This window comes from Akebia trifoliata, chromosome 14 (assembly GCF_017979445.1).
Source record: "Akebia trifoliata isolate Shusen 1 chromosome 14, ASM1797944v1, whole genome shotgun sequence".
Classification (NCBI taxonomy): Eukaryota; Viridiplantae; Streptophyta; class Magnoliopsida; order Ranunculales; family Lardizabalaceae; genus Akebia; species Akebia trifoliata.
This window is the reverse complement of record NC_141388.1, coordinates 12,289,899-12,392,070: the sequence shown is the minus strand read 5'-3', so window position 1 is coordinate 12,392,070 and position 102,172 is coordinate 12,289,899. Positions and strand designations below refer to the sequence as shown.

The 102,172-nt window shown below is 34.0% G+C and overlaps 6 protein-coding genes, 1 non-coding gene and 1 pseudogene across 10 annotated transcripts; 2 read left to right on the top strand and 6 right to left on the bottom strand.

The window, feature by feature from the left end:
• Nucleotides 1–12,172: 12,172 nt before the first annotated feature.
• Nucleotides 12,173–13,804, bottom strand: LOC147386319 (mitogen-activated protein kinase kinase kinase 17-like). The gene has a single exon (XM_086424378.1). The coding sequence runs from the start codon at nucleotides 13,616–13,618 to the stop codon at nucleotides 12,188–12,190; it is 1,431 nt and encodes a 476-aa protein (XP_086280504.1). The 5' UTR covers nucleotides 13,619–13,804; the 3' UTR covers nucleotides 12,173–12,187.
• Nucleotides 13,805–22,433: 8,629 nt separating this feature from the next.
• Nucleotides 22,434–28,158, bottom strand: LOC147386317 (mitochondrial succinate-fumarate transporter 1-like; annotated as a pseudogene). Its single transcript, XR_015172199.1, has 3 exons — nucleotides 27,612–28,158; nucleotides 24,153–24,244; nucleotides 22,434–23,939 (listed from the first exon to the last, which is right to left on the bottom strand). The product of XR_015172199.1 is annotated as a mitochondrial succinate-fumarate transporter 1-like (transcript).
• LOC147386318 (U6 spliceosomal RNA) lies at nucleotides 23,160–23,262 on the bottom strand. Its single transcript, XR_015172370.1, has one exon. It is a non-coding gene; the product is annotated as a U6 spliceosomal RNA (small nuclear RNA).
• Nucleotides 28,159–32,769: 4,611 nt separating the features above from the next.
• Nucleotides 32,770–36,024, bottom strand: LOC147386316 (putative protein phosphatase 2C 25). Its single transcript, XM_086423567.1, has 4 exons — nucleotides 35,548–36,024; nucleotides 34,299–34,637; nucleotides 33,322–33,501; nucleotides 32,770–33,201 (listed from the first exon to the last, which is right to left on the bottom strand). The coding sequence occupies exons 1-4, from the start codon at nucleotides 35,989–35,991 to the stop codon at nucleotides 33,040–33,042; spliced, it is 1,125 nt and encodes a 374-aa protein (XP_086279693.1). The 5' UTR covers nucleotides 35,992–36,024; the 3' UTR covers nucleotides 32,770–33,039.
• An 11,692-nt stretch (nucleotides 36,025–47,716) lies between these two features.
• GEA6 (Stress induced protein) lies at nucleotides 47,717–48,203 on the top strand. Its single transcript, XM_086424532.1, is given in 3 exon segments — nucleotides 47,717–47,764; nucleotides 47,766–47,836; nucleotides 48,065–48,203. Coding segments are annotated over 3 exon segments (258 nt in total).
• Nucleotides 48,204–53,824: 5,621 nt separating this feature from the next.
• Nucleotides 53,825–79,917, top strand: FAC1 (AMP deaminase, putative / myoadenylate deaminase). Its single transcript, XM_086422131.1, has 20 exons — nucleotides 53,825–54,374; nucleotides 57,711–57,892; nucleotides 58,100–58,307; nucleotides 62,499–62,677; nucleotides 62,886–62,937; nucleotides 63,021–63,148; nucleotides 63,254–63,433; nucleotides 64,049–64,116; nucleotides 64,330–64,472; nucleotides 66,262–66,323; nucleotides 67,081–67,194; nucleotides 67,636–67,776; nucleotides 74,808–74,960; nucleotides 75,747–75,800; nucleotides 75,885–75,995; nucleotides 76,076–76,249; nucleotides 76,332–76,412; nucleotides 77,009–77,107; nucleotides 77,338–77,449; nucleotides 79,546–79,917. Exons 1-19 carry the CDS (start codon nucleotides 53,996–53,998, stop codon nucleotides 77,404–77,406), a joined length of 2,577 nt encoding a protein of 858 aa, XP_086278257.1. The 5' UTR covers nucleotides 53,825–53,995; the 3' UTR covers nucleotides 77,407–77,449; nucleotides 79,546–79,917.
• A 5,411-nt stretch (nucleotides 79,918–85,328) lies between these two features.
• Nucleotides 85,329–89,769, bottom strand: HCC1 (electron transport SCO1/SenC family protein). 3 transcript variants are annotated; one of them, XM_086423831.1, is made up of 7 exons: nucleotides 89,616–89,769; nucleotides 88,195–88,587; nucleotides 87,982–88,072; nucleotides 87,552–87,764; nucleotides 86,361–86,450; nucleotides 86,125–86,257; nucleotides 85,329–85,643 (listed from the first exon to the last, which is right to left on the bottom strand). In XM_086423831.1, exons 2-7 carry the CDS (start codon nucleotides 88,543–88,545, stop codon nucleotides 85,535–85,537), a joined length of 987 nt encoding a protein of 328 aa, XP_086279957.1. In that variant the 5' UTR covers nucleotides 88,546–88,587; nucleotides 89,616–89,769; the 3' UTR covers nucleotides 85,329–85,534. The 3 variants fall into 3 exon arrangements, with proteins under 3 accessions (XP_086279957.1, XP_086279958.1, XP_086279960.1); XM_086423832.1 differs by having other exon boundaries at nucleotides 88,195–88,699; nucleotides 89,616–89,759; XM_086423834.1 differs by having other exon boundaries at nucleotides 88,195–88,566; nucleotides 89,616–89,757.
• A 5,149-nt stretch (nucleotides 89,770–94,918) lies between these two features.
• On the bottom strand, nucleotides 94,919–99,301 carry LOC147386312 (endoglucanase 13-like). Its single transcript, XM_086423179.1, has 6 exons — nucleotides 99,050–99,301; nucleotides 96,940–97,353; nucleotides 96,765–96,851; nucleotides 96,368–96,520; nucleotides 95,516–95,803; nucleotides 94,919–95,363 (listed from the first exon to the last, which is right to left on the bottom strand). Exons 1-6 carry the CDS (start codon nucleotides 99,242–99,244, stop codon nucleotides 95,043–95,045), a joined length of 1,458 nt encoding a protein of 485 aa, XP_086279305.1. The 5' UTR covers nucleotides 99,245–99,301; the 3' UTR covers nucleotides 94,919–95,042.
• Nucleotides 99,302–102,172: the final 2,871 nt, after the last annotated feature.

Genomic DNA, 102,172 nt, shown 5'->3' with positions numbered 1-102,172 from the left:
ATGTTTCTCTGACGTTAGATGGGCTAAAATCAACGGCGCACATACGTCCGCACGTCAGTTCAGTTATTAAAAACGGAATTTTAAAAATTTGCAAACACATCCCTCCGTTTTTACAAATTTCGAACTAACTCTCCTTCTCTCTTTCTACTCGACAGAACGAGAGTTCAGTCGTTCTCTCTCTCTTCGTCTCTATCTAAATCCTGAGAGCCATCGACTCATCGAATCCCTAGAGCCGCGAATCGCTCACCTCCCTCGCTCCTCTCTCGCTCTCTCTCTCTCTCTCTCTCTCTTCTCTCTCTCTGTTTTCATCTTCATCTCCATTGAAAACGAAGTCGATGCGATGAAAGGGGGACTTTACACTCTCTTTTGTAATGTAACAAAAGAAGAATGATTTTGCATACTTGAGGATGTCATAGTCCCCATCATCCAGACTACTGTAAGCTCCTTAGGAGTCAAGTTGCCACCACTGCTGCAGCGAATATGACTAAGTTTAATTTGGGTTCTAGGGGAAGGGGCAGATTAAGATTGTCCTGTTTTATGAAAGAAATTAGAAAAGGAATCTTTTTCAAATCCTTAATTAAGGCATCCCTGCCCTTCTCCATTTCACAGCATGGATTTCCCAACTGCCCATTAGTGAAATATAAATTGAACAAAACAGTTATAAAAAAAAAATGGTCATCAGTAAATGGTTTATTCGCAGACAGCGGCCGCACAATTTACATGCGTGTTTGCTATGAATGCCAAGACAAAAAAGAAAAAGAAAGAGGAGCAATAAAGGTGAAAAGGAGAAGAATTTACATGAAACCAATGGACTAGAAGAGAACATCAATATCTGATTATTCCCATGTTTTTGTTATCTTCAAGTTCCTCCATTGCAATGATGGATAAAACCATTACTCTCAGCATCCTTACGCTTCGGTTTGACCTGATTTAAACCCCATATGCGAATTGTACGGTCATCACTGGCTGATGCCAACATATGGGGGTTAGCTGGATTCCAGTTCACAGAGTTAACAGCTCCAGAATGCCCAGACAATACCTCTAGGAGCTCTCCAGTACCTCGTTTCAATGGAGATGAAGATGAAAACAGAGAGAGAGAGAGAGAGAGAGCGAGTGAGCGAGCTCTCAATGACTCTCAGGATTTCGATGGAGACGAAGAGAGAGAGAACGACTGAACTCTCGTTCTGTCAAGTAGAAAGAGAGAAGGAGAGTTAGTTCGAAATTTGTAAAAACGGAGGGATGTGTTTGCAAATTTTGAAAATTCCGTTTTTAATAACTGAACTGACGTGCGGACGTGTGTGCGCCGTTGATTTCAGCCCATCTAACATCAGAGAAACATCAGTTTCTCATATGGTTATTGAGACGTCCGTCGAACCGCCCCCTTATATATATATATATATATATATATATATATATATATATATATATATGGGTCGGGTTCCTGCAACACACATTGCGACACACATATAGACAACGTGTTTGTCTTATATGGGCAAAAATGTTTGGAATGAGCTGATTTTTTGTGTGAGGATGATCTCTGTGATGAGGGGATCATCCTGGCAAAAAATCATCCCATTTCAAACTTGTAACCCTATCAAAATTGATTTACAAAAATTGGACGGTCTATAATTTTTCAATAAAAATTGGACGGTCTAGAAGTTTTGGAATGAGCTGATTTTTTGACAAGGATGATCTCCTCACCACAGAGATCCTCCTCACAAAAAATCAGCCCATTCTAAACATTTTTGCCCATATAAGACAAAACACGTTGTCTATATGTGTGTTGAAATGGTTGTCGTTTGAACCTGATCCAATATATATATATATATATATATATATTTTGAAGTTGATCCAAGATTTTAAAAATGGACGGTTAAGAACTTCCACATAATTCTAAAACTTAAAATTGAAATTCAACGGTGAAAAATATTTTTTATGAATGTTTTTAAAATACATATAATTTTGTCATTTACAACCCTTAATCATAGGATCATGTTTTTGGATGTCACAAGGTGAAACCAAAGACCCTTAGTAGGGTTGATATCCTTACTAACTTAGTAAGGTTAGTCGGATTCCATAAATAAACAGAAAATTAAGACCTGCTATAATGAGCCGCGCGTGTTTTGTACATATGCCGCTTTGGTCCAACTCTAGGTGAAGCCATGAAGGTGGCTAACGAGTCACGACACGACTGACCTCATTTTCGCGTCGCTTTTAAGCGAAGGGTATTATCGTGCGCTCCCAGCGTGCTTTAGCACAAAAAAGTTAAATTTTTTTTAAATAGACACTTAGTGGTGCGCAGTGCACTCACTGTGTATAAAGTACAAAGATAGAAGAGAGTTGCAAATTGGTGGGCCTCTCACACACGTAAATATCTCGTGTAAAGTTAAAGATGTAATTATAACTATAGTTTAGTGTTTTGTGTCGTTTTGAAATATTTCAACCAAACACTTCAATTTTGATCTTGATTGAAAATAATTATTGACCCTGAAAAATTTTAAAAATTGGATTGTACGAGAATGTTTCAATTAATATATTTTAATTTTTCTCGTGAATCAAAACCTTGTATTAAATCGCATTTAAAAACTTGTATCTGTCAACTTTTTTGACAATAAAAAAGAGAGGGTAGTAATGATTTTGGGAAAATAATCAATAGATTAAATGACCTTGATCATTAAACGGACGTAAACATGTTGGGATAGAGAGAAGTGGAGAGAAGAGAAATTCAATTTCTTTTCACCATGTTTGGATCGACAAGTGAGAATTTATGACAACTTTGAAATTTTAAAATACCTTAAAAAGATATCTAAGGGCAAAGTTGGAATTATAAAATATTTTAAAAGGATTTCTCTTCATTTCTTTTCTCTTTTCTTTCTACTTAACAATCCAAACAAGAGAAATGAAGAGAAACTTATTTATTTTCTCTTCCCTTATTTTCTCTTCTCTCTGTTTCTCTCAATCCAAACACAACCCTTAGGATGGTGCTCTTGTCATCCTTTCGAGGACATATATAGTCTCAACCCAATTGCATTGCCTCTCAATTTGGGGATTAGTAGGACTCTGGTACACAACATGTAATTTTCTATAAATCTATTATTCAAAATAGGGTTTTGTCACGGTAATAAGCATAACCTATGATCTAAGATAGAGTTGTGAAAATCCAACGGTGAAGAGCACTCCCACTGACAAAAAAAAAAATATTGCTTAGACCTAACGCCATAAACCAACTCACTCTTTTGAAAATTTAAACCACCTAACTTCTCATCTCTCTCTCTCTCTCTGAAAAAAAAATATGGAACAATAGAGAACCCACAAAGGAAAAAAAAAATACAATCTATTTAGACTCGCCACCTGATCTAATCATTCCTTCAAAGGAAAAAAATTCTTAATCATTCATAACAATTGGTTTTAAGGATTGAGTGTTGTGGATAAGACTCCAACCCAGGATTTGGGTACTCGGTTTGCTCTTAAAAAATATCTCTCTGTAAAGTTTCAAGCAAAGGCTTATAGTATTTTTATTTTATTTTATTATTTTTCTGCTCTCATATCATTATTTCATTTGATTTGTGCATATTTTATTTGTATTTTTCATTCTAGATTGGCTTCTTGAATCTTGAGGTAACATAGATCCAAACTCTTCATATATATATTTTTTCTTTTCTCTTCAATGACCTTGACATTTTCATTTTACTAATATTGATCACTTTAATCAAGTGTTGTGAGAAGTTTTTCGATGCACATTCAACAAAGCACAAATAGCTCTCCTTCAAAACATGGGGAATCAAATTAGTCTTCTAACGGTCATGTTGATAGAGGGTGTCAAACCCAATGGTGTGGCTGGCATTTTCCATGATTTAGATGCTCGATGACGTTATATATAGTATCTTTGATTTGAAATTGTATAAAAGAAATTATTGTAAAGGTCCCACTTTAAGGACTTATACATATTAAAATCTTGACCCAATCAAGTATATATATCTTTAGCATTAATTTTCTTTGAAAATAAAATAGAATTTTTAAAAAATTTAGAATATCTTTTAATATTTGTGTGAGTTGTTAACTTTGAAGTTTCTGGCTTTTTTTCGTTTTGGATCAATTAGTCAAGTTTGAAATATTGGTAATTTTAACTTTAATTTTTGGGTAACAGAATACACCAATTAAATTTTTAAACGGGTAACGATCACATGTACAAAAGTTGATGAACCCCGTAAACATATTTACTGAAACAAAACAAAACAGAAAAATAAATAAATAAATATCAAAAACTAATTCGTTTAAGCTTTTTCAAATTAAATTACCACTAAAAGAAAACCAATATCAAATCTTACTAAAGGGATGTTGGGCCAATGTGACTTAATGAAATTCAACACAAGGGCCTTCTAGAGTTCATAGAAAACTCAGATTATAAAAGATAAAAAATAAAACTAAAAATAAAAATAAAAGATCATATTTCTTGAGGAGTCGATCTAGGCAATTGGGTACTCTTGGTTTTGTTTTCTTTAAAGCCTTTTTAGTTAGACGATCTACCATTAAAGGACCTCTTTTGCCCAATTATTTGATGGGAGTTCCTCGTACTAAAACATTTATGCGAAACATGCCTAGATAGGTATGTCGTAGAACTACCAATTCGATGTTTCATCAATATAAAATTAAAATTTTGATGATCTCCTTAAAAGAAAAAAAAAAAAAAAAAATGCTAAGCAGCACATTATATTGGGTCTAGTAGGCAGTAGCCCATAATAATAATAGCAAGTCTTGTGACCTATCGTGAGAGTCTAGGCCCAAATTAGCTTTGAGAGTACTACTAACAAGGACTTTAGGGAGCATTGCACATTCAATGATTTATATAAGTTAGAACTTAATATTCTAAAATGGACAAATAAGGACTAGAAATCAACCATCAATTATCATCAAATCTAATAATCAAAAGTCATCAAATCAAAGTTCTCTTGTTTGTGTAATATAGACCCACCAAATGATCCAACCTAGAGAGGTATTGGGCCCAAAAGAGTACTTAAAAAGTTCTGTATCATTGGCCCACTTGATCCAATCATAAATTCCTCCTTCCCAGTTCAACCCGGACTTATTTTTCGGGTTTGATTGGTTGATTTCTAGTCATCTAAATTCAAATATTTTATCGTCGTGAACTTTACGAATAGAGTCATTCCTATCCCAAGTTTTGGTTATTAGAAACAGAAAATGGACCCAACATTCAATACTCTTTCAACAAATAGAGAACCACAAAAACCATTGAAAATTCAAAATCAGAATCTAATAGAGAGAACTTATTTGTTTAATTTACATTCTTGTACTTTTATTTTATACATTATTCATGTATTATATATAGTTAATATTATACTTAATATGATTATCTGGGCCAGCTCAGGCTGGGCTGAGTACTATTAAGTCATAACCCAACCCGACGTGGATTACGTGGGCTTGAAAATTATGAATATGACCGTACCTTATGGGCTCACGATCAAGACCCTACATGGTCATAAAACTTGGTATTTCGTCTCATCTCATCCCTCTCAAATATTGAGTTGACTTGTCCGATTCATCTTGTTTCGAATGAGTTAAACTAATTTAAAATTATTTACTAATATATGTTTATAGTTAAATAATTATTTATTTTTATTATTAGCACATGGATTTGTAGATGTTAGAAAATCTTATTTTTATATAAATAATAAATATTTAAATTATGAAAAAAAAAATCATTTTATTTTAAAAAATATTTAACCTAATTGACTTCATCAAGCTTTCATAAACTCGACAGAGACATTTTCAAAATATTAGATGAGTCATCTTGTATCTTGGACGTTTTTGTGGTAATTGATTCACATTGATTATCTAGACTTGAGTCATCTCCCCATCTCGGACAAGTTTTTAATCCATGAGGCCCAACCCTTGCTTTTGGTTTGGTCCAAGCTCGGTTAGTGGACCAAAGTCGACAACTCTACCAAAATGTTTAGTCATCCTACACTGTAGAAACGTGTTCTCGAATCTCGAATCTTATTCCAAATGTGTCATTGTCGAGTTCGCCAATTTATAACTTATATATTTTGATCCCTTCCAACCCCGAACTTTCTCTATTCACCTGTTTCATGCATTCTTTTAATTGCATTACTGGTCCAATGGTCCCAATTTGAATAAAGGAGGATCGTGTCAGGTTGAAAGTCAATATAAAAATCTGTCACCTCCTAACATGAAACCTAGGGATGGTAATGGGTAGAGTCGTATTGATATTTTAAAAAAAATTCCAATACAAACCCGACACATTTATTAAATAGGTAACTTGACCTGACCCATGTAGCCTGTTCAGTAAAATTTTAATTTTATGTGAAAAAAATAAATTCCATTTAAAAAAAAAAAAACCTCAAATGTTCTTAGAATTTTTTTTTGCTCTGCATCCATGTGGCATCAGATCATATTTTTGATACCACAAGATAATACAATTAGGAAATTTTCCTTACTTAGTAAGAAAAGTTTTTATCTTTCCCAAACTGAAAGCTTAACTCTTAAGTATTTAAAAAAAATGCTCTTATTTTATAAAATTTGTAAAAAAAAAAAAAAAAGTATTATTTTAAAGTTCTAGGAATTTCCAATGAAAAATTAATCCTTAAATAAGTATTAATATTTGAGATACCTCCTATGCTTTATGATTTAAAATGACATGTTAATAACACAATCATTAAACATGTCAAAACGGATTAATAATCGTGTTAGGTGGGTCGATACTATTCTAACCCAAACCTTTTAAATTTGTGTCATTTTTCGAGTTGTGTTAGTGGTTCATGTTAAGATTGCCACCCCTATTGAATCCTAATTAAACATTTCATTCATTAAATGGAGGAGAAATATATATTTTTAGCCGTTCTCAAATCTCTCGAATTAGCTAAAATGATGATGATAACAAGGGCTCGGGTGCAATGCAAACTCGGTCTATCATCCACACCTGAGCCCACATCTATCTGGTCCAAGAACTGGATTGAACCTTGATGGCTTTGAATGTGGTGGAAGAATTTTCTTTCACATTTGCTTATCAATCAAGTCCAAAATCCAGCTCCATAAATTTTAGGGTATTTTAGAAACACCCTCTTTAAAATTGGTGATATTAGGTTTACCCCCTTGTAAAATGCAAGATTGGGTTTAACTCTTTGACTGTAAGTCAAGGTAGTTTTTTTCTTGATGATTTAATAGTGAAATTTTGATTTAGTGATTTAAGAATTTAAAGAACATTTTACCGTTAAATCATCAAGATAACACAACCTTCACTTACAATCGAGGGGGGTAAGCCTAATCTTGCATTTTGTTAGGGTGTAAACCTAATATCACCAATTTTACAGGGGGGTGTTTCTAAAATACCTTAAATTTTATTTGGTAGGGTGTATGACATAACATGGGTTAATTTTAGTTTCTATAGGGATCCAAGGTAGTTGCTCTCAATAAAACTTGATGAGATCGGCTCCAATCTCGACCATTGAATAATTAATGATGGACTATTATGATTTCAAGAAAGTCTCCACGTTAAACCCAAGGAAAACACTAGCCTCAAACCAGGTTTGGAACTCTCATCAATTAAGATGAAATAAGAGAATACTTGAAAGGATTCTCAACAACATTGTTTCTCTTATATATATAATCCCTAAAAAACAAGAATTGATCTTAGGATAAGTCACTTAGAGTGTGTTTGGTAACACTTCTGAAGTCTGAATGAAGGTAGTTCACTTTTAAAATTCAGACTTTAGAAGTTTTATTTCTTTTTGTTTTTATTTAGATTTCAGATTTCATATTTTAGAATCAAAATTCAGAAGTTTTGAACCATTTATAGAGGGATGTTAAAAAAACACTTGTGAAGTTTGGTTTCTAGTTTCAGACTTCAGACATTTCCAGACTCCAGACTTGAGTCTTCAGAAGTGTTACCAAACATAGTCTTAATGTGCCCATGACCCTTAGTGAACCAATTGTTAGAATCAATTTCATGATTGATTTCTTACCAATTTCATGGATTCTGGGCTATCTTCAAACTTTTAAGGTGATGGTCAGCTTAAGTTAGTTGGAGTTGAAACTTCAGTGACACAATTCCACTTTTCTGGATGGTGTCCTCTCAAGGGTGTCCCAATTTACCACTCTTGACCCCCCTTGTCAAGTGGAATCAGACTTGGAGTAGCACCCTGACCTCACTCTTACCAATTTCATGGATTTAAGTGCATCTTCAACAGTTAATTTTGAGGGTCAACAAATTTAGGGAATCCTTGAAAATGGAGCCACAAATTAGTTGGAATTGCAACTCCCACGACTTAATTCCACTTTGCTCTTTGGATGGTGTCCTCTCTGGGGTTCTATTTCGCCACGTTGTCTCACACTTTTGGTGCCAAGACCACATGGTCGTGCATGGTGACCAATTCCAACATTTCATCGTGGATATCTGATAATGATTCCAACTCCAACTCTATTAAACAATAGCCAAACTGTAGTGTTTATTTTGGAATTGCTATCAACTCCCAATACTCTTAATTCTAACCCAACAATTCGCGTGCAATCGTGCGTTACAAACAGGTGATTCCTCTTTTAGGTGAAAACTCATTTCAAGAGAATAACCATAAGTTTTCTAACGATACCAAAATAATGAATGACATGCACACTGTTCCTGCTATGGATGTGAATATTGGCATGGTTCAATTATAGTTATAAACATGTTAAGTTTGGCACGTTGATGACGTTTGATGTTCCCTGCAAAACAACTCAATCTAGACCTACCAACCCGATACTAGATGGCATAGGTTCAGGCCGTTCGGCTTCAAACCTTTGGAACATTGGGCTTCCAATTATTCGCTTAATTAGATGGGATGGGTTTAAGTGCTTAAGATTAACTCCAACCCACACCTCTATTTTTTGGCTCTATATTGGCATCTTCAATGAGTTTAGAAAAATGCTCTCCTTAGAGCCAAGTTGAACTCCCCTCTAAATCAATATTCATTCCTTTAATTCACTGTTCACATAATTAAAAAATAAAATAAAAATTAATAGAGTTGACAACCTAATTTTACTTGTTACAGTTCAATTTAATATTAAAAAATAATAATAGAGTTGCTATTGGCCGCCCAACTTTACATGTTACACCCTAATTTAAATATAAAAAAAAAGTTATTTATGTAAAGAAATTAATGAAAAGAATTTAAAATATTGAATGAAAATAATTGAAAATAAATAGGAGGCAAAAATTATATTTAAAACATATTTTATTGAAAAAAGAAAGTCTAGAATGGTATTTATGTAAAAAAAATGAGGACAAAATAGATATTTACAAGTGATGATAGCAAAATAGAGATAGTTTTTAAAACTTTCTAGCACATCTAGATTTAGAAACATGAATAGGTGAAATAGAGGGACTATTTGAGATTTAGAGACTGGTTGGAGATAGGTTTGGACGTCTCTATCTCTAAATTTAGAAATATAAAGATCAGTTGGAGTGCTCTAATGCAAATGTCTACTTTTTGTCTCTATATTAGCATCTTCTCTGATTTTAGAGAAGATGCTGTCTTCCGAATTAAGTTGAACTCCAATGGGGTACCTCCCTCTAAATCACTATTCATGTATCCAATTCACTCTTCATATAATTAAAAATAATAATAAAATTACTATTGGCAATCCAACTTTACTTGTTACATCCCCATTTAAATATATAAAAAAAATAATCAACCATTTAAAATAATTTTAAAATAATTTTTTATTTGTTAAGATTTCTATTGATTGCATTTAGGATTTTATATGATTCTAATCACTAAGAAACAACTGTTGAAGTTGTTTGAATGGATTATAATGCTTTGTAATATTTAATGAAAAGAATTTACAATATTAAATAATAATAATTCAAAATAAGTAAGGGACAAAAATTATAATTAAAACATAATTTATTATAAAATGGAAGTCAAGAAGGACATTTATGTCAAAAAAAAAAAAAGTGGAGACACAATTGGTATCTAAATGTGACAAATAGTGAAATAGAAGCCATCCCCAAGCCCCAAAGTGCCAAGAATATTGTAGGTAGCTTTTGAGAATGCAATGGGAAAGTGCTTACGACGCTTAAAAGCATTTTTGGTGGTTCAAATTACTTTTATAACAAACTTTTTTTTTTGGTAGACCGGGGAGTATCCCCAACTTTTGGTGAGACTAATCTACACGGAGCCCCATGCACCATCCCACTTTGTCACGTGTTAAGATGCTTAAGTAGCCAATTTTACTTTTATAACAAGTTTGAGAAGTGCTTCCCATAAAATGCAGAAATTGAAAATGAGTACAAGTGAGAAGTTCCTTGAGCCAATTTCTCGCTTTTGGTATTAATTTTCATCTGATAAAGTCCTCTTCGTCTTCCTTTTTCTTGTTAATGACTAAAATAGTCTTCAAGATGTTTACACGTTATTAGTCCATAACTAATAAAATCAAAACTTTTAAGGTGATTTTTTTTTCTCATCGTGGGTATCCCCACTCTTCGGGTCAGATTAATCCCACGATCACACGCATAACTCACTCAAAATGTTGTCATCTGAACCCTGAAGGGTGGCCCCAAGGAATTCATTGCTTCATGGGATTTCGAACACTTGACCTACCCTACCTGAGGTGATTTAGACATATCCCTCTACATTTTGGTGAATGAGAAAACAAGGGATGTCGACAAGTAATCTCGGTCTCTGATTATTTTTGGAAGTTGAAACCATGGTGTACATGCATCTAATTCCGAAACGAAGATATCTCCCTAGCCGAAAATTATGATCCATGTCTTTTATCCATATAAAAGACACAACTTCCCTTGTAACCAAACGTTGGCCATAAGAGATTTTAATGCCACTTATTATACCTATCATCTATGTTTCTTTTATGTGAAGTATGAAACAATCATACATTTGCACCGACGGCATAGAGCGTATTTGTCCCTTGTAAGGATCCAAAGATTTGGCCAGCCAAACAATCATGGGGTGGGATCCACTAATAGAAATTATTTCAAGGCTTAGTTTAAATTTCGAATTAAAAAACGAAACAAAGAAAAATGGGAAATACAATCATCCGGGGCGGGCCAAGTTGACCTGTATCCGGCCTGATTGAATTTTTAATCTCATTCATCCCCTTAGGAAAACGATATTCCCAACTCCTAATGTTATTCTCTCACCATTATCCTCACCTTAAAACTAAAATCCCTAGTTTTAAAATTCTTAACTTAGATACCTATGAATCATGTCGACAACTAATGAGTTGACTCTTGATCTTCAAGTCAAAATAAAAACATATTATATTGAAAAAAATTCAAAAAATATAGTTTTTAATATATTTAAATTTTAAAATAAATACAATATTTATAGTCTTATAACTTGATTGAGTTTCTAACTTGAATTACCAGAGTTGGCTTGATGATTTATCAAGTTGACTAACAAATTGGTTCCATTGAATTTTGGGTCGAGTCATCTTGAAATCCAATTAAGTTGACTTGATAAGCAGTAAAACTAGAGTCGTGATAATTTAACTCTCCCAAATGGCATACTCAAAATACTCTCCTAACATGACATGTGCTAGAACCATAGATTTTTGTTTGTTTGGGGATACACATATACATATCCCTATAAATATGTGTAGTTGTGTATTCCGAAACAAAAAGATCTATGGTTCTAGCACATGCCACATCAAGAGAGTATACCACGTGGGAGAGTCGGAAAATCACTACTCTTAAAATTATGCTTAAACTCAAGGTTTCCCCATGATCTTAATGGATTTTGTAACATAATCAATTTTTGTAAGTATTATGCTTTTATGAATATGAATAAAAATATTTTAGGATAATATAATTTTGAGTTGTGATAATTTGACTTTTCTTTTTTTTTGTTCGTTTCCTCCGTAGAATCGTACAAAATCATAAAGGCCTGTCCTTGTGTGTATTGTTCTATGAAGGGAGCGTACATAAAATAATAATAAAAAATAAATACAAAAAGAGTCGGCTTATCACGACTCTTTAATTTTTTTTAATTTTTTTTAATTTTTAATTTTTAAAGTAGAGGGTCCAATCGAATTTTACATAGGTCCAACCAATTCAACAATTAGATTTTTTAAACCTAACTAAAAACCCAACTTTCTTTTTCGATTTGTCTCATGCAATGAAATCCATTTTACCAAAAAATTCATTTTTCCAAAAAATTCATCTTCCCTTGAACACCAATTCCATGTGATCAGACCCTAAAGACTTTAAAATAAAATAAAAAACACATAGGTGGGTCCCATCGTAAACAAAATTTGGGATTTTAGACTCCCATTGTTCAATTGAAGTCAAGTATAAAAATAATAATCGAAATCTGAATATAATAAATAATAAAAATAATTTACACCACCAACACACCACCACAAAATCCCTCTTTTCCAACCCGAGCCGCTGACAACCCAAACCAGCTTTGCAGCAACCACACGAACAACTGTCTAAGCTGACACAACTAATATTCTTCAAATATTCCCACTTTATTCCATCACTTCCCACTCTACCACTCAAACAATTCAAATATTCCGAATTCGTCCTTTCTCTTTCCTCTTCATCACTAACAGAACCACATCTCACCACCTCCCAACCTTCAGATTCCCAAACTACCCCTCTTTCTGAAGCTAATTCCCTAATCCTCTCCTTAGCTGAAATTGTAAAATTTACCAAATCGGAACCATTTTTAATTTCTTCATCATCGTCTTCGTCTTTGTTAAATTCTGAATTTGACCAATCAAGAACGCTACGAGGAGACGATTCGAAAACAATATCGGCCGATACGAACGGATGTTGTAACAGTTGCTCGCATGTCCATCGATCACTCGGATCTCTCCTTAAACACTTTTCTAGGAAATCTCGACCAGATTCCGATAACTGCGGTGGAAATTCCGGCAATTCGTCAGAGAATCCGATCTGACACAAAGTCGCAGTACCGAAATCTTTCCATGGCGGCCTTCCAGTGATCATCTCGATAACTGTGCAACCTAACGACCAAACGTCAGATTCCGGCCCTTGCCGTTCTTGTCGAATCACCTCCGGTGCCATCCACAACGGCGTTCCATGTGGCACTATCATCTTTCCTCCGTCATCTTCGCCGTTGATTCTCCTCGCCGATCCAAAATCGGCGAGTTTCGCTACTCCAGGAGTAGGACCCACCAACACATTACTGCCCTTTACGTCGCAATGGACAATTCCCCTCGAGTGTACATACTCCAACGCTGAGAGAATCCGCCACGTGTACGACCGCACAATTTGTTCGTCCACGTAAGCACCTTTACCGCACAATTGACTTGCCAAATCAGCAACTGTCCCACCAGACATGTACTCCACGTGTAAATTCCGGAACGTTTCCATTGCCGTATCCGACACGTGTGTTAGATCATTACCGAGGTAGTGAATCACGTGAGGTGAAGAAAGTGTTTGGAGAATCCGAATTTCGTTTTCTAGAGATTCAATGTGGGAAGGAAGAGCTGTCTTCAAATTAACGGACTTAACGGCGAAAATACATCCGTCTGATTTATTAACGGCGAGGTTAACGGTGCCAAACGAACCTTTTCCAATACAAACCCCTCTAACCCATTCTAGAGAAGATCTTTCCATTATCGAATTCTCACTCGAATGTTGAAGAAGGCGAGAAGGCGAGAAGTAGACGCTTTAAGTCTTTTAAGACTGAAAAATTAGGTTTTAGAGAATTTGTCACGAGAGGTCCCCAAACTTTGAAGTATTTATATGTGGTTGGAAGGTGGTGAGATTGATTTAATTGTAAAATAATCCAGAAAGTTAGATGACGTCAGCAAAAGTTAGGGACAGAGGTTGACGTATAAGGGGGGTTACTTGCTTTTATCCTTATCCGTGAAGATTAGTAGAACAATCCCACCGAAAAACATGAGATGAGAAAGTTTTCAAGTTTTGGTGGGTCAGGGGTTGGGCTTTAAATTTTTAAATATTGGATCCTGTACTATTTGTTGTTGGCTTGTAATCTAACTTCTTGGGACATTTTTTTGGGCACATTGACATGTGTCCATGAAAAAAGGTATTCTTCAATTTCTAGAAATTATGTATCAGTTGAGTTTTAGGATTTGTTTTGAACACCCAACTTTATATTCTTCATAAATCTCAAAAGCTTTTTATTAAATCTCATCTATAATGTTGTATAAAGTGTGATAGAAGAATATATATATTTAATCAAAAATCAAATTTTACTAAATATTTTTTAATTCTTCAAATAATAAATAGAGAAATCATACTAATAATCTATGGATTAACACCACTCTATCTTAGTTGGTCATCAAGCCTATTTAAAGATCTATATTATCCAATTCAAGTACAATCTAAATTGATTCTAAAATTATGGTCAGAAGCCTTAGTGCCTAGTGCGTGTGGGGGAGAGAGGACTACATGTGTCCCGAGAATTAGAGTAGAGAAACTCATAATTTTTCTATTCTTTTTGTTTTCCCAATCCAAACACAGAGTTAAAATCCAAACTCCTAATTTTTCGGAAATTTTCTCTCTACCAACAAATCACGCATGCCTTTTATAATGCACGTGACGTCATGCCATTGATTTATCAACTTAGCACAAAATTTTCGTTTGGATTGTCAAGCGAGGAGAGAAAAGTAATGGAGAGAAAAACGGCTCGATTTTTCCTCTTCAAATAGGAGAGAAATAGAGGAAAATAAAATGTTTATAACTAAAAAAATGTATTAAAAATTACAACTCTAACTTTTTTGTCTTTCCAAACTTAAATATTTTTTATTGTTAAATCAAATAAGATGGAGAGAAATAAGGTTTCTTTTCTTTCCATTTCCCTCAATTCAAACACAATGTAAGTGTTTTTTCAATACACATGGTGTCATGCCATTGATTCATCAGTTTAACACAAAAATTTCTTAACAACAAATTCTTAATTCGAGGATTATTTAGGTGCTCTAACTGGTTTGAATACCTTAATTAAAAAAAAATAAAAAAAAATTGAGTTTTTTACAAGAATTACTAATGTAATTTATTTATTTATCTACATCATCCAATTCAAGTATTATAGTTAAAGTTGAGATTTTTCAAAGACTCAAGGATACAATTTCCTCAATCAAACAAGCCCTTATTTGCTTGTTCATCAAATTAAAGTTCACCACTAAATTATTATTAGGGAGATAGAACAGTACAATACAGCACTCTGATGATGTCAAGTACAACACCGAATTACTACCGACGAAAAGCTAGGCAGTCCAATTAGATCGCGAAGAGGTGCGGCTCACGTGGGATGGCGGGAGACGTAAATCTGTTTGGTAACAGTTGTGGGACCCACCTATAAAGATGACGTGGCATAAATTTGTTGGACCACGTAGTCTTTAAAGCCAAGTAGTAGTTTTGTGGTGATTCTTCGACGTCGCTTACTGCACGATGCTTGTGTCTGGCCTTTGCGAGAGGGGTTGACGTGCACCAACAGACTCCACGTTAAATATTAAATTTACAGAGCAACCGAACTCTTGTTACTTAAATTACCAGAATACCCTTTAATTCATTAATATGGCAATAACGTGGTTGGCTTTTAGAATTAACTAATTCAACTGGGACCCACAATGGAATGACCTGTCCAAATCATTTTGATATTGGTTGGTCTTAAATAGTATATCTGGTTGATTTTAAATAAAAGGAGTGTATGCCACGTGTACATTTTATATACTTCTTGAAAAGTAAAGAGTCCCCTAGCCTTACAAAGGATTCTTGGGCTCACCATTTGGGATCCAAAAATATGATCTGATGTTTAGGTTTGTAAAAAATAAAATTTGAGGAAAAAAAATTATTTTTTATCATTGAATTTTATTTTTATGTTTGGGAGTTACGAGGAAGTTTGATAGTCATCCATTTTTAAAATCTTAGATATAATTCAATGGAAAATAAAAATTAATTTTTTTTATTTTAATTTTTTGATGAAACTTATAAAATTGTGATATTGGGTTTCTGATGTGATAATTCATTTGAGCAAATTGACCCTTAATAAGATTCAAAATCTTACTATGTTAGTAAGGAAAGAGCTTCACAAAAGTAAATTGTTATTCTCCTGAACACAAATAATTTAATGTAATCCTCTAAAAATGTATTTTGATATAAACAATTGGGCTCAACGATGTTATGAGATTCTAATTTTTTATTTTATTTTTATTATTCCGTTGAAATTATTAAAAAAAAAAAATTTGATAAACTGTTACAATTATTATAAACTTGATTAAAATTAATATTGAAAATTATCAAATCTAATAACTTTAAGCCAACTTTAAAATTGAATGTTTGTGCATTAATCCACCAAAGCCCCAACACACTTAGTGGTCCGATTATGTGTCCCATAAGGGCATTTTAGAAGTGAGAGACATTAAACTGTTTACTGAAAGAAAACATCTAACTCAAGCCTTCCATGATGTAATGGTCTCGATTATGTGTCCCATAAGGCATTTAGAAGTGAGAGACATTAAACTGTTTACTGAAAGAAAATATCCAAATCAAGCCTTCCATGATGTAATGGTCTCCATATATTGCACTTGAATGGTGGATGTAATTTTCTTTTTATTTTCCATGGAATCTTCTACCTTATGCACACATTCTAACAATAAAATCAGTTCGAAAGAATAACAAGGTCGAGCGTATTAAATTATGTACCTTTACCTATGAAATTGACTCATTCATCCTAAAAGGGTAAATTCTTGATAGTTTGGTATGTCACATTGCCATGTCAAAATCACCTTTTTTGATTGAAAAGCAATCATATGATATTTATCTGCAACGGTCTAGCGCATGCGAATGCTTAGATATATGTTAATACCTAACAATAACCCTTCGCCAAACATCACAAACATGCATCGCTGTCATACGTCACCAATTGTAAATTGTTTGAGATGTTTGTAACCGTCACTTTTTCATTTTCTTAAGAGTTGGAGACGGGAATCTCCTTCTTTCCTTTATTGGCTGAAAGAGCTTTGACTCTTGAGTTCAAGCCCACTCGTTAACCATCCACAAGAATTTATCTCTACTTACTTGGTATGTGGGAGTATTGCATGTACTCAGGGGATTTGGACGAGATATGATGTTTTAAGAAGCCAATTGTCTCAGTCCTGCTAATCGAGTTTACGGTCTGGAACCCATTATCACACAAAAAAAGACACACACTCAACAATGTTGTTCATAATCAATTGAGTCAACTCAGAAAATTGACTCCACTCATATATCTGTTATTGAGTCAACTCAAAGATACAATCTGAATAAATCAAATTGATACTCAAATCAGGTTGGATCTAGAATGAGATTTGGAATTTGACTTGGACTTGACCCGGTAATTTAGGAAGATCCAGTAAAAATTTGGGTGATTTTGATAGAAAAACAGAAAGAGTGGGGCTTGTCTGAGTGGGTCTGGACCCTTGTCAAGGTAGAGCAAGACAAAGCAGAGAAATCTCTCACGAGTCACGAGACACTACAACGTGAAAGCAGGGACTAACCCATCTTTCTCGCATGACATGCAAACCTCACCATCCGCATTTTTTTCACGTTATGTCCCCACACAAAACAAAAAACCTAAACAAGTTGATTTTTTTTAAGTGTCCCCTCCAAATATTTGAGACAACCCCCATGTTTTCAAACTGATGATATGCCCCTCTTGAACTTGGTCTTCTCTTATAGACTAACGAGTAATTACTTAAATGCTCTCATCTTAACCTCTAGCAAAAGACCTTTGATTTTTCTTTCAAATATCAATCATCTTCAATCTCTTTATTCTTTTCAACCTTTATAGTTAATTATTTTTCTTCTATTCAACCTCATCTTCAATCAATCATTTTCAACCTCACCTCAACTCTTTGTAAGAATCGTTCATTTTTTACCTCAAAAACTCCGAAGTCTTTTACTTCTCCAAAAATCTTATCTTGTATATGAGCCCTGAATATTGAAATAGATAAAATCTCGAAGTTGAAGGTGAAAAGTATGCAAAATATGCATAACTGATTATCAAAATAAAAAATCAAGGCATTTTGGATAAAGGTTGAAGATAATGGAATTTGAAACATTTTTCATTAATTGATTAGAAAAGACCGAGGTCCAAGGGGGTATGTCATCAGTTTGAAAATGAAGAGGTATCTCTAATTAATATATCTAATTCACCCTTTTTATAAAAGATGGATGGATGATAATGTGATGCTTAGGTCCGCAAAAGTTTGCACACATACATGATTCATCAATTTAGAAAATCGATTGATGGACGATCATATATATCATCGATTCGATAACATGATCGACAACTCTTAAAATGGTCACATTGTAGTTAATGGTTGTAACATTGACATGTGATAAGGTCATACTTGTCTTGTATTTATGTTGGCGGATTGGCTTTTCACACCCGACAAGAACAAACAAGTTGAAACAAGGTGTAATGTGGGTAGGCAGCACTTATGTCAACAACATGATCTTACTACTATGAATATGGGTCCTCTAAGATAGTCTAAGAATCCTTTAATTTTAGTACCTTTGGTCTAACAGATGTTAGATGATAACTTATATTCAAATGTTTATCTACGAAGATATTATTCCTCCTTGCCAACTATGCTATATAGCAAGCTCATCAGTAGTCTTCTTCACGTCATGTCTCTTTTTAATTAAAAAAAAAAAGGCTGATACGTACATCAGGTGCACTTCCAAGAAGGTCTCATTTAGTGTGTACTTATGTGAGTCCAAAAATTTTATTTATTTATTTATTTACATTGATTGTATTTCTTGTTTAAGATATAAATGTGTTTTGCTAATCAAAACAAAACTAGACTTGCTCATTGAGCACAAACCTGCCCAACCCATCTAAAACTACATAACTTGGGCTAACTCAAGTGTAGAAGCTCAAGCTCGAATTGAACTTGGGATAATGAGCTCAGGCTCAATGCCCAGGTTTAGTTTAGCTTGGGTTGAGGGCTCTAGCATTTGAGTTGAGCCTCGGTCTACCCTCCAATCCGCCCAAGTAGTAGTCCTGTATCTGCCAAGAAGTGGCATATTCTGTTATTCAGCACTATACATGATCCTGCTAATTTTCAACTGAATTAGTTGAATTATTACAATGTAATTTTTCCATCAATACAAATATCTTGAGATCATCAATATTCCATGTCCAAACTTCTTATTAATACTATCTTCGTCCTCACCATTGTTGTTCGACACCACTGTGCTACTCGTCAAAGAGTCTCCAACCCTTTATTTAGAATAAAGCAAGTTTAGAGAATGATAAAAAATCCTTAATACATGGCCTTGTCCCTATTGATAGGTTTACCTCACTTCAAACCCTAATTTAATAGTTTCCTTATATGTTACCAATCTACTACAATCTCTTCCATGATTTGTCAAAGTCGTGATTTTCTGACGCCCCTCTGACAACACGCCCTCGGATGTGGCATGGGCTAGAACCATAGATTTTTTTTCCCTCAGGATACATAACTGTACATCTTCATAAACATATGCAACCGTGTATCCTGAGGAAAATAATCTATGGTTCTAGTACATGCCATGTTAAGGGGCATGTGTTAGAGGGGGGGTGTCAGAAAATGACTATTCTTTGTCAAATCCATAATTATCTATTTCAAATCCATAATTTTTACGCACATGCCAAGCAGTTTGGTAAGCAACTGACATGGCAAGGGCACAAAACCGCACGTATTTTTCCTGTGTATCCCAATAAAAAAGATCTATGATTCTAAGCGCCCTTACAACGTCAATCACGTACCAAAATTGTGTGCATTCATCCCGACTCTTTGGACAATTATCCTACCCATGAGACAGTCATCCCAAAGGGTACTTCCCTTCTTGTTCACGTGGATGGACCATTTTTTATATAAATAGAATATTTTATTAAAAAAAGAGAGAAAATGGATGATGGAGGTCTCAAAAGTACAAGAAAACAACAATGAACCAACTAAAAGGCCCCCCCAACCAAAAGTACCCGTAAAACTCTTACTTGCCTATGGATTACACATCCTATCCCATCTTACAAGAAGTCTTCAAAAAAGTAAGGAAAAAAAAACCCTTCTTTACCAATAAAACCACCATGAATGGGACTTGAATATATCTTAAACAGGACTATATCTCATCCAGAGAGTACCACATTTTTCTTTCCCTTATCAGATTGTCGGGCATGGATCTATCTCTTGCCCTCTCTCAACATGAGTATTGAAGTGACACGTGTTTGATTGGATTAGTTGCATTGTTTTTTTTTTTAACCAATACAACCATCACTTTTACTACTACTACCACTACCACTACCACCACCATCACCATCACCATCACCATCACCATTGCCTTACACCATTTTTATTGCAACGCAACGTGGTAATGAATCATGATACCATATAGAGTCCCTCGGGTAAAATTTAGATCCAAACTAGAACAGAACAGAACAGATATGTCGAGCTAAAGAAAAATAATTTAATGGTCTGGAACACTTTTAAAATATAACATTAGCTCAATATATTAATTATACATATAATTTTCACAAGTCTTCTGACTCTAATCAAATATTACCTTGATTGTTTTTTCTCGTTCTACCTACTTTGTACCATTTGTTTTGTCATATTAAAACAACAATTTATATTTTTTATTTTTATGGATGGATGATAATGGTGCATAGTTCCACCAAAGTTAGCATACACACATGGCATCACCAATCAAGAAAATCCAATTGATAGATCATATAAAGAGTGATAATCATGAACTTGATAACATGATGGATGACTTATAATTTGTCACACTGTAGTTACAAGTTGTAACATTCAACATGTGATTAGGTCGTATTTATCTTGAAGAGAGATGTTGGGAGTTTTGGCTTTTCATACCCGACATGAACCACCAAGTTGGAACAAGGTGTAATTTGGGTAGGCCAGCACTCATGTCGACAATACTATGATATATATTATTGGTCCTCTCTAAAATAGACTAAGAGTTCCTTTTTGGTCTAAGAGATGTTACATAATAACTTATATTTGAAACATTATCTTTGAAGATATATTATTCCACCTTGGTCAACTAAGCTATATTGGGAGACCAAGTCCTTTCTAATTAAAAACAGTCTGATACTAGTTAGCATCCATCAAAGTATGTGAGCTAAAAAAACAATTCTCTCCCAACACTTGGCATACTCTCTTGTAGGACAAGTAGGCTCTGCTTAGTACACTACAAATCATTTGTATTTGCAAATATTTTACACTGAAAATTTTACTATTGGTTGGTAGCCGTTGGAAAATCTCTTGCAAAATTATTTTTTTCATTTTTTTAATTGATATTTGCAATGCAAAAATTTTTGCAATGATTTCTTGTTAAACTCAACCTCATTAAAGAATGAGTTGATGAATGCATGCGGTTTTGGTACATGGTTGGGAACGCTGCTGACGTGGCAAGGGCACCTATGTATCCTGATGAAAAAGATCTATGATTCTCTGCCCTTGCCACGTCATCCGCATACCCAACCCTGTACCATTATCAAAACCACGTGCATTCATCCGGACTCTTAATGAATTTATCAAAATTACCCTAATATCTTCAACACTTATTGTATTAACATACACATGAATTTATATATATATGGTCCCGTTCGGCACCCAATCATTTTTGTCTTACATGGGTTAAAAGTTTTGGAATGAGCTGATATGGGCTGATTTTTGGTGAGGATAGGCTCCTCACCATTGAGATCATCCTCACAAAAAATCAACCCATTCCAAAACTTCTAACCCATGTAAGACAAAAATGATTGGGCAAATGGTTGGGTGCTGAACATTTCCCATATATATATATAGGGACGGTTCATAGGACATATGTGATGATTTTTCAAAATAAGGGTTAAAAGTTTCGGATTGAGCTGATTTTTTGGGAGGATGATCTCTATGATGAGAAGATCATCCTCACAAAAAATCAGCCCAGTTTAAACCTTCTAATTCTATCAAAAGTGATTTAGAATGTCGACCATCGATTTTGTACCAATAATTAATAATCATTATTGATGGATTTCGAAGTTTCAAATTAGATTGATTTTTTGTGAGGATGATCTTCTCTTCATAGAGATCATTCTCACAAAAAATTAGCTCAATTCGAGACTTCTCATAGAGATCATTCTCACAAAAAATCAGTTCAATTAGAAACTTCTAACCCATATTTTGTCAAATGATTGTTGTTACATATGATTTTACTTATGTCCCATGAACCGCCTACCAAAGATCTAGTAACCTAGATATCAGAAATACAAACAACCAATAAATAAATTCCTAACAATTAATTGCATTTTTCACCTATGCAACTATCTTCATCATCATCAAAACATTACACCATTGGTATTTCAAGTTACATCAGTAATAAACCATGATACCACACAAAGCGCACCAAGGACAAAAATAGGCCCAAAACTGGATGGAAAACTTATGTAATATAACATGCATATTAGCTCAGTATATCAACTATAAATCCATAATTCACAAGTCTTTTGACCCTGATTAATTATCATATTGGTGCTCCTCTCTGTCTCTTTTTGCTCTAAACTTACTCTGTCAAAACACAACTAACCTCTCTCATGTTAAAACAACTAAACATTCTTGCTTTGAAAAATATTATCACTCCCCACTTGTTGTCTTGTCCGTAACTTGATTGTATCAATCATGACTCCACATCTATCATATATGGTAATGATCCAAAGAAATCCACCTTAGCTTCAAACTTCAAAGATGATTGGAAATCCTCTCCTTGCAACCATGCCTCAATAGATCGGATGCTCTCTTATCTATTTCAAAGTTAATTGAGACTCGAATCACCATTCTCTTGCTCCTCGGCACAAGTCTCTTATAAATAAAAAATCAAACTTCGTCCTGTGTGACCCAAAATCTGACTAACAAGATCTTAACAGTCTACACCAGGGACCTCACAACTGATGTACCACATTTGCTGCAATTGACCTATAAATGATCACAGAAAATAACCCAGACCTGTGACCGTGTATCCCTGTAAATAAATGGTTTCATCCGTTTTATCATTCTTGCCAAAGTACGAATGAATTCCATCACATGCCCACTTCATTCACTAAATAGTTTATGAGGTCAGTACCAAATCACATTTGATAGCTTTTCTTTCTTTTGAAGGGTAAATTTTGTTGGACCATCTCTCAATTTGAGTGTGTCATCCTTGCGCAAGGGCCATGCTAATCTTCTCTGTATCAGTCCAATTTTATCCGATATCTCCAAAAAGACCACCATGTATGAAAGCTTGCCTTGCTCTTCTTCCCTCGAATTTGATCACTCTCTCAATGCATCTATATGGACAGAAACAAAAAATGGTTACAGATGATGAAAGAGAAAGAATGGATGGCTACCCAAACAAAATCTTCAACTTACAAAGATGAATTGTGGAGATACTTTCTTTCATAAAAGCCAGTCACCTGGTCAGCAACAGTCCACATAATGGCCTGACCAGGTGGAATTCGCATGAGCCTAGGTAGTAACCCCTTCCACAGTGCAAGTAGTCCCTCCTCCACATATATGGTTCTGATGGCATGTACCATGCCCTTGTACTTCGCCCCACTTCCCAAATGGCTCTGAGCCATCAGTCTTGTTTTCACAACATCAAAGGGGCCCGTGCACACAGGACCCACAGTTCCTGCCAGAAACCCTGACACCATTGACTGCCATGGTTGGAGGACTTTCCTGTCTCCTTCGTGTTTCTTCCATAACATCTTGTCAAACGTGTTCTTGGCTGTGAACATGGCTGCCTGATTCGTCCCATTGCGCATAACAGTTGGAGCAGCACCTGCCCAGAGCCCAAGGAGACCTTCCTCACGGATGATCATTCTTGCACAGTGTATGGGACCCTTGTACTTTAGGAGCTCGAGACTCAATCCTCTCTGTTGTTGCAGTCTAATCTTGACCACCTGCAGCCAACAACCATGGATTCGATTTCTAAGCAAATCCATTAATTTTTAGAACCCATACTGGTTAAGCTATGATGCCAACTGACATGTAGTAAAACTATGAACCAGGAGCAATAAAAACAAGAAAAGATGAGAAACTTTCACAAAAATCCCTGAATATTGGTGCCTATATTATTTTGTGTCCATCCTGCACCGTACATAAGGCCCACTAACCAACTCATGAATCCAGATTATCCATTCCATGGGCCAATTCCTCAAAATCATATTGATTGCCTCTTTCCCTCCAAAGCAGCCCCAGATAAGTCCTGCCAAGAGAAGATCCTCCCCTTTTAGATAGAGAAGAAGAGGCAACATTCATATGACATTCATATTCAACATTACAAGTAGTGGCTATTTTCATCCTTGCCATAAAGCAAGGGCAACAGAAGATGACAAACTTGATGTGCTAGCTTGTATACAACATAAAAAACCTGAACATGTTACATAATATCTAACTACAATCATGATCAAGGCGTACTATCAAAATCCATTGGACCTCAAAACATAAGAATTACTGCAAAAGCCTGACAATGGTTTACTGCAGGTTGTAGAGACTTGATCAAGTTGTATCAACTCACCCAATCTTGGCAGTCACCAACAGGGCCATGTGACAGAAGACCTGCAGGGTGATGCTTTTGGCCATTTTATAGTACTGTCTAAAGAGTAGTGCAATCATGATTCTAGTAGTTTTGAGTATTCTGCTAATGAGTGATTGCATAGTCCGCCTTGTTATCAATCTCCCGTTTAATTCTTGAAAAATTCACAAATTTTCATTTTTTTTCAGTGAAAGTATTATTCTCCGGATTATTTAACTATTCTGAATAATTCACGTATTTTAAGTTAAAAAAGAATAAAACACAGTTTTTATGAATTTTTATAAAACTTGGTCGGAAAAAAAAATACTATTGTAATTTGTTGTATATTGCAAGTGTAAACTTGTATGTTGTGACATGTAACACAAGTTGACATTGATGCAGCCATGCTTCAAAATTTTGGAAGAATTCACCTTTTTAGGTGACAAATGTCCCTTTTATCTTTAAAAAATAATGACACAGCTCCACATTTATTTATGATTACACCTTAATTTTTCAAATTGATGAGTTGTCCCTTGACTTTGGTCTTCTTTTACAAACCAATGGAACAATAATGCTAACGGCCTCATTATCACCACCATCATTATTACCATCACCACCAGCATCACCAATTACTTCATCACTATCGTATTACCGAATTTTTTGTTTTCCAATTTTTGAAATGAGACGGATAATACACGTATGAAGCATATGCCGCGTATTTTCCATTTATCGAATTTTTTGCATCCAAAATCAAATAGAACCTGAATTTTTCACTTATCAAATTTTTGCTGTATTCTGAATTACTAACAAGGGTCCACACACATGCCATCCATCCTTTTAGTTAAAAATAAAATTAAAAATGTTGACTTGATCCTTGAACTCACAATTGAACAGATTTATATTTCAGAATCATGAATAGAGATCATACCACCTAAGTGACAGTTTGATTGGAATCCTATGAGTTGAAGATTTTTATGCCCAGGCAGCTCATTTTAAACAATGCTTCAGTTGCATCAGGAAGGTAGAAATATGTGCAATCAACAAAAAAGATACAGGTTGTGTGACCGAAATATGAATGGCTTCTCTCTGCTAGATTGTTCTGATTGCAAACACTAAAGACCTGGCAGTAAATGGTAATGGTCTAGTGAGGTTGCTCTCCTCCCAGCTCTACACCTAAGTGTGTCCGTTAGTGAAATGACTCCATGAGTCTATGATGCAGGACGATGAGGGGAGATAAAAAAAAATGGAATTTGGTTTAGGCTTTTGAGTAAGGATTAAGGATTTGAGATTGGGTTTACGATAGGACAGGTAAACCCAAAAGGTAAAAATGAATTTTTTATTTCAATTACTGTAGTATAGAGAAAATGGTTAAAGAAAATGGGGAATTGATTAAGAGTTGAGGTTTGTAGGTTTCAATAATCAAGAAAATCAAGAACAAAGAACTAAAAGTAAAACAAGAACAAAAAGAAAAGAAAAATGAAGTAAAGATTAGAATAAAAAAACGTTATACTGGACTCATTCCAAAATGGCCTCCACCACACCCATTGTTGGGAAGATCAAGCTCAAGCTTTCTTTTTATTCATCATATTCATTCATCATTGTTCATTACTAAAATAAAATCCTAATATAATCTATATAAATAAAATAAATCAAGAATCCTAGTCAAACTAAAATACCAAATAATTTAACCTTATTTTTGTAACTTTCTCTCTCCTAATTTCCAAATCCTAATAAACTTAAATATAAGACAAACTAAAGTTACTAAACTGCCCCTAAATATTATACTAAGACCATGGGCTAATAAAACATCAGAATAAACCCAAAAAACATAAAATTAAAATCTTAAAACAGTAATCTAAATAAATAACAAATCTAAAATAATCCCGGATGATAAACCGATAAATCTAGACCCAAATAAATGATAACCTATATAATTACAAATTTTCCATCAAAACCCTTGACCGTTAACTTGATTTCCATTCCTCATTAGTCTGGGGATGTACTTAACAATCTGTACGAACCTCGTCAACAAATCATTGTTTCTTGTTCTTCTGTCTTCTTTTTTCTATCTTGATTATTATATATCTAAATTTACTTTTTGTGATGCAAATTTCACGAGGCATCATACGGAAGCCTAGAAAATGCACTCATAGGAGGAATCATAACTCTGCCACTTTCACGCTCTTAGCATTACTTGCCTGCTCCAGCCCTGAAAGGAGTAGGATTACATTATATTGGCAGCTTGTGTAATATCCTTCCATCCTGATCCATTTGGTTAGTTATAGAATTGAATGGATGACTTGCTTCAACTTGTTAAACCATATTGAAAAGTTTTAAAAACCCAATACGTATTTCTTCAGACCGAGTTTTCCACATTTTTCTTCAATTCCTACCCATTGGGACCATTTTACCTCACATCATTTAGTAAAATCTAGTACTCTTACCACTTATGATTATATTCCAAGTAATGCTACTATCTGTATCTTTTGGTTACTTACTCTAGGAACATTATACATCTCAATGGACATTCTAGGAAATGAGAGATTTTGTCACAATAACCCAAAATTTTACAACACTGAGAATGCTGTCAAATGTGATGAGCTCCACATTGCTGTTCTTGAAATTCCATTGCTACAAGCCTAAAAGAATTGGTATCGGCACACCAAAAAATGCCACAGGAATTGACTAACTGGCTCACATCAATGCGTTCCATAAGGATTCTGAGCTCCATATTGGTTTCATTTAGCAGGAAGACATTGATTGTCCATGAAATCTAGCAGGCTATTGTGTTGGATTGCCCATGTGCTAATCCATGTGGGCCCAACGACCCTCAGTAAGATTTGAAATCTTACTAAGTTAGTAAGGAAAGTATTTTGTCATACCCTAAAACAAATGGTTACTCTTGAAACCAGACGAACCCACATAAACTACTATAAGAACGAACCAATAGAACATTCGAAACATCAACCAATAACAAAATTCGCAAGAAATTTTCTTTTTTTTAAGATAAAAAAAATCAAAATCAAAATTAAAATGGCATAATTCGATCTTATCATACTTGCCTCAAACGGTGTGACAATTACAAGCGGTTCAAGAACACCAGCCCCAAAACCCGAAATCAAGCTCCCTCGATTGCTTAGAACTCCTGTCTCGGAATCCTTGAAGATGGACTGAAACACTGCATTGGATCCCATTCTAAGTGCGTATTTTAGGGTTAGATGAGTAGCAAATGGGGTCAAACCCTTCCAGAGAGCCCGCACACCCTCTGTCCGTACAATTGTCGCCCCACAGTGGATAATCCCTCTTATAGGTTCCAGACCTGTCGAGCTGTAATCTCGTTTTTATAACATCGATCGGTTGCAGACAACAAGCTTCAACTACTCCACCGATCGAACCAGAGATTGCTTTCACGTAGGGTGGGATTGATTTCTTGATTTGCTGACGAGATTTCTGATCTTCATCTTCTCCCATTTTAAGGTTTTTTTTTCCGTAAAATACAACCTATTAGGGTTTTCCGAGAAGAAGAGATTAGGTTTTTTTTTTTTAAAATCTCATTTGCTTCTTCTTCTTCTGCTCATTTCCTCTTCTTTGTGTTTCCAGAAAATTTGGCGGATTCTTTATCTTATACGAAAGCACGCAGATGGGTACGCGGCTGACGTGGCAAAGGCACAGAATTGCAAATCTTTTTCCTGTGTACCCCGCTGAAAATTCTGTGCCTTTACCACATCAGCCCCATATCATCCACGTGTCCCTGTGTACCCCGCTGAAAATTCTGTGCCTTTACCACATCAGCCCCATATCATCCACGTGTCCCTTTCACAAATGAAAGCAATAGAGAGATTCTTTTGACACCCCAAATCTTATTTAGTGCACCTTAGATATAAAATTTATTTAACATTTATTTGATGCAATAAGTAAGGGATTCGTCCGAAGACCCTAAAAGAGTCAAACATTGTGCTAACCATTTTTGAAAATAAGGGTTAAACTTTTAGAGTGGGCTGATTTTTTGTGAGGATGATCTCTATGATGACCAAAAATCAAGTCATTCTAAAATTTCTAACCCTAGTTCACAAGTTGAAGAATTGTGAATCGTTCGATTTTTATAAATCACTTTTGACGAGATTAAAAGTTTTGAAATAGGTTCATTTTTTGTGAGGATGATCTCCTTATCATAGAGATCATCCTCACAAAAAATCAGCTCATTCTAAATTCTCCAACCCATACATTGAAAAAATTGTTAGGCACAATGTTTAGCTCTCTTTAGGACCTCTAAACGCCATCTATAAGTAAAAGTTGGGGAATTTTTTTGTTTGTGGGGGAGGGAGGGGGGGATGACATACGATCTCTATACTATTGATACACTTTCCATTTAATTTCCAATTTTCAAAACCATTCGGGATGTGCATAATTGCATGACAAACTCTAAGGAAAATAGTTTATAATGAAAATTTTAAATTTAATGGTGTTTGAGTGCAAAATAAATAAATAAATAAATATAATAAATAATTTTCTTCAAGCATGAGAAATCTTTTCCCCTAAAAAATGATTTGTCACACGACATCAAAATTTGGATCTCATAAATACCCTCACTTTTATGTTTAAAATTAAAGATTTTATTAACGTGTGCCCTAAGGACATAAGTTAGGGTGCATTAAATATTTTTTGTATAAAAAACAATTTTGAAGGAAGTTTTGGTATTAAAAAAAAAAAAAACAATTCCCAATGTGTATTTAATGCACTTTAACATGTGTCCTTAAGGCACATGTTAACAAAACCCTAAACTAAAAATAATGAAGGTCGTTTTAATAAAAAATTAATAAAATTGCAACCCACCGGTCCATGTCTCTATAATACAGTGATTGGTTTTCAAAACTACAAAAATATCACTTTTTCCTATACAATCTTCAAAATACCCTTTATTCAGTATTTCAAATCATACCAGGATAGTGGAGCTCAAATTGGCAATCCAACATCACAACTCTCTACATTTCATGGAACAACTCATATAAAAAAGAATAAGAAAATTTGACCTCCAAGGTTTTGAAAATGGACTGCTTCTGAACTCCTTAAAATTAAAATTTAATGGTGAAAATTAATTTTTACAAAAAATTCATAAAATTTTGTCCTATACATACATGTGGCATCGGATCATGTTTTTGAATGCCACACGGTGACCTCAATGATTCTTAGTAAGATTTCAAATCCTACTGAGTTAATAACGCTAACCTTACTCTTTAAATTACAAATAAACCCTTTTTATACATGTGTGTTTGCACATCAGCACATGCCACCTTCTAATTTAGTTATAAAAAATCATATATGATGAAAGTGTATTAAGAGAGGAGCATATGAATTCATCGGTTATTTTTAAATTTCTAACTGAATTTCTTTGTCTTCTGCATCAATGAGTCTGCATTTCCTTGAATTCAAATGTAATCATCATTGTTCCTGGGAGGTGGTGGTAGAGATGGCTTGTGGTGACATGTATATCTCATGGCTTTTTAATAGATTTTTTGTGTAATTTTTCATAATGTGCTTAAACAATAGAAAAGGATTTGTCTGACAAATCATTTTTCAGGGTAAATATTTTCCCTACAATCAAACACGTCCTTATTTCTTTCATCTTCATTTGCATGAATGGAGTAGAACCAATATTTTAAAAAGTGAACTTGTTTGGATTGATTTGCATAAAAAAGTTTTAGACATTTAATTTACACTAAAAATCATAAGAAAATACCGATTTTTGGATCGAATATTACTTGGATGATGATCCTCTTACCTTAGAATGAGGATAGGCGAGAAAAATTATGAATCAACCTTCTCAAACATACATATAACTTGCTTAGTTTATTAAAGTCCAGGTTGATACCACAACATAGGATCAAAGTCTGCATTTGACTACTAATTCCTAACCACAGACCAAAACTAGCTTATATCGTCTTAAGATAATTTTGAACTTGATGGTGACACTCTCACATTTATGCTCCCATTCTCATTCCAACATCATTCCATTCATTTTGGGGTAAGATTAATACAGTGTCCCGTTCATATAAAATAGGATAGGTGTCTATATGGTACATTTTAGTTGGTGTTTAAAACACATCAGACTCATAACCAAGCCGTTCACGTGGCCCAATGCATTTGTTTCCTAATCAAATTATGTTACATAGACAATGTTCCTATGTATATAAATCGAACACCTTAAGGGTTCTCGACTCAAAATAAAAATACAAAATTCCTTAAAACCTTAATTTCAGACTTCAATTCTCTAAAAATAAATGACTAAATCATTCCTACATATATAAATTAATAGCCATGTGTCCAATGAATATGTGACTTGAGATGTTGGAAAACTAAACAAGCCTTAGACTAATATTTATTGGGGAGTCATCCGAGAGTGACATTGACATCGTTTCACACATTTGTTCAGCCTAACGTTGTGTTTGGATTGAGAGAAATGGAGAGAAAAGAAGAGAAGAGAAAATAAATGAATTTCTCTTCATTTCTCTTGTTTGGATTGTTAAATGGGGTGAGAAAGAAAAAGAATTGAAGAGAAGATGAGAGAAATGGAGAGAAATCCATTTAAAATATTTTATAATTCTAACTCTGCCTCTAGATCTCTTTTAAGATATTTTAAAATTTCAAAGTTGTCTCAAGTTCTCTCTTATCAATCCAAACATGATGGAGAGAAATTAAGTTTTTCTTCTCTTCTCTCCACTTGTCTTTATCCAAACATAGCCTAAATCATCGTGAACAATTTTTCTTCATCCAATCTCATATTGGAATAGGTCAATCATATATTTCCGTTCAATATTGGTTATCTAATTTCCTTACAATATTGGTTGTCTAATTCCTAGTCTTCTTACACATCCATGTCACGTCTTTATCCAAATTTATGTATAGTGTTCGTATCCATTTTCACCATCTCAATCCATGTTCCCATGGGTCGTCTTATGCTTTTAACACTTTCACTTGCATATTTCTAATTATATTATCACTTAGTACCGGTTGCATTCCATCACTTCAAAAACGACAAAAAGCACTTGCACTCCATTATTATGATTACACTCCAAAATAAAAAGGGTTGCAATGCTCTTCTTCTTAAAAATCTAAGAGGAACCACGACACCAAAACTTCATAAACTCTAGATTCAATTTTCAAAGCTTCATCATGATCTACAAGTAGGCTAAAAATCTACAGGAGTTCCAATTAATGATTGGTTTTGTATAAAAATTGTAGGAACTCCTACTCAGGATGAATTCTTTATCTTCAGAATTGATGTAAAATTCTTCCTATAATAAGTAGGGATGTGACGAAAATTTTAAAAACAATCCATAATAAACAGTTTTCTACATTGGAGTGCAATCAGTACTAAGTGACGTGCAACTAGTTGGTCCCATACTTAATACATTGCGTTATATTCTAAATAAATTTACCGTGAACAATTTCTTTGAGCAACACTGCACACAATAATTCCTAAGATGTCAAAATGATTTTTGAATTCACATTTTTTGAGATTTTAACTCGAATAACAGAAAATGGAGCACCAAATTCCCAAGCAACCATTATTATTATTTAAAGAATAATGGTTTTTTTTATGTCCCCTCTAACATACGCCACTGACATGGCATGTGCTAGAATCATAGATTCTTTTTCTCGAGATACATAACTGTACATATTTATAGAGATGTACAGTTGTGTATCCCAAAGGAAAAAGCTATGATTCTAACCCATGTCATGTCAGGGCGTAAAAAAATCACTTTTAAATAATCTTATCACAGTTTAAAAAAAAAACTCAGATTTTGTGTTAATTTTTTATTTTGCAAGTACACTTTAATATAAAACTCAGGTTCGAAATATTTATCACATCGTAACATGTTATATCAAGATCAATGTCAGACAAACAACTTGAAAACTAATCTGGCTCAGGATTTACCATCAGAAGGTCAAGGAAAATTCCATTCAGGATATGTAAAACGATTTTTGTAACAGCTAAACAGGACTTCCATACTCCAAAATTTTATTTTAAATGTGTCTCTATAAGTACTCTTCTAGTCTCTCCCTCATTAATTTGTCTTCCGATAATAAAATTGATTATCATATATATGCTATAATCATGGAAGCAAACACCCAGTTCGCTACGAATGACAAGATAGTTTTAGGGCAGTTTGCTTGAAGAATTCACCTTCCAATGAAGTATCAGTTTAACAATAAGATACATAAGCCACTAATAATATGTGCCATTAATAGAAGATGTTAGATTTTCAGTTAGAAAAATAAATAAATACATGTATGCGAATTACAAAATTCTACTAGAGCCAACTTCATCACAACATACCATCACCAGTATCATCATTCATGATAAATTACGATGAAATGGAAAAAGAATGAACCCATTACACTAACTTATCCGCAAGGTTATCCAAGAAAAAAACAACACTTGCGAACAAAAAAATTATTCCCTAGGCCTAAATTCTAAGTATCCATTAAATAAAATTTCCCAATTGGATTACCATCACACTTATATCGTCAAGAGAACCTCGCGTTATAGCTAGGTCTGCAAGCTTTTTGCAGGCAAGCAACATTGCTGGTGTTGCCACGTCTACACAAGAAGGTCGAGCAATATCTACAGCTTCCTGATTAGTAACCTGGAAAAAGAACATAAATATAAAATTATAAGAAATAAAAAAAGAAGGAAGAAGAAATGTGATTGTTGATTAAATTATAATTGATAATCAGAAATAAGATTGGTTTATGGGGCAAATTACCTTATCCCATAGACCATCTGAAGCTAGGACTAAGAACTCGCAGTCTGGTTTAATCGTAAAAATTTCAGTTTCTGGCTCTGCTATCACCCATTGTTTAAGATGTCGATCTCCAATTCCCCTGGATACAGCTAGAGACCCTTGTAATCTCCATACACCATGGCAGCAATCCACATAGCCACCCTACAAAATGAAAATTTCACTAATACCCATCAGATCCAATTCAATTCAGTTTCCACCAAGAAATGATTAAAAAAAGAATAAGTGATTTAGATTCCTTCCCCACATTTTGAAAAATATTAGAGATAGCCCCCTATGTTTTGAAATTGATGACATGCCTCCTCCCTTGGCCCACAGTCTTCTTAAAAGACTAACGGAAAAAGACCCAAATGCACTCATCTTCAACCTCTTTGGTAAAAATTTATAATCCCCACCCTTCAACCTTAAGAATCTACCTACTTCAACCTTCAATGGGCAAGGTATACTTTTTTTTTTTGAAGTGAAAAACAAAGGAATTTGGGGTGGAAAAATCTAGGATTTTCTAACACGGGTTAATGGCTTAAGGCAAGGTAGAAAATGAAGGACAGGGTCGAATGGATTAAAGTTACTTTAACAGAAAGCTTGAAGAGGTTGAAGATTTCTAATTTCGAGAGCAAAAATAAAATACAGCTTTTGAGAAGAAGAAAATGATGAAATTTTTGCTAAAAAATCTAGGTTTTCTACCAGGAGTTAATCCTATGTTGAAAACGATGAATTGAAGGTAAGTTTGAGTAGATTACAAAATATTGCATAGAGATTGAATAGCTTGAAGATGACTAGTTTTAGGAAGAAAAATCAAGGCAAGATGTTCAAGACAAGGGACTATGTCATCGGTTTCAAAACATAGAGTCGTATCTCTAATATTCAGCCAAAAAACCAGTGTTTCAATCATTTTTTTTTTAGAAAGATGAAAGAGGAATAAATGAGAGTACTGCTTTTACCTGAGTCTCAATCCTCTCTTTTTCATCTTCCCTTGACGGTCGGTGATCAGATGTAAGGGCCTCTGCTATCCCTCCTCTGCTCAAAACAGCACGGCAGTCCCCAGCATTGGAGACCACAAGATTGCCTTTCCTGATCAATGCAGTGACACAACAAGTGCCGCCATGGACATCTTCCTTCAGAAACTCTGAGTCCGTGGTCAGATAACCATGTTTGACTGCCTCAACAATTCCCTCTCCTCCTCTCCTCGTTAATTCATTCATAATGTTCTTATCTATATTCTCTGCAGCAAATTCTGCTGCTTTTGCACCTCCATGTCCATCAAAAACACCAAAGAAGGCCTGCAATTATACCCAAAAATCCAAGGGAAGGCAATCAAAACCCAATCGTAACTTTGAACAAAAGGAATAAAAAATGTTGTGAAATAGACATTCTACAATAATTTCTCATTAGCCAAATCTGAAGTTTAAAGTAATTTCTCTAAATCTCAACTCTTCTACACAATCCCAACAATTCTCATTTCCATGTACACATCTGAGCTTCTAAAATGACAAAATTCTCCGTATATGATTTACTTAATGATGTCTCTCATATCTTTCTCCCTAAATTTTCCATATCTTTACGTTTCAATACAAATAATATGTTTTCAGACTATGCTAAAATTCCGATAATTTTCTTTATGTTTCCACAATTTCTCACCTCTATGCTAATTCTCCTAAAATGTTTTTTACTAACATTTTTCCAAAAATTTTAAAATATCCTTGTTCCCCCCATTTATTGGGGCTTCCAACCAAAAGTATTTTTTACTAAAGTCTGAAAATTTTATGCAATTTCTAACATATTTTGCCACATTTTCTTACTTCCCCATTTGATAGAGCCTTCCAACCAGAAGTATTTCAAATAAAGTTGATTGTTTTAATAATTTATGCAATTTCTCACCTCTTTTTCCACAATTTCTAACAATACTCCCAATTTTCACGCACCATGATCTCTCAACCATTCTAATTCTCCCCCCAAAAGTGGTCCTTTTGCATGATTTCTAAGATTTTTTCTTCTACTTTTCCAGGTCTCTTAAGAAGATATCATATTCCCTAATTTTCCTATAAATCAAAGAGATACAACCATACTAAATCCCCCTTAAACCATTGGGTTATCATAAATTAGTTTATATAATTTACGTAACTCAGATATAAATCAAGGAATTGAAACAAAAAGAAGAAAACCTAATTCAATTTTAAAATCTGGACAAACCTGTTTGTGATCCCCTTGAAGATCAACAACCGCTGAATACCTATCCTCCATAGCTTCCCTCCTCCCTCTCTTACAATAAACAGAAAACCCTTCCCTCTCCATCTCCAACTCCGAAACCACCGGATTATCCACCGTCGCCGATGCAAAACTCACCGGAGCAACCGGAATATCGATCCTTGCCGGTCTTTTCCTCTTCAAAATCATAGCCGAAGAAGAAGAAGAAGATCCAGAATCCACAACTGAAGAACTCCGTAGTCCACTCGGTGATGGTTGGTGCCGTAACCTGAAAGGCGAAGATGGTGTCGCAGCACCAGATGATGATGATCCATGGTGATTTAGGTTTAGGGTTTCAGGAGACGAAACCGTAGTTTTGCAGAAGATTGAAGAAGAAACCCTAGATGGAGAGAACACAGGAGAGCTCGCAACCGCAACGGCACAAGACATTTTTTTTTTTAAATATTTCGAAATTGACCGAAATACAGATTGAGGACGATGGGTTTATATAGGAGAGAAAGAAACGAGTCCAATTCAAAATGGGTCCCATCCGAGTTAAGGCGCGGCGATTTGCCTCGTTTTTGGCCCCCATTTTGTATTTAACGGTCTCTCTCTTAATGGGGGGAGTTTTAATCGTTCAAAGTTCAACATGTTGAACCTTAGCAACGAAGATTTCGTTGTTGCTACGTGGCGTGTTCTTATCGACTATGTGACAGATAAGAAGTTACCGTTGGAGGAGGGTGTTGCTTTTATATTAAACTTTACTTGGCGTTGATGACCGTTAACATCTCAGTGGCAGGCTTGACTTGGTCGGTTTTTGGCCATGTTCTAAAAACCGGATCAAAGTGGTGGTTTGAACAGGTTCGACCGAATTTTGTAATTACATTCATTAATTAAACAAAAAAAACCTTTTTGAGTAGGGGTGTCAATGGGTTGGCTCCGGTTCGGTTCTTAAGGATCTTGTATTTCAAATCATTATTAAAAAATTAACATATTATCAATAAAAATTATTAACTTAATTATAATTATTATAATAAAGATATTAAATAATGATTTAAAAAAAAATTTATCTTAATTAAAAGTAATAAATTTTTAGAAGAGTAACTCCTTTTAAGTTCCAAATGATAATTTATATGAAAAGTTAAAGAATTTTATATAACATGCAATTATTTTGAAATTAAAAAAATATCTTAAATCATCTATAATATAAAAAAAAATGACAAAATAAATCGGTTCCGGGTACCCATTAGATAGAACCTAACGATTCTAGTTTCTATCAGTTCAGTTCCATTTTAAACTCAATTCTAATTGATTCCAATAAAAAGGGAACCGAAACCGGAGTTTTCGATTTCGGTTAAATGGGTATCCATTGACATTCCTCTACCTTTAAGAATATATATAAAATTTTAATAATTTTACATTAGTCCAAATGAATTGAAACAAGGTCCAACCAAGGTTTGATCAACATGAAAAATATTCAATTCAAATTTTAAAACATTGATGTGTTGCTCCACAAATCAAGCATTCAATTTCATCTTTGATGGGATGATCACAACATCAAAGACCCGTGGTGGGATAAAATTCTCTCGTTTGGATTATTCATTTCACACCAATTAATGAGAATTTCAAGATGGATATGTGAAATTATTTAGATAAAGATGAGTTGGATAATTGTAATTTAATTAGAATTAAATTTTAGATTTAAGGTTTAAGAAGAAGAAAAGAGGGATATGGGAGAAGGCTGAATGCAATCACGTACTATTGGATTTGGAATATAATGGAATGGCTTCTCAAACTTGTGGATGTAACACTTTTTGTCGAATCACGTAAAAATTTATGTGTTTTGTATCTTTTTTATGTTTTTCTATCATTTTGTCAGTTTAATGGTATAATCTTGATCCAAAACATGATCTCGAGGTGGATGCAAAAATTGTATCTACAATACCTAAGAAGGAAACGTGATCAAAAGTTCTTTTAAGATTATCCCAATAATTTTTTATACAAAATTTAGATTGTAACTTGGTGGTAGTTAGGCACGATCTTCAATTAAACAAATGATATGGTGAATAGATATAACCCTAATGATTTTCTAACTCAAAAATTTTCACTCAGTCTATATTCGGCTAACGTGGCAAGGGCACAAAACCATTGATCTTTTTTCTTTAAGGATTCCGAAGAAAAAGATCTATGGTTATATGCCCTTGCCATGTTAGCCGTGTACAAAACGAGTGAACAAATTTCGAAATTCAAAAATCACGACTCTATATATAAACTATGACATTACATCGATAATGTGTCGTCATGTGGAATTGATTGTACGTGAAACTGTGGAACGGATATGTTGACGTTTTCAAACCTAACAATGCATGATGTCATACAATGCAATTAGGAAGGTAGAAAATCATAGAAAAGCAATAAATGAAGGCAAATTTTTCATTTGGAATTCAAAATTTATATTGGTCAAGTGCCTCCGAAGAAATTTCTTACATTCTACCAACACAAAAAAAAAAAAAAAATACGAACTTTGCTATCAACACTGAGATGAAAAATATAGAAGCTCGAAAGATTTAATGTAAACCTTATCGATGATTTTTAGCCATTGAAGTTTTATTTAAATTAAATTTTTTTTTATCATTAACTTCATGGATTACAAGCCCGTAATGCAAAATGTCGAATGCAATGATTAGAAATCACCAATCAGCTTACATGGGGTCAGTGGGCCCATCTACATAAACGAGTCATGGCAATTTCTTAGCATTACCCTTGTTTGCTTAGGAAAAAAGAAAAAAAAAAAAAAAAAAAAAAAAAAAGAAGAGCTGTCATTGGCACCCCAACTTTTTCTTATTACACCCCAATTAAAAAAAAAAGTTGAATGATTAAGTAAAAATTGGGGTGCCAATAACTAATCTCTTATTTTTGGTTAAATTTTTATTTTTTAGGCTATGGATTATTTATGAGTCTAATCTAATTGTAAACAACTATTGAATTATTTGAAAGTTGTGCTTTAATATTTTGTAATGTTGAGATTATAATTTGAAGCGGACATTTGTAATTTAAATAATTTAAAAAATTGAGGTGTAATAAGGAAATATTGGGGATGCCAATAGCAATTCTAAAAAAAAAAAAAAAAATCACACTAATTTCTTGTTTCGATAATTTATAACCCGTGTGGCACCTATCAACATAACAAGGAAGTTTCCTATCTGCTGTATGTGGGACCCATTAGTAAAAACGCGGGGATCTTGATCATCATGTCACATCATGCAGCCTATCATGAGTAAGATGTAAAGGGACCACACCTTGTTAATATTTTCAAAGAAGTTTTAATGCTGTTGGACTTCTTAGTCAAATGGTCAAACGTTTAAAACAGCTATAACGTGTTGGAGGGTAGTTGGGTTTTATGAATATTTTTTTCACCGCCCATGAATAACGTTCATATATGAACAAAAACTATATGCGGTTGAGTTAATCGGATCAGTTGTTGACCCATATATTATAACCCAATTATTTATCGGGTTGGCTTCTTTTTTTTAAGTCGTTTGACTTTTATTAGCTTAGCTAAAGTCCATCCAAGAAGCTGTCACCACATGTAGGAATGGATCCGGTCAATCAGGAGATCCGACTGGGCCGAATTCTAGTTAAGTGACCTAGTAAAGCCAACCTAATTATTATATTATTTTCGTTTGTTGTTATTATAAATACTCAGGGGGCAGCCAGGATTTTCTTGTAGTGGGGGCAATTGTCAAATATTAATCAAATAGAAGGATTAATCCAAAAGTTTTGAGTGGGGAGGGGACAATGGCTAATTTTATTATTTTATTTATTTATTTATTATTATTATTATTTTTTTTTTTTCAAAAATGTAATTTTTGGTGCGGAGAATGTAATTTTTCAAAAAACTAGTGGGACACTTGCCCTATTGTAAATCTGCCCCGACTAATACTAGAAGGTGGTATGTGCAAACACACATGTATTAAAAGGGTTTATCTGTATTTTCAAAATATTGATCTAAGAGTTTTTTAATATTATTATAGGGTCATACCCTATCAATTTCTTTTCTTTTCTTTTTTTATGCTAAAATAATCCTGATTATATTTAGTTTAAATGTAAAGATGAGGACATTTATGATATAAAAAATTTGGTGTCTAATCACTTTTACTACACTTTCTCTCGTTATAATAGTAAAGATAAGCTTCATCAGGAACATCCATGGTGGTAGGGCTGTCAATATGGATCGGATCCAATGCAAAAAAATATGGATTTGGATCAAGATCTGATCAATTTTAGATCAACCATGACTCGACCTATAGGGACCAGTCTAATAGATGTGAGAAAGTATGTAGATTACATTATACACCTTATTCAAATATATATATATGAAATTTATTTGACTTTTTTTTATTATATTAAATTAGATATGATATGATCCGACAATCCCAAATCGACCCAATACTTACTCCCTAAATAGTCCATAAAGGACAAGTGAATCACCCTCTCCAAATCATTGGAGTGTTTGATGGCCCCGAAAGTTTGACCAAGTTGGCATGATTGTCACTCGGTCGGATTAAGACCCAACATTTAGTATGTTATGATAAAAAAATTAGGGTTTAAATGAAGGATTCCAGCTACAAGATAGATTAAATCCAAAAAGGATTTGATTTGAAAATTTATATGAACACAAATTGGATAGAAACAGAGAGAATCCGTCTCCGAGGTATCCATTCTTTTCTTACTATATACCTTATACCTTGTTTTGACCATATCACACTATGTATCATATTTGATAACCCACAAAATTTCTTGTCTGTGATTCGAATCTAATTTCAAATAAAAGAATTACAAAGATGTTTAGACATTGATAGATCTCAACAACAACTCTTCTTATATCCACTTCTCTTTCAGGTGTATATTCACGATGGGAAAATAAGTAAATTATATATTAAAAAATTACAAAACTCAGTTGATTCAGCCAAGTTATCATAAGTTGGGTCGATAATTTCAAAACATCAAATGAGTCAATGTGAAGAACAAGTCAACGTAAGGGACGATTCACATTTTGCTCAGTTGTCTTCAAGATCGAGATGAGTTTTAAAATAATGTTTTACATGGCCTGCTAAACAATTATTTATCATTAAAAATATGTTTTTTTCTTTTCTCCAAAATAATTCTATTGTGTGAGCCATATGTTCCTATAAATTAATGTAACTGAGAGTCCCATTTTATGTAGAATGATATTTTAAATGGTTAATAGAACATGCAAGTAGACCTGCATGTGAGAGAAAACAAATTTAATTTTGCGAAAGTGAAAGATGTTTGCGTCTACTATCGATAATGTCGGCAAATCAAACCTCTAATTGGTTACTACGTACTTCCATTTATATATTCCTTTAGTTTGAAACATTCAATCCGAAACAAACATATATAGTTGTTTGAATTTCTAGATGGTCTTTGTATTAATTATTTCATTATCTTCAAAATACTCTTTCTTATAATCTAGTGTTTCTAATTGACATACGTCATTGGAAGAGGGGTGAATTTATTGCTTTAATAAACAATGCATTTTGTTGCATCTTAGGCTCATTAATCCCATTATGTCCAAACTAGAGTTTGATCTATGAAAAAAATAAAAAAGATTTATGTAAATGACATATTTGAGTAACAAATATGTTGGGATCTATGTTTAAGATAAAACAACTAACCAGAAGTTACCATTCAACTTGAATGTTTATGTAAATCCCAAGGGGTTGGCCTAGTGGCAATCTGAGCCTTGATAAGCTCCTTACGAAGGGTAGGTCGAATGTTTGAAACCCCACCAAACAATGAATTCCTTGGGGTCACTCTCCAGGGTTTGGTTGACTCTCGACTCAATTAGTTGCATGTAGGAATTTTTTAAAGGGCAGTGTGTGTGACTGTGGAATTAGTCTCACCTAACGGGTGAGGATACCCATGATAAGCAAAAATTAAATAAGTTGAATGTTAAGTATGAATTCACAAAGATTTGCTTTAGGTCCAAAATGTTGAATTTTTTTTTTTTTAATTCAAATGGTTGGAATCGATTTTGGTCCAACTGTTGTATCCATTTAGTTCTTTTTTCAAAACAGTTGCTTTTTTAAAAGAAAGTTTATTTTAGTAAAAGTTGCACCCTCTTGGTCTTTATCAAATTGATTTCAAACCCAATGATTGCTTTGGCACTCATTGATCTTTTGAATTTCTTTGAAGGGTGTCTAACACATCCCTTCATAATCTATTTAAAGATTGTTATTTTCATTCATTTCATAGAAAAAAAAAATTCAGCATACAAACTCTTTAATAATCTGTGTTTTTAAATTCTTTCCCACAAGTGCTCTCATTTGATCAAAGGATTCTTAAGATCTTGATGTTCAGAGGAATGTGATTAGATTCAACAAGCCAATCAAAAAAATTTAGATTTGATCTGTTGTATCCTGCAACCGACTTTGCTGGCAACATATTTTCGATTACGTTGCACGTGGTGGGGGTAAGTATTGGTTTAAAGACAATAATGTTTCTTGTGTCTCGGATCGATTTTCTGAAAATTTTATCTCTTTTTTATCTTTAATTTCCAAATTTCTCCAACACAAAAAGTATTCCGTGAGGTTGTAGATATCAAGTTTATTGTGTTCATATACAGAGAACAAATTGACGTAAAAGCAAGTAAAAAAGTAGGCACTCGATGAGTAATCCAAGGGTCAGTATCTAGGGATTTTGATCTCAATCTGGGACATGGTTGCTCTATCTGCTCATTCCACTTTTGGTTTGTTGTGCTACTGACATGGGTATTGGACCCGAAATACTGGACCAAGTTAGTTAATTGGATCTATTGCTACCCTTTGTTCTCCGGCTTTTGAATGGAGTATGATAAAGGATGGCAACCTGAAGTGCATAGGTCTTAAGGGCAACTCCAACACAAATCTCTATTTTTTGTCTCTATATTGGCATCTTCTCAAATTTTAGAGAAGATGCTCTCCTCCTAACGAAAATGAACTTCAATGGGTACCCCCCTCTATATTACTATTCATGTTTCTAATTCACTATTCCATAATTAAAAAATTATAAAGTTGTCATTGGCAACCCAACTTTACTTATTACACCCCAATTTAAATATATAAAAAATAATCAACCATTATTTTTATTTATTTCTATAAAAAAAAAAACTTAAAAAAATGAATATTCATGATCAAACTTATTTTATTACAAATTTCTGTCGAATTTGGTCAAACAATTGATTTGATTTGATTTTTAAAATTTTTATAAATATTTAATGAAAAAAAAATTAAAATATTGAATACTAATAATAGAAAATAAGTAGGGGACAAAAATTATATTTAAAACATATTTGATTAAAAAATGGAAGTCAAGAGTAACATGTAGACACCCCATTTACCTTGGCCAAGCCCAAAAGTACTAAAGCCTTCCGAGAAGGGATTTGATTCAAGTCAATTTTCAAGTGGTTGCAAAGATCCCATGTAGAGCCAACAGATAAAATTGAATTTATGATTTTAGCCTGGTATGGAAGTACTTAATGGTTAGATTTATTTTTTAGCTTCGCCATAGGTTACTAATAGCTAGAAGAAGAAATTGTGTTGTATGGAGGTAACCAGCGGTCAGACTTAAGTTTTAGTCTGGCCATAGGTTACTAATAGCTAGAAGAAATTTTTACATAGTATGAAGGTGACCAACGGCCAAAAGGAAATTTTGCAATGGCCATTGGTCACCTAAGGCCAGTTCTGTTGGATAGTTTTGAGTCTCATGTGCACTTGAATTTATTAAGGGTTAATTACCCTTTAACCCACTTATTAATCATTTTTTCCCTTAAGAAAATCTCCCTCATTTGACATTTTTACTCATACCTTAATTCTTTAATAAATTCATCACCAAGGTTCTTTTGTAAATTTTCATCTTTCTTCTAATAAAAACCCTTGGTCAATTTGGTTCCCACATGAGTGTAATTACTACATTAACCTTAAGTTGTTAGAGCCTAATCTAGGAAGTTTACATTTATGCCCTCTAAGTTCATCATCAATTCTAGAAGACTCAATGTAATTAGACCAAGTTTTAGAGGTGTTGACAATTTTGCCCAACTCATAGAATTTTGCTAGAACTTGTGAACAAAGACTAGACTAACCCAAGGTTGTTAGAGAGATAGTTTAGTTAATGACATTAATATCCAAAATTATTATTCTTATTTACATGCCATCTAGTTTAATTCTTTAGAATTTTACCCAAAATTAACTATCTAAGACTCTTCTATCATCTTCGAAGAATTCTATAGAAACTAGGATCTTTTACAATCCCACCCTATTGATCATCATGATTGGTGAGACCTTAGATAAGTGAAAGACCTTTAAGTCCAAAAAGAATAGAGGTCATTTGGGGTTTCTATAGAGGTTTTATTACAAATAATGAGAATCTTAGAGTTTATGACACATTTATTTATCTCCAAGGCTCTCCCAAACTGCTATAAATAGGACCTTATTTAAGACAAAAGGAAGGAGGAGCTCAAGAAGTTAAAATTATGTCCAAGTCTCTCCCTAAAGCTCTTTAGCCTACCAACATTTTGTTAAAATGCATTTCCAAACCTCCTAGAAGCTCAAATCAAGAAGAAGAAGAAGAAAACCATGGTGGGGGTTGAACCTTTCATTCTCTCATTCTAAACTCTCCCTTCTATCTAGCCCCTCTCTTTATATTCAAACAAGTTTATTTCATGTTTGCTTTAGTTATAATTATGTAGATATTTATTTGCTTTAGTAAGGTAAAGAGGTAGAGAGTAAAACCTTTTAGAGGTAATTTCTTCCTATAAACTTCTTAAGAGTATTAGAATAGATTTTACTTTCTTTCTATATTTCTATGCAATTTAAAATCATAGTGTAGATGTTCCAATTTCTTTATTTTATTTACACTTTAAGTTTCATAGAATAATAGTTTTTCTTATTTTACTTACTTTGATGGCAATAGAACTAGAGAATAAACCCTCATTAGAGGTAATCTTTTCTTGATAAGTTCATCGCATACAGACACTTTGCATACACTCACTTATAAAATGGCTACAAGCAAGAGTATAGGTCCATATGGATTTATATTCGACCTTTAGAACTAATAAAAATAGTCCAAAATGGACACATTGTATATATTAGATCCCTAATTTTTTCATGGTGGTGTCCAACTCATAGACACCTCCCAAAGGCTAAACCAACAAAAAGATGCTCCTAAGTAAGCATATACCTTTTAAAAAAGCTTTTAGATCTAAAAAAGGGAAATCATCATGGATTCTCACCAAAAACCATGGTTCATAAAAAATTTCAATGAGCCACATTTCTATTTTAGTTTGCTTGTTGTTTTATTTTTTCTTTTTCTAAAACTAGACTATAAACCTTTTAAAAAAGGCTTTTGGATCCAAAAATGGGAAATCCTCATGGAGTTTCATCAAAATTCATGGCTCACAAAAAATTCTAACAAGCACATTTTTATCTTGACTTGCTTATCAATCTAATTTTTTTTGATTTTTCTAAGCTAGACTATAGTGGATCGATTTCTTAACTTTCCTCATAATTTCCTTTGTTTTCAAAATCAAGTTAATATTTCAAAATCACCTATGGTCATATATTGGTAACCATCTTATGATGGGTGGGACAAGGTGCCTAACACCTTTCTTGTCCCTCAACCAATCCTCCTTTATTTAGAAATCTAGGTTGACCATTTTCCTTCATCTTCTGGATATGTGAGTCATTACATGCCAAAAAATAGAAGTTTAGAAAACATTTTTTTAAGGTCCATTCACACTTTAATTGAATAGTGTTAACTCATAAACTCGTATAGATGAGCTCAAAACCTCCTTAAAGGTTTTGAAGCCCATGTATCTACATAACATTTATGTAAAAAAGTGGGGATACAATTGGTATTTATGTGATGAATAGTGAAATAAAGACCATCTTTAAATTTCTACTTTTCTCCAAATCTAGAGATGTGAATAGTAAAATAGAGGGTTTGTCAAAAATATAAAGACTAGTTAGAATTAGATTCGGAGGTTTCTATTTCTATATTTAGAGATATAGAGATTGGTTGGAGTTGCTCTAAGTCCACTAAACAACCTATTTTTTCCGTTGTTTCAAGTCAACAAATTCGATTAAGTTGTGATTTATGCTAGTTATTCATATAGCTTTTTATGAGAGTATCTCGCATCACACTTGGACCATCCATACCATGTGAAAGAGACGTTTCTTTGGAATAAATATTGAACCCCTCTTGCAAGCTAGAAAATAAGTTATTAGTGGATTATTGCTAGTAGGAAGGTAGTTCTTACTTAGTCACATACCTCATTAAATTTTATTTTGTTCTTCCATTAAATGCAAATGGATTTAATTTATTTGCATCTCTCTATTTGAGCCATCACTCAATTGTAATAGCATGCTTAGCTAAGTAAAAGAATTAATTAATTTGTTTTAATAGTTAAATTAATTTTAATAGGTCATAGGCAATTTCTTTGATCCCAAGGGTGGATTTATAGTAGGGGCAATTGCCCCCACAAGAATTTTCAATGTCTTAAGGATTTAAGAGCTATTGTGACAAATAACAATTGTGGATAAAATGAAATCTACCGCCATTGCCTCCATGCAAAAAAAAAAAAAATAAAAAAACATTCACTCTTAGGTGCCCTCATAAATAAAAAATTCACTCCTAGTTACCCTCACGAGGGAATAATCCTAGCTCCACCCATGTTTGACCTGGTGTTAATATGATTAGTAACCTCTTTAATCCATGATAATCAAATCTACTATTTACGTTGTGTTAATGAAAAGAGTGCGATTGGTCGACATATTGAAGGCATCCAAATTACAAAAATAACCATGTTATACTCACGATTGGTTGCCTTCAATGCATGTGGACCAATACAAATGTGGAAAAAGTCTACAAAATCACACTCTAGCTATAATGGTTGTCCCAAGTCCATGTGGTATATATGGGTAGGCCCCTGTACGATTTTAATTGAATTATGCACATTCTACATTTTAGTGTGAATGTATGGATACTCATGTTTTTAAATTGATGACATATCCGACTATCGCTTTCTCACATAGACTAATGACCAAAGACCCTCATCTCATTTTCAGCCACACCTTAACTTCCTTGTAGAAACCCTCAAGGAAGGAGCCAGGCTTTTTCCCATGGGATGGGGTTAGGGGCAATTCAAGAGTAGAAAAAAAAAATTGTGGGGACAATTAAGGGTGAAAAACAATAGTTATGGGGGTAATTATTTAAAAGTGAAAAATAATTTATGAGGGCAATAGTGGCAGATTTTTTTTATATATCCACCACTAAAATCTGTCACAATAGAACGCTAAACCATAGACTATCTAAAATTCAATCATCTTTTACATTTCCAAAACTTCTATCTTGCATAAATGTTTGAAGGTTAGAAGTACTTAAAATTTTAAGGTTGAATATGAGGATGGAATATTTTTTTTCTTTGACAGCATTCGCCATTTTTCAAAATAGATAGATTAATTACAAAACATAAAATTTATAAATAAAATTATGGTTCTCATCACGTTAAAATTACACGTTTCCATTGAAATGATACATAAAAAAGACTTGTACAAAAGATCATAGTTATCAAAATAGTGATCATAATAGAAATAAATTATTTTTTCTTCTAATAAATAGTCATCAAAATCGTTGAAAATCAAGATCATTGAATTAATTTAAATTGATTTTTTTTTTCTTTTAGATCTGAGTTTTTCTATGAAATTTAGAGAGTTGTACTGTTGGATTTCCAATGTGATGATCCATTTGAGCTCAACAGCCATTAGTATGATTTCAAATCTTACTAATTTAGTGACGAGAGCGTTTCTCTTTTGTAACGATACTTCAATTGCTGGTTCGTAATTCGTAGGATAAAAGGAAGGAATGACAAACACTTACAATCCAATTTGATCTTTCACTCGTGTCATTCTTTTTGGCCCTCGAAAATCGTAAATATCTACATGTCATTCATCCCACCGTCCATTCTCCATCAATTGCTACGTCTTTTTGGCTTTAATTTATTGCATTTCACTCTCAATTAAACCTATAAAATCTCACCTCCGTGTTCTCACCACAACTATCACTTAATGTCTTCATGTTCAGTTTGAGAGAGAGAGAGAGAGAGAGAGAGAGAGAGATGGCTTCAGGGCAGAATAGAGCCGAACTTGATGCAAAGGCAAGACAAAGGAGAGACTGTTGTCCCTGGTGGGACAGGAGGAAAGAGCCTTGAAGCTCAACAACATCTTGCTGAGGGTTTGTCTTGTCTTTTTTTCCCATGTGGGATTTGTTTGTCATTTTGGAGATATTTTATTGCCACACCAACTTTTTACTAAGTGCACCCCCAACAAGTGTATGTGGTGAAAGTTCACTATTAAAATCATATAGATTGAGATTGGGGTGCTCTTGGTAAAAGTTGGTGTGAGTGTGACAATAGAATTATCTTGTTTCGTTTAGATGATGATGATGATGGTTGTGTGTCTGTGAGTGAAGGACAGACAAGGAAGGAACAACTGGGAAGTGAAGGGTACCAAGAGATGGGCCAAAAGGGTAGACTCAGCACGACGGAGAAGTCCCGAGGTGAGATCGAGATCAAGATCGATGAATTCAAATTCAGGAAGGGCTAGTTAAGTGTGTTTTTAAATGTTTTACTATTGACAACAAGCTAGCTGCTAATGATGTTCCTTGTATTGTTAGGCTTTTGATGAAGGTCTTTTTAAGATCAAACTGTTTAATCCAAATGAATTACCCATGTGGCATACTTAATCCACATCCCAGGTTGGGAATTGTAGATCTGCACTGCACTTCTTGAGATACAGAACTACACTTCCCCCATAAAAGGTGTAGTTCTGTATCGTGACGAGTGCATATTTATGATTCCCAAACATGTCACGTCAGGATGATTGATTATGTCACGTAACGGAGGGTGCACTCTCTCTGTAATTGAGGGTGCAGTGAAGAATTTCCAACACCATCCAAACCTTGAGGACTGGTCCTACATGTACATATGCGCCCTTGAGAAATAATTTTTCTCAACTAAAGCAAGAGCTGACTCAAATTAAAAAGAAGAGTCGTGATTTTCTGACTTCCCCCTCAATAAACTCCCTCACTCTCTCATGACATGGCATGGGTTAGAATCATAGATTTTTTTCAAGAGATACACAACTGCACATCTCATAAATATCTACAGTTGCATATCTCGTAGAAAAAATCTATATGATTCTAACACTTGCCACATCAGAAGAGTGGGGGAGTCTAAATATCTTTATCCACGCCCTCCTTACACACGCCTCTGTACACCCTCGACGTGACATGGGATAGAATTATAGACTTTTTCCATCGCCATACACAATTGTACATCCCATACATATAAATATGCGCAGTCCTCTACTCGAGGAAAAGATTGGTTTTAACAGATGCCACATTGGGGCATCACAATCATTATTCTCTCTCTCTCTCTCTTTGTAAAAAGAAATCAGTATAACAATGATGAATGCATTCGGTAAATCATGCAACTGATGCAGCAAGGACACAGAATCATAGATCTTTTTCCTAGGCAAAGAAAAAAATCTATGGTTCTGTGCCCTTATCACATCAACCGCGTATGATTTACCATGTGCATTCATCACAATTAAAACAAATAACACCTTTAAGATCAAATAACTAATTCCATCAAAATAAACTCTGAAAATATACTGCATTAGAAACAATGATATGTTAATCCAACATGTATTGCCCTACAAGTAAATTTTTGTTCACCAAAACAAAAAAACAAAAAAACACAAAAAATTTAAAAACATACAATTGTGTACACATAATCCATTGAAAGTCACTCCACATATAATGACAACCGTGACCATCAACAGGAAGAAATCCATGATTACAAGGGTCAGTTTGTATCAAAGAGTTGCACATTACAAGAAATCAGGGTTATTGGAAACAAAGATATGTTAATCCAATGGGGATCAATCCCTATAAGTTATTTTTTGTTCTACAAAAGATAACATTCTTTAAAAACAAGGTGTTCATACGTTAAGAATACAAGAAGGGAGCATGGGCCAGTAAGAGAGCATCACAAAACCCAATGGCCATGAAAAGCAATAAAATTCCTTGCAAATCATGCATTCTCACACCAATCCAATGCCAAAGGTCAATATAAACTTCATTCAGGTCTCCTTAATAACCACTCCATTGCACTATCACAAAATTTTGACAAATTCACCATACAAAGGACCAACCAAGCATATCATCGTCTACAATCTTCATTCTTCTTCTTCCAAAATCTTTATAAAAAAAAATCTTTTATTCTTCATTTCCAAAATAAGAATCTTGATTTTTCCACAAAATTCCATTGTCTTTGAACTCTTACTCTAGTGTAAAATTTTACCTTAAACCTCAATCTTTTATCTTCTTCGACCTTCATATTACAAGACAAGATGGGTTGTTAGGTAGGTTGAAGATGATGGATTTTTGGGAAGAAATCCAAAAACATCACTTGTATAATCCCCTAAATTTTTTCAATTTTTTTGCCGAAATGACCCCCATCGAGTAATTGCCTAATCCAAACTTGGTTACTATGATTCAGTTTTTTTCCATCCTCCATGTTTCCCAATCGGTAGCTGTTCCATTGCCAAATATTTATAATTCGAATTCAACTAATGTAACTAAATATTAGTAATTTATATATACGAATCAATCATGATTTTAATAGCAGTAAACCAACAAGGCTACCCGCAATAACAACCACAAAACCTAAGCCCTTATAAATCAAATTCAACCTAGAAATCCAAGCATACCTTCAGGAAGCTTTCGTAACTATAGCAATCCTGCGGATATCGACAAATTCGTGTCGAGAAGAAGAGAGAGTGAGCTGTGCAAGAGACAGAGCTGTTCGAGGTTCTGTCGACAACGAAGAGAAGAAGAGAGAGAGATCTGTGGGAGAGAAGAATAAATTTTCCTTAAATGACATAATGAAAAGGGTAAAAAGGATATTACATTATTTTAAAATGGACACAAAATATTAAACACCATTATTGGTACAAGTTTGTTTAGATAAGTTATGAAAAGGATTAAAGGATAATTATATTATTTTAAATTGGACACAAAATATCCCAACACCATTATTGATTTATTGGAACATTTTGTTTTGATAAGTTTTGTCATTAGTCTCCAATGAAACAAGAAGTTCTAGAGTACAGTTTTGTTTAGATAATATTTATGATCATTAGTCTCCCAACAAAACAAGAAGATTTTGCAAATTAAATTGTCTAGAATCATTATAATCTTTTTTTTCAATATACTTGAGATTTTAAAAACATCCAATTTATAGCAATATATTTTACAATATAAGTCGGGACATAATAATTATGTTGATCCCTTTTGTGCAGTTTTAGAGAGAGATGGAAGGAACATATTCGTGCGGGCGTTGTTTTGTTTCAGCTTTGGGGGACTATTTCTAAAGGATTGGTGATAATCTGACTTACCCACGTAGCATACTCAATTGACACCCTGACATGACAGGTTCAAGAACTGTAGATGTACTCTCCTCAAGATACAGAACTATACTTTCTGTTAAAAAGGTACAGTTTTGTATCCACAGGAGAGCAGATCTAGTCATGTCAAGTGTTGATTGAATATGCTTCGTGGGTAAGTCAGATTATCACGACTCTTTGTAAATAGTACTTACGTTTTCTTTTTGCCTTTTAAAAGATTTAAGTATCGCCTTTCTCTCAACCCCACCTTAAAAATGGAAAGTTTTACTCTATAATAATATGGGGCCTAGTTACATTATCCAAATACCATCCATAACTCAATGTGTTGAGTTGGGCCAAAGCCTAGCCCGTTGAAAGCCCTTTTAAGAGCAACCTTGGTCACCTATTGTGCACGAGTGAAATATGTGATTGATTCGAATAAATAATAAACATAAACAAGTCTCAAAAGAAAATAGTATGCTTCAAATAAGTTGTATGAAATATAGGACATGAAGTATACATCCCAAAATTTCCTTTGAGAACGCTGTAAATAGTTGATGTGGTCTCAAGATTGAGGACAGATAAGGGATGGACCACACATCCATATGGTTAGTGGGTCCCCAAAAATGCCATTGGCATAAAAAGGGGTGTCACCTGACATTGATTAGGAACGGAACATCTGATTGGATTCCTATCTTTGTTTTTCTATTTTTTTACACTTAAATGCCCTGTTCCTATAAAATAGGAACGATGTGTATGTGACACGCTTTAGCTGGAAAATTAGGGTTTAAAACTCCACCACTCCTACTCAAGCATGCACCGCAGTTTAATGCGTTCATTCTTCAATCAAAACGTGCCATGTAGACACCTTTCTTATGTATAGGAACCTATGTATAGAAACGAGACACTCTATTGGATGGAAACTCTTTGATTGGAGGATAATCACATTGGCTGAGTGCATGGCTTGATTAGGAACCCGAGGTGTTTTAAACTCCAACTAAAGCGTGCCATGTAGACACCATTCCTATGAAGTATTGGATCGTGAGTCTTGGTTGAACTAGTGTGTCTAAATTCTGATTGGTGGTATGCGTGTTAAATCTTGTCCAATTTTGATCCCTCTAATCTTTATAGTATCCTCACCAAAGCCGTCTAAGCTTTTTGATAACGCCTTCAAGATCAAACAATAATTCCATCAAAATAAACTCGGGAAATATTACTTAGTACACCTCTTTATAAGAAAGTGTCTAGTAAACCATCTTTTCCCATTTTTTTGAAGTATGGGCTTTCTCTCAAACCTGACCCTAAAAATGGAAAGCTTGGCCCGATATTTATATTGGACCTAGTTAACATTATCCAAATCTCATCTATGATGGGATGTGCTGAGTTATTGGACCTAGTTAACATTATCCAAATCTAATCTATGATGGGATGTGGTGAGTTGGGCCATAGCCCCCGTGAACTCATCTACTTACGTAAGGGATTTGAATTTCACTCGTGAATAAAATCTAATACCTTTAATCTCAACCACAAAAAGTAAAAAAAAAAATATATATAATTGATGTGAATAAGAGTCTCAAAAGAAGTTAATAATTTATATTAAATGAATGGCATGAAATAAAGGACACAAAGTATACATTTGGGAAGGATTAAGCAAAAAATTAAAAAAAAATTATAAGTTTTGGGATGTTAAGTATAGATAGTTATGAGTTTCGATTATAAGTGATTCTTAGTATTTTAATCTAGAACTTATTTCTATGCATCATTCTAAATTAATTATCATGAAATAGACTTGATCAAGGATTTTCAATGATAATTAGGCCAAGCTAAAACACAATTAAATCAATCAGGTTTTATCCACTAGAGCTATCCTTTGCCTTTATTATTTTCGATTGGTGTCTTACTTTACTAATCAATCAAGAATTCTAAAATTATGATCAACTTAAAAGGTGACAACTGAATGATGGGGAGATCGTATGTAATTCGTAAATATTTATGGTTTAGGTTATGAGACATTTTTTTGTAAGAAAATTTTACAAAACAATTTTATTGGGGTAACCCAAAGAAATATGATTTTTTATTTATTAATAAAAATAAAAAAAAAAACTAAAGATTGAAATATAACTATGTAAAAGGAATATCTAGAGATAGAGAGAAACCCAAAAAATTTCATTGTAATTAAGTATTTTCTTGTAATGAGAACGATGATACATCAACCATTCCCACGACCCCCTCTTTAAATTTTGAAACTTTTAAACGAAAATAGTGGCAAAGATTGTGTCCATGTTTTAATTTTCTAATAATTTTCCCTTATAATAATAAAAATGATATATTTTTTTTGATCGATAATAATAAAAATGATAGTTTGAAATGGTTAACTATACTTTTTTGCACAGTAAGCCATTAGATGGCAATTCTTGAGATTTAATTGATTTATGTGTAAATTTTTTTTCTTAAACACCACCAAGGCCTTGTTTGGATTGCTAAAATCCATTTTACTGATAATTATACAATAATAATAATAATAATAAAAAAAAACTGCACGAAATCACCTAAATTTTTTAAAGCATTTCAGCGAATAATTTGCGAAAAAAAAAAAAAATCATTTGTAATATCACAATGGAATTTTTTATCGCAAAGATCAACCAATCACAACTGAATATTCGCAAGAGATACTTCACCTTTTTTGAGGCCTACAGAAAAAAGACTCCATATTATATATCTGAAGTGGCCATGATGGAATGTTTTCCTACTACAATTAATCTAAAAGTGCTAAACACTATAAAATTATTTTATAATCCTCCTCTTTGATTTCTTCTTATATAAATACAAAGAAAAATTCCCACACAAATCTCACAATCGCATTTTTGGTTTTGTTTTTTCTCTGTGTTTTACAAAGTGGAGATTTTGCTTTCTATCAGACAGAGATTAACAGTTAGCGTAGATTATTAATGGACGCTTATGCTCTTCATTTGGCCATGGCGGCTCTAGTTGGAGCTTCGTTTATGGCTGTTTCGGCTTACTACATGCACCATAAAACCGTAACTCAGTTACTCGAGTTCAAAAAGACAGTCGAGAGAGAACGAGATGGAGACAGCAGCGTTGATGATGATGAAGAGCAGAATTTCAAGAAGTTTGCGACGAAGCGGAGCAACCACGTGAGACGTAAGGGCATTGGATACAACCGTCCAACATCGAATTCGTTGCCGGATGTTACAGCGATTGCTGATGATGCGGAAGAGGAAGAGAATCGGAACGGTTCGTTATCAGTGGATGACACGAGTTTGCCGATACCCGCAGGGTTGCCACGGTTGCGAAAGCTTCCTGAAGGTATGCTTGGATTTCTAGGTTGAATTTGATTTATAAGGGCTTAGGTTTTGTGATTGTTATTGCGGGTAGTGTTACTGGTTTACTGCTATTAAAATCATGATTGATTCGTATATATAAATTACTGATATTTAGTTACATTAGTTGAATTCGAATTATAAATATTGGCATTGTAGCAGCTACCAATTGGGAAACATGGAGGATGGAAAAGAACTGAATCATAGTAACCAAGTTTGGATTAGGCAATTACTCGATGGGGGGTCAGTTTGGTAAAAAAATTGGGAAAATTTCAGGATTATACAAGTGATGTTTTTGGGTTTCTTCGCAAAAACCCATCATCTTCAACCTCCCTAAAAACCTATCTTTTCTTGTAATATGAAGATCTAAGAAGATAAAAGATTGAGGTTTAAGGTAAAATTTTACACTAGAGTAAGAGTTCAAAGACAATGGAATTTTGTGAAAAAATCAAGATTCTTATTTTGGAAATGAAGAATAAAAGATTTTTTTTATAAAGATTTTGGAAGAAGAAGAAGAATGAAGATTTTAGACGATGATACGCTTGGTTGGTCCTTTGTATGGTGAATTTGTCAAAATTTTAGAAAAAATTGGAAAAATTTGTGATGGTGCACTGGAGTGGTTATCAATGAGTCCTGTGTGATATTATTGTTTTAATGGAGAACATTTTTCTATTCTTTTCCAGAGTGAAGTTTATATTGACCTTAGGCATTGGATTGGTGTGAGAATGCATGATTTGCAAGGAATTTTATTGCTTTTCATGGCCATTGGGTTTTGTGATACTCTCTTACTAGCCCATGCCCCCTTCTTGTATTCTTAAGGTGTGAACACCTTGTTTTTAAAGAATTTTATCTTTTGTAGAATAAAAATTAACTTATAAGGATTAATCTCCATTGGATTAACATATCTTTGTTTCCAATAACCTCGATTTCTTGCAATGTGCAACACTTTGATACAAACTGACCCTTGTAATCATGGATTTCTTCCTGTTGATGTTCACTCTAGTAACTTAACTGCAAAACTGCACTGAATCCCACCAAGACATGAGAGCAAATGCTATCAGGAAAATACAATATCTAGCGATTACTCTACAAGGGTAAGAAAATGATCTAAAATGATATAGATGGAGGTAGTAAAAAAGGTACAAATGAGTTCGTCTTAATGTAAGATATGGTCGGTGAAAGAGTCAATGACAAAGTAATATTTATGTTTCCAACCCAGTAAAAGGGATTAGGTGTACACAAGCATAATGTTGAATGACTCTCATTGGGTTTGTATATATATATATATATATATATATATATATATTTATTATAGGTGGAGTGACTTTCATTGGATTATGTGTACACAATAGTATGTTTTCAAATATTTTTTTTTTTGGTGAACAAAAAATAACTTGTAGGACGATACATGTTGGATTAACATATCCTTGTTTCCAATGATCCTGATTTCTTGCAGTGTGCAACACTTTGATTCAGACTTACCTCTATAATTATTACTTTATCCTTTTTTTTGTTCTTTCTTGGAACTTAGCTGTAGTGTTACATTGGATCTCACCACCAAGACACAAGAGAAAATGCTATCAATGAAACACAATATGAAGTGACTACTCTACAAGGGCAAGATAACGGCCTAAAATGATACGGATGGAGTTAGTAAAAAAGATTCAAAGGAATATGTCTTTACAAAATATATGGTCCGTGAGAGATTGGATGCTACCTAGTAATTGAGATTAGGAGTACAAAATCATGATGTTGAGTAACTCTCATTGGGTTTGGATATATTTCCTTAGTCATTATATGTGCAGTGTCATGTCATTGGATTAGGTGTACACAATTGTATATTTGTAAATAATTTGTTTCTTGGTGAACAAAAAGTAACTTGTAGGGATTGATCTCTGTTGGTTTAATGTATCTTTGTCTCCAGTAACCCTGATTTCTTCATTTCGATTGAGTCCGACCCTTGTAATAATTGATTTCTCCCTGTTGATGTTCCCTCTTGGAACTTAACTACAGTGCTGCCTTGGATCCCACTTCCAAGACACGAGAGCAAATTCTATCAGGAAAATATAATAATGAGTGGCTACTCTGCAAGAGCATGAGAATGACTTAAAATGATGTGGATGGATGTAGTAAAAAAGATACAAAGGAGCACGTTTTAACAAAAGATAAAGAAAATGGAGAAGTAATATTTATGCTGCTGACCTAGTAATTGGGATTAGGCATACACAATTATGATGTGAACATATCTGATAATGGGCTGTTATTTAGTGGGTTTTGTAGCTCATTAATGGGTTGGAAGAATTTTAGGGATATAATAATAATTTTTTATTTATGTTAGGCTATTTTTGAAGTCTTTTGGAAGGTTATCTTTAGTTGTTTTGAAGTTAGTAGTAGAGTTTTTGTTGGGTTAGAAATTTTACTGTTTTTGGAAAAATCTATTTTCGGAAAGTTTCTATTTTTAGACAGCAATACCTTGGAGTTCAAGGTATAGTCAAATTAAGAGTCTTAGAACTCATTTAAATCATTGTAAGGAATTATTATTAGAGAATAAATGAATGAAAATTTCACAGATCTTTCTTGAGAAATTCTCTAGTGATTGGAATTTGGGTGTGATGTCAAGAACCCTTGGGTGTAATTATAGGTAATGCTTCTATCTTTTCTGTTATCTTCTTCTTTATCCATTTCTTCCTCTTCATCTCCTTTCCTATATTTCTGGTTTTAGATTGGTCCCTATTCCCAAATACCCTGGCCGAACCTCCTTCACCCTAACCTATTCCATAGTCCATACCCATAAACTAATTACAATATCCTACTGCAAAATTTTATGTTTAACCTATTAGGCCCAAACCTTTCACCTTTTTAACTCTTTCAACTTTCAAACCCTACTCTTTAGTTATCTTATATGGCACTCCAAATATTGTTGATAGCTTGGTCAACCCTATTATGCGCACTCATGTATCATCTCCTAATTTTGTTTTCAACGTCTAGCATCTTTCTTTCCTACGTCAAACTTGGAATAGTTTACTTTTCTACAAGGTACCGAAGCTGAAAATTATTGTCCTGTTAACAAAGGAAGCAAAAGATTATGCCCACTATGCAATCTTAATATAGGCTTGTGATCCATGTATCAATGTAGATCTCTATTTTGTGGTTGTCATATTTGAGTCCCATGCTTGGTATTCGGTTAGATAACTACATGACTAACAGTTGAAGCAATTGTGAAGTGCTGTGGTTTTTGTAGAAAATCAATATCTTCATCTCCTTGCAGGTTATTCTTTTTTATTGATTGTGCCAATTTATAAGAGAATTTCCACTGTTTCAGCACAAGCTGTTGGTCAAGCAAGCTCAAGTAAGAGAGCTGGGAATATCATCAGACCACCTTCTCCCAAATCCCCTATCACTAGTGCTAGTGCCTTTGAGAGCATAGAAGAATCAGATGACGAAGATAATTTGACTCACAATGCTAAAGTGGACTCCAGCTATTTGCATGCTAATGGAAATGCTGTAAGTTCACGAATTACAAATGATTTTTTGATATTTACGTTATTTATAAGTAATATGCCCCTTTCTCTCTTTTTATCGGCAAATCAAGGGATTTTACTAACTAATTTATTCAATTTTTTATCCTAATTTTTCTGTGTTGTGTCCTTTGTAGTGCACTTAACATTTGGAGTGACTGATGAAATCATTTTTGAAACTTTCTATGAACAGGCTCAGGAGTGCGAAAACCTATTTCCAAATTTGCCTGATCACATTAATGCCAGTGTGGAGCGAAATCCTATTGCTGCGGCTAGCATGATCCGATCTCATAGTGCATCTGGAGACCTTCATGGTGTCCAACCAGACCCTATAGCAGCCGATATTCTTAGGAAAGAGCCAGAGCACGAAACTTTTGCACGACTTAAAATTACTCCAAATGGTAATGTTACTTATCCTTTACTCCATGGTATACAACATCTGTCTATTGTTCCCTCCCTGTACATTGAACCTTGTGATAAAAATTTGTTTGGAAGTGCATGCATGCATGCACATCATCCAATGATCGTCCCTATTATTTTAGTGTTGTTTACGCATATTCTATAGCACCATTATATTAAATGCGATGCATGTGCCTTCAAATCTTTTCTCAGTACTTCCATCATGTTCGTCTCAACCTCCTCAACCTCTCTTTTTTAGGGCTTTCATACACTCCTCAGTGGCCTTGGTTGCCCCAAACCATCTCAAACAATTCATCTTCACTAACATAGTACTTTGAATGCACATCAATACTCTTGCTGCCCAAATATATTTTAGGGCCAACACTCTCCGTAATCTCTCTATAACATATTTCTTATAATGTAATTGGTTTCTAGACATGACCTTTCTAAAGTTGAACTTCGTGTACTTTGTTTCTTAATTGTAACACAGTTCTACCCTAGGTGACGGTCCTTTGCCGATCCCTCCCACTTTGACTTTCTCCCCAGACACTCCTTTTTAGGGCCTTCAACTTACATCAAATACACTTCTCGGTGGTGCCATCAATGGCCTTGGTTGCAAGAGCCCAAAGCCAAACAATTCATCGTTAGTAACATAGTGCTTTGAATGCACATCAACACTCTTGCTGCTCAAATCTAATTTTAGGGATAACACTCTCCTTAATCTCTCTCTAACATATTTCTTATAATGGAATTGGTTTCTATGCATGACCTTACTAAAGTTGGATTTTGTGTACTTTGTTTCTTAGTTGTAAGGTGTATCAAAGTTCTACCCTAGGTGATAGTCCTTTGCTGCTCCCGCTCTGAATTCCTGGACTAAAGCAATTAAAAAACTTGTTTGCAATCGTTGCTTCTCCACTCCTATGTCATCCTGTCTCACACCTACTCCAGCTTCATGGCCCTTAGTCTGTTTTGGTTGGGCTTATTTATATAGACCCATACATTTTTTTTGATTAGTATAATATTATTAAGAAAAAAAGAGGATACAATGAAAGTGAAGGCCATTGAGATGACTAACCAAAAAGAAAACAAGCACTAACTATTACACAACGGCTCTCATCTAAAAACAAAATCTTCAAAGAACACGCCTTTAAAGTCAGGCCGCCATTTACACCAAAGGAACATGAGACCTAAGATGTTTAGAATGAGCTCTTGAGTTGTTGTTTCCACGCCTTTGAAGATCCTCCTGTTTCTTTCTAGCCATAACCCCCAAGTAGTAGCAAAATGAAGAAGTCTCCAAAGAATTCTCTTTCTTCCTGTGAACATGGACAAATCCCAACTCTGGAACAGAGAGAGAGTTGACTAGGAATCACCCAAAAAGTTTTGACAAGGCTGAAGAACTGGGACCACACAAGAAAGGAGACCTTACAATGAAGTAAAATGTGGTCCACTGATTCACCATTCAAGACCATGGTCTTACATTTTAAGACCATCTTTGATAGCGCTTACAAAATGAGCTTTGCGCGATTTTTGCAGTTGAAAAGCGCTTTTCTGAAGCTATTTATTTTATTGAAGAAGCACTTCAACTTTTAGCATCGAATAAAAGCAGAAAAATGTTTTTTTCATGAGTGGGTAAATGATACTTCGAGAAACGACTATTGCAGGGAGCTGAAATCACTGTAAAGCATAAATTGTGAAAATTTGACCAGTCTTGATAATCTTTAAAAATACCAATTGTATATCTCTATCGTAAAAACTAATGTTTGATCTCATCTTCACCCATCTTTTGGATCCTCACTACGCTGCTATGCGTTAACCATCGCTAATCAACATTGAACTTGAGATGATCAAAACCTTGCCTATCACGATTGGTAGCTTCATAAATGCTGGAAATTATAATTGCATTCTCTTTCTCAATGATCCGATGGTTCATCTGCATCCTTATCTTGAAGTGCTAGAAGGACCCCTCGATAGTTGGTGTGCCAACTTCAACGACTGAGCTAGAGTTTTTCAATCACGATGGTTGAATTGAGGCAACTGCACCTACAATAACGTCAACCAAATTGTCATTCAATAGCTACTCCACTTTCATGGATCAATTGAGAAATAGGAACTTGAAGAAAGATACTCTTATTTGATGAAGAGGGTATGCTACTTTCATATTTTTTTACTTGTTCTGCATGCTCTTGTTTTTTGGAACCGAGGTAACCTGGCCTCTTAGAAAACCTGGCTAATTCTTGGGGCACATGCAGTCCCCTCCCCCCCCCCCCCTAGTAGTTTTTGGGATAAATCCTAGAGGGTGGAGGATTTGAACTTGACTAGTAACTGTGTTTTCAAATTGATGTCATGCCCTTTTGACCCTGTTCTGCTTTATAGACTAACAAAAAATAACCTAAGTACCCTCATTTTCAATATGTAACCAAAAACCCTTTATTTTTCTTCCTAAAACCAATCATTTTCAAGCTCTTCAACCTTTGTAGTAATTAATTTTAATTTATTAACCATTGTCTTCTATTCATCGTTTTAAACCTCTCCTTAATTTTTTGTTGGAAACCCTAGAATTTCTATAAAAAATCTCATGATCTCTTGCTTCAAAAATCCTATCTTGTTCTGTAGGTTTTGAAGGTTAAGGTATAATCTTAATATTGAAGGCTAGGGTAAAAAATTTTACCCAAGAGGTTGAAGAGGACTGGTTTTTGGAAGAGAAATCAAAGAGTTTTTGGTTTCAGGTTGATGCCAAGGGTATTGAGGTCATTTTGCATTAGCCTATTAGAGAAGGCTGTGGTCAAGGGGGCATGTAGGCATTTTGGTGAATATTTGAGCTACCCATTATTTTTAAATTGATTACATTGCCCCACTTGACTTGGGTCTTCTTTAATAGACTAATGCAAAATGACCTGAATACCCTTGTCTTCATTGTCTAACCAACAACCCTTGAATTTTCTCTCTTCAACCTTACCAGTTAACTATAATTTCCCACCACCCCCCTCAACCCACACACAACAACAACAACAACAACAACAACAAAAAATAAAATAAGATAAAATCCTAGCTCCACCCTTGGCTTGCACAACAATCCCAGATAAAATGAGCTAGGTCCAATCTCATCATGGAAGAAGTGTTGGAATTCAAAAAGCAATGAATTGCCTACAAAGTACAAGGCCAATGTAGTTTGGGAATTTTACAGATGGCAATTCGTAACATCATTTTGATTACAATATTAAATATACAACCTAAAACATTACTTACACTTCCTCCTTTTATTTGTGTTCTATTTATTTTTATACTACACAAAAACTTCAATTTTACTAATAGACATTCATAAAAAAGATAGTAAAACCTTTATTTTGTTATATTTTTCTGTATTGGTTTTATTTTATTTTTGATTGGCAAGCCTGTTTTTATTGTGATCAGTAACTTGGTGATGACAAGAATTGAACTCAGGTCTATGATATCATCACCCGTATACTTTACCAACTAGTATTTGTTGGCACCTTCATTTTGATTGGTGTTTTTATTTTTTATAAATTATTAATTTAATAACGAGACCAACAAAATGTAGTTAAAAATATAATATTCCCATTCAGATGCCAAAGATATAATTTGGTGCCCTATTATATATGTAAGGGTATTCTGGTCATTTTTCCAGTGTCCAACAGCTGGTATGTGTTTTAGCAAACAAAAATATTTCCAAATTCTTTACATAGCCCGAATTGCACAATACTTCTATGACATTTTATCAAAGAATAATTTTCCAGTTGCAACTTTTCCAATCGCCATATCCACTTTTTTTCAGTCACAGAAACTCATTGCAGAAGTCCAAAGTGTTACCAAATAGGGCCTAAGTCATTCGTATATTGTTCTAGTTTTGCATATATCCTATGTTTTGCATGTACTAAACAGGGGCCTAAGTCACCCATTAAAGTTTTTTTTTATCCATTTTTCACATTTTATGTTGATGAGAATACAAGCAGTCCTGTTGCACCCCTCCCTCTTGATTTAACATATTCAAAAAAAGAAAAAGAAAAGTGCAGTCCAAATGCTTTACCTTAGCTTTTGCTTTTTGATAGCAATGGGGCATAGATTTGTGAGGGAGGCAATTAAAATACTGAAGCCTTTTATGTTTAGTCATAGATGTAGATTTATGCATTGAAACTAACAGTTAATTGTGGTATTATATTTGTAATCTATATTAGAGGTACCATCTCTGGATGAAATGGAGGTTTATCTGGTTCTTCAAGAATGCCTTGAGTTGCGGGAACGTTATGTGTTCAGGGAAGAGGATTCTCCTTGGGAGAAGGAAATTATAACTGATCCCAGTACGCCTAAGCCCAATCCAAATCCGTTTTTATATTCTCCTGAAGGGAAGACTGATGTAAGTTTAAATTTATGATTTCGAGTTTCTGTTACAACTGTTATTTTTAGTATCCCATCTCAATTATTTTTAGTGTTATTTACTTGGTTGCTTCCCTGTTTTAGTGAGTTAGTTGGTGGGATCAAACCCGTAGCCTTGCTGACTATGTCAATTAATCAGAGTCTGTTACTTCATTACTTTTGTCTTTCTGATTATCTTTCTTTTACAGCATTATTATCAGATGGAAGACGGGGTTGTTCAAGTTTACGCAAATAAAGATTGTAAGATGTCAATCCATTCACTTCCATGCCTTAAGCTGTTAACATGTTAATCCTGTTTTTCTTATTTATTTATTTTGCTTCAGCTACAGAAAACCTTTTTCCTGTAGCTGACGCGACAACCTTTTTCACCGATCTGCATCGCATCCTTCGAGTAATTTCTACAGGGAATAATCGAACTTTATGTCATCACCGGCTGGTTCTTTTGGAGCAAGTAGTTACTTTAACTTTTCTTTTGTCAAATTTTATATGTTTCTTTTAATATTTGTTATAAATTATAGAATGATGTTTGAATATATTCATTTTGATCTCCATACAGAAATTCAATCTTCATTTGAGGCTTAATGCAGATAGAGAATTTCTTGCTCAGAAAAGTGCACCACATCGCGATTTTTATAACGTTAGGAAAGTTGATACGCATGTTCATCACTCAGCATGCATGAACCAGAAACATCTTTTGAGGTTTATAAAGTCGAAATTGAGGAAAGAGCCCGATGAGGTAATAAATTGGATTTGCTTGCTGAGATTCTTGTGGGTTCATTTTAGGTCTCATTAGTTTTGAACTCAGGGTCTATATGATTGCACGAGAAAATGGGCAGGAAAATGCAATTCATCAGTCATTTGATTTAGCATTTTTGTAGAACTTTTCCCCCAAGACCATGATTTTTCCATCAAGGTGAGAAAATATTTGCCAAACTAAACACCTAGGCAACTGATTTTCTCATTGGAGAGGGAAAATTCTAATATGTTTTGAAGTTGACACTCCCCATTTTTTTTGTCTCACGGTCATTCCCACCCTCAAGACTAAAAACCAACGATATTTTTATATTTTCCTATGTGCAATCGCACATCGGCTAACATTATCTGGGAAACATTTTTCTTGGAAATTGATTTTCCTTGGAAATGTTTTCTCAGCAACCATACATACCCTTATTTAGCTCTTTTAAGACAGTAAGGTTCCTTCCCACTTAGGCAATTATTGAACTTGCACCCGCTGAATACATTTCCAATCTTGCTTGCTGAGAAACTAGTTTTACATAGAGCATTATCTTTTTGAAGCTTAGTTGCATTAGTATTTCACTGATGCCCTATACTTTTACGTGTTTTCATTCAGGTCGTAATATTCCGAGATGGAACTTATATGACATTGAAAGAAGTTTTCGAGAGTTTGGACTTGACTGGGTAAAAATGAAATATGGTTTTACATTTTCTTTGTTATTGGTACAAGTGAAGGTGGGGTTTTGATCCCAGGTCTGTGGAAGTCCCAGTCACAGACTTCACCAACTTACCAAGTTGGCACCTTCAAATTAGCTTTTTCACTTGGAACACTTCTCAATTTAAATTATTTTGAGACAATGAGAATAATCTATCTCTACCTATGTTTTATTGGAACAGGCATGTCCTTAATGTAGATCTGCTAGATGTTCATGCAGACAAGAGTACGTTTCATCGTTTTGATAAGTTCAATCTCAAGTATAATCCTTGCGGTCAAAGTCGGCTCAGGGAGATTTTCCTTAAGCAAGATAATCTTATCCAAGGTAAGTCCTGTTAGTTAAGGCTTAGTTTCTTACCTTAGTGGGTTAACCTTGATCATGCAAGACATTGAAGCTATAACCTCACTATATTAACAAGTCCAGTTGTGAAATTCACAACATACCAACTGGACAGTTGTATTTTTTAAGATGTGAACTGAATGTCTATCACTTGAAGAAAGATCACTGAAGCCTTGTGATTTGAACACCAGCAATTGAAGGCTCTCCTCCACCTTTTCCAGTAACCTCCCAAGTTGGGTATGTTGACAACCATTTACTCCAAAGGCCGATATGATATGGAGTAACTATGAATATAAGAGGGTCACAGGTCGAACTGGGGCATGAAAGTGAACATGTGACACCCGGGAGTGGGGGCGGATAACACAACACTCAACACTCTCCCTCACTCATAAGGGTGGAAAATTCCCTCGAGGAGGCTCAAACCCGTGACCTATACAAACCTAGCACTCTGATACCATGTTGACAACCATTTACCCCAACAGACTGATTTGATGGGGAAGGTGCAACCATGAATATAAGACGGTCACGAGTCAAACTGGGGCACAATACGTGAGCACGTGACATCCGTGAGTGGAGGCGAGTAACACAACACTCAATAGGGTAGGCTTGGTACGGGTCTGCCCAAGACCGGCCAACATAAAAAAAAAATCATTACAAGGCCCAGAGTTGTCTGGAACTCTGTATCATATTTTTGGCCAAAGCTTGGCCATTCTTGTGCCTAACCTGAGCTTGAGTATGGAAATAATTAGTGTCAAACTTTTTAGGTGAACATTATTTATCTTGAAGGCTTTCTTTCATTTGGCCAACTCCCCACCACCTATTACTTTGATGTCTGATCTATATAGATAATAGTTATGACTAGGGCCTATATCCTTTTGGTCTAAAAGCCCCATAGGCGTAGTACTGGGTCTAGGCCCAGTATGCTTATTTATAACACTCAAAATTGGGTCCGTGCCTGATTTGTGGGCCTTTAAAGTGTTTACCCAAAAGGAGTGAGCCCAAGCTTCACAGCCTTCCTTGCTAATCCAGCCCATTGACACCTCTACTCCTCAATCGAGTTTCAGTCGCAATTTAAATTGCTATTACTTATCCAAAATATTCTCATCTCACTGTGGCTCTTTTGATTTTCTTTGCTCCAGTCATCGGATTGTTCTTGATGCTCTTGATGCTTTATTTCTCGGACTTTCAGATTTTTATAAACATAGAAATGACTAGTATGGGCAACTTTTATCAGCCAACAAAATTGGTACGCGAACAGGATTAGCTTTCTTTCCTTTTCTTTAAAAACAAAAAAAAATTATATTCCTGATGGAGGAAGTTTAATCATAATTTAAGTCCATAAATGTCCAATACTAATGTTGTGGAACATTTACATTTTAAAGTATGTTTGGTCCTTTATCTTAACCTAACTATTAAGAAATAGTGTCATTCTGGTGAGGCATCCTACAAACTCAACAAGCTAAACTCCAGTTTACGACACTACTTGGAACATGTCCTTTATCTTAACCTAACTATTAAGAAATAGTGTCATTCTGGTGAGGCATCCTAGAAACTCAACAAGCTGGACTCCAGTTTATGACACTACTTGGAAGAGAGGCTATATGGAGTTTCTTTAACCTTGGATTCATGTATTTTATCTTTATTGCTTTGCAATTTATTTTCATATTATTTGCTCCAAGCAATAAATAATGCTGACTGTCATGTTTGATGACAGGCTTCTGTGCAAAGCTCTTTTTCCAGAAGTATATTCTTATTATTGTCTCTTGTATGACAGGCCGTTACCTTGGTGAGCTGACCAAACAAGTGTTTTCTGATCTATCTTCAAGTAAATACCAGGTGCTTCCTTGATTTCTTGGGCTTAAATTTGTTGTTTCTTTTCTAAAATTTACATAAATACTTTCTTTATTGTTCTTTGCGAAGTTTCCCAAACAATTAAACCGAAGTTTTCAAAAATGCCGAAAGTGTTACATGTGTTGACAGAGTTACCACATACTGTTGACAAATCCTTCCCAAAGTGTCAACACTATGTGATAGCTCTGTCAACACTTGTAACACTTTCGGAATAAACAAAAATGCCTGTAATTATTTGGGAAATTTCCCTTGTTATACATATGTGTGTGTGTGTGTGCGCGCGCCAGTGAATAGTTGGCTTGTTGGAAACAAATAGAATTCTTTTTTGCATGGGACAGTGGCATCCTTAATTTTGAAATTCTTCAATAAATCTAGCTAGTTAAAAACGATAAGGGGTTGGCTGAGTATTTTCAAGAACATGGCTTATGATTTAATGATTTGGACCTATCAAACGAAAAAAAAAACCCTTAATGATTTGAACCTTTGTACCTCACTAAGCATATTAACCGTAAGGTGGAACTCTCCATATCATTGTGTTTCAGGAGGAATTGCATAAGGTAAACGTAAAGATCTTTGGTGTTACTATTATACAGTTGGCTTTCTATTTATTTCATACATGCTTATCGATCTTTTTGATTAGATGCTTTGTCTGGTCTCCGATGCTCAATATCTATATATGTATATTTATTTTCCTTCCATTTTTTCTCTGTATAAATAACCAAAGCTAAGTGTTGTTTGGCAGATGGCTGAGTACAGGATATCAATATATGGTCGAAAACAAAGCGAGTGGGACCAACTTGCCAGTTGGATAGTGAATAATGACTTGTATAGTGAGAATGCTGTTTGGTTAATTCAGGTATTTGTAGCAACCTTTCTTTAATTCCATTGTTGAGCTAATGATATATGGATAAAATGCAATATTTAAATTGGTTTATTGTTTAAGCTAATACTTTACAAAATTCTTCTTACTTCATCTTTTATCCTTCAAGGGTTTATGGAATGAATATTATATTTGAGCTATGAATATATAGTTCTAAGCTGGTTAAATGTTCTGTCGTGTTTATGTTTGATTTACTGCCAGAGGGGCTTTCTCTGGCCACATTTCTGTACCAATAATTTTCAAATACTTATTTCTGTTTAAAACTTGGGTATGTCAGTTCGTGGTGATGGTGCTCACAGTTTCTATGGAAATTTAATTGATGTTTCGTTTTAGGAAAATTCTTTATTATTAGAACATAAGTTTTGTTGAATAAGATTGTTTGGATGTCATTCTGGATTTTTTTCCTTATGTTTTCAGCTGCCACGACTGTACAATGTGTACAAAGGAATGGGAATCGTTACATCTTTCCAGAACATTCTCGACAATATTTTCCTTCCACTTTTCGAGGTTACTGTTGATCCAGATACACACCCCCAATTGCATGTTTTCTTGAAACAGGTTTGCCTCATCTATTATTCTATTTTGTGGTCCAAAATGTTTCAATCTAGTGTAGTTTTTTGAGGTTCAGCCATGCTGTATTGTAATTGTAAAAGATTGTTGCATGACGACTGTAAATAGTGGATTTGATGCCATGAGATATGTATGTTATTTACACTTTGACTCTATTAGGATTTTAAGATAAAAGCTTGGTTCACTTGCAATTTGTCATACCACTTCTTAACTGGGAGTGGGGTTAGATTTGTTGTTTTACTAGTTCATTAAATTTGATCTAAGAAACATTTTTAAGCTTTTAAGTGGCTCTGTACAAAATTGAATTGAGGTACATGATTCAATCGGCTGACCCCAAATCTTTGGGGCAAGGCTTCGTTGATGATGATGATGGCTTATAAGATTTTTTCTGTAACTTTTTATTTTTATTTTTTCTGATTAGTGAGTGGACTGTAATATCCAACTTCATTCCCTGAGTTGACTATGTTTTAATTAACTTGCTTTTACTTGTATATCCAATAGAAAAAATAACTTGCTTTAACTTATGGACCCGACCTTATTTTAGAAGGTTTCGTTTACCTTAGTGCATGGAGTATGATAGGAAAAATCCAGCACAAGGGTGGGAACAATCTAGAGTACCTGTCCATACCCATGTCTTAGAGATGATGACAAATGCTTCTGTGATTGTTACAGAATTGATGAAATGAGTGCTCACCAGATAATGACACAACTACAGGACTAGCTACATGTAAAAGTGAATTCATCCACCATCATGATTCATATGCTGTAACTTTTGGATATCAGGAAGACAAATTACGTTTTTCTTTTTTCATTTTATACTCTAGTAAGTTTTCATATTGGCAGTTATGACCGAGTTTGCAGTGACTCTATACACAATCTCAACAGTTGGTTTAGAAATAGGGGAAATTTTATTGTAACTAATGTTGTGATATATTACGGGGACATTTTTATTTTGGAGAACGTGGTCACATCTGAAGAAACTAATTTTATTGATGATTCTTGGATGAATATTACATAAACCCCAATAGGGTATTTATAAATATTACATCAACCAAGATACATGGAAACTAGCCTAATATAAATATTCTAGAATATCCTAATTCATATATTCTAAATATTTCATTATTCATCACAACCTTCCATTTATAATGAGATACACTGATAATGATATAACCATGCACTTTAATACAGAAGAATTGTAGAAAAGTAATTGTCAAGTCTCATAATGAGAGCTTGACAGATATTTATATTAATTAATGTGTGAATGGAAATAAATGCCTTTACATAAAAAGAAATAAATAAAAAACTAATAATAAACTATATTATTTCTAATATTCCCCCTCAAGTTGGGGAAAATATATCAACTAAGCTTAGCTTGACAAGATGAGAGTTAGTGACAGAATAACCAACAGACTTTAAAAGCATGTCGACAAGCTGATCTGAAGAAGATATAAAGACTGTCTGAAGAGCACCAAATTGAACTTTCTCTCTGAGAAAGTGAACATCAACCTCTATATGCTTGGTTATTTCGTGAAGAACTGAGTCAGAAGCAAATATGATAGTAGACTTGTCATAAAACAAAGTGGAAGAATTAGAGACAGAAAATTATAGCTCCGTTAGCAAAGATTGAAGTCAAATAAACTCACATGTGGTAAAGGCCATAACACGGTACTCAACTTAGCAGAAGAACGAGAAACCACATTCTTTTTCTTATTTTTCCACTAGATCAGGTTACCACCATGGAAAGTACAGAAATCAGAGGTAGATCTCATATCTGTAAGAGAATCAGCATAATCAGCATCAGTGAAGTAGGACAAATGAGATTGAGCAGTGGATGAGTAGAAAAGCCTAAGATCAGGACACGAGTTCAAGTAACGAAGAATATGATAAACAATATCAAGATGAGAAGTTTGTGGAACATGCATGAACTGGCTGACCACATTATTCGCAAATGTCAAATCAGGTTTAGTGTTAGTTAGATAAATCAGACGGTCTAATACCACTGCCGGAGAAGGTCACTTTTATCCCTAAGAAGTACTTGAGGGTTCCCAAGTCCTTGACTTGATAATCACGACCCAATAACATCTTTATCTTATCAATCCATTGTGCATAATCTCTAGTCAGGATAATATCATTCACATAAACCAGAACAATGGCGCAACAACCCTCTAATCCTTGACAAGCAAAGCAAGTATGATCTGAGTGGCATCTGGAAAACTCTATAGTTAAAATAACCTCAGGAAAACGTTGAAACAAGTTCGCAGAAACTGCTTCAGGCCATACAGAGATTTGAGAAGGCGACATACTTTTCCAGAATACTCTCTCTGAAAACAAAACCCAGGAGGGGGGTCCATATAGATAATCTCAATTAGAATTGCGTTCTTCACATCGAGTTGGTGAAAAGATCATAATTGACATGCAGCTCAAGAAATAAAAAGGCGAACAATGAAAAGTTTAGTTACTGGAGCAAATGTAGCATCAAATTCCTTTGTTGGTTAGAGTTTGTGTAAATCCCTTAGTAATTAGGCGTGTTTTGTACCAATCAACAGTGTTATCCATGAGATATTTAACAGTGAAAATCCATTTACAACCAATAGTTCGCTCCCCAAAGGGAAGGGGAAAATCCTCCAAGTGTGATTCTTTTGCAAAACATTCATCTTAGCAGTCATGACTCTAGTCAACTGAGGATCTCGTAAAGCCTCTGATACAGATTGAGGAACTCGAACAAAATCAGTGACAGCAAGGTAGGCTTGATAAGAAGAGAGTCCCTGATAAGAAACAAACTAGGCAATGAGATGACCAGTAACATACCCCCAATTACCTTTGTGAAGTGCAATAGGCAAGTGAGTCAAAAATAGAAGGGATATGATTAGGTGTAGAAGATGATATACCCGAGTCCAAGGAGGAGGTTGGAAAGGGGGCGAGGAAAACGAGAGTAACCTGAAGCGTCAGTGAAAATGGAAAGAAGGCCGGAGAGGGTAACACTATATGAAAATGATCCTACAAAGGAAAATAGTTATGCAAAGAAGATGTGGCACGAAAATGGGGAACATTTTCGAAAAAGGTGACATCTAAGCATGTATGACACGATAAGAAACGAGATCATAATATCGATACCCCTTTGACATAGATGAGTAACCCAAAAAGATACACCGAATGATTTTGTTATCTAATTTTGTGTGATAAGGGGTACTGTCCTGAACAAAACAAGTGCGCCCAAAGACTTTGGGTGTAATGGGGAAGATGGTGTTCTCAGGGCGAAGAACATGAAGAGGCATCTCTCCCCCTAAGGTGTGACTCGGAATCTGGTTAAGTAGAAAATCTGCAGTGTCATATTCCAATATAACTTACGAACATGCATTCCTCGAAGAAGACAACGGACAATGTTCATTAGGTGGCGGTTCTTGTATTCAGCCATCCTGTTCTACTTAGGGGTGTAAGGACAAGTAAACTGGTGAAGCATACCATGTTCACGGAGGTGAGAATGAATCCCATCAGAAATATATTCTCTACCATTGTTAGACCTAAGAGATTTAACAGTGATGTTGTATTGAGTTTGAATCATTTTAAGAAAATTAACAAAAATAGGATGCACTTTAGAACGAGAACGCATCAAATACACCCACGTATAAGGAGCATAATTATCTATAAATGTAACATAACATTGATGACCAGTAAAAGCAATAACAGGGGAAGACCCCTACACATCAGAGTAAACTAAATCAAACATTGCATTAAATCAATGCATGCGAGGAATATATGAAGTACGTGTATGTTTAGAAAGCTCACACATAGAGCACTAAAACTTGTATCCATTACAATAATTTTTTAAAGAAGGAAATAAATAATATAAGTGCTGAAAATTAGCATGTCCTAAGTGAGCATGCCACAAATCTAAAAACTGAGAAGAAAAAGTGTGGCTTCCAAAGAGTGGAATTTCAGAAGTCGGAGCAATAGTAGGCTGAGTTCCAAACAAGTACAACCTATCTCTCTCATACCCATTTTCAAAAATCCTCTTCGAAGTCAGGTCCTGAAAAATACAGTAAGTAGGAAAAAATGTTATTGAGTAATTTAGAGATTTGGTAATACTACTCACAGATAATAGGTTAAGAGATAGGTAAGGAATATGAATAACAGAGTCAAGGGAAAAATTAAAGGATAAGGAGATGGTACCTTTACTGTGGATAGGTGTAAGAGACCTATCAGCAAGACGATCCTCCTTATAAATAGTAGGAAAAGTAGAAGCAAAATGGCTAGACTCACCATTCATGTGATCAGAAGCACACTAATCAATTATCTATTTCAGGGGAGCAGAATCAGATTGAGTGACATGAAATGCAGATGATGTACCTGGAGACGTGGTAACTGGCGCCATTATCGAAAATGAGTATGGATCTGATCTCGTACAATAGTGATAATTTGAGTCTAAAGTTATTGCAAATCAATAGTGCCAAGGGAAGCAAGAGAATTAGTGGGAGGAACTGATGGTGATTCCACAGCAACAGCACGAGGAACAGAATGCCCCAAAGGAATGACAAAAGATTGCAACTGATGGGATAGAGCTGAAAATAATGGGCCTTGTCATGGTCAATCTTCTCACAATGACTGCAAGTAAGACCACTCCCTGTACCACGACCATGGCCTCCACGACCACAATTCTCAAATCCTTGGGGTATGAGAGTCAGAAAAATTCGAATTGGTTGTTAGAGTCATCTGATTTGTAGTTGGAGTAGAAAGAAGACCAAGGGGCCTAAGTCTGAGAAGAAATTATGACGATGATGCTCATCATTATCAATGGTTGCAAATGGCTCAAATAAAGAAGGCAAAGGAGTAGTGTTAAGAATTTGGATCCGAAGAGCCTTAAACTCAGGACATAAACCTATGAGAAACTGGTATATTTGATGTCGAGTAATCCTTATAACCACATATTTTGCTGCCTTTGCAGACAACTCGGCCATATACTCATATTGAGAAAGTTCTTCCCAATTGGATTGAAGAAACCCAAAGTAATCAGTTACATACTGAGTCCTTGGGTAGCTTGGGCAATGTCTCGATAGAGATCATAAATCCTCGAGTAATTACTAGCATGCATATATGTTTGAGTTAGGGCTGACCACAAAGATGAGACAGTCTCATGATATATAAACATGGTATAGATGCGCTACTCCATGAAATTAAATGACCATCCAAGAATAGTGTAGTTGTCGATTTCCCATTCAATTTTGAGATCAGTGAGGAGTGGCTTATAATGGTACCCAAAAGTCATCCAGATATAACACTACTAAAATAAAGTCTCACAGTCCGAGAACAGGACTGAAAATTCTAACCAATCTAATATGGCACTGGTAATGCGTTGGACTGAGGAATTTGCCCCAAGAATAGTGTTGGAATCTTTGGTCTCTTGATGCGATGTCATTGCTCACTACGAACAAGAAAATAGTAACTTTAGTTTGAAGAGAGATCTCTTGTAATCTCAACACAAGAAGGAATAAACCACGAGGTAAAAGGCTGCCTTCTAGACCAGAAAATCAGAGAAAAAAAATTGTTGCAGTAAAAAAACCAGTAGACCTAGCAGCAGCACTATCGCAAACCAACAAATAACACCCTGTTGTTTTCGCAGGCCACAAATTCCACCCTAATTGCTGTTGCAAGGCTCCACACACAGCCCTAATTGCTGTCGTAGACCACCCAATAACACCTTGTTGTTGTCACAAGGCTTCACACAACCCTAGTTGCTGTCGTAGACCACCCAACAACACCTTGTTATTGTCGCAAGGCTTCACACAACCCAGTAGTGTTGTTTGTTGCTGTTGCAGGGCTTTACACAGCCCAACAGCTCTGTCGCACCACCCAGCAACTCTTCCGTAGGGCAGCAGCAAGGGCAGAAACCCTATCGCAGACAACCAACAATACTTCCAACAGGTTAAATGCAGATAGAAACCCCAACGTAGGGCAGAAATCGTACCAAACAGTCTATGAAAGGTAGAAAACCTTATCGTAAGGCAGAAACACATCGTAAAAAGCTATTGCGGCATGTGAAAAACTGATAAAATCCCTTTCGCAACATGCGATTAAGGGAATATGAATCAAAAGAGAAAAAAGCCTCCGAAGGGGAGACCTTTTAGCGAAGTTGCTTCTAGGTTATTAGGTCTCAAGATCTAAAGGTGTTGATGAAGGACTAACAACATTATTGATCCTGCTTGGTGGATAATAGATTCTTCACTTTGTTTTTTATAGATTGTTTAACCAAAGAATTCAATCTCAACAGTTGGTACGGAAATTAGAAATTGTATTATAATTTGTCTTGATATTCATATTATGGGTGTATTACTGAAGATTATTCTTTTTGGAGATCTTTATCACATTCTTGTCTCATCATCTGGCCAAGGAAATAGTACGTGTATGGCAGGTCTGAGAACTACATAGGCCATCACTTTGTTTTCAGGTCCAGGATGCACCATTTAATCTCAGTACATCTATATTACTGCTCTTTTATGACAATGCAGCAACCCTTGTAGCTTCTTGAGGCCTTAACTATGCTGTAGACTTATTTTAATTATGTAGATCATTGGTTCTGCCGTCGGGCCGTGCAAAATAAGAGACTGAATCCAAAATTGAAGGTAACTCTTATCAAGAAACGAAAATTCTAATAGCCGATAAGATGAGTCATAAGAACCACAGAACAATTCTGGCAGTAGAAACGATAATGATTGGTGGTGTTCTGGTTGATTAGAGGAAATAAAAATAACAAATGTAGAAGCATTCAACATAAGACATGAGATGTACCAACGATGAAGCTAATAAATTATTTTCTTTTCTTCTCCACCATTTTTTTTTTGTTGGTTTGGGGGGGGGGGTGCTGTTTCTATATCTATACCAGTCTCGCTCCTGTTGTTTTACTTTGTTATGTTCTCAATTGGTCGTTTGGCAAGTCCTTACTGCTTTTATTTGTTAAAATTGGTAGGTCCAAGGCTTAAACAGATACAATATTGACTTCACTCATCTTTTTGGTTCTTCAGGTTGTTGGGTTGGATTTGGTGGATGACGAAAGTAAGCCTGAAAGACGGCCAACAAAACACATGCCTACACCATCTGAATGGACCAATATTTTTAATCCTGCATTCTCATATTATGTGTATTATTGTTACGCTAACCTGTACACGCTGAATAAGGTGTTCCCCCAACCCCTATGAACAACTTTCTTGTCCTGTTTTACTTAATGCTTAGATGAAGTTCACTTCATGCTTAGTAGGAGTATGGCACACATGCATAATTTCTTGGTGCACTTAATCTGGTCAGATGATTGAACTATCTCATTAGGTCGCTCATATTCATTTTGACTGTTAAAAATGGATTGGTCAAATGAGTAGGATCAATTTGATGTGCCAAAAAAAAAAATTGGATCAGTTCTATTATTATTTTTGGATGGGTAGATCAGTTCTATTATTTCCCTGCTTGACTACCTTTAGGGCATAATTTATCCGAAATCCCAGTGATCCGAATATATAGCCGGTTTGGACCCTTGGAATAGACCTGAATAAAAAATGGGTCGAATATGGGTTGATGTCCCTTGATCCAAGTCAGTTCTGGGTTGGATATGGATCCATTCCTTTATCCGCCTTTCTACTACTTTGATATAAAACATGATTTTTAAAAAAAATAAAAGAATTATAATGGTAAAATAGAATACTATAACAATTAGAAAAGAAATATAGCAAAAAAAATGTTGATTGGTCTGAAATTATCCGACCGGACTGACCCGAGTACATAATTCGTCCGGGTCGGATCTGGATAAAAAATCGGATATAGATATATCTGGCTCGAACCTGACCCCCATTTTAAACCTAAACTACCATTCATTTCAAATTGAAAATTTCAGTTATGATTTGCTTTGACATGCTTATGCTCTGCATCACAATTTATCAGTATGCTGAAATTATTGTTATATCATCTGTCAGCTCCGTGAGTCAAAGGGCATGTCAACTATCAAATTTCGTCCACATTCAGGCGAGGTACTCATTGAAATTCTTATTGCCTTGTGACATTAACACCTTAATCAACTTATATTGCTAATGTCTTATGTGACTTATTTTCAGGCAGGGGACATTGACCACCTTGCAGCAACGTTTTTAATGGCTCATAACATTGCTCATGGAATCAATTTGAGAAAATCTCCTGTCCTTCAGTACTTATATTACCTGGCACAGGCAAGTAAACTCATTTCTAGCTTATGTTATTTGAGTTGGGAGTGTCGTTAATTACCTGTAATGGCTGTTTTGGTGATCAGATTGGTCTGGCTATGTCTCCACTCAGCAATAACTCCTTATTTCTAGATTACCAATGGAACCCTTTCCCCATGTTCTTCCAACGAGGTCTTAATGTCTCTCTTTCTACTGATGATCCTTTACAAATCCACTTAACGAGAGAACCTTTGGTGGAAGAATACAGTATAGCAGCTTCAGTGAGTCTCTCTCTCTCGCTCTCTCACACACACAACATGTTTCATCATTCAGAACTGAAGAAACTATTCCCTTTATTTGCAGGTGTGGAAGTTAAGTTCATGCGATCTATGTGAGATTGCTCGTAATTCTGTCTACCAATCTGGTTTTTCACATGCACTGAAGGTACATAACTTGAACTTTGGTAGTGACAAGAATTGGGGATGTTGGCCCCTTGTGGTGGAAACTAAACTTGGAAATTTGGTTGGAGGCCTACTCAGATATGCAGATATGCACAAATGATATCCAAGACTTGATTCTTCTTACTCATTAAAACTCTTAGGTCATCAAGTCTCTGGAAGATTATTAAAGATCAAATAATCTGGTCAAATTTTGGCCTGGAAGATCTCCTAGGTGGGAATGACCAAAGATGTCTAAACTCAAAAACACCCTGCACGGTGGTCTTCCTTCACTTAGAAAGAGTGCAGGGCAATATAAGCATCCATTGCTGCTGATCCGTGAGCGTATTTTCAATCCTTCTACTCAGTACAAAACCCATGAATATACTAGGTGCTTGTTTGATTCTCCTTCATGTTCATAGTCCATAGTACCTGAGATCCCAACTGTGCTTCTTAACCATGAACAACCTAAGACGGCTACTTTGGATTATTGTTGGGAAGTGAAAAGTTTTTTGATACTTTTCAAGGGAATTTTCTATAAATAATGATGTTTTCTCAAGTTCTTTACAATTGAAACTGAGCCATTGATTTTTCTATTGTTAGTCTCATTGGATTGGGAAATCATACTATAAGAGAGGTCCAGATGGCAATGATATCCACAAGACAAATGTGCCTCATATCAGGGTGGAATTCCGTGATACGGTATGTGCTCAATTTTGGTTTTCCACTTCTCCTAAGCTAATATTTAGTGTTCATTTCTAGAAAATAGTTGGCCGAAGGAATGGATTCACTTGGTTATATCACCATTTGTGTCTCCTGGCCCTGGCTTTCTATTTTCTTCTTGAGTCCTTGTGATTAGCTTTCTATGAGAAGATAAAAAGGCAAAAAATAAAATAAAAATAGAATTAATCAGTGTGAGCATGTTATCACAGATATGGAGAGAAGAGATGCAACACGTTTATCTGGGCCAAGCCAACATCCTAGATGAATTTGACAAATGAGGTCAAAGACAAATACTTCTCCTTGCATTCGTTTATTTTCCTGGTAGGTTTTTCATAAGACACCCTTTATAGCTATTGCAATTTCTTGCATCATATTTTTCTATGAATTGCTTGGTACCTCGATAATTAAGACTCACCATTCTAGAGTTTCAAAAGGACCGAATCTATGGTCAATTTGACTCAGTTGGATTATCATGCCCTATTCTTTTTAGAGAGCTTCTATTGCCCTCACCAAATTTTACTAACAGCACCCCAAGATGTGTGACATTCTATCTCCACACCAATTTTTACTAAGAACACACATCTTGGGGTTGCTTTTAGTAAACGTTTGTGTGGCAAGAGAAAGTCTTAAAAAAAAAAGGTAATTTTGACATACACTCCTATTTTTTGGTGAATACTATAGATACACCCCTATGTTTTCAATAAGATGACATACACCCTTTGACATCTGTACACTTATAAAGACAAACGGTAGAGTAAATGAGGGATTTAAGTTACTTTGGAAATGACAAAACTACCCTTTCATCTTCCTTTCAATTAACGTGATTTGATGGCCGAATATCTCTCAAAGATATCAACCTTAAAAAGACAAAATTATTACACCTCAATAAAAGATTAAAACACTCTTTAAACATTACAAAGGTTGGACTCAAGTTATAATTTCAATATTACAAAAATTTATAACATTTAGTTCCAACAGTTTCTGTCGTTGTCTACAATTATTATTAGGCCCATATAAAACCCTAGACCCAAAAGAATCGAAATCTAGGAAAAAAATTGGAAGAGCTCCTATTGGCACCCCAACTTTTACTTATTCTCAGTCATACACTTATATTCTTTGTTTTTAATTGGGTTATAATAAGTAAATGTTGAGGGTGCTAATAACGACTCTCTTATACAATGTTGTCCTATTATACCCTATGGAATGAAGGGTCTAAATATTAAGTTATAGAAAGTATGTAAATATGTTATACCTATAAAAGTATATTTAAATTAATAAAATAATAGTTATTACTTTAGATAAAGATTACAAGATCAAGATCTAATTTTTTTCTCAAAAAATTTCAGAAATTTTGAATTCAATTTTGATTAGCTAGAGATATAAATTGAGTTGACTCGATCAAACCATCTTTTTTGGATGAGTCAATAAAACTTTGTCAAACCAACCGATTTTTATATTTTTTGATAAAATAATTCATTTTGAGTAACTTTTATATATATATATATATATATATATATATATATATATATATATATATATATATATCTATATATATATATATATAGTGACTAAATATCTTCTAACCCACCTATAAAAAAATACAATTATTTGATAAAATATTGGTTGTAAGAGAATTACAAACCAAGTTAAATGTTTTTTTTATTATTAATTAACTTGATCGAATCAATTGATTTTTTTGTATTTTTTGATAAAATAGTTAATTTTGAGTAACATATATATATAATAAAAAATTGATCTCGTGACCAAATATCTTCTAATCCACCTATAACAAATTACAATTATTTGATAAAATCTATGGACTGTTCTTTCCATTGGTGATAATGATGCAACATTGTATAAGAGAGTTGCTATTGGCACCCCAACATTTACTTATTACATCCTAATTCAAAGCAAAGAATGTGTGTATGGTTGAGAATAAGTAAAAGTTGAGGTGCTAATAGAAGTTCACATTTTTTTTTCCTAGATTTCGATTTTTTGGGTTTAGGATTTTATGAGCCTAATCATAATTGTAGGGAATGACTAGAATTGTTTGAACGAGTATTATAAATTTTTGTAATGTTGAAATTATAATTTGGGTCAAAACCTTGGTAATTTTTGAAGAATGTGTTTTAATCTTTTATTAGGGTGATAAATAATTTAAGAAATTGGTGCGTAACTAGTAAAAGTTGGGGTGCCAATAGTAGCTGTCCTGTATAAGTGAACACTTTAGTAACTTCAAAATTTAGAAAGGGTAGTTTTGTCCTTTTAAAGTTGATAACTTGGAGAGATATTCAGCCATCAAAAAGGGTATTCTGATTAGTCAGAAAGTATGAAAATGTTGATGAAAAAACTTCAAATTTACGCATCTAATTCCTTGCCACCATCTCCCATATATATATATATTTTTTTAAAATCAGGTTCAGGAGGTAAAATTTCCCGTTCATCCAGCATTGAAGAGAAGCAGATGAACTGAGATTGCAAGCTGAGAATTGGCTAGTGCTGGCTTGGAGAAGCCGGTGATGGAGAAATGGAAGTTGGATGAATACGAATACAATAAAGGAAAGAGAGATCACCAATATGACAAGGAGATCCGTGATGTGAAGATGGGGACTCGCATCAAGAGTGGTGTCCTGTCTATGATTGCATTTGGACACTTTTTTAGGCCAAAGGGATTACTCAAAAAAAACAAGCTTACTTTTTTTACCTATTTAAAACAAAAGATCTTTTGCTTTATGAAATTATATTAGGTCTTTTAGTGCGGTTTCAGTCATCTGTGCTGAGAAGCTGAATTTTGCATTCTCTATGCACATCCTTTATCAGGATCTGTAATATGTGGCATAACATTTTACTTGTGCAAAACAAAAGCAAGTAAAATGTTCCTACATTTTCATAGAATAATGCTGAACTGACCTCAGATTGGAACCTCATTTTGCACTTCTTTGACGTGAAAATGCATGGGAACCTTAGATGCTTTTCATCGGGATACGAGTGAAAAAAGCATCTATGGTTCCTATCCACTTTCATGTCCAGAAGTGCGATATGAGGTCACTCCAGCATGACTCATTTTCATATATCTGACTCATGCTTCAAGCGAGGGCACTGATTTAAAAAAGAAGAAAATTTTCTCCAATTCAAAGGCTGATGTCTTATCATACCAGAGTAAATCAGAATTGGCTTCCGCTTCTGTTTTCATCTTCATTTCGTTGCCTATTCTCTCGAATGATGTTCGACTTTGTTGTCTGAGCTCAACAGTTGGTGTTATCTGGGCCTCTTAAGCACCTGACTAATCCTTAGGGCACATGTCCCCCCCCCCCCCCCCCCCCCCCCATGTATCAGGTAATTTCTAGGATAAATCCCTAAACGTGGCCAACTTGGGGGTTGAATTTTACAGTTTTGTTTCACTTTCATTCAAGTTTTCTAGGCTGTCTGTTATTTCCAAACATACAGCCATAAAGAAGGAACAAAATAATCCTCCAACCAAATGAAACAGTTAAAAAGGCACCAGGCATGAGAAAATAATTATTAGTTGTCACAGAAATCCCACTAAACATAAAATCTCTTAAACAAAACCAGGGTATGCCATATGAACGTGACAGAATTACGTACACCTGTAGAGTCTTCGACCCTGATGGAATGGAATATAAACTTTTGGGGAAATTACTTAAAGGATCCCAAGGGAGGCATTTCTTTTTAATTAGTCCCTAAGTTTTAGGATTTCTCTTAATAGTCCATTTAGTAAAACTTTTATTTCTAATCATTACAGAACTCCGCTTCACACATTTCTCACGATTGAAATGTCGAAAGGGCCTTAACCATTCAAATTCACCATTTTCGTCCAAACAAATTGGATTCTGACATTTTAGATGAGTTTAGGAGATTCCATTCCAATGAAAAGGATTTAAGAAGGAAGAAGTCATTTTCAAGCATTTTGAAGATGTATGTAAAATTGATGATCATGCCCTATTTTTTGTATTCTGACTCAATTTTTTTGTTAGATGAAAATCAATCAAGGATGGTTCTTTTGGTTTGAAATCATCTACACAAGTCATTATGTCAAGTTTTTAGTCGATCTTTCCAGGTATTTTAATCAGAAAAACTAGAAAAATGAAAATGGGTGGGTTTTGCAAATGTCGACCTCACCACTTTTTATTGTGGAGTTCAACATTTTATTGTCGAGTCCGACGTATATATATATATTTAAAATTGTCGAACTCAACAATAACAAGTTGTGAGCTCGACAATAAAAAAGTGGTGAGCTTGACACAATAATTTTTTTTTTTTTTAATCTTGACTTGGTTTATTTATTTTTTATTTTAAATCATCGAAATAGATCAAAAAATATATTTAAATGTTCAAAATTAGAAGTATATCATTTTCATTTGTCATTCTCGATAAAAAAATTGTCGAAAATGATTGGAATCGCAGTTGAAAAATTAAAGTATGTGAAGATGAAAAAAATAGTAGTTTAAGTATTTCAAAAATATTATAACCTGAGATGAGGTTGAGGCACCATTAAGAAAAGAAAGTTTTCAAGCAGCTGTCCAAAACTCAGAGACTAATTAGAAAGAAATCCCTCCACCAGACTCTTTTAAGTAATTTTTCCTTTTTTTTTTTGTTAGAATAGCTTGTATCAATAGAACAATGCTCAGGGACTAATTAGAAAGAAATCCCTCTGTCGAACTCCTTTGAGTAATTTTCCCTAACTTTGTTGAATAGCTTACATCACAAGAACAGTGATCTCAACTTTGGCTCCATCAAAAAAATTGCATGTATCTCTGTTTTGCAAGTTCTCTTATGGTGTGAAAACAAATTTATTCATACATAAACAATTACAACCATCCAAACAAACAAATGGCGGTTCAGCCATGACTCATGAGCTCAACACCACCATTTACAAGAACAGAGGTAATTAAACAAAATCTCAATGCAAATGTCTGGTAATGTAACTCTCCAAAATTCTAACACGCATCTCCAGATTAAGTTTTAAAATCTCAAGGTTTGAGATATTACTCATATAGTTATAAATACATAAAATTCAACAATTTCAAACAATGATGCCATGTATTGTAGTAGAAGCATAGTTAAATACAATACATAATCATGTATGTTAAAAAAATACTAACTTGCTTTCTCAACATAAACTGACCTACTCTATCTATTAGTGCTCACAACACACAAACACACTGATCCTAAAACTGCAACAATTCTAAAATTGATCATCGATCACTGGAACTTCCTGAAACTGAGATGATTCGTAGGGTAAGCGACATGGGAGTTGCTCAGTAGGAAACGTATATTTCTAAATCATAGTCCAATATGCAGATCAATCGCACTAAAAACAGTTTTAAAAATATGTAGATTTTATTTTAATAATATCAACTATGAAAATAATCAACTTAACATACTGAAATAACTACGTTTAAATAATTTAACTAAAATATTATAAATATAAACATTTGTAAATCATCTAGGCATCACTATAATATACAATCGATGATAGTGTGTTAAAATAGAGGTTGAGGATTACGACTGATGTGAACATCTCAATCAAAATACGTATATGCTTCAACACTTCACCAGTGTAGAATCCCACCATTAGTTCTTGATTTTGTGGTTAGTAAGACAAACCAATAGGAGGTAGTTGTTTATCTGATTTAGGTTTGACTATTTGACAATTACAATACTGAAACATGCCTCTATAACGTGGGTCAAATCTGTTCGATTAATCTAGACTGCTTATGATTATTGGCTAGCCAACTTGATTATATCCATCGGGCGTGTGTGCGAACCTCAAGTAACTTTAGTTTTGTACAAATACTATATTTACATTTTGTTCTCTATTAAAGATAAAAATGAATTTATTGAATTCTTGGTGTGATGTTGCATTCGTATGCATCCCATACTACATAAGAAATCAAATATCTCAATAGTTACTCTAGAATTACGTGTCGCTCCGGAAATGATGCTACAAATTATTTTTTTTATGTATTCACAATCCCTTTAATAGATCACTAAACTAATATACAAGTAAAACTTTTCTCTTTTTTAAAATATGATACTCTTCTCATTTTCAAAATATAAATCAAACTAAAAAGTAACTCTCAATATGAATATTCAATCTTTCTATAAAATACCATCTTGTCACAACATTCATCCTTGCAACCACGTAAGCTAAAACTATGAAAAGAAATTACATGTCGTGATCACACGAGTTAAATCTAGAAAAATAAATCATACTTCGCAATCATGTAAGCTATATCATGAAAAATAAATCACACTTCAAGATCATGCCAGCTATATCTATTGTACCTCGGGTATTTATACACTATACACATCAACAAACTGAGAATCAAGTTTTTAGTATAACCTACAATGTTACTTTAACACATTCAACTAGCATGTATCTTGAAAAATCATTTTTTTTTCCACCAACCTAAACCTTGAAATTTCTTTTACAAAATTAATAAAATTATTTTAAAAATCCAATTTTTCATAAAACAATTCTCCAACTTAGTTAATTGAAATCGTAGTAAAACTTGTTTTAATTTTCAATATTCTTCATTCTTTCAAAAATCTTTTTTTTTTCCAATAACAATTTTAAAGAACAACTAATCCCGAGGAATTGGTTCAATGGCAATTTCAGACTGATAAGAGGTTAACGCTTGTAGGTCGTGAGTTCGATACCCGTCTAAGCATTAATTCCTCAGGTACCACGTGCGAGGGCACACCCTCATTTACCTGGTGCATGTGATGAGTGGGCATTGCACGTGCCTTGAGACTAGTCCTTGGACAAGTCCATGGTTTATAGACTGGGCAAAGCCAAGATATGGGCCCGGTCCACTATCTATAGGAATATCCGGTTATAAAAAAAAAAAAAATCAAAATTAAAGAACAACTTTTAAAATTAAAACTTTTTGCTGCTTGTCGATGTCAACAAACAAAATCTCATATAACATAAATACAATATTGATATATCCAAATTCTAAACTAACATGTATGAATATTTGTTAAAATACATACACTGGGCATAAATTTTGAAATAATCATTACATTGAAAAATAAAATTAAAAGAAATCTATAACTACAATTTAGAAATTGAAAGTTCCCTACTTTTAATTTGATTCTTATTTTTTGAACTCGACGTCCTGAATCTTTATTCAACTAGCTTGACTTTTGATTCACTTTTTAACGAGATCAAAACCTAAATCAAATGCCAATAAACAAACAAGTTTTAGATTTGACTTCTACTAGATTTAACAAGATTTGACTTCTACTAGATTTCTCTTTATATTCATATATTCTTCTAAAATATATTTTTGAATCAACTAACTTAAACCATCAAATGAAGTTCATGCACAACCATGTTTCTCGATAGTTTTAAACCTATTAACAATACCTAATTAACTTGAAAACTCTCCCATCACAACTTTGATTAATAATCTTCAACTTTCATAAAATCTAATCTTCGAGATACATAATGAGATTTTCAAGGAGTTATAGGAAAACTTTTGTAAATTGGGCAGCTGCACCCATCCCCTAGTTTTTACATCCTCAAATCACTCAAGGTAGATTGACAAGTACTCACATTTTTCAAAACATTGTGTTGGACATCTTAGCCTCACTACTTTTGTTCTAAGAGTTTTTCGGGGCATCTTCGTTTAAGGATTTTGTTGTAAGATGGAAGAGAGTTTGTAATCTAGTTGTGGAGTAGTTTCTTATATATGGGGTTTCTTCTTTTGATAGGCCTCTTTTTTTCCACCTTTGGTGTGTGTGTGTGTGTGTGGTGGGTGGGGGGGTGGGGGGGGGGGGGGGGGGGGGGGGGCACATTCTGTATCCCAACCTGGCACATTCTGTATCCCAACCTATCTTGCTTTCTTTCGGATTGGTATCCCAACCTATCTTGCTTTCTTTCGGATTGGTTACCAAATTTTACAAAGCACGCAAGAAAAAAAAGAAAAAAAGCAAAACTACCAGAACGGAAGCCTTTATTCATTATGAACTCAGGCATTCAACTATTTTCTGCTTCTCTAAATGAATTTCTCAATGCCCAAAAACTCAAAATTGGCATCATCTCATAACTTCATTTCAAGAGCATTGTCATGTTTCTAAATATCTCCAGATTGGAACTTAATCAAGAAACAATTTCCTACAATAATGCAATGAGTAATATAAATTGAATGAATGTGATACAAACACAACATTTTTCTGGAAATATTTTATATCTTATTATATTCCTCAAATTATGTAGAACAGTTGCCTGTTCTCATCAATCTCGTTGTATAATCCAATAAAAATCAAACAAAAACTTCTAAAATGATCACTAAACTGAAAACACCCGGGGCTATGGATGCTAACCCAATTCTAGGTACAAAAATGGTAATGGTGAAGAAGCACATAGTTATAATGTTACTTTTTGTACTGTTTTATCTCTTTGATGACACCTTCAGTAAGTGAATCCACATCATTGTTCTTTCCGAAGAACTTTACGAACACCATCTCAGGACTCATCAAGTACCTGAAAAATCAGAGACACTGTCAGGTTGCAGTTTGATAAGGAAAACTTCCATTCAGGGTTAAAAATGATTATGTTTTGAGGAAAATATTTAAAAAAATTACAATATTTACTTCACAGTCAGAAAAAGTAATAAATCATGCTCATAAAGGTTACTGTAATTTGATCAGGAAATGCCCAGTCATCTGGAATGCAAAACAATTATGGTGAAAAAACATGTGTGAGTAGTTTTGCAAAGGTCATTTAAAAGGAAACTCAGATCATCGATTGAAGCTCTGATGGTGTGTTTGGTTACAAACAATGAGAGAGCAATTACACAGATGAGAGTGAATTAAAGATGGACAAGGAATGAGAGAAAAAGAAGAAGATTAAATTGGTAGAAAAAAAGATAAAAACATTAAAGATGGAGAGGGAATGAGAAAAACAAAATATTAAATTGGTAGAAGTTCCAAGCCAAATAATAAATAAAAAGGCAATAACATACATGACAATGGAATGATCGACAAGGTAATCCGAGCCTTCCTCTTCTGTCTTCATATAATAAACTCGATAAGCACGGGCAACTTTCTTTATCTCATCTGTGGTACCAGTCAACCCGATTAAATTTGGATGAAATTCTGCGACAAACAACAAAACTTTAGCGACCTGACCTTTTGTTATCACACCAAGTGGATTGTGCAGTACCATGAAACCTACTAGTAAAAAAATTGAGTGAGGTACCTTTGATATATTCATGAACTTGTTCAACAGTATCTCTCTCAGGATCAACTGAGATGAAAATAGGTACAACTTCGAGCCCGGCCTTTTCCTCTGCAAGCGCAAGGAGAAAACAACATACTCAGAATTTGGTCATTTGCATGAAAAGTGATAGAATTCTGGTTGTGACATCTCCATTATTCTTTCATATGTGACTACGGGACTAGTTATGACAAGAGAGGAAGAATTGCATTGCGGTTGTGCTATACTTCAGAAAACAAGTACCATAGCAAAGGTTGGTTAATCACTTTCCAAATCACTCAACTGGAATCATGGTTAAGAGGGATTGTTCTAGTCTAGAAAGAAACTACCAATAAATTTGTCCCATTAGTAATTGTACACCAAATGTCAATCAGAACTCCATCCATCAAAGTCAGTTTTTTCAACTTAGCAAAATTTCTCAAAATAATCAGAAAAGGCCTGATAAGATTAATCCTTGATGTTTTACCTATTTATGGCTAAGCTGGACTTGAACCCACGACCTCAAAGTTGCTTTTCAATGTGTCAAACCAACTGCGCTATGGGTCTAAGCCCTAGGTATTGTTATTATATTATAATGCAACCTTAATGTAATGACAACTCTGTCCCTAGGCTTGAGAACTCTCTCAAGTACTCTCCTAATATTCAAGTAACAAGAAACCCTCCATTTTCCTAGAATTTGCGGTATGGGGCACCATGTTGTACCCACATGTCATACACATTTTCTCAAACAAATATTAGTTTAATCAGATATTTAGTTTTCAGCTATTATTTATGCATTGGTATTATGATATTAATGCATTATTTTTTACCTATATTATTTCTACATTAATATTTAATATGAAAAATACATTTATTGCATATTGGACTAAACCCTACGGTAGTTCCGGCATATTTAGTTTGTGGGGTCAATGTGTTTGACATATTGTGCTAGCGTTCGACACGAACATGCTTTTATGTCTGTGTCCAAGTCTGTGTTCAATGTTTAGTATCAAACTTCTACACAAATTAACAAGGTCATTATGCATAAGCACTGTATGGCTCCAGCAGATGACTATAGTAAAAATGAATACTTTAACAAAATTCTTGAACTGCATTGATGTTTGGTGGGTGCCTATTTTCTAAATCTTGGATAATTCTAGAGTTCCCGCAAACATGAAATTGTAAACAACTCACTTATCTTGTCAATTGCAGCAGCCAACTTCAGTAATTCATCGGGACAAATATCAGGGCAATGGGTGAAGCCGAAATATATCAAACTCCATTTCCCCCAAAAGTCCTTCTCAGTAACGGGTTTTCCATCATGATTAAGAAGGTTAAATGGGCCACCGATTGCTGCTTTTCCCACCGATGGTCCCTGTTTCACTGCTGTTGAGGCATTATTTATTTCTGCATCATGAAATGTCCAATAAGTTCATGTAAACCAAATTAATTTATAACAATAACAAACTCTATCGACGTTGAGAAATAGACATGTAACTGTAGTTCTAGCTACCCAACTGCAAATATCAAATATAAACAGCTATTGAAGAAGAATTAATTACATTTACAAGATCTCTCTTCCCTCTATCATGTTTATCTAAACCTACTCACCACAGTAATCTACCTTCGATGTGTCGTTTCTTCTCCTTGTCATAATAATAAATCAATCCTGCTCCAGTTGTGATCAGCAAGAGAAAGCTCAACCATGAAACAGGCTGCAAAAGAACAAATTGGTTGGGTCAAATTTAATTAAATTGGTTAAACACTAGTCGTTCTAACTTCTCATTTGATAAATGAGTAATTTAAACAAGAGTTTGCTAATAAGGAAAATTATTACCCCTCCTCGGACAGACTTTCCGGCATTACTGGACGAATGTGTTTCATCTCTGGAATTTTCACCTCCTTCGGAATTAGCCTCAATGGGTTTCTTTGATTCTGGGTTAGCTGGAGTGACAGTACTGCTGCATAGATATCGATGGGAGAAATTTGAAGGGTGGGTGACTGTGACATAACCTATTAGAGGAAAGGTTGGGTTGAGTCTAGATTGGAGAATGTCAGGGACCCCATGGAAGAGTTGAATGGACGGTAGTGATGGTGGTATCATTGGAATCAAATGGTGATGAATGTAAGAACAGAGATTGCGATGGATGTACCGGAGATATGTGTTTCGCGAGATGACGGATGCCATGGCTACTGCTCTGCTGCTAACCTGCTCCAAAACCACTTCTCTCTGGGATCACGAGAAGGAGACACACCTTAAAACCTTATAAAACAAGTCTACACTATGTGTGGTATGCATATCTTAAGTTGCCTCTGACTGACTATCACGTTCAACTCCTAGGCTGACTCAATCAATTTGGAGGATCAAAAAATTTGTTAGGGTCCAATACGGGTATAATTCGTAATTAGACAATAAAAAATTTAGTAAAAATGGAGAAGGTGTAGGAGAGTAATTAAAATACAACATGGATTAAACTATACATACAATTAGTAGAACGCATCCACGGAAATGAATAATGAAAATGTAAATCAATGCAAGAGAATACTAGAAATTTCAATAAATCTTACGGGTTTCTGTTGTCGACCCAACAATATTGATTGAAGGCCTTGTTTGCTTCAATAAAGTTTCATTAGTACTTGTTGTTGATGTAGAGAAATGAGAGCGTTCAAAGTGGAAGAAAGAGATACAACAATACCCATCACAGTATTAAAATACAACAATTTTCTAACTATTCATCAAAATTTGAGAAAAAGAAGAAAATGGCAAAGAAGTTTGAATTCTCACAGGCAACCATACACTTGGTTTACAGCATTCCGAAACAAACAGCTGAGAATAATTCTCTTAGAGTTTGATAAACTCTTTCATAATCAATTATTTCAGAAGACACATGGTTTAAACCCAGATCACAAAACCAACCAAAAAAGACCGCATTAAACAGAACTTCAACATTAACCCTTAAGATGATTCATATCTCAGCACTACAAAATATAAAAAACTTCTTGCAATCAAAGCGAGATTGGTGAGCGAGGATGAAACCCTAGGTTTTTATCAAGCGTAAAAACCACAGAAACGTAGAGAAACTCTCTGAGCTTATGAACCCAAGAAACAATGAAAAAATCTATAAAATGAGCATTAAAAATATTGAAACCCTAGGTTTTTCTAATGCAAAAAAATAAAAATAAATAAATAATGAAAATTTCGAAACGAAAAAAGATAAATACAAAGAGATAGAGAGGAGAGATTCAGATCAAAATTACCTCGAATACAGAAAAATAGAAAGCTTCAGATATTAAATCTGAAACTTCCTCTCTGAGAAACCTCTGATGATCGAGATAGATTGGTTGGTAACATGTTTTGGGTTTCAAAAATGGCGGATTGGAGAGCTGAAGGAGACAGCGACTGAGACTCAACTCTCAGATCTTTGTTTTAAAACGAGAATGTCTATTGGCACACCAAATTTTACTTCATACAAATTAGATAATTTACCTATTGCACATTAAATTATACCAGAGACACACCAGAATATTCTTCTAAAATTCTTAGAAAGAAAAAAAAAAAAAAAAAATCTAATCTCCATTTCGTGTGATGAATATGATGAAATTCCAAGTCCATTACACTGTTCATTTTAATTTATATAACATGTTTTTCAAGTAAATCTGTTACTTTTATAATAAAAAAATTCATTGATGAAACACCAACATTTTTTCCATATCAATGATCTTGTTGGTAATTTATCAGTGAATTCGTTAATTATAAAAATGACAAATTCATTCGAAAAACATATTTTGGGAATTAAAATATAATTGGAATTTTGACATAAGTTGTGCAAGTTTAGGGAAACAATTCAAAAACTAAAACAAAATTTTATTGAAGGAGCATAAAAAAACGGGGGAGGTAACACATTCGAGAAAAAAAGACGAAAATAATTTGATTTCAAAAATTCTATAGCAAATCCTAAACTTGAATTTTTTTTCTTTCTTTTTCGATAAAAAGAACCTCATCTCTTTTTCTCTTTCCTTGAAGAGAGCATTTGAATAAATGAGTTTTTTTTTTTCCTGCATCAATGAAATTCTCTAAAAGACTCATCAATTTCTCTCTTTGAAAAAGAATATTTGGAGGAGAAGAAATAAGTGCACTGTTTCTCTAAGGACGTGTTTGAATTGAAAAAAATGGAGAGAAGAGAAAATAAATAAGTTTCTCTCTATTTCTCTTTTTGGATTGTTTAGTGACGGAGAGAAGAAAAAAGAAGAGAATAATGGTGAGTTTTCTTTCTCTCCAAAAGTAGAAAGATTTGGAGAGAAACCGTTCTAAAATATTTTATAATTCCAACTCTACCCATAGATCTCTTTTAAGATATTTTAAAATTTCAAAGTTATCCAATTTCTCTCTTGTCTATCCAAATATGACGGAGAGAAACTGAATTTCTCTTCTTTCCACCTAAACAAAGTGTAAGAGAGAATTTGAAAAAGGGATGACTGAGCGAGTCCAGTGATTTTTTAAGGGGCCATTTGGTAATCATTTTCATTAGAATTGATGCTACTTCTAGAAATAATTTTGCCAAAAATCATTCTAAAAGAACAAAGTTTACCAAAAAGTTGATGAATTAACTTTAATTTGTTTTTATTTTTTTGTATGAAAAAAAAAGGATCAATACTCTTAAAATATTGCAAAGTTAATTTCAAAACATGAATGTAAATAAAAAATTCAACAGTGGCCTACACTAATCATGGAGATTCAAATGTGCATTTCATCAAATAGTTGGTCAGATGTTAGGAAAGATTATTTCTTCCAATCCCGAGGGTTTGCTCAATGGCAATTTCCAACCAATGAACGGTTAATGCCGATAGGCTGTGAGTTCGATACCCAATATAAACATTAATTCCTTAGGGACCACTTGTGAGAGCACACCCTCACTTATTTGGTGCTTGTGATGTTCAGGCGTTGCACGTGTGCTAGGATTAATCCTTGGACAAGACCATGGTCTATGGACTAGGGATAGCCCAAATAAGAACCCTATCCCCTGTATATAAGGATACACAATTACCATTAAAAAACAAAAAGATAATATTCTTCTCATCTTGAAATACCCATTTGTTGTAGTGTAGCATTCTTATTGTACTATTATTTTATACATAATGTTGAAGTTGAATCCGACTTTGAAGTGGGCAGTCCACGTCAAAATTTTGATAGAACCCTCTCGGCAACATGACACATGACTTTTTGTTTTTATTTCACACCCCAACTTTTTCATCAATATTTAGGATGCTTCCTTGGATATGACATATGTAATCCAAAGAAGAGGGTTCTACGAAAATTTTCAAATGGGTTGGCCACTTTAAAGTTTTTTTTTTTTTTTTACGTGGATGCTATTAAGAAACTCTTGGAAACGATGACCACTAAAACAAGATAGACCCCCCTCCCCAATAAACAAAGAGTTTGTGATTTAATCTTACCACAAGCCTTATGGACAACTTTTATCTTTTTTCACTAGGCATGGGCAGGCTCTACTTCGAACTATAACCGATTCAACCAATACACTTTTTGGACTTGTTTCAACTTTAGGGGATTATTATTAAATAGTATTGGATTTGAGGTTTGTCTTGTATAAGACTTCCATTCTTATTATAAGGTAGATAAAGAGATGTTGAGTTACAAAATCTTTTTTTTATTTTTTATACGAGACGAGTGGTTGGCAAGTGCAGCCACACACGTATTATGTGGTATTAAACTTTTTTTAATCAATTAAAATAATTATTTTAAAATTTTAAATACTTATATAATAAAACACAACGATGGGTCCAACTCTATTTATAATTGTGGGATATAAACAATTTATTCCAGCTAAAATGGATTAGGGTTCACACTACCCCACTTTATTGCCTTTCCTCATCTTTCTCTTCAACTTTATTTTCTTTCATCTCTTTCCCTTGCTAATTTTAATAATATCTATATAATTTTACTATTTTTCCTTTTTTACATTTAAAAAAAAAATAATATTTCTCTAATTTTATTATCTTTTTCTCTATTACTACTTTACTCCTAAGAGGATGTTTGTGCCAGACTTTAGTATAATCTAATTTATAGAATAATTTACAATTTAATATATTAAAATACTAACTAGGAGAATTTTGGATTTTCATGGTCCTTATCAAGATTTAAAGGGTATTTATACAAGATTCACAATCCAGAGCAATGTCCCATTCCTATAACAACATGCAACATCTACATGGCACGTTTTGGTTGGACACTAAAACATTGGGCTGTATGCAATATAAAAAATGGCTTGGTTAGGAGTCCAATGTCTTTTAAACTCCTACCAAGACATGTAACACATAAACTGTTCCTATTTTATAGGACCGAGACCTTCTTTTATATAATATCAACCATTATCAATGAAGGTGAAAATGATAATTTTTTATATTTAATTTCAACAAATTAACTAACGTGGTTATAAGAGTTATGCTCATTTGTTTAGATTAAAAACTAATAATTAATAATCTTAAATGTATTGTGAGGGTATTTTAAAAGAAAATTTTGGTGGCAACAACTCTCTATCCGGAATTCTTTTATTATATATAATAGTAAAGATATAATGAAGATTAAATTATTAAAAAAATTTAATAATTTTATACACAAACTATAAAATCCAATTGAGTCGATTGAGTTTTGTAAATTTATCAAACGGTCACCATCTCACCCAGTTGCCTCCACGATTGGGATGATTCACCATAGTTATCTCTAGATCTGTTTTAGAGCACGACTCACATAACTCTAATTGATGTTTATTTATAATGGGTTTTGCTGGTTTTTATTGTTTGATGAACTATGGACTCGAACATTCATGACCTCATTTATTTTTTTCTAAACAGAACAAGTTGATTATTAGCCAAAAATGAACGAGTTGGTTTCATGGTTTTCAATCTTGGATTTTTGTCTTATATCGTTAGAGATGACTCGGGTGAGTCTTCAAGTTATCTCAGAGAAGATGATTTTTTTTTCATAGTTTAATTTGTGAATTAAGAAGAAGAAGAACCAAAGAAAGAGAAGAGGATCTCATCTCGTTCATGAATGATGCTTGTCGGATTTAGATGATTTTTAAAACCATGGTTGCCTCTCGTTTCTTATCTTAGTTGACTATTATATCTAATTGTTATGAATAATCTATAAAATGAAACCTAATTGTATAGCCAACTTTACTCTATTTTTGGGGTAGAGAAATTTCCCATCCAACTATAATTATGTGGGAATAAGCATCTCATCTGACTACAGTTTTGTGAGTCCACTTTACTTAATTTGTCATATGTTCTTTTCATCCCTTCAACTTTATTATTTTTTCATATCTCCCTCTCCATTTTTTAATAATATCCCTCAAATTTTACTCTCTCTCTTCTTTTATCTTTTTTCAATAATACTCCTCTAACTTTACTATTTTTCCTCTTTTACTCCTTTAACTTACTTTATTGTCTTTCCTTAGCTCCCACTTTCTTAAGGATACGTATCCAATATTATTATTTTTCCTTTTATACCCTTTTAATCTTAATTTTTTTTTAATAATACATAGTTGTAGAGTCCATTTTGCTACATTTTTTTGGGAGAGTGTAAGAGTTTCATCCAGCTACAATTTTGTGGGCTCCACCGAACTCCACCCGACTTACTTTATTGCATTTTCTTTTCATCCCTTCAGCTATATTGACTTTCCTCTATTATCTTTTTTTTTCAATAATATCCTTTCAATTTTAAAATCTTTCATCTTTTACCCCCTTTTCAATAGTATCTCTCGAATTTTACTATCTTTCCTCTTTAACCCACTTTATTATCTTTTTTCATATTCTCATTTTTAAATAATACATCTCTAACTTTATTATTTTTCTCTTTTACCCCCTTTTCAATAGTACCCCTTAAGCTTTACTATCATTCCTCTTTAACCCACTTTATTGTATTTCGTCATCTTCTCATTTCTTAATAATACCATCTCTAACTTTATTCTCATTCTCTTTTACCTCTTGACATCAATATTTTGGTTATAATACCCTCCAACATTATTATCCCCTTAACCCTAAGGAGTTTAATCTATATAATACAACATAATTGTAGGACCCAATTTCCTATAATTTTTTGAGGAATAAACCTCCCATCAAGCTACAATTTTATGGGGTCTATTACACGCATCACTTTATTGATTTTCCTTTTTACCCCTTCAATCCTCACCCCCTCTCACTATTGGCAATAATATCTCTTCAATTTTACTATCTATCTATCTTCTTTTACGATCATTTCAATAATACCTATCTAATTTTACTATCTTTCCTCTTTTAGTCCTTTAATCCATTTTATTGTCTTCCCTAAATCCCCAATTTCTTAATAATACATCTCAAACTTTATTATTTTTCCTTATTTACCCCTTAACCACAAAGAATTTTTATATTTTGCCACTTTTACCCCTTAGCTCAAAGAGGATGCCCTTGCCATAGGCCCATACATACTCTAGTTGATTATATTGCTAAATAAAACCCTAATCGAAGTCCCACCTAGAATTGGATTTTAAAATGATAACCAACAATTAGTTAGGCTCCACTTGCAACATTTTATTATTCTTGTTTTCCTAAAATTGATTACATCCATTTTGTTCACATTAAAACCATTTGCTCAATTAACATGCATAGCTCAAATTAATTGAACAAAACTTAATAGCTCAGTCTTGCTAAAACCCCAACTAATGGTGCTGTATTAACAGTCGCAGGCTCTGCCTGTTGAAAATTACTTCTTGAGTCTATATATCCATCATCTTGATCTGGACCTCCAACAATCGCCCCCTGCAACAAATTTGGATTGGCAGCCTTCTTGTTGAACCAATTTTCGTAGCCACCTTTGCGTGTCACGAGCGTTGAATCATTCTTAATCGATACAATTGAAGCCCCTCTGTGATGGACTTGTGTAGGATAATTTGATCCCAATCCCACCATGTAGCTCATCTTCTTTGGGTTAGATCCCAAAATATAATCCACCTAAGACATCAAAACAATTTGAAATCAATATATACATGACATTAAAATATAATCTAATCTTTATCAATAAAAATATTACCTAATGTATCTATATACGCACATATTATCCAATACTCAAGTACAATATATTCATAGACATAAATTATGCATACCTGAGATTTGGCAAACGAGATTAGATCGTAAGGCCCAAAGCGACCATAATCTCCACATGGGACATCATTATCCAAAATTGATAGGTAGTCGGCATAAGCGACCAAAACAAACGTAGCAGTTGTGGCGTATTGGAGACCATTCCAAGTCTGCCACCATAACAAACCTCCAGGAGTCATCTTCATATTGTACTCATCTGCTTTCTGAATGCACATGCAGATGAACCTCTCAGCATTTGCCTGATACATATCCAACTCGTCGGACAAATCAAAACTTCCATCCAAGATCATCTGCAAATTATGTAACATGTTACTTAAGGATCATAAATCCAAGTCTTACTAAATTAAGAAAATTAAATAATAGATAAGTAACTATGCCCATGTAATATTTTCAAAATTGTGAAATTCCCATTCCACCACATTATTCATTTTAATTCTTATACCGGTAAATTATCATTTTTGGAATTAAAATATTTCACTTATAGTGTGAAAAGAAAATAAGAACAATACAAGAAGGTATACTAGAGTTTTATTCCCAAATCAAAGCTTTAAAACCCTTTTCAACCCGTTACAAGAAGACATACTAGAAAAAAAGAATATCTAGCTAGCTAATTCATGTAAAACTCTTCCATATTTTTCAATTTATAGTATTCTCCTAAAAGGGAAGTTATCATAGTTGTTAGATTAAAATGACAGTAATAAAAGGCATGTAAATGAAATTAATTATGCTTAAATTGAATAAAACATGTTAATAATCAATCACATATTAAAAGGATCATGGGGGCCAAATGTTGGTAACTAATCAATAAGCATTTATCACAGAGAATGTTAATGGGGTTGATTTATCCATTTTACCTTTGAAACAAGGACCTGTGCACCAAGAAACTTGTCATCCCAAGAGAACATCGCCCTAACGCCACCGATATTATCAGCTGACAAGAGGTACTTCAAGTATTTTTCATCACCAGTAGCTCTGTAGAGCCATGCAGCTGCCCATAGCAATTCATCCTGTTAAAAATTACCAAATGATTAGTATCTCAAATTTGTCAAGTTTCTCTTCATCATAAATTACAATAAATGCATAAATACGTTTATAAAATTATGGAAATCCTTAGATTATTTTTTTATCCCTAATGTGAAGGGTGATATATTGACATAGAATGGTTATCCACACCCCACCAAATATGAATTGGCGTGTTGTAAAAGACAATTGGCGTGGCAAATAGAAACTCCCCTCCCTTCAAATTTTTACCTCATATCCACTGCTTGAGTAAAACTTCCCCACACTTGGGATGCTGTCCTGGTACTTGCCTCGACTATTACGAGCAAACTCAAAAAGCTACAATTTAAGAAAAGAAAGATTTGATTCATTTTTGGTTACATTCATCTAAGATGTAGAACATATTGATTGGATTAGGAAAAAGAACCTGTCTTGCATGGGTGAGTAGTAAGTCTGCATATTGAGCATCCGAATCCTTAAACGCTATCGTAGCTGCAGCTAGAGCTGCAGAGGTTTCACCAGCAAGATCAGACCCTGGATGTTGTTCATCAATCTTAAAGGTGGTCCTTGGTGTGGTCATGTCTTCTGGCCTCATCCAACATTCATGATCAGAGTCACCATCCCCGACTTGACCATAGAGTATATCAGGTGTTGGGTGCGCTTTTAGTATGTAATCTGTACCCCATTTGATGGCTTCCAAGGCATGTGAGAGCTCGGACTTCGTCTTGAGATGGGTCTTGAACTCCACAGCACTCCACGCAAGCATTGTTGTTGTGAATGCCATAGGAAACCCAAACTTTACATTGTCCCCGGAGTCATAATACCCTCCAACAAGGTCAATCTATTACATAAAATGAGAGAAAATTTTAGATTTCATAAACGAAAATGTCAAATTTATTAAGAAAGGGAATTTCGAAAATAATTTTTTTTTTCTATTTTCAAAATTAAAATATATTAAACGAAATGGTAAAAACTAAAAATGCTAAAGAAAAAAAAAAAGCTAATGAAATTATGAAAATTCATATATTAGAAGCTTGAGTTCGGATGAATGAAGGAACAAGATTAGAGGTATGGATGTTTGGCTTATTGAAAACTAGGGGTATTTTCACAATTTTGGATGCATGTTATGATACAACTATTGGGGGCTTATTTTGGTAAAATATTTTATTTCAAAAAATGATAAATATAATTACCATTTTCAAAATTAAAATGAATAGTGTACCTTACTATTAATCATCATTTATACATCAAGAGGAATGTTAGCGTCCAAAACCTTATGAGGATATTAGCATTATTGTTACTCGTTTTATCATTTTGTAAAAAAGATAAGAGTATATTAGTCTTTTTACATAATAAATACTTATTTATTTAATTAATAACTATCTCTTTTATAATAAATGTTAAGAGCATTTAATCTTTAGAATTGAATATCTTGTTTGCAATAAATGATTTAACAATCAATGTAAACAAACATTTATTACATAAAAGACCACCATACCCATATATGTTTTCATTAAAAAACAAAATGAATAGAGGCATTATTGGAAAAATAAAGTGTTGGAGAATGTTAACGTCTTCATAAGGTCTTGGACGTTAGCATTCCCCATACATAAAATTTGAGTTTAACAAATCTTATTCTTCCATACATTTATGTAATAAGTCATGTCTTCTACTAACGAATGTACTTGAATGAATCAAGAGATGTGCTAGAGTGACCTCAACATTGTACCTCATATCTCACTTTCCTAATGGGGAAGTAGGATTGCTATTGATCCAACCTTTGTCCAGAATCCGGTCCGATCCAATCCGAAAAACTAAGCTTTGGATCAAGGATTTTTTATTTTTGGATTGGATTCAGATCATGATTTTAAAATCGATTATATTTCGGATCTTGATCCGATATCAATCTGATCCTATTTGTTTTAAATAAAAACTCATTTTAAGTTAAACCCATCACAAAATTCTTCAACCGAGAGGTTTCCCAAATTGATTTTAAAATCTTCGACTAGATCAGATTGGGTTTGGATTGAAAAAAACTCAATCAGATTGGATTCGTTTCAATAAATGAGTGATCCGATCGGATTTGGTTCATAAGATAAAAATTCATGCTTGATAATGGTATGATACCAATCTGGTACTGAATCGATCCATTGCCAACCCTATGTGGAAGTGTGTAGGAACCATAAATGCTTTTTCATGGAGATCTATGTTCGTACACACTTCAACTCAAGAAAGTTAGATATGAGGTACAATCTTGAGGTCACTTCAGCATTATTCATGGAGTAATAGAAACGACAAAACATGGTTTTAGATATGAGTAATGCTGGAGTGACTTCAATCCACACTTTGCTGATGTGGAGGTATACATGTAGGGAATCATAGATGCTTTCCATCGAGATTTTACTATGATGAAAAGCATTTATGATTCTGTACACAACTCCACATCAGAAGGTGTGAATTGAGGTCATTAAGATTCGCAAATATTTTTAGAATAAGATTTTCATGATGATGATGATGGATTGTCATCAAGTTCTTACGCCAGCATCTTTACCATCTTTTAGACCAGAGTCTCCTCTCCATTGGACCCTTTGATTGGTGGGTAGCTTTCCTGATCTTTGACTCTCAAAATACAATAAAGACATTTTAAGGGCTTGTCCATAGTCCACGGACGCAACTCCATGGAGAAACAATAAGAGAGACAACCCCAACCCAAAGATAATGGTTGAAGCCATGGAAAATTATATTAAAATAGAAAGAAAAAAAAAGAAGAAGATCAAATAAAGAGAAAGATTTAGATGTTCTCCTATGTATTGCTTTAGAAATGGTGAATCAATTTATAGAGAGACCTCTTAAACCAAATTTTCCAATTGAAGGGTTGCTATAGGAAGAAGTTAATGAGGCCAATTATGACTTCTGACCTCACTTCTGTTATTGGAAAATTTTGGTTATTTCTTGTCAGAGTGAGATTATTGAACTAGGGAGTTGGTTAAGCCTTGTTTATGAGTAATTAATAGTCTATGGGCCCCACTGAAACGTGATTTCTGTTTAATCCACACTTTGAGGAGTTGATCCTCTAGATCCCTTTAGTATTTTTATACGGTCAAGAAAGCACCATGTCAATAACAAGACACTAACACTTAGGGCTGCAAATTGGGTTCGCTGGCCCAATCTCAACCAGTTAGCCTGGGCCAAGTTATAAACTTGAACATGAGTTGGGCTTGGGTTAGAATAACTCAACTGGACCTAAATTTCTGTTGAGTTCAGGTTCAGGGTTCGGACAACCCAGCCCAATCCGAACCCGAGACTAAATATACTACTACAAAAAAAAATTTAGACATTGTTTTCTTTTAAATACATGAATTTTTAAATCATGCTTGCTTGCACCGCAAACAGCTGTGTGCACAAAACTTTGCATTTGTAGAGTTTCAATATTACTGATTTTTACGTTGTTTTGTTATTGTATTGCTTGGTTGTGTTTGACACAAAATTTTACATTTACTTGGTTATCCACATATGGAAAAAAGGGAAGAAAAAAAAAAACATAACTTTTTTATTTCTTTGAAAACATCCATTTTTTCTTAAAATGATCTTGTTTAAAACCCAATGTCCTGAAATATCTTATTTGATATATATAGTAAATTCAAGGCCAAAAAAATGTAATCAAACAAATGGTTAACATCATCTAATTCAATTTATTTCTCTTCGGTTATGTTTTTTTTCAAGGTCTTTTTAGTAGAACTCAGCTTAAGGTGGGTTCCATTGATGTTTATTTTAGGGAAACAAATTATGTCAATGTCAAGTAATATAATATACTATTCCAGCTATTTTGATAATAACTTGGCCTTGCCGATTCTTCGTTCAATGTCATCTTGAATTTGAGATGATGCAGTGGAATTGACAACAAAGTTTGGATACAAATTAATACACCATAATCTATCATTCCAATCTCTAGTACCTACCCTAAACCAAGGATTAACCAACATCTTTGATAAGAAATCCATTAAGGTTTTAAGTAGTTCTGATTGCATGTGAAACTGATGTGAATTCAACCCATTGAAATTCCTACCCACAACAAAAAAATTAACCAAAACCATGGATAAGAAATTTCAAGATCATTAATGAGAATCCCATTGACTCTTTGCTACACACTAACAACTCTAAATCGTTAGTGTTGTATCTAGGAGTAAGGTTAAAACTTACCTAGAGAGAGATTTCAAATAAAAAGGTCAAGCAAAAAATTGACCCGGGACCTGATCAAAGTTTTATGAGATTTGACAGGCAAGAGGTGGTATTGGTGTCTTTTGGAGGATCTGAGAAAGTTTCTTTGATGGGTATGTGGGAAATGATTTGGCTATTGACATTTGATTCATCTTCTAACAAGGCCTCACCTTTAGAATTAGTGTTGGGTTTTTCATTTCTTGGTTAAAGTTTTAAAAATCATTCTCAATTTGATGACTAACGAGAATGAACACACACACACACACACACAAATGCTAAGTTTCTAAAAATATGTATTTTCTAATTGTTTTATAGAGCACTTAACTGTATTTTCTAATTTAAGAGATACGATTTCTTTATAAAATCATACATAATAGTTAATTATCATACAATACATTTTGTTGATTAAATTGTATGTATTTTCATGAATTTCGAGGGTTTAATTATATGTCTATTTCTTAATATATAAAAAAAACGGAGGGGAATTGTAGATTCAAAGAGTAGAAAAACTACAACAATCAAAATTCAAAGTAAAAAAATACGGTCCAAGAAATTTAATTGTTCTGGATTGACATAATCAAGTTCTAAATCTGTCATGACAAACTGTTTTGCCCATAACTTTTGACCTACTTATCAAAATAAAACGAGATTTAAGGTTAGAAAATTGATTCAAAGGAGAACAAATTCGTATTTCACGAAGAAAATTTAATTCAGAATTTGAATTGGTCAAAAACATGTACAAATCAGAGACTTCAAAACTGTCGCGTTTTACCATTTTGAACGTAATATTTGACTCGATTATTAAAATAAAGAAAATTCAATGGTGTTAAAATTCTAATTGAGAGGAAAACATAATTGTCCTTCATGTAGAAGATCTAATTTAGACGAAAAAGGACAAAAACATGTTGTCAAATCAACCCTACTATTTGTTATGAAAAGACATTAACTTTCTAAATTTTTGGGTTATCTCATGACTTACTCTCATGTCTTTTTCTCTCATAATCTCTTCTTTTTCTCTGTTTATTTTAGGTTTTAATTATTATTTTCTGCAAATTAGAAGAGAAATATTTGTTCAAGATTTTTCCAGAGATCAATAAAAGATAAGTTATTTTTCATATACTTATTTGTTGATTTTCTAGAATGAGTCTTGGCTAATCTCTCGATCCAATCTAAGGAGATTGATAAATCCAAGATGTTTAATTAATTTTATTTTTAATTTTAAATTTCTTGCACGTTTTTCAAGGTTCTTAACATAATTTTTTTCAACAAACTCTATTTCTAAAATTTTATTATTTATTTCTTCTTATTCCTCATCTCGACTATGATCCATTACTAGTGGGGAGAACTTATTATATCAGATGATCCTTCTGATGTAGGATCATAAGTGATAAAAATTTAATTAATTTTTAGATTTATAAATTAAAAAAAAAAAAAAAAAGGCA

Bases quoted from the DNA above. Each gene is read 5' to 3' on its own strand.
- LOC147386316 (XM_086423567.1), bottom strand. From the start codon at position 35,991: ATGTCTTGTGCCGTTGCGGTTGCGAGCTCTCCTGTGTTCTCTCCATCT. The intron at 34,638-35,547 runs GTTTGTCCAGAT...GTATAATTGCAG, and splicing joins TTCAAGGGGATCACAAACAG to GCCTTCTTTGGTGTTTTTGA. The intron at 33,502-34,298 runs GTAAAAGCAGTA...TTCATTTTGTAG, and splicing joins AAGAGAGGATTGAGACTCAG to GGTGGCTATGTGGATTGCTG.
- HCC1 (XM_086423831.1), bottom strand. From the start codon at position 88,545: ATGGCATCCGTCATCTCGCGAAACACATATCTCCGGTACATCCATCGC. The intron at 88,073-88,194 runs GTAATAATTTTC...GTTCTTTTGCAG, and splicing joins GAAAGTCTGTCCGAGGAGGG to CCTGTTTCATGGTTGAGCTT. The intron at 87,765-87,981 runs GTAGATTACTGT...TTCATGATGCAG, and splicing joins GAAGAAACGACACATCGAAG to AAATAAATAATGCCTCAACA.
- LOC147386312 (XM_086423179.1), bottom strand. From the start codon at position 99,244: ATGGCTTCAACCATTATCTTTGGGTTGGGGTTGTCTCTCTTATTGTTT. The intron at 96,852-96,939 runs GTTCTTTTTCCT...CTTAAATTGTAG, and splicing joins TACTCACCCATGCAAGACAG to CTTTTTGAGTTTGCTCGTAA. The intron at 96,521-96,764 runs GTAAAAATTTGA...AATTTTTAACAG, and splicing joins ACTCAAGCAGTGGATATGAG to GATGAATTGCTATGGGCAGC.
- LOC147386319 (XM_086424378.1), bottom strand. From the start codon at position 13,618: ATGGAAAGATCTTCTCTAGAATGGGTTAGAGGGGTTTGTATTGGAAAA.
- FAC1 (XM_086422131.1), top strand. From the start codon at position 53,996: ATGGACGCTTATGCTCTTCATTTGGCCATGGCGGCTCTAGTTGGAGCT. The intron at 64,117-64,329 runs GTAAAAATGAAA...TTATTGGAACAG, and splicing joins GAGAGTTTGGACTTGACTGG to GCATGTCCTTAATGTAGATC. The intron at 64,473-66,261 runs GTAAGTCCTGTT...CTTGTATGACAG, and splicing joins GCAAGATAATCTTATCCAAG to GCCGTTACCTTGGTGAGCTG.